This window comes from Phyllobates terribilis, unplaced genomic scaffold (assembly GCF_046119375.1).
Source record: "Phyllobates terribilis strain yellow unplaced genomic scaffold, ASM4611937v1 Scaffold_207__1_contigs__length_3498100, whole genome shotgun sequence".
NCBI lineage: Eukaryota > Metazoa > Chordata > Amphibia > Anura > Dendrobatidae > Phyllobates > Phyllobates terribilis.
This window is the reverse complement of record NW_027362967.1, coordinates 1,652,563-1,796,741: the sequence shown is the minus strand read 5'-3', so window position 1 is coordinate 1,796,741 and position 144,179 is coordinate 1,652,563.

Below are 144,179 nucleotides of genomic sequence, written 5' to 3'. Positions count from 1 at the left end.
ATTAGAATGTGAAATTTTTGTTTGTGGACTCCAAGAAGAGAATCAGAGGAATCACATAACAGGTAATTAATTCTCGTATTAATTACTGATAATCGTTGGTCTAGGCTTAAGTTCTAGACTGGCTGAGGTGTAATAACACCCACCTTCCTGATACATGACAATATACTGTATGTGTTTTTTCAAATGTACATCTTCTATACACAACTCCTAGTATAACACCACCATATCTCAGGTACAGAGATAAGGATCATTTCTTCTCATTATCTTCTGTCTTTTATTTCATAACCCACCTGATCTGAGCGGTGACACAATCAATACCATGATTACGCGACACTCACCACAGCATTCACCCTAGACCAGGGACTGACAGAACACAGCATTTACACTAGGTGTGCATTGACTGAGCACAGTAGTTATACAATACTCTGGAATTACTGACCACAACATTTACAATAGACTGTGCACCAACTGACCATTGTATTTACACTAGGTGGGGACCGACCGAGCACAGTAATAATACCATACTGTGGACTGACTGTCTATATCATTTGCATTAGTCTGTGGTCTAACTGACCACAACATTCACAATAGATTATAGACCGGCTCATCCCAGCATTAACACTAGTTGTGGACTTATTAACCCCAGTATTTTTGTTGAACTAAGGACCGATTGATTCTAATATTTACACTACACTGTGGATTGATTGACCACAACATTTACAGTAGACTGTGGACTGAGTGACTGCAGCTTTTACAATAAACTGTGGCAAGACTAACCACAGTCATTATCCCTGAGATAAGTAATTTTGGCCCTAGTGTGTTATTGGTGTGTATAGCATGTAGCAGGAACATATTATCATATAGGTTGTCTTTTTACAGGTGACTGAATCCCAATGAGATATTAGAATGTGAAATTTTTGTTTCTGGACTCCAAGAAGAGAATCAGAGGAATCACATAACAGGTAATTAATTCTCGTATTAATTACTGATAATCGTTGGTCTAAGCTTAAGTTCTAGACTGGCTGAGGTGTAATAACACCCACCTTCCTGATACATGACAATATACTGTATGTGTTTTTTCAAATGTACATCTTCTATACACAACTCCTAGTATAACACCACCATATCTCAGGTACAGAGATAAGGATCATTTCTTCTCATTATCCTCTGTCTTTTATTTCATAACCCACCTGATCTGAGCGGTGACACAATCAATACCATGATTACGCGACACTCACCACAGCATTCACCCTAGACCAGGGACTGACAGAACACAGCATTTACACTAGGTGTGCATTGACTGAGCACAGTAGTTATACAATACTCTGGAATGACTGACCACAACATTTACAATAGACTGTGCACCGACTGACCATTGTATTTACACTAGGTGGGGACCGACCGAGCACAGTAATAATACCATACTGTGGACTGACTGTCTATATCATTTGCACTAGTCTGTGGTCTAACTGACCACAACATTCACAATAGATTATAGACCGGCTCATCCCAGCATTAACACTAGTTGTGGACTTATTAACCCCAGTATTTTTGTTGAACTAAGGACCGATTGATTCTAATATTTACACTACACTGTGGATTGATTGACCACAACATTTACAGTAGACTGTGGACTGACTGACTACAGCTTTTACAATAAACTGTGGAAAGACTAACCACAGTCATTATCCCTGAGATAAGTAATTTTGGCCCTAGTGTGTTATTGGTGTGTATAGCATGTAGCAGGAACATATTATCATATAGGTTGTCTTTTTACAGGTGACTGAATCTCAATGAGATATTAGAATGCAAAATTTTTGTTTGTGGACTACAAGAAGAGAATCAGAGGAATCACATAACAGGTAATTAATTCTCATATTAATTACTGATAATCGTTGGTCTAGGCTTAAGTTCTAGACTGGCGGAGGTGTAATAACACCCACCTTCCTGATACATGACAATATACTGTATGTGTTTTTTCAAATGTACATCTTCTATACACAACTCCTAGTATAACACCACCATATCTCAGGTACAGAGATAAGGATCATTTCTTCTCATTATCCTCTGTCTTTTATTTCATAACCCACCTGATCTGAGCGGTGACACAATCAATACCATGATTACGCGACACTCACCACAGCATTCACCCTAGACCAGGGACTGACAGAACACAGCATTTACACTAGGTGTGCATTGACTGAGCACAGTAGTTATACAATACTCTGGAATGACTGACCACAACATTTACAATAGACTGTGCACCGACTGACCATTGTATTTACAATAGGTGGGGACCGACCGAGCACAGTAATAATACCATACTGTGGACTGACTGTCTATATCATTTGCAATAGTCTGTGGTCTAACTGACCACAACATTCACAATAGATTATAGACCGGCTCATCCCAGCATTAACACTAGTTGTGGACTTATTAACCCCAGTATTTTTGTTGAACTAAGGAACGATTGTGTTATGCACACGCCCGGACTGACTGGCGTGTGCGGGTGTTGTGGTTCCACTGGACCATGGACCGGAGAGTGCCTGGAGGGGCGTGACTAAGTATCTGGCCGATCCGACCAAGGTGGCACAACGGCATACGACGCCAGTGCACCAGGGAGAAACCGGGCAGAGGGACCAGGTGCTACTCCAGGTCAAACTCCGGACACGGGGGTTGACCCACACTGGAATTACTGGAACAGGCAGGTTAGGCTGGCACAGACTGGTGGATGTAAGCAAACACGGCAGGTATGCAGAGGGGTGGATACAGGCGAGTATGCAGGCAGGGAGGTACTGGCCGAAAGGACGGGCTGGAGCACAGAAAGGTTAAGACCCAGTACAGACTGGGTCACAGAACCGCAGATGCGGTAGACAACCACAGCAGAGAGGGAACGCCCAAAGCGGTGGGCAAGAACAGAGCAGGACGGGGCTGCAGGAGCAGCGAGCACAAGCAGGGCAGGACAGGACTGCCGGAGCAGCGGGCAGAAGCAGGGCAGGACAGGACTGCCGGAGCAGCGGGCAGAAGCAGGGCAGGACAGGACTGCCGGAGCAGCGGGCAGAAGCAGGGCAGGACAGGACTGCCGGAGCAGCGGGCAGAAGCAGGGCAGGACAGGACTGCCGGAGCAGCGGGCAGAAGCAGGGCAGGACAGGACTGCCGGAGCAGTGAGCAAAAGGGCAAGAGCGGAGCAAGGCTGCCGGAGCAGTGAGCAAGGAGTCAGAGCAGGACGGACAGGGCTCTGTTCACACGGAACAGACAGGAAGGGAAAGGCAGAGCCAGATACCCACAGGGTACTTGCAGTGAAGTAGCGAGGGGACCACAAACTCACAAACGGGAGTACAGAGACAACAAGCAGGAGTTAGGTACGAGTTCAGACTCTGCAGAAAAAGGAAAGGAATGGACATAGAGGCAAAACAGGTAAAGGATAGGAGAGAGTTCAGACTGGAACTGAGTGTACGGAAGAGACCGACACTGCAGCGGGATACAGGAGTGGGTCTGGGAATACGGCCCCCAGAGAGGCGGGACGAACAGGCAAGGAGCGTGTTCAGACAGGACAGACAAGATACAGGAACGGATCTAGGTAATCGGCCCCTAGAAGGCGGGAGGAACAGGCTAGGAGCGTGTACAGACAGGCCTGGAAATACAGCCTCCAGGAAAGGCAGCAGGCAAGAGTACACAGACAGGACTCAGTTCAGACACGGGAACTGATACCACAAGGCAGGAGACATAGACAGGACTCAGTTCAGACACGGGAACAGATACTGCAAGACAGGAGAAATAGACAGGACTCAGTTCAGACAGGAACAGATACCGCAAGGCAAGGACACAAACAGGACTCTGTTCAGACGGGAACAGATACCGCAAGGCACAGACAGGCAGATCTAGGAATACGGCCCCTAGAAGGCGAAAGAACAGGCAAGAAGCGTGTTCACAAGAACAGACCACAGTTCAGACACAGAACTGGAAAACAGGCAGGAAAACAGGATAGGACCTGGCATGTCAGAGACAAAAAAGCCGACTGACAGGACACAATGCTCAGGCGCCATCTTGAGGAAGAAGGTGGTATAAATACCCAAAGATGGACAGCAATAGGCTGAAGGTGCAACAGGGGCGTGTCCGCAGCAGGTACAAGAAACAGGAAGTTCAGCGGGCGTCGCCCTATGCAGCCAAAACAGACAAACAGACAGCAAGGAGGGAAGCCAGAGAGACATTCTGGACTGGAGATCAAGTGCGCGCTCTTGCACAGTGGGAGATGGACCACCATGCAAGGACGCCGCCAGGTATGTTACAGTACCCCCCCCCTTACGCCCCCTCTTCTTCAGGCCTGCCAGAATCTTCCGCAGGGAATTCGAGGACCAGTCGTTCACTTCAAGGAGATCACTTCCACTGTCCACAGGAAAAATTGATCTCATCTGGTTAGCTAGGATGCTACCTCCTATCCAGCCATCCCTAGCAACAGACGAAACGGGTGGAGTACCAGGAACAGCACACAAGGAAGTCTCTCTCCACATATTTTCAGGTGGCACCCCAGAGGGTACAGGAGACGACTGGAAGTCCTTCACCGGGTTGGAGGGGGACAGAGACTTGGGGGTAATCTCTGCTTCGAGGTACATCTTGTCAAGCTCACAGGAAAAAATAGACGGGTTATCAGGTACATAATGAGGAAAAGTCACTGTCTCTTTGTTATCTGGTGGTACCCCGGAGAATTCAGGAAACAACTGGAGGTCCTCCGCCGGGTCAGAAGAGTGCAGAGGCTCAGAGAAAACATCTGCTTCAGAGTACACTAGGTCGGACTCACTGGAGGAAGCAGGCGAGGTATCAGATCCAGGATATAGGAAAGTCTCTGTCCATTCACCACCAGGTGGCACCCCGAAGGGTTCTGGAGACAACTGGAGGTCCTCCGCCTGGTCGGAGGGGTGTAGAGACTCGGGATTAACCTCTGCTTCGGAGTACACTAGGTTGGACTCACTGGACGAAGCGAGCGAGGTATCAGGTACAGAGTAAAGGAGAGTCTCTGTCCTTTCGCTACCAGGTAGCACCCCGAAGGGTTCTGGAGACAACTGGAGGTCCTGCGCCTGGTCGGAGGGGTGTAGAGACTCGGGAGTAACCTCTGCTTCGGAGTACACTAGGTTGGACTCACTGGACGAAGCGAGCGAGGTATCAGGTACAGAGTATAGGAGAGTCTCTGTCCTTTCGCTACCAGGTAGCACCCCGAAGGGTTCTGGAGACAACTGGAGGTCCTCCGCCTGGTCGGAGGGGTGTAGAGACTCGGGGGTAACTACTACTTTGGGGTACCCATTGTCAGGCTCACAGGACGAAGCGGACAAAGTATCGAGTACCGAGTGTAGAGAAGTCTCTCTCCATTTGTCATCGAGTGGTATCCCGGAGGATTCAGGAGGCAACAGGGGGTCCTCCGCCAGGTAGTAGAGGTGCACAGACTCAGAGGTAACCACAGCTTTGGAGCATCCTTGGACATGCACACCGGTTAAAGTGGGTGAAGCATCTGATGCTGGGTGCAGGAAGTTCTCCTGTGTGGAGTCTGGATGGGCAGAAGTCTCTTCGGGCAGGAGAACCGGAGCACTACCCACGCACATTACCCGTTGGGGCTTCTCCGGGATACAGGGAGATGAAGCTTCAGTAAGGACTTCAAGGTTGGGGTCAGGAGGTCTCAGGGAGGACAGACCCTGGCGTGACGGCTTGCCTCTAAGTCTAGCACGTCTGGACTGCCTCTTGAGGTTGGGAGAAGTATTCCGGAAAGCGTAGTCACCCTGTGAGGATTCTGGGTGGGCAGTAGTCTCATTGGGCTGGAGGACTATTGCGCTACCCACACACATTACCCATCGGGGCTGCTCCGGGATATTGGGAGGTGAAGCTTCAGCAGGAGCCTCCGGGTTAGGATCATCGAAGACCATTAGAAAGGCCACCAGGAAGGCCATTAGGTCCAGGAGGATCGGATCCCGTGTTTCATATAGGGGGTTGATCCATTCCAAGGCATCACCCGCCAGGTAAGACATAATGAATGCCACCTTAACCCGATCGGTGGGAAAACATAGAGGGTAGAACTTGAAGTGTAGCATGCATTGCTCCACAAATGCACGACTTTGTCTTGGATCCCCATAGTAACGTGGCGGATCCGCAGGAACGAGAGCAGATAGATCCATCTGGACGGGTGCGTAATTCGCCTGGAACTCAGCTGAGAAAAAAAAAAAAAATTTTTATTTATTTATTTTTAATGCATGTATTCGCTGGAAAACTTCTCAGAGAGCGAAGGCCGTGGGGCTCAACGGGAACCTTGGCCTGAGCATGCTGTTATGCACACGCCCGGACTGACTGGCGTGTGCGGGTGTTGTGGTTCCACTGGACCATGGACCGGAGAGTGCCTGGAGGGGCGTGACTAAGTATCTGGCCGATCCGACCAAGGTGGCACAACGGCATACGACGCCAGTGCACCAGGGAGAAACCGGGCAGAGGGACCAGGTGCTACTCCAGGTCAAACTCCGGACACGGGGGTTGACCCACACTGGAATTACTGGAACAGGCAGGTTAGGCTGGCACAGACTGGTGGATGTAAGCAAACACGGCAGGTATGCAGAGGGGTGGATACAGGCGAGTATGCAGGCAGGGAGGTACTGGCCGAAAGGACGGGCTGGAGCACAGAAAGGTTAAGACCCAGTACAGACTGGGTCACAGAACCGCAGATGCGGTAGACAACCACAGCAGAGAGGGAACGCCCAAAGCGGTGGGCAAGAACAGAGCAGGACGGGGCTGCAGGAGCAGCGAGCACAAGCAGGGCAGGACAGGACTGCCGGAGCAGCGGGCAGAAGCAGGGCAGGACAGGACTGCCGGAGCAGCGGGCAGAAGCAGGGCAGGACAGGACTGCCGGAGCAGCGGGCAGAAGCAGGGCAGGACAGGACTGCCGGAGCAGCGGGCAGAAGCAGGGCAGGACAGGACTGCCGGAGCAGTGAGCAAAAGGGCAAGAGCGGAGCAAGGCTGCCGGAGCAGTGAGCAAGGAGTCAGAGCAGGACGGACAGGGCTCTGTTCACACGGAACAGACAGGAAGGGAAAGGCAGAGCCAGATACCCACAGGGTACTTGCAGTGAAGTAGCGAGGGGACCACAAACTCACAAACGGGAGTACAGAGACAACAAGCAGGAGTTAGGTACGAGTTCAGACTCTGCAGAAAAAGGAAAGGAATGGACATAGAGGCAAAACAGGTAAAGTATAGGAGAGAGTTCAGACTGGAACTGAGTGTACGGAAGAGACCGACACTGCAGCGGGATACAGGAGCGGGTCTGGGAATACGGCCCCCAGAGAGGCGGGACGAACAGGCAAGGAGCGTGTTCAGACAGGACAGACAAGATACAGGAACGGATCTAGGTAATCGGCCCCTAGAAGGCGGGAGGAACAGGCTAGGAGCGTGTACAGACAGGCCTGGAAATACAGCCTCCAGGAAAGGCAGCAGGCAAGAGTACACAGGCAGGACTCAGTTCAGACACGGGAACTGATACCACAAGGCAGGAGACATAGACAGGACTCAGTTCAGACACGGGAACAGATACTGCAAGACAGGATAAATAGACAGGACTCAGTTCAGACAGGAACAGATACCGCAAGGCAGGGACACAAACAGGACTCTGTTCAGACGGGAACAGATACCGCAAGGCACAGACAGGCAGATCTAGGAATACGGCCCCTAGAAGGCGAAAGAACAGGCAAGAAGCGTGTTCACAAGAACAGACCACAGTTCAGACACAGAACTGGAAAACAGGCAGGAAAACAGGATAGGACCTGGCATGTCAGAGACAAAAAAGCCGACTGACAGGACACAATGCTCAGGCGCCATCTTGAGGAAGAAGGTGGTATAAATACCCAAAGATGGACAGCAATAGGCTGAAAGTGCAACAGGGGCGTGTCCGCAGCAGGTATAAGAAACAGGAAGTTCAGCGGGCGTCGCCCTATGCAGCCAAAACAGACAAACAGACAGCAAGGAGGGAAGCCAGAGAGACATTCTGGACTGGAGATCAAGTGCGCGCTCTTGCACAGTGGGAGATGGACCACCATGCAAGGACGCCGCCAGGTATGTTACAGATTGATTCTAATATTTACACTACACTGTGGATTGATTAACCACAACATTTACAGTAGACTGTGGACTGACTGACTACAACTTTTACAATAAACTGTGGCAAGACTAACCACAGTCATTATCCCTGAGATAAGTAATTTTGGCCCTAGTGTGTTATTGGTGTGTATAGCATGTAGCAGGAACATATTATCATATAGGTTGTCTTTTTACAGGTGACTGAATCCCAATGAGATATTAGAATGTGAAATTTTTGTTTGTGCACTCCAAGAAGAGAATCAGAGGAATCACATAACAGGTAATTAATTCTCGTATTAATTACTGATAATCGTTGGTCTAGGCTTAAGTTCTAGACTGGCGGAGGTGTAATAACACCCACCTTCCTGATACATGACAATATACTGTATGTGTTTTTTCAAATGTACATCTTCTATACACAACTCCTAGTATAACACCACCATATCTCAGGTACAGAGATAAGGATCATTTCTTCTCATTATCCTCTGTCTTTTATTTCATAACCCACCTGATCTGAGCGGTGACACAATCAATACCATGATTACGCGACACTCACCACAGCATTCACCCTAGACCAGGGACTGACAGAACACAGCATTTACACTAGGTGTGCATTGACTGAGCACAGTAGTTATACAATACTCTGAAATTACTGACCACAACATTTACAATAGACTGTGCACCGACTGACCATTGTATTTACACTAGGTGGGGACCGACCGAGCACAGTAATAATACCATACTGTGGACTGACTGTCTATATCATTTGCACTAGTCTGTGGTCTAACTGACCTCAACATTCACGATGGATTATAGACCGGCTCATCCCAGCATTAACACTAGTTGTGGACTTATTAACCGCAGTATTTTTGTTGAACTAAGGACCGATTGATTCTGATATTTACACTACACTGTGGATTGATTGACCACAACATTTACAGTAGACTGTGGACTGACTGACTACAGCTTTTACAATAAACTGTGGAAAGACTAACCACAGTCATTATCCCTGAGATAAGTAATTTTGGCCCTAGTGTTTTATTGGTTTGTATAGCATGTAGCAGGAACATATTATCATATAGGTTGTCTTTTTACAGGTGACTGAATCCCAATGAGATATTAAAATGTGAAATTTTTGTTTGTGGACTCCAAGAAGAAAATCAGAGGAATCACATAACAGGTAATTAATTCTCGTATTAATTACTGATAATCGTTGGTCTAGGCTTAAGTTCTAGACTGGCGGAGGTGTAATAACACTCACCTTCCTGATACATGACAATATACTGTATATGTTTTTTCAAATGTACATCTTCTATACACAACTCCTAGTATAACACCACCATATCTCAGGTACAGAGATAAGGATCATTTCTTCTCATTATCCTCTGTCTTTTATTTCATAACCCACCTGATCTGAGCGGTGACACAATCAATACAATGATTGCGCGACACTCACCACAGCATTCACCCTAGACCAGGGACTGACAGAACACAGCATTTACACTAGGTGTGCGTTGACTGAGCACAGTAGTTATGCAATACTCTGGAATGACTGACCACAACATTTACAATAGACTGTGCACCGACTGACCATTGTATTTACACTAGGTGGGGACCGACCGAGCACAGTAATAATACCATACTGTGGACTGACTGTCTATATCATTTGCACTAGTCTGTGGTCTAACTGACCACAACATTCACAATAGATTATAGACCGGCTCATCCCAACATTAACACTAGTTGTGGACTTATTAACCCCAGTATTTTTGTTGAACTAAGGACCGATTGATTCTAATATTTACACTACACTGTGGATTGATTAACCACAACATTTACAGTAGACTGTGGACTGACTGACTACAGCTTTTACAATAAACTGTGGAAAGACTAACCACAGTCATTATCCCTGAGATAAGTAATTTTGGCCCTAGTGTGTTATTGGTGTGTATAGCATGTAGCAGGAACATATTATCATATAGTTTGTCTTTTTACAGGTGACTGAATCCCAATGAGATATTAGAATGTGAAATTTTTGTTTGTGGACTCCAAGAAGAGAATCAGAGGAATCACATAACAGGTAATTAATTCTCGTATTAATTACTGATAATCGTTGGTCTAGGCTTAAGTTCTAGACTGGCGGAGGTGTAATAACACCCACCTTCCTGATACATGACAATATACTGTATGTGTTTTTTCAAATGTACATCTTCTATTCACAACTCCTAGTATAACACCACCATATCTCAGGTACAGAGATAAGGATCATTTCTTCTCATTATCCTCTGTCTTTAATTTCATAACCCACCTGATCTGAGCGGTGACACAATCAATACCATGATTACGCGACACTCACCACAGCATTCACCCTAGACCAGGGACTGACAGAACACAGAATTTACACTAGGTGTGCATTGACTGAGCACAGTAGTTATACAATACTCTGGAATGACTGACCACAACATTTACAATAGACTGTGCACCGACTGACCATTGTATTTACACTAGGTGGGGACCGACCGAGCACAGTAATAATACCATACTGTGGACTGACTGTCTATATCATTTGCATTAGTCTGTGGTCTAACTGACCACAACATTCACAATAGATTATAGACCGGCTCATCCCAGCATTAACACTAGTTGTGGACTTATTAACCCCAGTATTTTTGTTGAACTAAGGAACGATTGATTCTAATATTTACAATACACTGTGGATTGATTAACCACAACATTTACAGTAGACTGTGGACTGACTGACTACAGCTTTTACAATAAACTGTGGCAAGACTAACCACAGTCATTATCCCTGAGATAAGTAATTTTGGCCCTAGTGTGTTATTGGTGTGTATAGCATGTAGCAGGAACATATTATCATATAGTTTGTCTTTTTACAGGTGACTGAATCCCAATGAGATATTAGAATGTGAAATTTTTGTTTGTGGACTCCAAGAAGAGAATCAGAGGAATCACATAACAGGTAATTAATTCTCGTATTAATTACTGATAATCGTTGGTCTAGGCTTAAGTTCTAGACTGGCGGAGGTGTAATAACACCCACCTTCCTGATACATGACAATATACTGTATGTGTTTTTTCAAATGTACATCTTCTATACACAACTCCTAGTATAACACCACCATATCTCAGGTACAGAGATAAGGATCATTTCTTCTCATTATCCTCTGTCTTTTATTTCATAACCCACCTGATCTGAGCGGTGACACAATCAATACCATGATTGCGCGACACTCACCACAGCATTCACCCTAGACCAGGGACTGACAGAACACAGCATTTACACTAGGTGTGCATTGACTGAGCACAGTAGTTATACAATACTCTGGAATGACTGACCACAACATTTACAATAGACTGTGCACCGACTGACCATTGTATTTACACTAGGTGGGGACCGACCGAGCACAGTAATAATACCATACTGTGGACTGACTGTCTATATCATTTGCACTAGTCTGTGGTCTAACTGACCACAACATTCACAATAGATTATAGACCGGCTCATCCCAGCATTAACACTAGTTGTGGACTTATTAACCCCAGTATTTTTGTTGAACTAAGGACCGATTGATTCTAATATTTACACTACACTGTGGATTGATTGACCACAACATTTACAGTAGACTGTGGACTGACTGACTACAGCTTTTACAATAAACTGTGGAAAGACTAACCACAGTCATTATCCCTGAGATAAGTAATTTTTGCCCTAGTGTGTTATTGGTGTGTATAGCATGTAGCAGGAACATATTATCATATACATTGTCTTTTTACAGGTGACTGAATCCCAATGAGATATTAGAATGTGAAATTTTTGTTTGTGGACTCCAAGAAGAGAATCAGAGGAATCACATAACAGGTAATTAATTCTCGTATTAATTACTGATAATCGTTGGTCTAGGCTTAAGTTCTAGACTGGCGGAGGTGTAATAACACCCACCTTCCTGATACATGACAATATACTGTATGTGTTTTTTCAAATGTACATCTTCTATACACAACTCCTAGTATAACACCACCATATCTCAGGTACAGAGATAAGGATCATTTCTTCTCATTATCCTCTGTCTTTTATTTCATAACCCACCTGATCTGAGCGGTGACACAATCAATACCATGATTACGCGACACTCACCACAGCATTCACCCTAGACCAGGGACTGACAGATCACAGCATTTACACTAGGTGTGCGTTGACTGAGCACAGTAGTTATACAATACTCTGGAATGACTGACCACAACATTTACAATAGACTGTGCACCGACTGACCATTGTATTTACACTAGATGGGGACCGACCGAGCACAGTAATAATACCATACTGTGGACTGACTGTCTATATCATTTGCACTAGTCTGTGGTCTAACTGACCACAACATTCACAATAGATTATAGACCGGCTCATCCCAGCATTAACACTAGTTGTGGACTTATTAACCCCAGTATTTTTGTTGAACTAAGGACCGATTGATTCTATTATTTACACTACACTGTGGATTGATTGACCACAACATTTACAGTAGACTGTGGACTGACTGACTACAGCTTTTACAATAAACTGTGGAAAGACTAACCACAGTCATTATCCCTGAGATAAGTAATTTTTGCCCTAGTGTGTTATTGGTGTGTATAGCATGTAGCAGGAACATATTATCATATAGGTTGTCTTTTTACAGGTGACTGAATCCCAATGAGATATTAGAATGTGAAATTTTTGTTTGTGGACTCCAAGAAGAGAATCAGAGGAATCACATAACAGGTAATTAATTCTCGTATTAATTACTGATAATCGTTGGTCTAGGCTTAAGTTCTAGACTGGCGGAGGTGTAATAACACCCACCTTCCTGATACATGACAATATACTGTATGTGTTTTTTCAAATGTACATCTTCTATACACAACTCCTAGTATAACACCACCATATCTCAGGTACAGAGATAAGGATCATTTCTTCTCATTATCCTCTGACTTTTATTTCATAACCCACCTGATCTGAGCGGTGACACAATCAATACCATGATTGCGCGACACTCACCACAGCATTCACCCTAGACCAGGGACTGACAGAACACAGCATTTACACTAGGTGTGCGTTGACTGAGCACAGTAGTTATACAATACTCTGGAATGACTGACCACAACATTTACAATAGACTGTGCACCGACTGACCATTGTATTTACACTAGGTGGGGACCGACCGAGCACAGTAATAATACCATACTGTGGACTGACTGTCTATATCATTTGCACTAGAAAAAAGAGAGGGGTCGCTCACTGGTCCATTCGGGTGCTCTGAAGAAAAGAGTAATCTCAATTGCAAAACGAACTTCGGCACTCCATACATGAAAATATAAGAAATATTGTATCTAGACTAATGTCACTTTGAAAAATGAAGGTTTTTTGCGCATAATTTGGCCAATTTATGTGTGCCCATCAACCACGACAAGGTCACCTTCGTATGATGGGAAACTACGCTACGCTACCACTGGATATGCCACTCTTGGGCTGTAAGCCTGTATGGACAATATGTCTATGCTTGGGCTTTTAACCTACAATGTATGGGCTGGTAGAGATAGTTAAAACCACCTGTGACTGAATGGGAGGGACACATGGTCAGAAAAAAGGCTGTCAAACTTCTAATAGTGTGAACACGTACCTGCTGCAATGCTCCAGGAGCGGGATCCCAAAAATGATTAATAGAAAAAAGAGAGGGGTCGCTCACTGGTCTATTCGGGTGCTCTGAAGAAAAGAGTAATCTCAATTGCAAAAAGAACTTCGGCACTCCATACATGAAAATATAAGAAATATTGTATCTAGACTAATGTCACTTTGAAAAATGAAGGTTTTTTGCGCATAATTTGGCCAATTTATGTGTGCCCATCAACCACGACAAGGTCACCTTCGTATGATGGGAAACTACGCTATGCTACCACTGGATATGCCACTCTTGGGCTGTAAGCCTGTATGGACAATATGTCTATGCTTGGGCTTTTAACCTACAATGTATGGGCTGGTAGAGCTAGTTAAAACCACCTGTGACTGAATGGGAGGGACACATGGTCAGAAAAAAGGCTGTCAAACTTCTAATAGTGTGAACACGTACCTGCTGCAATGCTCCAGGAGCGGGATCCCAAAAATGATTAATAGAAAAAAGAGAGGGGTCGCTCACTGGTCTATTCGGGTGCTCTGAAGAAAAGAGTAATCTCAATTGCAAAAAGAACTTCGGCACTCCATACATGAAAATATAAGAAATATTGTATCTAGACTAATGTCACTTTGAAAAATGAAGGTTTTTTGCGCATAATTTGGCCAATTTATGTGTGCCCATCAACCATGACAAGGTCACCTTCGTATGATGGGAAACTACGCTATGCTACCACTGGATATGCCACTCTTGGGCTGTAAGCCTGTATGGACAATATGTCTATGCTTGGGCTTTTAACCTACAATGTATGGGCTGGTAGAGCTAGTTAAAACCAACTGTGACTGAATGGGAGGGACACATGGTCAGAAAAAAGGCTGTCAAACTTCTAATAGTGTGAACACGTACCTGCTGCAATGCTCCAGGAGCGGGATCCCAAAAATGATTAATAGAAAAAAGAGAGGGGTCGCTCACTGGTCTATTCGGGTGCTCTGAAGAAAAGAGTAATCTCAATTGCAAAAAGAACTTCGGCACTCCATACATGAAAATATAAGAAATATTGTATCTAGACTAATGTCACTTTGAAAAATGAAGGTTTTTTGCGCATAATTTGGCCAATTTATGTGTGCCCATCAACCACGACAAGGTCACCTTCGTATGATGGGAAACTACGCTATGCTACCACTGGATATGCCACTCTTGGGCTGTAAGCCTGTATGGACAATATGTCTATGCTTGGGCTTTTAACCTACAATGTATGGGCTGGTAGAGCTAGTTAAAACCACCTGTGACTGAATGGGAGGGACACATGGTCAGAAAAAAGGCTGTCAAACTTCTAATAGTGTGAACACGTACCTGCTGCAATGCTCCAGGAGCGGGATCCCAAAAATGATTAATAGAAAAAAGAGAGGGGTCGCTCACTGGTCTATTCGGGTGCTCTGAAGAAAAGAGTAATCTCAATTGCAAAAAGAACTTCGGCACTCCATACATGAAAATATAAGAAATATTGTATCTAGACTAATGTCACTTTGAAAATGAAGGTTTTTTGCGCATAATTTGGCCAATTTATGTGTGCCCATCAACCACGACAAGGTCACCTTCGTATGATGGGAAACTACGCTATGCTACCACTGGATATGCCACTCTTGGGCTGTAAGCCTGTATGGACAATATGTCTATGCTTGGGCTTTTAACCTACAATGTATGGGCTGGTAGAGCTAGTTAAAACCACCTGTGACTGAATGGGAGGGACACATGGTCAGAAAAAAGGCTGTCAAACTTCTAATAGTGTGAACACGTACCTGCTGCAATGCTCCAGGAGCGGGATCCCAAAAATGATTAATAGAAAAAAGAGAGGGGTCGCTCACTGGTCTATTCGGGTGCTCTGAAGAAAAGAGTAATCTCAATTGCAAAAAGAACTTCGGCACTCCATACATGAAAATATAAGAAATATTGTATCTAGACTAATGTCACTTTGAAAAATGAAGGTTTTTTGCGCATAATTTGGCCAATTTATGTGTGCCCATCAACCACGACAAGGTCACCTTCGTATGATGGGAAACTACGCTATGCTACCACTGGATATGCCACTCTTGGGCTGTAAGCCTGTATGGACAATATGTCTATGCTTGGGCTTTTAACCTACAATGTATGGGCTGGTAGAGCTAGTTAAAACCACCTGTGACTGAATGGGAGGGACACATGGTCAGAAAAAAGGCTGTCAAACTTCTAATAGTGTGAACACGTACCTGCTGCAATGCTCCAGGAGCGGGATCCCAAAAATGATTAATAGAAAAGAGAGAGGGGTCGCTCACTGGTCTATTCGGGTGCTCTGAAGAAAAGCATTTGCACTAGTCTGTGGTCTAACTGACCACAACATTCACAATAGATTATAGACCGGCTCATCCCAGCATTAACACTAGTTGTGGACTTATTAACCCCAGTATTTTTGTTGAACTAAGGACCGATTGATTCTAATATTTACACTACACTGTGGATTGATTGACCACAACATTTACAGTAGACTGTGGACTGAGTGACTACAGCTTTTACAATAAACTGTGGCAAGACTAACCACAGTCATTATCCCTGAGATAAGTAATTTTGGCCCTAGTGTGTTATTAGTGTGTATAGCATGTAGCAGGAACATATTATCATATAGGTTGTCTTTTTACAGGTGACTGAATCCCAATGAGATATTAGAATGTGAAATTTTTGTTTGTGGACTCCAAGAAGAGAATCAGAGGAATCACATAACAGGTAATTAATTCTCGTATTAATTACTGATAATCGTTGGTCTAGGCTTAAGTTCTAGACTGGCGGAGGTGTAATAACACCCACCTTCCTGATACATGACAATATACTGTATGTGTTTTTTCAAATGTACATCTTCTATACACAACTCCTAGTATAACACCACCATATCTCAGGTACAGAGATAAGGATCATTTCTTCTCATTATCCTCTGTCTTTTATTTCATAACCCACCTGATCTGAGCGGTGACACAATCAATACCATGATTACGTGACACTCACCACAGCATTCACCCTAGACCAGGGACTGACAGAACACAGCATTTACACTAGGTGTGCATTGACTGAGCACAGTAGTTATACAATACTCTGGAATTACTGACCACAACATTTACAATAGACTGTGCACCGACTGACCATTGTATTTACACTAGGTGGGGACCGACCGAGCACAGTAATAATACCATACTGTGGACTGACTGTCTATATCATTTGAATTAGTCTGTGGTCTAACTGACCACAACATTCACAATAGATTATAGACCGGCTCATCCCAGCATTAACACTAGTTGTGGACTTATTAACCCCAGTATTTTTGTTGAACTAAGGACCGATTGATTCTAATATTTACACTACACTGTGGATTGATTAACCACAACATTTACAGTAGACTGTGGACTGAGTGACTACAGCTTTTACAATAAACTGTGGCAAGACTAACCACAGTCATTATCCCTGAGATAAGTAATTTTGGCCCTAGTGTGTTATTGGTGTGTATAGCATGTAGCAGGAACATATTATCATATAGGTTGTCTTTTTACAGGTGACTGAATCCCAATGAGATATTAGAATGTGAAATTTTTGTTTGTGGACTCCAAGAAGAGAATCAGAGGAATCACATAACAGGTAATTAAATCTCGTATTAATTACTGATAATCGTTGGTCTAGGCTTAAGTTCTAGACTGGCTGAGGTGTAATAACACCCACCTTCCTGATACATGACAATATACTGTATGTGTTTTTTCAAATGTACATCTTCTATACACAACTCCTAGTATAACACCACCATATCTCAGGTACAGAGATAAGGATCATTTCATCTCATTATCCTCTGTCTTTTATTTCATAACCCACCTGATCTGAGCGGTGACACAATCAATACCATGATTACGCGACACTCACCACAGCATTCACCCTAGACCAGGGACTGACAGAACACAGCATTTACACTAGGTGTGCGTTGACTGAGCACAGTAGTTATACAATACTCTGGAATGACTGACCACAACATTTACAATAGACTGTGCACCGACTGACCATTGTATTTACACTAGGTGGGGACCGACCGAGCACAGTAATAATACCATACTGTGGACTGACTGTCTATATCATTTGCACTAGTCTGTGGTCTAACTGACCACAACATTCACGATAGATTATAGACCGGCTCATCCCAGCATTAACACTAGTTGTGGACTTATTAACCCCAGTATTTTTGTTGAACTAAGGACCGATTGATTCTAATATTTACACTACACTGTGGATTGATTGACCACAACATTTACAGTAGACTGTGGACTGACTGACTACAGCTTTTACAATAAACTGTGGAAAGACTAACCACAGTCATTATCCCTGAGATAAGTAATTTTGGCCCTAGTGTGTTATTGGTGTGTATAGCATGTAGCAGGAACATATTATCATATAGGTTGTCTTTTTACAGGTGACTGAATCCCAGTGAGATATTAAAATGTGAAATTTTTGTTTGTGGACTCCAAGAAGAAAATCAGAGGAATCACATAACAGGTAATTAATTCTCGTATTAATTACTGATAATCGTTGGTCTAGGCTTAAGTTCTAGACTGGCGGAGGTGTAATAACACCCACCTTCCTGATACATGACAATATACTGTATATGTTTTTTCAAATGTACATCTTCTATACACAACTCCTAGTATAACACCACCATATCTCAGGTACAGAGATAAGGATCATTTCTTCTCATTATCCTCTGTCTTTTATTTCATAACCCACCTGATCTGAGCGGTGACACAATCAATACAATGATTGCGCGACACTCACCACAGCATTCACCCTAGACCAGGGACTGACAGAACACAGCATTTACACTAGGTGTGCATTGACTGAGCACAGTAGTTATACAATACTCTGGAATGACTGACCACAACATTTACAATAGACTGTGCACCGACTGACCATTGTATTTACACTAGGTGGGGACCGACCGAGCACAGTAATAATACCATACTGTGGACTGACTGTCTATATCATTTGCACTAGTCTGTGGTCTAACTGACCACAACATTCACAATAGATTATAGACCGGCTCATCCCAGCATTAACACTAGTTGTGGACTTATTAACCCCAGTATTTTTGTTGAACTAAGGAACGATTGATTCTAATATTTACACTACACTGTGGATTGATTAACCACAACATTTACAGTAGACTGTGGACTGACTGACTACAGCTTTTACAATAAACTGTGGCAAGACTAACCACAGTCATTATCCCTGAGATAAGTAATTTTGGCCCTAGTGTGTTATTGGTGTGTATAGCATGTAGCAGGAACATATTATCATATAGGTTGTGTTTTTACAGGTGACTGAATCCCAATGAGATATTAGAATGCGAAATTTTTGTTTGTGGACTACAAGAAGAGAATCAGAGGAATCACATAACAGGTAATTAATTCTCGTATTAATTACTGATAATCGTTGGTCTAGGCTTAAGTTCTAGACTGGCGGAGGTGTAATAACACCCACCTTCCTGATACATGACAATATACTGTATGTGTTTTTTCAAATGTACATCTTCTATACACAACTCCTAGTATAACACCACCATATCTCAGGTACAGAGATAAGGATCATTTATTCTCATTATCCTCTGTCTTTAATTTCATAACCCACCTGATCTGAGCGGTGACACAATCAATACCATGATTACGCGACACTCACCACAGCATTCACCCTAGACCAGGGACTGACAGAACACAGAATTTACACTAGGTGTGCATTGACTGAGCACAGTAGTTATACAATACTCTGGAATGACTGACCACAACATTTACAATAGACTGTGCACCGACTGACCATTGTATTTACACTAGGTGGGGACCGACCGAGCACAGTAATAATACCATACTGTGGACTGACTGTCTATATCATTTGCACTAGTCTGTGGACTAACTGACCACAACATTCACAATAGATTATAGACCGGCTCATCCCAGCATTAACACTAGTTGTGGACTTATTAACCCCAGTATTTTTGTTGAACTAAGGACCGATTGATTCTAATATTTACACTACACTGTGGATTGATTAACCACAACATTTACAGTAGACTGTGGACTGACTGACTACAGCTTTTACAATAAACTGTGGCAAGACTAACCACAGTCATTATCCCTGAGATAAGTAATTTTGGCCCTAGTGTGTTATTGGTGTGTATAGCATGTAGCAGGAACATATTATCATATAGGTTGTCTTTTTACAGGTGACTGAATCCCAATGAGATATTAGAATGTGAAATTTTTGTTTGTGGACTCCAAGAAGAGAATCAGAGGAATCACATAACAGGTAATTAAATCTCGTATTAATTACTGATAATCGTTGGTCTAGGCTTAAGTTCTAGACTGGCGGAGGTGTAATAACACCCACCTTCCTGATACATGACAATATACTGTATGTGTTTTTTCAAATGTACATCTTCTATACACAACTCCTAGTATAACACCACCATATCTCAGGTACAGAGATAAGGATCATTTCGTCTCATTATCCTCTGTCTTTTATTTCATAACCCACCTGATCTGAGCGGTGACACAATCAATACCATGATTACGCGACACTCACCACAGCATTCACCCTAGACCAGGGACTGACAGAACACAGCATTTACACTAGGTGTGCGTTGACTGAGCACAGTAGTTATACAATACTCTGGAATGACTGACCACAACATTTACAATAGACTGTGCACCGACTGACCATTGTATTTACACTAGGTGGGGACCGACCGAGCACAGTAATAATACCATACTGTGGACTGACTGTCTATATCATTTGCACTAGTCTGTGGTCTAACTGACCACAACATTCACGATAGATTATAGACCGGCTCATCCCAGCATTAACACTAGTTGTGGACTTATTAACCCCAGTATTTTTGTTGAACTAAGGACCGATTGATTCTAATATTTACACTACACTGTGGATTGATTGACCACAACATTTACAGTAGACTGTGGACTGACTGACTACAGCTTTTACAATAAACTGTGGAAAGACTAACCACAGTCATTATCCCTGAGATAAGTAATTTTGGCCCTAGTGTGTTATTGGTTTGTATAGCATGTAGCAGGAACATATTATCATATAGGTTGTCTTTTTACAGGTGACTGAATCCCAATGAGATATTAAAATGTGAAATTTTTGTTTGTGGACTCCAAGAAGAAAATCAGAGGAATCACATAACAGGTAATTAATTCTCGTATTAATTACTGATAATCGTTGGTCTAGGCTTAAGTTCTAGACTGGCGGAGGTGTAATAACACCCACCTTCCTGATACATGACAATATACTGTATGTGTTTTTTCAAATGTACATCTTCTATACACAACTCCTAGTATAACACCACCATATCTCAGGTACAGAGATAAGGATCATTTCTTCTCATTATCCTCTGTCTTTAATTTCATAACCCAGCTGATCTGAGCGGTGACACAATCAATACCATGATTACGCGACACTCACCACAGCATCCACCCTAGACCAGGGACTGACAGAACACAGAATTTACACTAGGTGTGCATTGACTGAGCACAGTAGTTATACAATACTCTGGAATGACTGACCACAACATTTACAATAGACTGTGCACCGACTGTCCATTGTATTTACACTAGGTGGGGACCGACCGAGCACAGTAATAATACCATACTGTGGACTGACTGTCTATATCATTTGCATTAGTCTGTGGTCTAACTGACCACAACATTCACAATAGATTATAGACCGGCTCATCCCAGCATTAACACTAGTTGTGGACTTATTAACCCCAGTATTTTTGTTGAACTAAGGACCGATTGATTCTAATATTTACACTACGCTGTGGATTGATTAACCACAACATTTACAGTAGACTGTGGACTGAGTGACTACAGCTTTTACAATAAACTGTGGCAAGACTAACCACAGTCATTATCCCTGAGATAAGTAATTTTGGCCCTAGTGTGTTATTGGTGTGTATAGCATGTAGCAGGAACATATTATCATATAGGTTGTCTTTTTACAGGTGACTGAATCCCAATGAGATATTAGAATGCGAAATTTTTGTTTGTGGACTACAAGAAGAGAATCAGAGGAATCACATAACAGGTAATTAATTCTCGTATTAATTACTGATAATCGTTGGTCTAGGCTTAAGTTCTAGACTGGCGGAGGTGTAATAACACCCACCTTCCTGATACATGACAATATACTGTATGTGTTTTTTCAAATGTACATCTTCTATACACAACTCCTAGTATAACACCACCATATCTCAGGTACAGAGATAAGGATCATTTATTCTCATTATCCTCTGTCTTTAATTTCATAACCCACCTGATCTGAGCGGTGACACAATCAATACCATGATTACGCGACACTCACCACAGCATTCACCCTAGACCAGGGACTGACAGAACACAGAATTTACACTAGGTGTGCATTGACTGAGCACAGTAGTTATACAATACTCTGGAATGACTGACCACAACATTTACAATAGACTGTGCACCGACTGACCATTGTATTTACACTAGGTGGGGACCGACCGAGCACAGTAATAATACCATACTGTGGACTGACTGTCTATATCATTTGCATTAGTCTGTGGTCTAACTGACCACAACATTCACAATAGATTATAGACCGGCTCATCCCAGCATTAACACTAGTTGTGGACTTATTAACCCCAGTATTTTTGTTGAACTAAGGACCGATTGATTCTAATATTTACACTACACTGTGGATTGATTAACCACAACATTTACAGTAGACTGTGGACTGACTGACTACAGCTTTTACAATAAACTGTGGCAAGACTAACCACAGTCATTATCCCTGAGATAAGTAATTTTGGCCCTAGTGTGTTATTGGTGTGTATAGCATGTAGCAGGAACATATTATCATATAGGTTGTCTTTTTACAGGTGACTGAATCCCAATGAGATATTAGAATGTGAAATTTTTGTTTGTGGACTCCAAGAAGAGAATCAGAGGAATCACATAACAGGTAATTAAATCTCGTATTAATTACTGATAATCGTTGGTCTAGGCTTAAGTTCTAGACTGGCTGAGGTGTAATAACACCCACCTTCCTGATACATGACAATATACTGTATGTGTTTTTTCAAATGTACATCTTCTATACACAACTCCTAGTATAACACCACCATATCTCAGGTACAGAGATAAGGATCATTTCGTCTCATTATCCTCTGTCTTTTATTTCATAACCCACCTGATCTGAGCGGTGACACAATCAATACCATGATTACGCGACACTCACCACAGCATTCACCCTAGACCAGGGAGTGACAGAACACAGCATTTACACTAGGTGTGCGTTGACTGAGCACAGTAGTTATACAATACTCTGGAATGACTGACCACAACATTTACAATAGACTGTGCACCGACTGACCATTGTATTTACACTAGGTGGGGACCGACCGAGCACAGTAATAATACCATACTGTGGACTGACTGTCTATATCATTTGCACTAGTCTGTGGTCTAACTGACCACAACATTCACGATAGATTATAGACCGGCTCATCCCAGCATTAACACTAGTTGTGGACTTATTAACCCCAGTATTTTTGTTGAACTAAGGACCGATTGATTCTAATATTTACACTACACTGTGGATTGATTGACCACAACATTTACAGTAGACTGTGGACTGACTGACTACAGCTTTTACAATAAACTGTGGAAAGACTAACCACAGTCATTATCCCTGAGATAAGTAATTTTGGCCCTAGTGTGTTATTGGTTTGTATAGCATGTAGCAGGAACATATTATCATATAGGTTGTCTTTTTACAGGTGACTGAATCCCAATGAGATATTAAAATGTGAAATTTTTGTTTGTGGACTCCAAGAAGAAAATCAGAGGAATCACATAACAGGTAATTAATTCTCGTATTAATTACTGATAATCGTTGGTCTAGGCTTAAGTTCTAGACTGGCGGAGGTGTAATAACACCCACCTTCCTGATACATGACAATATACTGTATGTGTTTTTTCAAATGTACATCTTCTATACACAACTCCTAGTATAACACCACCATATCTCAGGTACAGAGATAAGGATCATTTCTTCTCATTATCCTCTGTCTTTAATTTCATAACCCAGCTGATCTGAGCAGTGACACAATCAATACCATGATTACGCGACACTCACCACAGCATTCACCCTAGACCAGGGACTGACAGAACACAGAATTTACACTAGGTGTGCATTGACTGAGCACAGTAGTTATACAATACTCTGGAATGACTGACCACAACATTTACAATAGACTGTGCACCGACTGTCCATTGTATTTACACTAGGTGGGGACCGACCGAGCACAGTAATAATACCATACTGTGGACTGACTGTCTATATCATTTGCATTAGTCTGTGGTCTAACTGACCACAACATTCAGAATAGATTATAGACCGGCTCATCCCAGCATTAACACTAGTTGTGGACTTATTAACCCCAGTATTTTTGTTGAACTAAGGACCGATTGATTCTAATATTTACACTACACTGTGGATTGATTAACCACAACATTTACAGTAGACTGTGGACTGAGTGACTACAGCTTTTACAATAAACTGTGGCAAGACTAACCACAGTCATTATCCCTGAGATAAGTAATTTTGGCCCTAGTGTGTTATTGGTGTGTATAGCATGTAGCAGGAACATATTATCATATAGGTTGTCTTTTTACAGGTGACTGAATCCCAATGAGATATTAGAATGTGAAATTTTTGTTTGTGGACTCCAAGAAGAGAATCAGAGGAATCACATAACAGGTAATTAATTCTCGTATTAATTACTGATAATTGTTGGTCTAGGCTTAAGTTCTAGACTGGCGGAGGTGTAATAACACCCACCTTCCTGATACATGACAATATACTGTATGTGTTTTTTCAAATGTACATCTTCTATACACAACTCCTAGTATAACACCACCATATCTCAGGTACAGAGATAAGGATCATTTCGTCTCATTATCCTCTGTCTTTTATTTCATAACCCACCTGATCTGAGCGGTGACACAATCAATACCATGATTACGCGACACTCACCACAGCATTCACCCTAGACCAGGGACTGACAGAACACAGAATTTACACTAGGTGTGCATTGACTGAGCACAGTAGTTATACAATACTCTGGAATTACTGACCACAACATTTACAATAGACTGTGCACCGACTGACCATTGTATTTACACTAGGTGGGGACCGACCGAGCACAGTAATAATACCATACTGTGGACTGACTGTCTATATCATTTGCACTAGTCTGTGGTCTAACTGACCACAACATTCACGATAGATTATAGACCGGCTCATCCCAGCATTAACACTAGTTGTGGACTTATTAACCCCAGTATTTTTGTTGAACTAAGGACCGATTGATTCTAATATTTACACTACACTGTGGATTGATTGACCACAACATTTACAGTAGACTGTGGACTGACTGACTACAGCTTTTACAATAAACTGTGGAAAGACTAACCACAGTCATTATCCCTGAGATAAGTAATTTTGGCCCTAGTGTGTTATTGGTTTGTATAGCATGTAGCAGGAACATATTATCATATAGGTTGTCTTTTTACAGGTGACTGAATCCCAATGAGATATTAAAATGTGAAATTTTTGTTTGTGGACTCCAAGAAGAAAATCAGAGGAATCACATAACAGGTAATTAAATCTCGTATTAATTACTGATAATCGTTGGTCTAGGCTTAAGTTCTAGACTGGCGGAGGTGTAATAACACCCACCTTCCTGATACATGACAATATACTGTATGTGTTTTTTCAAATGTACATCTTCTATACACAACTCCTAGTATAACACCACCATATCTCAGGTACAGAGATAAGGATCATTTCTTCTCATTATCCTCTGTCTTTTATTTCATAACCCACCTGATCTGAGCGGTGACACAATCAATACAATGATTGCGCGACACTCACCACAGCATTCACCCTAGACCAGGGACTGACAGAACACAGCATTTACACTAGGTGTGCATTGACTGAGCACAGTAGTTATACAATACTCTGGAATGACTGACCACAACATTTACAATAGACTGTGCACCGACTGACCATTGTATTTACACTAGGTGGGGACCGACCGAGCACAGTAATAATACCATACTGTGGACTGACTGTCTATATCATTTGCACTAGTCTGTGGTCTAACTGACCACAACATTCACAATAGATTATAGACCGGCTCATCCCAACATTAACACTAGTTGTGGACTTATTAACCCCAGTATTTTTGTTGAACTAAGGACCGATTGATTCTAATATTTACACTACACTGTGGATTGATTAACCACAACATTTACAGTAGACTGTGGACTGACTGACTACAGCTTTTACAATAAACTGTGGCAAGACTAACCACAGTCATTATCCCTGAGATAAGTAATTTTGGCCCTAGTGTGTTATTGGTGTGTATAGCATGTAGCAGGAACATATTATCATATAGGTTGTCTTTTTACAGGTGACTGAATCCCAATGAGATATTAGAATGTGAAATTTTTGTTTGTGGACTCCAAGAAGAGAATCAGAGGAATCACATAACAGGTAATTAATTCTCGTATTAATTACTGATAATCGTTGGTCTAGGCTTAAGTTCTAGACTGGCGGAGGTGTAATAACACCCACCTTCCTGATACATGACAATATACTGTATGTGTTTTTTCAAATGTACATCTTCTATACACAACTCCTAGTATAACACCACCATATCTCAGGTACAGATATAAGGATCATTTCTTCTCATTATCCTCTGTCTTTTATTTCATAACCCACCTGATCTGAGCGGTGACACAATCAATACCATGATTACGCGACACTCACCACAGCATTCACCCTAGACCAGGGACTGACAGAACACAGAATTTACACTAGGTGTGCATTGACTGAGCACAGTAGTTATACAATACTCTGGAATGACTGACCACAACATTTACAATAGACTGTGCACCAACTGACCATTGTATTTACACTAGGTGGGGACCGACCGAGCACAGTAATAATACCATACTGTGGACTGACTGTCTATATCATTTGCACTAGTCTGTGGTCTAACTGACCACAACATTCACAATAGATTATAGACCGGCTCATCCCAACATTAACACTAGTTGTGGACTTATTAACCCCAGTATTTTTGTTGAACTAAGGACCGATTGATTCTAATATTTACACTACACTGTGGACTGATTGACCACAACATTTACAGTAGACTGTGGACTGACTGACTACAGCTTTTACAATAAACTGTGGAAAGACTAACCACAGTCATTATCCCTGAGATAAGTAATTTTGGCCCTAGTGTGTTATTGGTGTGTATAGCATGTAGCAGGAACATATTATCATATAGGTTGTCTTTTTACAGGTGACTGAATCCCAATGAGATATTAGAATGTGAAATTTTTGTTTGTGGACTACAAGAAGAGAATCAGAGGAATCACATAACAGGTAATTAATTCTCGTATTAATTACTGATAATCGTTGGTCTAGGCTTAAGTTCTAGACTGGCGGAGGTGTAATATCACCCACCTTCCTGATACATGACAATATACTGTATGTGTTTTTTCAAATGTACATCTTCTATACACAACTCCTAGTATAACACCACCATATCTCAGGTACAGAGATAAGGATCATTTCTTCTCATTATCCTCTGTCTTTAATTTCATAACCCACCTGATCTGAGCGGTGACACAATCAATACCATGATTACGCGACACTCACCACAGCATTCACCCTAGACCAGGGACTGACAGAACACAGCATTTACACTAGGTGTGCATTGACTGAGCACAGTAGTTATACAATACTCTGGAATGACTGACCACAACATTTACAATAGACTGTGCACCGACTGACCATTGTATTTACACTAGGTGGGGACCGACCGAGCACAGTAATAATACCATACTGTGGACTGACTGTCTATATCATTTGCACTAGAAAAAAGAGAGGGGTCGCTCACTGGTCTATTCGGGTGCTCTGAAGAAAAGAGTAATCTCAATTGCAAAAAGGAACTTCGGCACTCCATACATGAAAATATAAGAAATATTGTATCTAGACTAATGTCACTTTGAAAAATGAAGGTTTTTTGCGCATAATTTGGCCAATTTATGTGTGCCCATCAACCACGACAAGGTCACCTTCGTATGATGGGAAACTACGCTACGCTACCACTGGATATGCCACTCTTGGGCTGTAAGCCTGTATGGACAATATGTCTATGCTTGGGCTTTTAACCTACAATGTATGGGCTGGTAGAGCTAGTTAAAACCACCTGTGACTGAATGGGAGGGACACATGGTCAGAAAAAAGGCTGTCAAACTTCTAATAGTGTGAACACGTACCTGCTGCAATGCTCCAGGAGCGGGATCCCAAAAATGATTAATAGAAAAAAGAGAGGGGTCGCTCACTGGTCTATTCTGGTGCTCTGAAGAAAAGAGTAATCTCAATTGCAAAAAGAACTTCGGCACTCCATACATGAAAATATAAGAAATATTGTATCTAGACTAATGTCACTTTGAAAAATGAAGGTTTTTTGCGCATAATTTGGCCAATTTATGTGTGCCCATCAACCAAGACAAGGTCACCTTCGTATGATGGGAAACTACGCTACGCTACCTCTGGATATGCCACTCTTGGGCTGTAAGCCTGTATGGACAATATGTCTATGCTTGGGCTTTTAACCTACAATGTATGGGCTGGTAGAGCTAGTTAAAACCACCTGTGACTGAATGGGAGGGACACATGGTCAGAAAAAAGGCTGTCAAACTTCTAATAGTGTGAACACGTACCTGCTGCAATGCTCCAGGAGCGGGATCCCAAAAATGATTAATAGAAAAAAGAGAGGGGTCGCTCACTGGTCTATTCGGGTGCTCTGAAGAAAAGAGTAATCTCAATTGCAAAAAGAACTTCGGCACTCCATACATGAAAATATAAGAAATATTGTATCTAGACTAATGTCACTTTGAAAAATGAAGGTTTTTTGCGCATAATTTGGCCAATTTATGTGTGCCCATCAACCACGACAAGGTCACCTTCGTATGATGGGAAACTACGCTATGCTACCACTGGATATGCCACTCTTGGGCTGTAAGCCTGTATGGACAATATTTCTATGCTTGGGCTTTTAACCTACAATATATGGGCTGGTAGAGCTAGTTAAAACCACCTGTGACTGAATGGGAGGGACACATGGTCAGAAAAAAGGCTGTCAAACTTCTAATAGTGTGAACACGTACCTGCTGCAATGCTCCAGGAGCGGGATCCCAAAAATGATTAATAGAAAAAAGAGAGGGGTCGCTCACTGGTCTATTCGGGTGCTCTGAAGAAAAGCATTTGCACTAGTCTGTGGTCTAACTGACCACAACATTCACAATAGATTATAGACCGGCTCATCCCAGCATTAACACTAGTTGTGGACTTATTAACCCCAGTATTTTTGTTGAACTAAGGACCGATTGAATCTAATATTTACACTACACTGTGGATTGATTGACCACAACATTTACAGTAGACTGTGGACTGACTGACTACAGCTTTTACAATAAACTGTGGAAAGACTAACCACAGTCATTATCCCTGAGATAAGTAATTTTGGCCCTAGTGTGTTATTAGTGTGTATAGCATGTAGCAGGAACATATTATCATATAGTTTGTCTTTTTACAGGTGACTGAATCCCAATGAGATATTAGAATGTGAAATTTTTGTTTGTGGACTCCAAGAAGAGAATCAGAGGAATCACATAACAGGTAATTAATACTCGTATTAATTACTGATAATCGTTGGTCTAGGCTTAAGTTCTAGACTGGCGGAGGTGTAATAACACCCACCTTCCTGATACATGACAATATACTGTATGTGTTTTTTCAAATGTACATCTTCTATACACAACTCCTAGTATAACACCACCATATCTCAGGTACAGAGATAAGGATCATTTCTTCTCATTATCCTCTGTCTTTTATTTCATAACCCACCTGATCTGAGCGGTGACACAATCAATACCATGATTACGCGACACTCACCACAGCATTCACCCTAGACCAGGGACTGACAGAACACAGCATTTACACTAGGTGTGCATTGACTGAGCACAGTAGTTATACAATACTCTGGAATTACTGACCACAACATTTACAATAGACTGTGCACCGACTGACCATTGTATTTACACTAGGTGGGGACCGACCGAGCACAGTAATAATACCATACTGTGGACTGACTGTCTATATCATTTGCACTAGTCTGTGGTCTAACTGACTACAACATTCACAATAGATTATAGACCGGCTCATCCCAGCATTAACACTAGTTGTGGACTTATTAACCCCAGTATTTTTGTTGAACTAAGGACCGATTGATTCTAATATTTACACTACACTGTGGATTGATTAACCACAACATTTACAGTAGACTGTGGACTGAGTGACTACAGCTTTTACAATAAACTGTGGCAAGACTAACCACAGTCATTATCCCTGAGATAAGTAATTTTGGCCCTAGTGTGTTATTGGTGTGTATAGCATGTAGCAGGAACATATTATCATATAGGTTGTCTTTTTACAGGTGACTGAATCCCAATGAGATATTAGAATGTGAAATTTTTGTTTGTGGACTCCAAGAAGAGAATCAGAGGAATCACATAACAGGTAATTAAATCTCGTATTAATTACTGATAATCGTTGGTCTAGGCTTAAGTTCTAGACTGGCGGAGGTGTAATAACACCCACCTTCCTGATACATGACAATATACTGTATGTGTTTTTTCAAATGTACATCTTCTATACACAACTCCTAGTATAACACCACCATATCTCAGGTACAGAGATAAGGATCATTTCTTCTCATTATCCTCTGTCTTTTATTTCATAACCCACCTGATCTGAGCGGTGACACAATCAATACCATGATTATGCGACACTCACCACAGCATTCACCCTAGACCAGGGACTGACAGAACACAGCATTTACACTAGGTGTGCATTGACTGAGCACAGTAGTTATACAATACTCTGGAATGACTGACCACAACATTTACAATAGACTGTGCACCGACTGACCATTGTATTTACACTAGGTGGGGACCGACCGAGCACTGTAATAATACCATACTGTGGACTGACTGTCTATATCATTTGCACTAGTCTGTGGTCTAACTGACCACAACATTCACAATAGATTATAGACCGTCTCATCCCAGCATTAACACTAGTTGTGGACTTATTAACCCCAGTATTTTTGTTGAACTAAGGACCGATTGAATCTAATATTTACACTACACTGTGGATTGATTGACCACAACATTTACAGTAGACTGTGGACTGACTGACTACAGCTTTTACAATAAACTGTGGAAAGACTAACCACAGTCATTATCCCTGAGATAAGTAATTTTGGCCCTAGTGTGTTATTGGTGTGTATAGCATGTAGCAGGAACATATTATCATATAGGTTGTCTTTTTACAGGTGACTGAATCCCAATGAGATATTAGAATGTGAAATTTTTGTTTGTGGACTCCAAGAAGAGAATCAGAGGAATCACATAACAGGTAATTAATTCTCGTATTAATTACTGATAATCGTTGGTCTAGGCTTAAGTTCTAGACTGGCGGAGGTGTAATAACACCCACCTTCCTGATACATGACAATATACTGTATGTGTTTTTTCAAATGTACATCTTCTATACACAACTCCTAGTATAACACCACCATATCTCAGGTACAGAGATAAGGATCATTTCTTCTCATTATCCTCTGTCCTTTATTTCATAACCCACCTGATCTGAGCGGTGACACAATCAATACCATGATTACGCGACACTCACCACAGCATTCACCCTAGACCAGGGACTGACAGAACACAGCATTTACACTAGGTGTGCATTGACTGAGCACAATAGTTATACAATACTCTGGAATGACTGACCACAACATTTACAATAGACTGTGCACCGACTGACCATTGTATTTACACTAGGTGGGGACCGACCGAGCACAGTAATAATACCATACTGTGGACTGACTGTCTATATCATTTGCACTAGTCTGTGGTCTAACTGACCACAACATTCACGATAGATTATAGACCGGCTCATCCCAGCATTAACACTAGTTGTGGACTTATTAACCCCAGTATTTTTGTTGAACTAAGGACCGATTGATTCTAATATTTACACTACATTGTGGATTGATTGACCACAACATTTACAGTAGACTGTGGACTGACTGACTACAGCTTTTACAATAAACTGTGGAAAGACTAACCACAGTCATTATCCCTGAGATAAGTAATTTTGGCCCTAGTGTGTTATTGGTGTGTATAGCATGTAGCAGGAACATATTATCATATAGGTTGTGTTTTTACAGGTGACTGAATCCCAATGAGATATTAGAATGTGAAATTTTTGTTTGTGGACTACAAGAAGAGAATCAGAGGAATCACATAACAGGTAATTAATTCTCGTATTAATTACTGATAATCGTTGGTCTAGGCTTAAGTTCTAGACTGGCGGAGGTGTAATAACACCCACCTTCCTGATACATGACAATATACTGTATGTGTTTTTTCAAATGTACATCTTCTATACACAACTCCTAGTATAACACCACCATATCTCAGGTACAGATATACGGATCATTTCTTCTCATTATCCTCTGTCTTTTATTTCATAACCCACCTGATCTGAGCGGTGACACAATCAATACCATGATTACGCGACACTCACCACAGCATTCACCCTAGACCAGGGACTGACAGAACACAGCATTTACACTAGGTGTGCATTGACTGAGCACAGTAGTTATACAATACTCTGTAATTACTGACCACAACATTTACAATAGACTGTGCACCGACTGACCATTGTATTTACACTAGGTGGGGACCGACAAAGCACAGTAATAATACCATACTGTGGACTGACTGTCTATATCATTTGCACTAGTCTGTGGTCTAACTGACCACAACATTCACAATAGATTATAGACCGGCTCATCCCAGCATTAACACTAGTTGTGGACTTATTAACCCCAGTATTTTTGTTGAACTAAGGACCGATTGAATCTAATATTTACACTACACTGTGGATTGATTGACCACAACATTTACAGTAGACTGTGGACTGACTGACTACAGCTTTTACAATAAACTGTGGAAAGACTAACAACAGTCATTATCCTTGAGATAAGTAATTTTGGCCCTAGTGTGTTATTGGTGTGTATAGCATGTAGCATGAACATATTATCATATAGGTTGTCTTTTTACAGGTGACTGAATCCCAGTGAGATATTAGAATGTGAAATTTTTGTTTGTGGACTCCAAGAAGAGAATCAGAGGAATCACATAACAGGTAATTAATTCTCGTATTAATTACTGATAATCGTTGGTCTAGGCTTAAGTTCTAGACTGGCGTAGGTGTAATAACACCCACCTTCCTGATACATGACAATATACTGTATGTGTTTTTTCAAATGTACATCTTCTATACACAACTCCTAGTATAACACCACCATATCTCAGGTACAGAGATAAGGATCATTTCTTCTCATTATCCTCTGTCTTTAATTTCATAACCCACCTGATCTGAGCGGTGACACAATCAATACCATGATTGCGCGACACTCACCACAGCATTCACCCTAGACCAGGGACTGACAGAACACAGCATTTACACTAGGTGTGCATTGACTGAGCACAGTAGTTATACAATACTCTGGAATGACTGACCACAACATTTACAATAGACTGTGCACCGACTGACCATTGTATTTACACTAGGTGGGGACCGACCAAGCACAGTAATAATACCATACTGTGGACTGACTGTCTATATCATTTGCACTAGTCTGTGGTCTAACTGACCACAACATTCACAATAGATTATAGACCGGCTCATCCCAACATTAACACTAGTTGTGGACTTATTAACCCCAGTATTTTTGTTGAACTAAGGACCGATTGATTCTAATATTTACACTACACTGTGGATTGATTGACCACAACATTTACAGTAGACTGTGGACTGACTGACTACAGCTTTTACAATAAACTGTGGAAAGACTAACCACAGTCATTATCCCTGAGATAAGTAATTTTGGCCCTAGTGTGTTATTGGTGTGAATAGCATGTAGCAGGAACATATTATCATATAGGTTGTCTTTTTACAGGTGACTGAATCCCAATGAGATATTAGAATGTGAAATTTTTGTTTGTGGACTCCAAGAAGAGAATCAGAGGAATCACATAACAGGTAATTAATTCTCGTATTAATTACTGATAATCGTTGGTCTAGGCTTAAGTTCTAGACTGGCGGAGGTGTAATAACACCCACCTTCCTGATACATGACAATATACTGTATGTGTTTTTTCAAATGTACATCTTCTATACACAACTCCTAGTATAACACCACCATATCTCAGGTACAGATATACGGATCATTTCTTCTCATTATCCTCTGTCTTTTATTTCATAACCCACCTGATCTGAGCGGTGACACAATCAATACCATGATTACGCGACACTCACCACAGCATTCACCCTAGACCAGGGACTGACAGAACACAGCATTTACACTAGGTGTGCATTGACTGAGCACAGTAGTTATACAATACTCTGGAATTACTGACCACAACATTTACAATAGACTGTGCACCGACTGACCATTGTATTTACACTAGGTGGGGACCGACCAAGCACAGTAATAATACCATACTGTGGACTGACTGTCTATATCATTTGCACTAGTCTGTGGTCTAACTGACCACAACATTCACAATAGATTATAGACCGGCTCATCCCAGCATTAACACTAGTTGTGGATTTATTAACCCCAGTATTTTTGTTGAACTAAGGAACGATTGATTCTAATATTTACACTACACTCTGGATTGATTAACCACAACATTTACAGTAGACTGTGGACTGACTGACTACAGCTTTTACAATAAACTGTGGCAAGACTAACCACAGTCATTATCCCTGAGATAAGTAATTTTGGCCCTAGTGTGTTATTGGTGTGTATAGCATGTAGCAGGAACATATTATCATATAGTTTGTCTTTTTACAGGTGACTGAATCCCATTGAGATATTAGAATGTGAAATTTTTGTTTGTGTACTCCAAGAAGAGAATCAGAGGAATCACATAACAGGTAATTAATTCTCGTATTAATTACTGATAATCGTTGGTCTAGGCTTAAGTTCTAGACTGGCGGAGGTGTAATAACACCCACCTTCCTGATACATGACAATATACTGTATGTGTTTTTTCAAATGTACATCTTCTATACACAACTCCTAGTATAACACCACCATATCTCAGGTACAGAGATAAGGATCATTTCTTCTCATTATCCTCTGTCTTTTATTTCATAACCCACCTGATCTGAGCGGTGACACAATCAATACCATGATTACGCGACACTCACCACAGCATTCACCCTAGACCAGGGACTGACAGAACACAGCATTTACACTAGGTGTGCATTGACTGAGCACAGTAGTTATACAATACTCTGGAATTACTGACCACAACATTTACAATAGACTGTGCACCGACTGACCATTGTATTTACACTAGGTGGGGACCGACCAAGCACAGTAATAATACCATACTGTGGACTGACTGTCTATATCATTTGCACTAGTCTGTGGTCTAACTGACCACAACATTCACAATAGATTATAGACCGGCTCATCCCAACATTAACACTAGTTGTGGACTTATTAACCCCAGTATTTTTGTTGAACTAAGGACCGATTGATTCTAATATTTACACTACACTGTGGATTGATTGACCACAACATTTACAGTAGACTGTGGACTGACTGACTACAGCTTTTACAATAAACTGTGGAAAGACTAACCACAGTCATTATCCCTGAGATAAGTAATTTTGGCCCTATTGTGTTATTGGTGTGTATAGCATGTAGCAGGAACATATTATCATATAGGTTGTCTTTTTACAGGTGACTGAATCCCAATGAGATATTAGAATGCAAAATTTTTGTTTGTGGACTACAAGAAAAGAATCAGAGGAATCACATAACAGGTAATTAATTCTCGTATTAATTACTGATAATCGTTGGTCTAGGCTTAAGTTCTAGACTGGCGGAGGTGTAATAACACCCACCTTCCTGATACATGACAATATACTGTATGTGTTTTTGCAAATGTACATCTTCTATACACAACTCCTAGTATAACACCACCATATCTCAGGTACAGAGATAAGGATCATTTCTTCTCATTATCCTCTGTCTTTAATTTCATAACCCACCTGATCTGAGCGGTGACACAATCAATACCATGATTACGCGACACTCACCACAGCATTCACCCTAGACCAGGGACTGACAGAACACAGAATTTACACTAGGTGTGCATTGACTGAGCACAGTAGTTATACAATACTCTGGAATGACTGACCACAACATTTACAATAGACTGTGCACCGATTGACCATTGTATTTACACTAGGTGGGGACCGACCGAGCACAGTAATAATACCATACTGTGGACTGACTGTCTATATCATTTGCACTAGTCTGTGGTCTAACTGACCACAACATTCACAATAGATTATAGACCGGCTCATCCCAACATTAACACTAGTTGTGGACTTATTAACCCCAGTATTTTTGTTGAACTAAGGACCGATTGATTCTAATATTTACACTACACTGTGGATTGATTGATCACAACATTTACAGTAGACTGTGGACTGACTGACTACAGCTTTTACAATAAACTGTGGAAAGACTAACCACAGTCATTATCCCTGAGATAAGTAATTTTGGCCCTAGTGTGTTATTGGTGTGTATAGCATGTAGCAGGAACATATTATCATATAGGTTGTCTTTTTACAGGTGACTGAATCCCAATGAGATATTAGAATGTGAAATTTTTGTTTGTGGAGTCCAAGAAGAGAATCAGAGGAAACACATAACAGGTAATTAATTCTCGTATTAATTACTGATAATCGTTGGTCTAGGCTTAAGTTCTAGACTGGCGGAGGTGTAATAACACCCACCTTCCTGATACATGACAATATACTGTATGTGTTTTTTCAAATGTAGATCTTCTATACACAACTCCTAGTATAACACCACCATATCTCAGGTACAGAGATAAGGATCATTTCGTCTCATTATCCTCTGTCTTTTATTTCATAACCCACCTGATCTGAGCGGTGACACAATCAATACCATGATTACGCGACACTCACCACAGCATTCACCCTAGACCAGGGACTGACAGAACACAGCATTTACACTAGGTGTGCATTGACTGAGCACAGTAGTTATACAATACTCTGGAATGACTGACCACAACATTTACAATAGACTGTGCACCAACTGACCATTGTATTTACACTAGGTGGGGACCGACCGAGCACAGTAATAATACCATACTGTGGACTGACTGTCTATATCATTTGCATTAGTCTGTGGTCTAACTGACCACAACATTCACAATAGATTATAGACCGGCTCATCCCAGCATTAACACTAGTTGTGGACTTATTAACCCCAGTATTTTTGTTGAACTAAGGACCGATTGATTCTAATATTTACACTACACTGTGGATTGATTAACCACAACATTTACAGTAGACTGTGGACTGAGTGACTGCAGCTTTTACAATAAACTGTGGCAAGACTAACCACAGTCATTATCCCTGAGATAAGTAATTTTGGCCCTAGTGTGTTATTGGTGTGTATAGCATGTAGCAGGAACATATTATCATATAGGTTGTCTTTTTACAGGTGACTGAATCCCAATGAGATATTAGAATGTGAAATTTTTGTTTGTGGACTCCAAGAAGAGAATCAGAGGAATCACATAACAGGTAATTAATTCTCGTATTAATTACTGATAATCGTTGGTCTAGGCTTAAGTTCTAGACTGGCGGAGGTGTAATAACACCCACCTTCCTGATACATGACAATATACTGTATGTGTTTTTTCAAATGTACATCTTCTATACACAACTCCTAGTATAACACCACCATATCTCAGGTACAGAGATAAGGATCATTTCTTCTCATTATCCTCTGTCTTTTATTTCATAACCCACCTGATCTGAGCGGTGACACAATCAATACCATGATTATGCGACACTCACCACAGCATTCACCCTAGACCAGGGACTGACAGAACACAGCATTTACACTAGGTGTGCATTGACTGAGCACAGTAGTTATACAATACTCTGGAATTACTGACCACAACATTTACAATAGACTGTGCACCGACTGACCATTGTATTTACACTAGGTGGGGACCGACCGAGCACAGTAATAATACCATACTGTGGACTGACTGTCTATATCATTTGCACTAGTCTGTGGTCTAACTGACCACAACATTCACAATAGATTATAGACCGGCTCATCCCAGCATTAACACTAGTTGTGGACTTATTAACCCCAGTATTTTTGTTGAACTAAGGACCAATTGATTCTAATATTTACACTACACTGTGGATTGATTGACCACAACATTTACAGTAGACTGTGGACTGACTGACTACAGCTTTTACAATAAACTGTGGAAAGACTAACCACAGTCATTATCCCTGAGATAAGTAATTTTGGCCCTAGTGTGTTATTGGTGTGTATAGCATGTAGCAGGAACATATTATCATATAGGTTGTCTTTTTACAGGTGACTGAATCCCAATGAGATATTAGAATGCGAAATTGTTGTTTGTGGACTACAAGAAGAGAATCAGAGGAATCACATAACAGGTAATTAATTCTCGTATTAATTACTGATAATCGTTGGTCTAGGCTTAAGTTCTAGACTGGCGGAGGTGTAATAACACCCACCTTCCTGATACATGACAATATACTGTATGTGTTTTTTCAAATGTACATCTTCTATACACAACTCCTAGTATAACACCACCATATCTCAGGTACAGAGATAAGGATCATTTCTTCTCATTATCCTCTGTCTTTTATTTCATAACCCACCTGATCTGAGCGGTGACACAATCAATACCATGATTACGCGACACTCACCACAGCATTCACCCTAGACCAGGGACTGACAGAACACAGCATTTACACTAGGTGTGCATTGACTGAGCACAGTAGTTATACAATACTCTGGAATGACTGACCACAACATTTACAATAGACTGTGCACCAACTGACCATTGTATTTACACTAGGTGGGGACCGACCGAGCACAGTAATAATACCATACTGTGGACTGACTGTCTATATCATTTGCATTAGTCTGTGGTCTAACTGACCACAACATTCACAATAGATTATAGACCGGCTCATCCCAGCATTAACACTAGTTGTGGACTTATTAACCCCAGTATTTTTGTTGAACTAAGGACCAATTGATTCTAATATTTACACTACACTGTGGATTGATTAACCACAACATTTACAGTAGACTGTGGACTGAGTGACTACAGCTTTTACAATAAACTGTGGAAAGACTAACCACAGTCATTATCCCTGAGATAAGTAATTTTGGCCCTAGTGTGTTATTGGTGTGTATAGCATGTAGCAGGAACATATTATCATATAGGTTGTCTTTTTACAGGTGACTGAATCCCAATGAGATATTAGAATGCAAAATTTTTGTTTGTGGACTACAAGAAAAGAATCAGAGGAATCACATAACAGGTAATTAATTCTCGTATTAATTACTGATAATCGTTGGTCTAGGCTTAAGTTCTAGACTGGCGGAGGTGTAATAACACCCACCTTCCTGATACATGACAATATACTGTATGTGTTTTTTCAAATGTACATCTTCTATACACAACTCCTAGTATAACACCACCATATCTCAGGTACAGAGATAAGGATCATTTCTTCTCATTATCCTCTGTCTTTAATTTCATAACCCACCTGATCTGAGCGGTGACACAATCAATACCATGATTACGCGACACTCACCACAGCATTCACCCTAGACCAGGGACTGACAGAACACAGAATTTACACTAGGTGTGCATTGACTGAGCACAGTAGTTATACAATACTCTGGAATGACTGACCACAACATTTACAATAGACTGTGCACCGACTGACCATTGTATTTACACTAGGTGGGGACCGACCGAGCACAGTAATAATACCATACTGTGGACTGACTGTCTATATCATTTGCACTAGTCTGTGGTCTAACTGACCACAACATTCACAATAGATTATAGACCGGCTCATCCCAACATTAACACTAGTTGTGGACTTATTAACCCCAGTATTTTTGTTGAACTAAGGACCGATTGATTCTAATATTTACACTACACTGTGGATTGATTGACCACAACATTTACAGCAGACTGTGGACTGACTGACTACAGCTTTTACAATAAACTGTGGAAAGACTAACCACAGTCATTATCCCTGAGATAAGTAATTTTGGCCCTAGTGTGTTATTGGTGTGTATAGCATGTAGCAGGAACATATTATCATATAGGTTGTCTTTTTACAGGTGACTGAATCCCAATGAGATATTAGAATGTGAAATTTTTGTTTGTGGACTCCAAGAAGAGAATCAGAGGAAACACATAACAGGTAATTAATTCTCGTATTAATTACTGATAATCGTTGGTCTAGGCTTAAGTTCTAGACTGGCGGAGGTGTAATAACACCCACCTTCCTGATACATGACAATATACTGTATGTGTTTTTTCAAATGTACATCTTCTATACACAACTCCTAGTATAACACCACTATATCTCAGGTACAGAGATAAGGATCATTTCTTCTCATTATCCTCTGTCTTTAATTTCATAACCCAGCTGATCTGAGCGGTGACACAATCAATACCATGATTACGCGACACTCACCACAGCATTCACCCTAGACCAGGGACTGACAGAACACAGCATTTACACTAGGTGTGCATTGACTGAGCACAGTAGTTATACAATACTCTGGAATGACTGACCACAACATTTACAATAGACTGTGCACCGACTGACCATTGTATTTACAATAGGTGGGGACCGACCGAGCACAGTAATAATACCATACTGTGGACTGACTGTCTATATCATTTGCACTAGTCAGAGGTCTAACTGACCACAACATTCACAATAGATTATAGACCGGCTCATCCCAGCATTAACACTAGTTGTGGACTTATTAACCCCAGTATTTTTGTTGAACTAAGGACCGATTGATTCTAATATTTACACTACACTGTGGATTGATTAACCACAACATTTACAGTAGACTGTGGACTGACTGACTACAGCTTTTACAATAAACTGTGGAAAGACTAACCACAGTCATTATCCCTGAGATAAGTAATTTTGGCCCTAGTGTGTTATTGGTTTGTATAGCATGTAGCAGGAACATATTATCATATAGGTTGTGTTTTTACAGGTGACTGAATCCCAATGAGATATTAGAATGCGAAATTTTTGTTTGTGGACTACAAGAAGAGAATCAGAGGAATCACATAACAGGTAATTAATTCTCGTATTAATTACTGATAATCGTTGGTCTAGGCTTAAGTTCTAGACTGGCGGAGGTGTAATAACACCCACCTTCCTGATACATGACAATATACTGTATGTGTTTTTTCAAATGTACATCTTCTATACACAACTCCTAGTATAACACCACCATATCTCAGGTACAGAGATAAGGATCATTTCTTCTCATTATCCTCTGTCTTTAATTTCATAACCCACCTGATCTGAGCGGTGACACAATCAATACCATGATTACGCGACACTCACCACAGCATTCACCCTAGACCAGGGACTGACAGAACACAGAATTTACACTAGGTGTGCATTGACTGAGCACAGTAGTTATACAATACTCTGGAATTACTGACCACAACATTTACAATAGACTGTGCACCGACTGACCATTGTATTTACACTAGGTGGGGACCGACCGAGCACAGTAATAATACCATACTGTGGACTGACTGTCTATATAATTTGCATTAGTCTGTGGTCTAACTGACCACAACATTCACAATAGATTATAGACCGGCTCATCCCAGCATTAACACTAGTTGTGGACTTATTAACCCCAGTATTTTTGTTGAACTAAGGACCGATTGATTCTAATATTTACACTACACTGTGGATTGATTGACCACAACATTTACAGAAGACTGTGGACTGACTTACTACAGCTTTTACAATAAACTGTGGTAAGACTAACCACAGTCATTATCCCTGAGATAAGTAATTTTGGCCCTAGTGTGTTATTGGTGTGCATAGCATGTAGCAGGAACATATTATCATATAGGTTGTCTTTTTACAGGTGACTGAATCCCAAAGAGATAGAAGAACGTGAAATTTTTGTTTGTGGGCTCCAAGAAGAGAATCAAAGGAATCACATAACAGGTAATTAATTCTCGTATTAATTACTGATAATCGTTGGTCTAGGCTTAAGTTCTAGACTGGCGGAGGTGTAATAACACCCACCTTCCTGATACATGACAATATACTGTATGTGTTTTTTCAAATGTACATCTTCTATACACAACTCCTAGTATAACACCACCATATCTCAGGTACAGAGATAAGGATCATTTCTTCTCATTATCCTCTGTCTTTTATTTCATAACCCACCTGATCTGAGCGGTGACACAATCAATACCATGATTGCGCGACACTCACCACAGCATTCACCCTAGACCAGGGACTGACAGAACACAGCATTTACACTAGGTGTGCATTGACTGAGCACAGTAGTTATACAATACTCTGGAATGACTGACCACAACATTTACAATAGACTGTGCACCGACTGACCATTGTATTTACACTAGGTGGGGACCGACCGAGCACTGTAATAATACCATACTGTGGACTGACTGTCTATATCATTTGCACTAGTCTGTGGTCTAACTGACCACAACATTCACAATAGATTATAGACCGTCTCATCCCAGCATTAACACTAGTTGTGGACTTATTAACCCCAGTATTTTTGTTGAACTAAGGACCGATTGAATCTAATATTTACACTACACTGTGGATTGATTGACCACAACATTTACAGTAGACTGTGGACTGACTGACTACAGCTTTTACAATAAACTGTGGAAAGACTAACCACAGTCATTATCCCTGAGATAAGTAATTTTGGCCCTAGTGTGTTATTGGTGTGTATAGCATGTAGCAGGAACATATTATCATATAGGTTGTCTTTTTACAGGTGACTGAATCCCAATGAGATATTAGAATGTGAAATTTTTGTTTGTGGACTCCAAGAAGAGAATCAGAGGAATCACATAACAGGTAATTAATTCTCGTATTAATTACTGATAATCGTTGGTCTAGGCTTAAGTTCTAGACTGGCGGAGGTGTAATAACACCCACCTTCCTGATACATGACAATATACTGTATGTGTTTTTTCAAATGTACATCTTCTATACACAACTCCTAGTATAACACCACCATATCTCAGGTACAGATATAAGGATCATTTCTTCTCATTATCCTCTGTCTTTTATTTCATAACCCACCTGATCTGAGCGGTGACACAATCAATACCATGATTACGCGACACTCACCACAGCATTCACCCTAGACCAGGGACTGACAGAACACAGCATTTACACTAGGTGTGCATTGACTGAGCACAGTAGTTATACAATACTCTGGAATTACTGACCACAACATTTACAATAGACTGTGCACTGACTGACCATTGTATTTACACTAGGTGGGGACCGACCGAGCACAGTAATAATACCATACTGTGGACTGACTGTCTATATCATTTGCACTAGTCTGTGGTCTAACTGACTACAACATTCACAATAGATTATAGACCGGCTCATCCCAGCATTAACACTAGTTGTGGACTTATTAACCCCAGTATTTTTGTTGAACTAAGGACCGATTGATTCTAATATTTACACTACACTGTGGATTGATTGACCACAACATTTACAGTAGACTGTGGACTGAGTGACTACAGCTTTTACAATAAACTGTGAAAAGACTAACCACAGTCATTATCCCTGAGATAAGTAATTTTGGCCCTAGTGTGTTATTGGTGTGTATAGCATGTAGCAGGAACATATTATCATATAGGTTGTGTTTTTACAGGTGACTGAATCCCAATGAGATATTATCATAGAATCATAGAATCATAGAATGGTAGAGTTGGAAGGGACCTCCTGGGTCATCTGGTCCAACCCCCTGCTCAAAGCAGGATTCACTAGATCATCTCAGACAGATGTCTGTCCAGCCTCTGTTTGAAGACGTCCATTGAAGGGGAACTCACCACCTCTCGTGGCAGCCTGTTCCACTCATTAATCACCCTAATCAAACCAGGGGAGGAGTCCTGAGGAGATAATTTGCATATTCCCACTGCATTTTGGGGTAAGTGAAGAGTCTCCTTGAGCTCAAAGAACACTGGATTTTGGCTGTTGGAGCTGAAAAGAGGACATCGGTAAACCGCGCGCCTACCGGCGCGCGCATTTTGAAGCTTTTTTTTGAAGCTTTTTTCACTGTTTTCAGAACATTAACAGTAAGAACATGGAAGAGTCCAGGAGCCATTTGGTGAGCTGCATATCCTGCTACATGTTCACAGACTTGCCAGTGGAAAAGCCAAACTTCACATGCCAGAAATGCAAGCTTGTGTCCCTGTTGGAGGAAAAGTTGCGAAATCTAGAAGAGAGGTTAACTACCTTGAAAATCATTAAGGAAGGTGAAGAGTTCTTAGACAGAGCAGAATTATCTCTTCATGATTCAGAAAGAGAAGAAATTCGAACTGCACCTGAGGAAACAGAGGAATGGAAGCATGTGACCCACAGAAGCAGGAGGATCGAGAGGCAGTCAGCACCTATACTGCTCAGGAACCAGTACCAGGCTCTCTCGCAGGAGAACCATGAAGAAATACAGCAAGATAAGACTTTGCCAGCAATGAATAACCTTGTAAGCCCTCAGAATCCTCCTGGATGGAGAAAGAAGAATGTTGTGAAGAAAAAACGGAGAGTGGTGGTCATGGGGGATTCCCTGTTAAGAGGAACAGAGGCTGCTATCTGCAGACCAGACATAACCTCAAGAGAAATGTGCTGTCTTCCAGGAGCAAAAATTAAAGATGTGTCTGACAGGATATCAAGACTCTTCAGACCTACAGATCACTACCCATTCCTGCTAATACATGTGGGGACAAATGACACCGCAAGAAAGGACCTGGAAACCATCTGCAGTGACTTTGAAGACTTGGGCAAGAAAGTGAAAGAATTGGGAGCGCAGGTGGTCTTCTCATCCATCCTCCCAGTGGATGGCCATGGAACAATGAGGTGGAATAAGATTCTACAGGTGAACAACTGGCTACGTCGATGGTGCCGTCAACAAGGATTTGGATTTCTGGATCACGGAATGAATTACCTATACGATGGACTACTTGCTAGAGATGGGGTGCACCTTACGAAGACTGGAAAACATGTATTTGGAAATTGCCTTGCTGCACTCATCAGGAGAGCTTTAAACTAGAACAATGTGGGAAGGGAAGCAAAAGGCCAGAAAAAGCCATACAGCTGACAAATACTATTGAGATCTCTGCTACTGGAAGTGGAAAGGAAGAACAAAGACAAAACAATTTAAATAATAAAAATATGGGAGGAAGAGAAACCAATCACAAACTAAAATGTTTTTATACAAATGCACAAAGCATGGGCAACAAACAAGGAGAATTAGAACTACTAACGCAGGAAAAGAAATATGATGTCATTGGAATCACTGAAACTTGGTGGGACGATACACATGATTGGAATAAAAGGCTAAAAGGATACAACTTATTTGCAAGAAACAGAATTGATAAACGAGGAGGAGGTGTCGCATTGTATGTTAGAAAAGCGTATATCTGCACAGAGATTGAAGCTTCAGAGACTGGGAGTTCTGTGGAAACTGTTTGGGTAAGAATACAAGGAGAGAACAACGGAAAGGACACCATTGTAGGCATTTACTACAGGCCACCTGGGCAAGCTGAAGATATGGATGAACTCTTTATGTATCAAATGACCAAGTTCTCAAAAAAATATGACGTAGTGGTCATGGGAGATTTCAACTATCCAGACATTTGTTGGGAATCTCTCTCAAGTAAAACTAACAGGTCAAGCAAATTCTTATCCTCTCTTGCTGACAACTTTATCTTCCAAAAGGTAGGGGAGAAAACAAGGGGATCTGCTACTTTGGATCTAATCCTTATAAACAAGGAGGAAATGGTTGAGGAGGTAAAAGTGGCTGGGACCCTAGGAGGCAGCGATCATGCTATTATAGAATTTTGGATAACTAGAGGAGGAAGACATGTGAAGACTCAAACTTCAAGGTTAGATTTTAGAAAGGCAGATTTTAAGAGACTCAGAAAGAGAATAGGAGGGATCCAATGGCTGGATGTCCTTAAGGACAAAAATGTCCAGGAAGGATGGGAAATTTTTAAAAATGAGATTCTCAAAGCACAATCGTTAACAATCCCGAAAAGTAGGAAGAATGGGAAGCATTTAAGGAAACCAGGATGGATGAACACAGAACTTAAACACATGCTAAAAAGAAAGAAAGAAATGTTTATTAAATGGAAAGAGGGAGGCATATCTAAAGAAGATTATAATGCAGTCTGCAGATCCTGCAGGGCATGTATCAGGTTAGCTAAAGCTGACAATGAATTAAGGCTTGCAAGAGATGTCAAAAGCAATAAAAAAGGATTTTGGGGGTATGTCAAAAGTAAAAGAAAAGTCAAAGATGCTATAGGATTTTTACAGGATGAAAATGGAGAAATGGTAAGAGAGGATGTTGAGAAGGCCAAACTTTTTAATTCCTATTTTGCATCTGTTTTCTCTCAGAAAGAAAATGTAACATCAACTGATCTTCACTGTCCTTTTAAAGGAATAGAAGAATCCAAGTTATCTGTAAACAGAAAGATTGTGAGGGAATATTTAGCTAACATAAATGAGTTCAAGTCTCCAGGTCCAGATGAATTACACCCCAGAGTACTGAAGGAGATCGTAGAAGAAATTTTAGAACCACTCTCCATAATCTTTGAAAATTCTTGGAGAACAGGAGAAGTCCCAGAAGACTGGAGAAGAGCAAATGTTGTTCCTATCTTCAAAAAGGGGAAGAAGGTGGACCCAGGGAACTATAGGCCGGTGAGTCTGACTTCTATACCAGGAAAGATCTTTGAACAAATTATTAAACAACATGTATGTAAGTACCTGGATAAGAATGAAGTGATTAACCAGAGTCAGCATGGGTTTATAACTAACAAGTCATGTCAGACTAACTTAATTTCCTTCTATGACAGAATCACTGACTGGGTGGATCAGGGAAATGCTGTAGATATAGTATATCTTGACTTCAGCAAAGCATTTGACAAAGTATCTCACACCATCCTTATTGAAAAAATGACCAAGTATGCAATGGACCAGGCAACTGTTAGGTGGATTCATAACTGGCTTAGTGATCGGACTCAAAGGGTGATTGTAAATGGCTTCACATCCAGCTGGATGAATGTCTCAAGTGGGGTACCACAGGGCTCCGTCCTGGGACCTGTATTGTTCAACATCTTTATCAATGATTTAGATGAAGGAATTGAGGGTAAACTGATTAAATTTGCTGATGACACAAAGCTAGGAGGGATAGCTAATACTAGAGAAGAGAGAGAGAGGATTCAAAAAGACCTAAATAAACTGGAGCAGTGGGCAGCAACCAACAGAATGGTTTTTAACAGGGAAAAATGCAAAGTACTACATCTGGGCAATAAAAATGAAAAAAGCATATACAGAATGGGAGGAATAGAGCTAAGCAACAGTACATGTGAAAAAGACTTAGGTATACTAATAGATCATAGACTGAACATGAGTCAACAGTGTGATGCAGCAGCAAAAAAGGCAAATACAATTCTGGGATGTATTAACAGAAGCATACAGTCTAGATCACGTGAAGTCATTATTGGTCTTTACACCTCTTTGGTCAGACCTCATCTGGAATACTGTGTACAGTTTTGGGCACCACATTTTAAAAAAGACATAGACAAACTGGAGCAAGTTCAGAGAAGAGCGACCAGAATGGTGACTGGTCTGCAAACCATGTCCTATGAGGAACGGTTGCAGGATTTGGGAATGTTTAGCTTGCAAAAAAGAAGACTGAGAGGAGACTTAATAGCTGTCTACAAATATGTCAAGGGCTGTCACATTGTAGAAGGATCATCTTTATTCTCATTTGCACAAGGAAAGACTAGAAGCAATGGGATGAAACTAAATGGGAAGAGACACAGATTAGATATTAGAAAAAACTTTTTGACAGTTAGGGTGATTAATGAGTGGAACAGGCTGCCACGAGAGGTGGTGAGTTCCCCTTCAATGGACGTCTTCAAACAGAGGCTGGACAGACATCTGTCTGAGATGATTTAGTGAATCCTGCTTTGAGCAGGGGGTTGGACCAGATGACCCAGGAGGTCCCTTCCAACTCTACCATTCTATGATTCTATGATTCTATGATACCCGGAGCCGGGCCTGTTGGGGGTAGTAGTCTCGTGGCGGTGACCCGGTCCGTGCCCAGGGAGTCAAACTGTGTGGCTGAGTATTAGCAGTAGATGTTGGACGACTACGCCACCCGTTGAATGCAGCTATGGAGCTGCCGCTGCAGGGCAGACCGCTGAGGCCGGTGGTACGATTGTGCAGTGTAGATGGTATAACCCCCAACGGGAGGGGTATGGCCTCAGGGTAGCCGACGTGGATGATGGGGGTAGCAGGAACCACTCAGAGACGATGCGGTGTAGTTCAGGGTCTTTACTGGTGATAAAGATAGACCCTCCCGGAGTACTGGCTAGCGATCGGGGCCTGGTCAGTCTTTGAGCAGATGGGATTTCCCCTGGCCAGGCGGAGTTGTAGGCCTCCCCAACTAATTGTACTCTTCTGGCTACCTTGCTAGAGGCGGGTAAAAGTAGCCCACGTCCCTGAGTGTACCGTGTGGTGCTCACCCGTATGGCCGGTGACTCGGGGCCTTCTAGTGGCTTCCGCTCCACGACGGCGGTGCTGGTCCCACGCGTGTGACCGTGCCTTCGGGTTTCTTGGCCAGAGGACCTGAAATCCCCTGCCGGTCGGTTTCTGCTGCTGGGTAAGGATTAGTCCCCACAGCCTCGGACTCCGGGTCCGGTGGTAACTCTTCAATCAGGGCGAGCTCTACAGCTGCCAGCCCCTGATTCCTTTTAGCACGACTTCCCCAGAGCTCCTGATCTCTCTTTCCTATAGCTGCTTCTCCTCTTCTCTCTGTACTCTTTCTCTCTAACCCTGCCTCAGCCCCAGTTTTATATAGGGGAAGTTCTTCCCCTCCCAGGACTGGGCAGGAGGTGTGGCATGCATAGGATTCCTGACCAAGAGACCTCCCACCTGCTCTCAGACGTAATATCTTTATCACTGTGGCAACCAGACCCCTGGGGTGTCACATATACGCCGTACGCACCACACACTGTATACGCCGTACGCACCACACACACAGTATATTCCGTACGCACCACACACACTCTGTATACGCCGTACGCACCACACACACACACACACAGTATATTCCGTACGCACCACACACACACTGTATACGCCATACGCACCACACACACTGTATACGGCGTACGCACCACACATACACTGTATACGCCGTACGCACCACACACACTGTATACGCCGTACGCACCACACACACTGTATACGGCGTACGCACCACACATACACTGTATACGGCGTACGCACCACACACACACACACTGTATACTCCATACGCACCACACACACACACTGTATACTCCATACGCACCACACACACACACTGAATACGGCGTACGCACCACATACACTGTATACGCCGTACACACCACACACACACACTGTATACTCCATACGCAACACACACACACACTGAATACGGCGTACGCACCACATACACTGTATACGCCGTACACACCACACACACACACTGTATACTCCATACGCAACACACGCATACACTGTATACGCCGTACACACCACACACACACACTGTATACTCCATACGCACCACACACACACACACTGAATACGGCGTACGCACCACATACACTGTATACGCCGTACACACCACACACACACACACTGTATACGCCGTACATACCACACACACACTGTATACGCCGTACACACCACACACACATTGTATACGCCGTACACACCACACACACACACACACTGTATACGCTGTACATACCACATACACTGTATACGCCGTACACACCACACACACTGTATACGCCATACACACCACATACACTGTATACGCCGTACACCACACACACACTGTATACGCCATACACACCACATACACTGTATAAGCCGTACACACCACACACACACACACTGTATACGCCGTACGCACCACACACACACACACTGTATACGCTGTACATACCACATACACTGTATACGCCGTACGCACCAGCACACACACTGTATACGCCTTACACACCACACACACACTGTATACGCCTTACACACCACACACACACTGTATACGCCGTACACACCACACACACTGTATACGCCGTACACACCACACACACTGTATACGCCGTACACCACACACACACACACTCTGTATATGCCGTACGCACCACACACACACACTCTGTATATGCCGTACGCACCACACACACACACTGTATACGCCGTACGCACAACACACACACACACACACTGTATATGCTGTACATACCACATACACTGTATACGCCATATGCACCACCACACACACTGTATACGCCGTACACACCACACACACACTGTATACGCCGTACGCACCACCACACACACGCAGTCTGTATACATCGTATGCACCACACACACGCACTCTGTATACACCGTAAGCACCACACACACTGTATACGCCGTACGCACCACACATCCACTGTATACGCCATACTCACCACACACACACTCTGTATACGTCGTACACACCACACACACACTGTATATGCCGTACACACCACACACACACACTGTATATGCCGTACACACCACACACACACACACACACACTGTATACGCCATACGCACCACCACACACACACGCACTCTGTATACACCGTACGCACCACACACACACACACACACACTGTATACGCCGTACGCACCACCACACACACACGCACTCTGTATACACCGTACGCACCACACACACACACACTGTATACGCCGTACGCACCACACACACACACACATACTGTATACGCTGTACATACCACATACACTGTATACGCCGTACGCACCAGCACACACACTGTATACGCCTTACACACCACACACACACTGTATACGCCTTACACACCACACACACACTGTATACGCCGTACACACCACACACACTGTATACGCCGTACACACACACACTCTGTATATGCCGTACGCACCACACACACACACTGTATACACCGTACGCACCACACACACACACTGTATACGCTGTACATACCACATACACTGTATACGCCATGTGCACCACCACACACACTGTATACGCCGTACGCACCACACACTGTATACGCCGTATGCAACACACACTGTATACGCAGCACACACCACACACACAGTATATTCCGTACGCACCACACACACTCTGTATACGCCGTACGCACCACACACACTGTATACTCCGTACGCACCACACACACACACACACAGTATATTCCGTACGCACCACACACACACTGTATACGCCGTACGCACCACACACACTGTATACGGCGTACGTACCACACATACACTGTATACGCCGTACGCACCACACACACTGTATACGCCGTACGCACCACACACACTGTGTACGGCGTACGCACCACACATACACTGTATACGGCGTACGCACCACACACGCACACACTGTATACTCCATACGCACCACACACACACACTGAATACGGCGTACGCACCACATACACTGTATACGCCGTACACACCACACACACACACACTGTATACTCCATACGCAACACACACACACACACTGAATACGGCGTACGCACCACATACACTGTATACGCCGTACACACCACACACACACACTGTATACTCCATACGCAACACACACATACACTGTATACGCCGTACACACCACACACACACACTGTATACTCCATACGCACCACACACACACACTGAATACGCCGTACACACCACACACACACACTGTATACGGCGTACGCACCACACACACACTGTATATGCCGTACATACCACATGCACTGTATACACCGTACATACCACACACACACTGTATACGCCGTACACACCACACACACAGTGTATACGCCGTACACACCACACACACACACACTGTATACGCTGTACATACCACATACACTGTATACGCCGTACACACCACACACACTGTATACGCCATACACACCACACACACTGTATACGCCGTACACCACACACACTGTATACGCCGTACACCACACACACACACTCTGTATAAGCCGTACACACCACACACACTGTATACGCCGTACGCACCAGCACACACACTGTATACGCCTTACACACCACACACACACTGTATACGCCTTACACACCACACACACACTGTATACGCCGTACACACCACACACACTGTATACGCCGTACACACCACATACACTGTATACGCCGTACACCACACACACACACTCTGTATATGCCGTACGCACCACACACACACACTGTATACGCCGTACGCACCACCACACACACTGTATACGGCGTACGCACCACACACACACACTGTATACGCCGTACACACCACACACACACTGTATACAACGTAAACACCACACACACACTGTATACGCCGTACACACCACACACACTGTATACGCCATATGCACCACCACACACACTGTATACGCCGTACACACCACACACACACTGTATACGCCGTACGCACCACCACACACACGCACTCTGTATACACCGTAAGCACCACACACACGCACTCTGTATACACCGTAAGCACCACACACACTGTATACGCCGTACGCACCACACATCCACTGTAAACGCCATACTCACCACACACACACTCTGTATACGCCGTACACACCACACACACACTGTATACGCCGTACGCACCACACATCCACTGTATACGCCATACTCACCACACACACACACACTGCATACGCTGTACATACCACACACACACTGTATATGCTGTACACACCACACACACACACACACACACTGTATACGCCGTACGCACCACCACACACACACACGCACTCTGTATACACCGTACGCACCACACACACACACACTGTATACGCCGTACGCACCACACACACACACACACACACACACACACACACTGTATACGCTGTACATACCACATACACTGTAAACGCCGTACGCACCAGCACACACACTGTATACGCCTTACACACCACACACACACTGTATACGCCTTACACACCACACACACACTGTATATGCCGTACACACCACACACACTGTATACGCCGTACACACCACATACACTGTATACGCCGTACACCACACACACACACTCTGTATATGCCGTACGCACCACACACACACACTGTATACGCCGTACGCACCACACACACACACACACTGTATACGCCGTACGCACCACACACACACACACACACACACACACACACACACACACTGTATACGCTGTACATACCACATACACTGTATACGCCATATGCACCACCACACACACTGTATACGCCGTACACACCACACACACACTGTATACGCCGTACGCACCACCACACACACGCAGTCTGTATACACCGTACGCACCACACACACTGTATACGCCGTACGCACCACACATCCACTGTATACGCCATACTCACCACACACACACTCTGTATACGCCGTACACACCACACACACACTGTATACGCCATACTCACCACACACACACACACTGTATACGCTGTACATACCACACACACACTGTATATGCCGTACACACCACACACACACACACACACACTGTATACGCCGTACGCACCACCACACACACACGCACTCTGTATACACCGTACGCACCACACACACGCACTCTGTATACACCGTACACACCACACACACACTGTATATGCCGTACACAGTGGCGTACTGCCAATGGCGGCAGACCAGGCGACTGCTATGGGGCCCGTGAGCCGAGGGGGCCCATAGCAGTCCAGGGGTGGATATACCGCCACTGGTGCAGCTGCGCCGGGTCCCCACCATGCAGCTGCACCAAGAGGCCCACAAGGTGCAGCTGCTCCCTGCACGCGGCGGTCAGGGAGTGATCCCTACAGCTCCGCTGCTGTCAGGAGGAGAATAGCAGCGGAGCTGGAGGGTTCATCCACTACTTCCTCCCTGACCCAGGCGCGCGCAGCTTGATGACGTCATCATGCAGCGCGCGCCTGGGTCAGGAAGAAAGCTGCCGGCAACCAGGAGGATGCTGCTGCAGGGGAGCGAGCTGAAGTAAGTTTTTTTTTTTTTTACTGAAATGCTGGGGAGGGGATGGGGCTGGGAAGAGCAATAATGGGGCGGATAGAGCTGGGGAGAGCAATGATGGGGATGGTGGGGAAGGGGAGAGCAATGACGTGTTGCTGGGAGAGAGCAATGATGGGGGTGCTGGGAGAGAGCAATGATGGGGGTGCTGGGACAGAGCAATGGTGGGGGGCTGGGAGAGAGCAATGATGGAGGTGCTGGGACAGAGTAATGATGGGGGTGCTGGGAGAGAGCAATGATGGGAGTGCTGGGAGAAGCAATGATGGAGGTGCTGGGACAGAGCAATGATGGGGGGCTGGGAGAGAGCAATGATGGAGGTGCTGGGACAGCGCAATGATGGGGGTGCTGGACAGAGCAATGATGGGGGTTGGGAGAGAGCAATGATGGGGGTGGTGGGAGAGAGCAATGGTGGGGGTGCTGGGACAGAGCAATGGTGGGGTGCTGGGACAGAGCAATGGTGGGGGGCTCGGAGAGAGCAATGGTGGGGGGCTGGGAGACAGCAATGGTGGGGGGCTGGGAGAGAGCAATGATGTGGGGCTGGGAGAGAGCAATGATGGAGGTGCTGGGACAGAGAAATGATGGGGGTGCTGGGAGAGAGCAATGATGGGTGTGCTGGGAGAGAGCAATGATGGGAGTGCTGGGAGAAGCAATGATGGAGGTGCTGGGACAGAGCAATGATCGGGGGCTGGGAGAGAGCAATGGTGGAGGTGCTGAGACAGCGCAATGATGGGGGTGCTGGACAGAGCAATGATGGGGGTTGGGAGAGAGCAATGATGGGGGTGGTGGGACAGAGCAATGATGCAGGTGCTAAGAGAGAGAGCAATGATGGGGGTGCTGGGAGAGAGCAAAGATGGGGGTGCTGGGAGAGAGCAAAGATGAGGGTGCTGGGAGAGAGCAATGACGTGGGTGCTGGGAGAGAGTAATGATGGGGGTGCTGGGAGAGAGTAATGACGGGGGTGCTGGGAGAGAGCAATGACGAGGGTGCTGGGAGAGAGCAATGACGGGGGTGCTGGGAGAGAGTAATGATGGGGGTGCTGGGAGAGAGTAATGATGGGGGTGCTGGGAGAGAGCATTGACGAGGGTGCTGGGAGAGAGCGATGATGGGGGTGCTGGGAGAGAGCAATTATGGGGGTTTCACTTTGCTTGTACTGTGAAGCCTTGTATGTTTTCCGTGTGCACATAGCCTTACAGTTAATTGGGAAGAGTCACAGAGACTGAATAATTTATATTATTGGCTGGTGCAGATTATAGTTAATGGGGGGCACAGTGCTGCTTATCACTTTATATTTTGATTACTAGGTGGTTAATAGTATATTAATGGGGGGGGTTACATATCTGTATTCGAGGATGCAGAGCGGGGGAGACACATGTATACATACAATATGTGACCTTGTTATTTTCTAGGCTGGAGATCATCGTGACAAGACGAGTCGTGGCTGGGAGATGTCGACATGAAGGTCTGACCAGATGGAGAAGAAGCAGAAACCGGCTCTGATCAGATGACACGTCTGCGGTAAGTGCCTGGATGTAAATATTATTCTATATCTGCACTGTGTGACTTGGAGTGATAATGTTATCTGTAAAATCCCTTAGGCTGCATTCTCACATTTGTGTGAAATGTCCGTGCGCTGCCAGATCTTTTTATCGGATGGTTCACGGACTCGTACAGTTTTATAGATCCATTCACACATCCATGAAAACCACGGATCTGAGAATGAGATCTAAGAGGGTCAGAGAATGTCCTGTTCTGATCTGATTTTGAGGATTAGAATAGGACATGCTCAATGCAGGGCAGCACACCAACACTGCACACAGATGCAGGAATGTAGCCTTATTATGTATAGCACAGTCCCTTAGTATATAGTGTACTTACTTATTATGTATAGCGCCATCCTTAGTTATATAGTTTCCTCTTTTATTATGTATAACACCCTCCCTTATTATGTACGATCCTCTCTAGCGGCTCACAGTTGGGGGATCATACTGTGTTGGGGACAGCATACTTTACCCTGGGAGTTGAGGTGGGGTACAGTAGGGTCATTATACTGTGCATGTGGAGGAATTCACCATGGGGTTATTATACTGTGTTTGGGGGGCCCTTTTATTGGCATCACACTTTATGGGGCAATGAAAGAGACCTAGGACGTCAGCAGGAGGAAAATTACTATGTAAAGATGGAAAGTTGTGAGATCTGATCTTTGGTGACCCCGACAATTATTTAATTTTTTTTTTTTTGGGGGGGGGGGGCAATTAGAGCTTCTGCTATGGGGCCCCATGATTCCTATGTATGCCCCTGGCCATACATACCACATACACTGTATACGCCATATACACCACCACACACACACACTGTATATGCCGTACGCACCACACACACATTGTATACGCCGTACGCACCACACACACTGTATACGCTGTACATACCACATACACTGTATACGCCATATGCACCACCACACACACTGTATACGCCGTACACACCACACACACAATGTATACGCCGTACGCACCACCACACACACGCAGTCTGTATACATCGTATGCACCACACACACGCACTCTGTATACACCGTAAGCACCACACACACTGTATACGCCGTACGCACCACACATCCACTGTATACGCCATACTCACCACACACACACTCTTTATACGCCGTACACACCACACACACACTGTATACGCTGTACATACCACACACACACACACACACACACACTGTATACACCGTACGCACCACCACACACACACGCACTCTGTATACACCGTACACACCACACACACACTGTATATGCCGTACACAGTGGCGTACTGCCAATGGCGGCAGACCAGGCGACTGCTATGGGGCCCGTGAGCCGAGGGGGCCCATAGCAGTCCAGGGGTGGATATACCGCCACTGGTGCAGCTGCGCCGGGTCCCCACCATGCAGCTGCACCAAGGGGCCCACAAGGTGCAGCTGCTCCCTGCACGCGGCGGTCAGGGAGTGATCCCTACAGCTCCGCTGCTGTCAGGAGGAGAATAGCAGCGGAGTTGGAGGGTTCATCCACTACTTCCTCCCTGACCCAGGCGCGCGCAGCTTGATGACGTCATCATGCAGCGCGCGCCTGGGTCAGGAAGAAAGCTGCCGGCAACCAGGAGGATTCTGCTGCAGGGGAGCGAGCTGAAGTAAGTTTTTTTTTTTTTGCTGAAATGCTGGGGAGGGGATGGGGCTGGGAAGAGCAATAATGGGGCGGATAGAGCTGAGGAGAGCAATGATGGGGATGGTGGGTAAGGGGAGAGCAATGACGTGTTGCTGGGAGAGAGCAATGATGGGGGTGCTGGGAGAGAGCAATGATGGGGGTGCTGGGACAGAGCAATGGTGGGGGGCTGGGAGAGAGCAATGATGGAGGTGCTGGGACAGAGTAATGATGGGGGTGCTGAGAGGAAATGATGGGGGTGCTGGGAGAGAGCAATGATGGGAGTGCTGGGAGAAGCAATGATGGAGGTGCTGGGACAGAGCAATGATGGAGGTGCTGGGACAGCGCAATGATGGGGGTGCTGGACAGAGCAATGATGGGGGTTGGGAGAGAGCAATGATGGGGGTGGTGGGACAGAGCAATGATGCAGGTGCTAAGAGAGAGAGCAAAGATGGGGGTGCTGGGAGAGAGCAATGATGGGGTTGCTGGGAGAGAGCAATGATGGGGGTGCTGGGAGAGAGCAATGGTGGGGGTGCTGGGACAGAGCAATGGTGGGGAGCTGGGACAGAGCAATGGTGGGGGGCTGGGAGAGAGCAATGATGTGGGGCTGGGAGAGAGCAATGATGGAGGTGCTGGGACAGAGAAATGATGGGGGTGCTGGGAGAGAGCAATGATGGGAGTGCTGGGAGAAGCAATGATGGAGGTGCTGGGACAGAGCAATGATGGGGGGCTGGGAGAGAGCAATGGTGGAGGTGCTGAGACAGCGCAATGATGGGGGTGCTGGACAGAGCAATGATAGGGGTTGGGAGAGAGCAATGATGGGGGTGGTGGGACAGAGCAATGACTGGGGTGCTGGGAGAGAGCAAAGATGGGGGTGCTGGGAGAGAGCAACGATGAGGGTGCTGGGACAGAGCAATGACGTGGGTGCTGGGACAGAGCAATGATGGAGGTGCTGGGAGAGAGTAATGATGGGGTGCTGGGAGAGAGTAATGATGGGGGTGCTGGGAGAGAGCAATGACGAGGGTGCTGGGAGAGAGCAATGATGGGGGTGCTGGGAGAGAGCAATTATGGGGGTTTCACTTTGCTTGTACTGTGAAGCCTTGTATGTTTTCCGTGTGCACATAGCCTTACAGTTAATTGGGAAGAGTCACAGAGACTGAATAATTTATATTATTGGCTGGTGCAGATTATAGTTAATGGGGGGCACAGTGCTGCTTATCACTTTATATTTTGATTACTAGGTGGTTAATAGTATATTAATGGGGGGTTACATATCTGTATTCGAGGACGCAGAGCGGGGGAGACACATGTATGAATACAATATGTGACCTTGTTATTTTCTAGGCTGGAGATCATTGTGACAAGACGAGTCGTGGCTGGGAGATGTCGACATGAAGGTCTGACCAGATGGAGAAGAAGAAGCAGAAACCGGCTCTGATCAGATGTGACGACAGCGGTAAGTGCCTGGATGTAAATATTATTCTGTATCTGCACTGTGTGACTTGGAGTGATAATGTTATCTGTAAAATCCCTTAGGCCACATTCTCACATTTGTGTGAAATGTCCGTGCGCTGCCAGATCTTTTTATCGGATGGTTCACGGACTCGTACAGTTTTATAGATCCATTCACACATCCATGAAAATCACGGATCTGAGAATGAGATCTAAGAGGGTCAGAGAATGTCCTGTTCTGATCTGATATTGAGGATTAAAATAGGACATGCTCAATGCAGGGCAGCACACCGACACTGCACACAGATGCAGGAATGTAGCCTTATTATGTATAGCACAGTCCCTTAGTATATAGTGTACTCACTTATTATGTATAGCGCCATCCTTAGTTATATAGTTTCCTCTTTTATTATGTATAACACCCTCCCTTATTATGTACCATCCTCTCTAGCGGCTCACAGTTGGGGGATCATACTGTGTTGGGGACAGCATACTTTACCCTGGGAGTTGAGGTGGGGTACAGTAGGGTCATCATACTGTGCATGTGGAGGAATTCACCATGGGGTTATTATACTGTGTTTGGGGGGCCCTTTTATTGGCATCACACTTTATGGGGCAATGAAAGATCTAGGACGTCAGCAGGAGGAAAATTACTATGTAAAGATGGAATGTTGTGAGATCTGATCTTTGGTGACCCCGACAATTATTTAATTTTTTTTTTTTTTTTGGGGGGGGCAATTAGAGCTTCTGCTATGGGGCCCCATGATTCCTATGTATGCCCCTGGCCATACATACCACATACACTGTATACGCCATATACACCACCACACACACACACTGTATACGCCGTACGCACCACACACACACATACACTGTATATGCCGTACGCACCACCACACACACGCACTCTGTATACACCCTGCGCACCACACACCACACACACACACACACACACACACACACACACACACACTGTATATGCCGTAAGCACCACACACACTATATACGCCGTATTCACCACACATACCCTGTATACGCCGTATGCAACAGCACACACACTGTATACGCCGTACGCACCCCCCCACACACACTGTATACGCCGTATGCACCACCACACACTCTGTATACGCCATACGCACCACACACGCTCTGTATACGCTGTACGCACCACCACACACACTCTGTATACGCTGTACGCACCACACACACGATGTATACGGCATATGCACCACACACATTGTATACACCATACACACCACACACACACACTGTATACGCCATACGCACCACACACACTGTATACGCCGTACGCACCACACACTGTATACGCCGTACGCACCACACACTGTATACGCCGTACGCACCACACACTGTATACGCCGTACGCACCACACACTGTATACGCCGTACGCACCACACACTGTATACGCCGTACGCACCACACACACACTGTATACACCATACGCACAACACACACACTGTATACGCTGCACACACCACACACAAAGTATACGCCGTACGCACAACACACACACTGTATACGCTGTACACACCACACACACTGTATATGCCGTGCGCACCACCACCACACACACACACACTCTGTATACGCCATACGCACCACACACGCTCTGTATACGCCGTACGCACCACCACACACACAATGTATACGGCATATGCACCACACACATTGTATACACCGTACACACCACACACACACACTGTATACGCCGTACGCACCACACACACTGTATACGCCGTACGCATCACACACTGTATACGCATTACGCACCACACACTGTATACGCCGTATGCAACACACACTGTATACTCCGTATGCAACACACACTGTATACGCCATACGCACAACACACACATACTGTATACGCTGTACACACCACACACACTGTATATGCCGTACACACCACCACACACACACTCTGTATACGCCGTACGCACCACACACACACTCTGTATATGCCGTACGCACCACCACACACACACTCTGTATACGCCGTACGCACCACACACACACTCTGTATACGCCGTACGCACCACACACACACTCTGTCTACGCCGTACGCACCACACACACGGTATACGCCGTACGCAGCCTCTTGCGTGGTACCACCAGCAGAAGACTGTCGCAAACACGCCGCCGCCGGGATCAGCCGAATGATTCACTGACTGCCGCCATCTTTGTACAGGAGGAGCGCATGCGCAGTTTTAATGTGACCGCCGCTATCTGCCTGCACAAAGATGGCGGCAGTCTGATTTACTGCGCGGGGAGACAGCTCAAACGAGAGAACACATGAGGGAAGAAGACAGCACAGGGGTGGAGAGAGAGAGCAGACAAGGGGGAGAGCACATGGGGTACACAGGTCAAAGAAGAGATCACATAAGAGGAGAAGACAGCAGATGGGGGAGAGAGAAAGTGGACAGAGGGAGAGAGACAGAGCACAGGGGGGGAGACAGCTCAAACGGGACAGCACATGAAGGGAGAACACAGCACAGGAAGGAGAGAGACAGCAGACAAGGGGGAGAGCACATGGAGAAGATAGGTCAAAGAAGAGATCACATGAGAGGAGAAGACAGCAGATGGGGGAGAGAGAAAGCAGACAAGGGGGATAGCACATGGGGTACACGGGTCAAAGAAGAGAGCACAAAAGAGGAGAAGACAGCAGATGGGGGAGAGAGAAAGCGCACAGGGGGAGAGAGGCAGAGCACAGGGCGGGGAGACAGCTCAAACGGGACAGCACATGAGGGGAGAACACAGCACAGGAAGGAGAGAGACAGCAGACAAGGGGGAGAGCACATGGGGTAGACAGGTCAAAGAAGAGATCTCATGAGAGGAGAAGACAGCAGATGGGGGAGAGAGAAAGTGCACAGGGGGAGAGAGACAGAGCACAGGGGGGAGACAGCTCAAACGGGACAGCACATGAGGGGAGAACACAGCACAGGAAGGAGAGAGACAGCAGACAAGGGGGAGAGCACATGGGGTAGACAGGTCAAAGAAGAGAGCACAGACGGGAGAAGTCAGCACATGGGGGAAAGAGAGAGTGGATAGGTGGGTGAGCACATGGGGGGTAGAGATTCTCAACTCTGCAAAGCCTGCCCCCATCGTGACATTACTGCCCTCCCGATGAGACAGCATCGGGCCTCCATCTAGTATATACAGTACAGACCAAAAGTTTGGACATACCGTCTCATTTAAAGATTTTTCTGTATTTTCATGACTATGAAAATTGTACATTCACACTGAAGGCATCAAAACTATGAATTAACACATGTGGAATTATATACTTAACAAAAAAGTGTGAAACAACTGAAAATATGTCTTATATTCTAGGTTCTTCAAAGTAGCCACCTTTTGCTTTGATGACTGCTTTGCACACTCTTGGCATTCTCTTGATGAGCTTCAAGAGGTAGTCACCGGAAATGGTCTTCCAACAATCTTGACGGAGTTCCCAGAGATGCTTAGCACTTGTTGGCCCTTTTGTCTTCACTCTGCGGTCCAGCTCACCCCAAACCATCTCGATCGGGTTCAGGTCTGGTGACTGTGGAGGCCAGGTCATCTGGCGTAGCACCCCATCACTCTCCTTCTTGGTCAAATAGCCCTTACACAGCCTGAAGGTGTGTTTGGGGTCATTGTCCTGTTGAAAAATAAATGATGGTCCAACTAAACGCAAACCGGATGGAATAGCATGCCGCTGCAAGATGATGTGGTAGCCATGCTGGTTCAGTATGCCTTCAATTATGAATAAATCCCCAACAGTGTCACCAGCAAAGCACCCCCACACCATCACACCTCCTCCTCCATGCTTCACGGTGGGAACCAGGCATGTAGAGTCCATCCGTTCACCTTTTCTGCGTCGCAGAAAGACACGGTGGTTGGAACCAAAGATCTCAAATTTGGACTCATCAGACCAAAGCACAGATTTCCACTGGTCTAATGTCCATTCCTTGTGTTCTTTAGCCCAAACAAGTCTCTTCTGCTTGTTGCCTGTCCTTAGCAGTGGTTTTCTAGCAGCTATTTTACCATGAAGGCCTGCTGCACAAAGTCTCCTCTTAACAGTTGTTGTAGAGATGTGTCTGCTGCTAGAACTCTGTGTGGCATTGACCTGGTCTCTAATCTGAGCTGCTGTTAACCTGCGATTTCTGAGGCTGGTGACTCAGATAAACTTATCCTCAGAAGCAGAGGTGACTCTTGGTCTTCCATTCCTGGGGCGGTCCTCATGTGAGCCAGTTTCTTTGTAGCGCTTGATGGTTTTTGCAACTGTACTTGGGGACACTTTCAAAGTTTTCCCAATTTTTCAGACTGACTGACCTTCATTTCTTAATGTAATGATGGCCACTCGTTTTTCTTTACTTAGCTGCTTTTTTCTTGCCATAATACAAATTCTAACAGTCTATTCAGTAGGACTATCAGCTGTGTATCCACCAGGCTTCTGCACAACACAACTGATGGTCCCAACTCCATTTATAAGGCAAGAAATCCCACTTATTAAACCTGACAGGGCACACCTGTGAAGTGAAAACCATTTCCTGTGACTACCTCTTGAAGCTCATCAAGAGAATGCCAAGAGTGTGCAAAGCAGTCATCAAAGCAAAAGGTGGCTACTTTGAAGAACCTAGAATATAAGACATATTTTCAGTTGTTTCACACTTTTTTGTTAAGTATATAATTCCACATGTGTTAATTCACAGTTTTGATGCCTTCAGTGTGAATGTACAATTTTCATAGTCATGAAAATACAGAAAAATCTTTAAATGAGAAGGTGTGTCCAAACTTTTGGTCTGTACTGTATATATATTACATATTCTACAAGCAGGGCTTGTGGATTGTCCATTATTATAATATACAACATATAAAGTGCAGTGCAGGAGGGGAAGGCGAAGGACTTGACTAATCCCCCCAAATATTAATGATAGTGTGTAAAATAATCACAGGCTGCAATTACCCACAATGTTTTTTAGTTTTGTTTTTTTAAACAATTAAAATCAACTTTTTCTTGTGGTTGTAAATGTGAAATAACAGTGAGAGCCATGATGACATCACAATGCACATGACATCATAGACATGACAGCTGGAGTAGAATGTATGAAGCTCTGCACCAGAGCCATCTTGTGTCACTAGGATCTGACAGCTGGAAGGGGACGAGTCCAGGTAGGGAGCACATTACTTTTAAGCTTTGGTATACTTATAGCGTATCCCCCGGATTTATCATGGATCGCCAGAAACACTCTGTAATAAGACATTTTCAGGACCACCCCTTACCTAAATGAGGAGTCACTGATGATCTGTTGATATGAACAAGTATGGCAGCTAAACCCCCAGCAATGAGCTGCTATATTGCTGGGGAAGCAGCGTTTTCCATGCCCCCTATAGCAGGAGGATGACAATGTGATGATACATATTTGTTGGGGGTCTTCCAGCTCTTTGCACTGGCTCCCCACTATGGCAGACTACAATGGAGCTCGCCCCCTATGTCACCCCTATGCTCTAGTAAGGCATGTAGATAGGGGGGGCTCAAGTTGGGACATCTTTATGGGGCTCCATTTTTGGATCGTTTCGCCATTGACGTGGTAGAATTACAGCACTTTGTAACAGAAATTTAGTAGCGTATGCCATCATTCTCTGTTGTCAGCTCCTTTGTTCCTGTTGAATTCGGGGGGACATTGGAGTTGTAGTTACTGGGGTCAGGACTGGCAGTATGGGGTCCTGGGTGGTATTTTAGTACATAGAGCAGTAGGTAATATAGATAAAATAAAAGGCTCCTATTAAATGTGCCTCATAGAATTATAAAATGAGGTCGGGGTTTTGTCTTTTTATTGAATTAATTTTTTGTTGATGTTGTAAACTGGATCCATAAAAAGCAGTGAGAGTTTTAATGACATCACCGGGCGCGTGACATCATTGACATTCCATGACATCACAGATGAAATAGAATGTGCACATTTCTAAACCGGAATCATTTTATGTCTTTAACCCCGGACAGCTTGAAGGAGACTGGTCCAGGTAAGCGTCTCTTCACACAATCTTGGGGTCCTGTTTACACATCATGTAGCTGGGGGTGTTTGTGGTGAAGTTCAGCACTGCACCATTTTGCCCCCCAAAAAATCAGAGCCCACACATCTGTGTCATGTGCTTATTGCTGTGATTGTCAAGGTGATGCCTTTAGGGATGGCTGACACTGCTGAGTAGCCGGCATATAACTCGGATGAGTATAGCACTCACTCCAATGTTATACTATGGGGCAGTGCCAACTAGTGTTTATTTTCTCATGCCAAGTCAGCATGAGAAAAAAATTGCTGCATGCTGCAATTGGCAGAGTATATCAGACAACGCGCCCATACAAGTCTATGGATACGTGAAAAACATCGGACTGCACTCAGATGTCATCTGAGTGCAGTCCAATATACGCCGGCTGACTCACACAATTGAGAAGATGGAGAAATTAAATGCTCCATCTTCTCCACACCTGTGATCCGAATCTCGCATGCGAGAGAATTGGATCACAAACACAATATTGTTGATATTTTCCATTGAAGTAAGGCCCCCCTAAGGCGAAGGTCTGGACAGTAAGAAACCCTTCCAGTGTCAATGACCACCTAATGGTTCAAAAATATCTACCCCACTTTTTGCTATAAAGTGTAGATTGAGCATCCCAGAATGCCAAAGGGGATCCAGAAACCAGAATATTTAATACCTTATTTCAATCAGACTTCACCAATCTTTTTTTTTTTTGGTTTGTCCCATAGGACGTAACGTTAAGTCGTCTGAAGAAACGCAGTGAGAAGGCATTCGTCTTGACTAGCGGAGAGGTTACTCCTTTTCTACAGGAGTCTGACAGGTAAGTGGACATTTTAACTCATCCATCAATTCCTCCCCTTGTAGATTTATTGCAGAATTGCCGTTTTAATCACCCAAAAAGCACATTGACCGGATATTTAACCAACTCACCACTTAGTTCAATCTAGCAATTTTAGGACTTCAATCCTGAAATACTTATTGGGTATAATGGCTTCACCGACTTAATTTCTAATATGTCCATTTTCCAACTTCAACCAAGAGGATATGCTGGTCTTGGAATATTTTCACTAGAACCGGTATAACTCCGTCCATCATGCTCCTCCAGTTAGGAGGATAGACTGGGACATTGATGGTGTATCAGCCCCACACTGGCGGATCCAGATCCAACTTCCATTAGGAGGGCAGACTGGTATACGGTGGGGAAAATAAGTATTTAATACACTGCCGATTTTGCAAGTTTTCCCACCTACAATGAATGTAGAGGTCTGTAATTTTTATCGTAGGTCACTTCACCTCTGAGAGACCGAGTTTAAAAATAAAATCCAGAAAAATCACATTGTATGATTAACATTACATAATTCATTTGCATTTTATTGCATGAAATAAGTATTTGATACAATAGAAAAATAGAACTTAATATTTGGTACAGAAACCTTTGTTTGCAATTACAGAGGTCAGATATTTCCTGTAGTTCTTGACCAGGTTTGCACGCACTGCAGCAGGGATTTTGGCCCTCTCCTCCATACGGATCTTCTCCAGATCTTTCAAGTTTCGGGGCTGTTGCTGGGCAATATTGAGTTTCAGCTCCCTCCAAAGCTTTTCTACTGGGATCAGGTCTGGAGACTGGCTAGACCACTACAGGACCTTGAAATGCTTCTTATCGAGCCACGCCTTAGGTTGCCCTGGCTGTGTGTTTCAGATCATTGTCATACTGGAAGACCCAACCACAACCCATCTTCAACGTGCTTACTGAGGGAAGGAAGATACATGACCCCATCCATCCTCTCTTCAATACATTGCAGTCGTCCTGTCCCCTTTGCAAAAAAAAGCACATCCGAAGTATGAGGTTTCCCCCGCCATGCTTCATGGTTGGGAGAGTGTTCTTGGGGTTGTACTCATCCTTCTTCTTCCTCCAAACAAGGTGAGTGGAGTGGACACCAAAAAGTTCTATTTTGATCTCATCTGACCACATGACCTTCTCCCATGCCTCCTCTGGATCATCCAGATGGTTATTGGCAACTTCAAACAGGCCTGGATATGTGCTGGGGTGAGCTCTGGACCTTGTGTGCCCTGCAGGATTTTAATCCATGATAGCGTAGTGTGTAACTAATGGTAATGTTTGAGACTGTGGTGCCAGCTCTATTTAGGTCATTGACCAGGTCCTCCCATGTAGTTCTGGGCTGATTCCTGACGTTTCTCAGAATCATCCTTACCCCACGAGGCGAGATCTTGCATGGAGCCCCTGACCGAGGAAGACTTAGTCATCTTGTGTTTCTTCCATTTTCTAATAATTGCGCCAACAGTTGTTGGCGTCTCGTGAAGCTGCTTGCTTATTGCCCTGTAGCCCATCCCAGCCTTGTGTCTTTTATACAGGTAATAAGTTCAAACAAGTGCAATTAATACAGGTAATGAGTGCAGAGTAGGAGGGCTTCTTAAAGAAAAACTAACAAGTATGTGAGAGCCAGAATTCTTGCTGGTTGGTAGGTGATCAAATACTTATTTCATGCAATAAAATGCAATTTAATTATTTAAAAATCATATAATGTGATTTTCTGATTTTTAGATTTTGTCTCTCACAGATGAAGTGACCTACGATAAAAATGACAGACCTCTACACTCTTTGTAGGTAGGAAAACTTGCAAAATCGTCAGTGTATCAAATACTTATTTTCTCCACTGTAGTGCTGTCCAACATGACACCATCAAGCTCATCTTACCACTCCATACCAGGAGGGTAGATTGGGGCATTAACAGTTTAATCACTTTGTGTCCACAAGGCCATCTCTTCCAACTAGGAGCCTTAACTGGACTTACAGTGGTTTTATTCAGCTTATTGCAGCCATGTCCAGCTTGCACCTCCAACAAGGAGAGTAAACTGAAATGTAGATGTTTATCAGCTTAAATGCTGAGCAGTCCATCCTATGACACCGGACCAGGAGGAGCAGCTGGACTTACACTGGTTTTGCTCAGCTCAGCCATACCCAACTTACAAATCCAACTTAAAGGATAACCTGGAAACTAAATGGTTAACCAACTTAAACGCCAACCAGTCCAATTTATGACTCCAGACCCCGAATATTAATTGAACTTACAATGATTTCATGTGTCTTATGACCAGTGGCGTAACTAGAGTCTGAATATATATATCCCGAATTTGTCCCCCATTCTGCCGCTGTTCTTTATTGTATAAAAAAAAAACTAAGCCATTATACTCACCAGGGGTGTACATTCAAGTCATGGGGCTCCAGAGCAGAAGTATAACGCACTTCCCATAGTCCTTCATATAGTATAATGCATCCCATTCTCCTCTATATAATATACTGTACAGCCCATAGTCGTCCATAAAGTATAATGCACAGCTCCTAGTCATACATGTAGTATAATGCACCCCATAGTTTTCAATAAAGTATAAAGCACCTCCACAGTCATACATAGTAGTATAATGCACCACATCATAATATATAGCAGTATAATTCACCCCCATAGTCATATATGGTAATATAATGTACCTCCATAGTCATATAAAGTAGTGTAATGCACCCCATAGTCATATATAGTAGTATAATGCACCTCCATAGTCATATATAGCAGTATAATGCACCCCCATCATCATATATAGCAGTATAATGCACCCCATCGTCATATATAGCAGTATAATGCAAGCCATAGTCCTATATAGCAGTATAATGCACCCCCAGTCATATATAGTAGTATAATGCACCCCATAGACATGTACAGTAGTATAATGCATCCTCATAGTCATATATAGTAGTATAATGCACCTCCATAGTCATATATAGCAGTATAATGCACCCCCATCGTCATATATAGCAGTATAATGCACCCCATCGTCATATATAGCAGTATAATGCAAGCCATAGTCCTATATAGCAGTATAATGCACCCCCAGTCATATATAGTAGTATAATGCACCCCATAGACATGTACAGTAGTATAATGCATCCTCATAGTCATATATAGTAGTATAATGCACCTCCATAGTCATATATAGCAGTATAATGCACCCCCATCGTCATATATAGCAGTATAATGCACCCCCATCGTCATATATAGCAGTATAATGCACCCCATCGTCATATATAGCAGTATAATGCAAGCCATAGTCCTATATAGCAGTATAATGCACCCCCAGTCATATATAGTAGTATAATGCACCCCATAGACATGTACAGTAGTATAATGCATCCTCATAGTCATATATAGTAGTATAATACACTTCATAGTCATCCATAGAAGTATAATGCACCCCCATCGTCACATAAAGCAGTATAATGCACTCCATAGTCATATAAGGCAGTATAATGTACCCCCATATAGTTTATAAAGTAGTATAATGCACCCCATAGTCATATATAGCAGTATATTGCACCTCCTGGTCATATATAGTTGTATAATGTACCCCCATAGTCATATATAATAGTATACTGCACCCCCATAGTCATATATAATAGTATACTGCACCCCCATAGTCATATACACTAGTATAAAGCACCCCATAGTCATATATAGTAGTATAAAGCACCCCATAGTCATATATAGTAGTATAAAGCACCCCATAGTCATTTATAGTAGTATAATGTACCCCCATAGTCATATATAGTAGTATAATGCATCCCACTGTCATATCAGTATAATGCACCCCCATAGTCATATATAGTAGTATAATGCACCCACATAGTCATATATAGTAGTATAATACACCTTCATAGTCATATACAGAAGTATAATGCACCCCTATAGTCATCCGTAGTAGTATAATACAACCCCAATAGTCATCCGTAGTAGTATAATACAACCCCCATAGTCATATATAGTAGTGTAATGCACCTCCATAGTCATAAATAGTAGTATAATGCACCACCATAGTCATAAATAGTAGTAAAATGCACCCTATAGTCATATATAGCACTATATTGCACTTCAGTCATATATAGCAGTATAATGTACCCCCATAGTCATATATAGCAGTATAATGTACATCATAGTCATATATAGCAGTATAATGCACCCTTATAGCCATATATAGTAGTATAGTATACCCCATATTCATATATAGTAGTATAATGTACCCCATAGTCATATAGCAGTATAATGCACCCCGTAGTCATATATAGTAGTATAAAGCACCTCATAGTCATATATAGTGTTACGGGTCCGGGGTGTGGAACCTCTGTGCTATGGTGCAAGGAGGGACCCAGAGGGGCGTAACTAAGTATCAACCCGGACCGACCCTGGTCGTACGGCGGCTAACGACTCCGTGACCAGGGAGGGACCGAGCCGAGGGACCAGGTGCTACTCTGGGGATGACCTTGTAAGGGAGCAGGTGACCTTCACGGTACAGATGGCAGGGACTGACCGGAATAGCAGGTAGGCACAGCAGGCAGGCTGGCGAGCAGGAGTCTCTAGGTGGGCTGGCAGGTGGTCACGGCAAGTGACGGCAGGAGTCTCTAGGTGGTCACGGCAAGTGACGGCAGGAGTCTCTAGGTGGGCTGGCAAGTGGTCACGGCAAGTGACGGCAGGAGCCTCCAGGAAGGCACGGCAGGTAACAGGCAGGTCACAGGCAAGTGCTCCCAGGTGAGCGGGCTGACAGGCACGGCAGGTACCAGGCAGGCAACAGGCAAGTGCTCCCAGGTGAGCGGGCTGGCAGGCACGGCAGGTAACAGGCTGGTGGGCAAGACTGGTAGTCAGGCTAGCAGCGGGACCTGAGGGCTGAAGCAGAAGTCAGAAACACTGTGCAACAACTTTTGCTCGGGCACCTCCATTTTGGAGGAGGTGCCTTATATATGGGAGGACCCTCGGCTATTGGCCGAGGACTCCTTAGGACGGCGCACGCGGCCCCTTTAAGAGGGAGGGAGCGAGCGCGCCCTAAGCACAGTGCCCGGGGAGCTGCGCGCGCCGGCTGCAGGAAGAGGAGCGCTGGTGAACGCAGAGCGGGGAGCGAGGAGGTGAATGGGACGGCGTCTCTGCCTAGCAGGGGGCAGAGACGCCGATGCTACATATAGTAGTATGGCAACTTATTTAAAATAAATATTTAAATACTCTACCCACCTTCCCTTCACTCCCGCTCCGCAAGTCCTGTTGTGAAGCAGGCAGCTGACTTCGGCCTGTGACGGGAGTGCATGACGTTACTGCCATGCGCCCCGTCATGTGCTGGCCTATGATTGGCCGACAGAATGCATTGTCGCTAAAGGACCCAATAGGTATGTCCACAGCAATACACTTCAACTGGATGTGCGTAGGAGGACACACATCTAATTAAAGGTTCTGCTGGTGTCGGCGGGCCCCTGATCCTCCGGGCCTTTGTGACTTGCTGTGACCGCAGTCGTTACTCCCCTACTAATCACAACCATGACCAACTTCAACTAGAAGGATAACTGGGACATAAATATTTTGCTAAGTAAAATGTCGACCAGTCCATTCTGAGACTCCCGACATCAGACTTAAAATAGCTTCATTCTGTTTAAAGCAACCATTTACACCTCCTACCAACAAGAGGCCAAACTGGGACATAGATAGCATATTGAACAGGTCTGCCTTTAACATCTAAGTATGAGGGATGGACTGGAAATTTGTTGGCCTCACCAGCTACCCTCAGGACTGTACTTTATTAAGGCACCTCCTTGTTGTTTGATAGGATCAGCCGTTATCACCCGGAAGTCATTCTTACCAATATCAGCAGAATTGCTAGTTAATGAAGCATTGAGACAGTAAAGAAAAGAAGCCTACAAACCACAATCGGCTGACATACTACTGAAAGTAGCCCGGGGCGGGCGGGCGGGCCCCACAGTCCGGACCCGGGGCGGGCGGGCCCCACAGTCCGGACCCGGGGCGGGCGGGCCCCACAGTCCGGACCCGGGGCGGGCGGGCCCCACAGTCCGGACCCGAGGCTAGATCCGGGACAGGCGGCCTAACAATCCAGACCCAGGGCGGACGGGCCCCACAGTCCAGGCTCGGGGAGGACGGGCCCCACAGTCCAGGCTCGGGTTGGACGGGCCCCACAGTCCAAGCTCGGGGCGGACGGGCCCCACAGTCCAGGCTCGGGGCGGACGGGCCCCTCGGTCTAGTCTCGGGGAGGACGGGTCCCTCGGTCCAGGCTCGGGGAGGACGGGTCCCACGGTCCAGGCTCGGGGAGATCGGGCCGCACGGTCCAAGCTCGGGCGAACAGGCCCCAAAGTCCAGGATCGGGGCGGACGGGGGGCCCCACACTCCAGAGTCGGGGCGGGTGGGGGGCCCCACAGTCCGGACCCGGGGCAGGCGTGGGTCCCCACTGTCCAGACCTGGAGCTAGACCCGGGGCAGGCGGCCGCAAAGGCCGGACACGGGGCCGATGGGCCCCACACTCAGGACACGGGGCTGGCTGGCCCCACAGTCAGGACACGGGGCGGGCGGGGGGCCCCACAGTCAAGACACGGGGCGGGCGGGGGGCCCCACAGTCAGGACACGGGGCAGGCAGGGGGCCCCACAGTCCGGATGCGGGGCTAGTCCCGGGGCAGGCAGCCCCACAGTCCAGGCTCGGGGCTAGACCCGGGGCCAGCCGGCCCCACAGTCCAGACCCGGGGCGGGCGGGGGGCCCCACAGTCCAGGCTCGGGCGGACGGGCCCCACAGTTCAGGCTCGGGGTGGATAGGCCCCACAGTTCACACTCGGGCCCCACAGTCCACGCTCGGGGCGGACGGGCCCCACAGTCCAGGCTCAGGGCGGACGGGCCCCACCGTCCAGGCCCGGGGCAGACAGGCTCCCTTTTCCTACTCGGGGCGGGCATGTCCCACAGTCCAGGCTCGGGGCGGGCGTGCCCCACAGTCCAGACACAGGGCTAGTCCTGGGGTAGGTGGCCCCACAGTCCAGACCTGGGGCTAGACCCGGGGCAGGCGGCCCCAAGTGCGGACACGGGGCGGATGGGCCCCACAGTCTGGACTCGGGGCGGGCGAGCCCTACAGTCAGAACACGGGGCAGGCGGGCCCCACAGTCAGGACACGGGGCGGGCGGGCCCCACAGTCAGGACACGGGGTGGGCGGGCCCCACAGTCAGGACACGGGGCGGGCGGCCCCCACAGTCAGGACACGGGGAGGGCGGGCTCCACCGTCAGGACATGGGGCGGGCGGGCCCCACAGTCCGAACACAGGGCTAATCCCGGGGCAGGCGGCCCCACAGTCCAGACCTGGGGCTAGACCCGGGGCAGACGGCCCACAGTCCGGACACGGGGTGGATGGGCCCCACAGTCCGGACACGGAGCAAGCATGCCCCACAGTCCAGACCTGGGGCTAGACCCGGAGCACGCGACCCACAGTCCGGACACGGGGTGGACGGTCCCCACAGTCCGGACACGGGGGGAGCCACAGTCCGGACATATGGCGGACGGGCCGCACAGTCCAGGCTCGAGGCGGACGGGCCCCACAGTCCGGACACGGGGCTAGTCCCGGGGCAGGCGGCCCCACAGTCCAGACCTGAGGCTAGACCAGGGGCAGGCGGCCCCACAGTCCAGACACCGGGTGGACGGGCCCCACAGTCCTGACATGGGGCGGACATGCCCCACAGTCCAGACCCGGGGCAGGCGGCCCCACATTCCAGACTCGGGGCGAGCGGGGGGCCCCACAGTCCGTACCCGGGGCGGGCGGGGGGCCCCACAGTCCGTACCCGGGGCTGGCGGGGGGCCCCACAGTCCAGACCTGGGGCTAGACTCGGGGCGGGCGGCCCCACCGTCTGGACCTGGGGCGGGCGGGGGGCCCCACAGTCCAGACCTGGGGCTAGACCCGATGCAGGCGGCCCCACAGTCCGGACACGGGGTGAACGGGCCCATAGTCCGGACACTGGGCGGCCGCAGTCTGGACATGGGGCGGCCGGGCCCCACAGTCCAAGCTCGGGGCTAGACCCGGGACGGACGGGCCCCACAGTCCAAGCTTGGGGCGGGCGTGCCCCACAGACCGGAAACGGGGCTAGACCCAGGGCAGGCGGCCCCAAAGTCCAGACACGGGGCGGATGAGCCCCACAGTCTGGACATGGGGCGGGCGAGCCCCACAGTCAGGACACGGGGCGGGCGAGCCCCACAGTCAGGACACGGGGCGGGCGAGCCCCACAGTCAGGACACGGGGCGGGCGAGCCCCACAGTCAGGACACGGGGCGGGCGAGCCCCACAGTCAGGACACGGGGCGGGCGGGACCCACAGTCAGGACATGGGGCGGGCGGGCCCCACAGTCAGGACATGGGGCGGGCGGGCCCCACAGTCAGGACATGGGGCGGGCGTGCCCCACAGACCGGAAACGGGGCTAGACCCGGGGAAGGCGGCCCCAAAGTCCAAACACGGGGCGGAAGAGCCCCACAGTCTGGACACGGGGCGGGCGAGCCCCACAGTCCAGACTCGGGGCGAGCGGGGGGCCCCACAGTCCATACTCGGGGCGGGCGGGGGGCCCCACAGTCCAGGCTCGGGCGGACGGGCCCCACAGTCCAGGCTCGGGGCGGACGGGCCCCACAGTCCGGACACGGGGCTAGTCCCGGGGCAGGCGGCCCCACAGTCCAGACCTGAGGCTAGACCAGGGGCAGGCGGCCCCACAGTCCAGACACGGGGTGGACGGGCCCCACAGTCCTGACATGGGGCGGACTTGCCCCACAGTCCAGACCCGGGGCAGGCTTCCCCACAGTCCAGACTCGGGGCGAGCGGGGGGCCCCACAGTCCGTACCCGGGGCGGGCGGGGGGCCCCACAGTCCGTACCCGGGGCTGGCGGGGGGCCCCACAGTCCAGACCTGGGGCTAGACTCGGGGCGGGCGGCCCCACCGTCCGGACCTGGGGCGGGCGGGGGGCCCCACAGTCCAGACCTGGGGCTAGACCCGATGCAGGCGGCCCCACAGTCCGGACACGGGGTGAACGGGCCCATAGTCCGGACACTGGGCGGCCGCAGTCTGGACATGGGGCGGCCGGGCCCCACAGTCCAAGCTCGGGGCTAGACCCGGGACGGACGGGCCCCACAGTCCAAGCTTGGGGCGGGCGTGCCCCACAGACCGGAAACGGGGCTAGACCCAGGGCAGGCGGCCCCAAAGTCCAGACACGGGGCGGATGAGCCCCACAGTCTGGACACGGGGCGGGCGAGCCCCACAGTCAGGACACGGGGCGGGCGGGACCCACAGTCAGGACACGGGGCGGGCGGGCCCCACAGTCAGGACATGGGGCGGGCGGGCCCCACAGTCAGGACATGGGGCGGGCGTGCCCCACAGACCGGAAACGGGGCTAGACCCGGGGCAGGCGGCCCCAAAGTCCAAACACGGGGCGGAAGAGCCCCACAGTCTGGACACGGGGCGGGCGAGCCCCACAGTCAGGACACGGGGCGGTCGAGCCCCACAGTCAGGACACGGGGCGGGCGAGCCCCACAGTCAGGACACGGGGCGGGCGGGACCCACAGTCAGGACACGGGGCGGGCGGGCCCCCAGTCAGGACATGGGGCGGGCGGGCCCCATAGTCAGGACATGGGGCGGGCGGGCCCCACAGTCAGGACATGGGGCGGGCGGGCCCCGGGGCGGGCGGGCCCCACAGTCAGGACATGGGGCGGGCGGGCTCCACAGTCAGGACATGGGGCGGGTGGGCCCCACAGTCAGGACACGGGGCGGGCGGGCCCCACAGTCCAGACCTGGGGCTAGACCCGGGGCAGGCGGCCCATAGTCCATACACGGGGTGGACGGGCCCCACAGTCCGGACACGGGGCGGGCATGCCCCATAGTCCAGACCTGGGGCTAGACCCGGGGCAGGCGGCCCCACAGTCCAGACCTGAGGCTAGACCCGGGGCAGGCGGTCCCATATTCTAGACACGGGGTGGACGGGCCTCACAGACCTGACATGGGGCGGACATGCCCCACAGTCCAGACCTGGGGCTAGACCCGGGGCAGGCGACCCACAGTCCGGACACGGGGTGGACGGGCCCCACAGTCCGGACACGGAGCAAGCATGCCCCACAGTCCAGACCTGGGGCTAGACCCGGAGCACGCGACCCACAGTCCGGACACGGGGTGGACGGTCCCCACAGTCCGGACACGGGGGGAGCCACAGTCCGGACATATGGCGGACGGGCCGCACAGTCCAGGCTCGAGGCGGACGGGCCCCACAGTCCGGACACGGGGCTAGTCCCGGGGCAGGCGGCCCCACAGTCCAGACCTGAGGCTAGACCAGGGGCAGGCGGCCCCACAGTCCAGACACCGGGTGGACGGGCCCCACAGTCCTGACATGGGGCGGACATGCCCCACAGTCCAGACCCGGGGCAGGCGGCCCCACATTCCAGACTCGGGGCGAGCGGGGGGCCCCACAGTCCATACCCGGGGCGGGCGGGGGGCCCCACAGTCCAGGCTCGGGCGGACGGGCCCCACAGTCCAGGCTCGGGGCGGACGGGCCCCACAGTCCGGACACGGGGCTAGTCCCGGGGCAGGCGGCCCCACAGTCCAGACCTGAGGCTAGACCAGGGGCAGGCGGCCCCACAGTCCAGACACGAGGTGGACGGGCCCCACAGTCCTGACATGGGGCGGACTTGCCCCACAGTCCAGACCCGGGGCAGGCTTCCCCACAGTCCAGACTCGGGGCGAGCGGGGGGCCCCACAGTCCGTACCCGGGGCGGGCGGGGGGCCCCACAGTCCGTACCCGGGGCTGGCGGGGGGCCCCACAGTCCAGACCTGGGGCTAGACTCGGGGCGGGCGGCCCCACCGTCCGGACCTGGGGCGGGCGGGGGGCCCCACAGTCCAGACCTGGGGCTAGACCCGATGCAGGCGGCCCCACAGTCCGGACACGGGGTGAACGGGCCCATAGTCCGGACACTGGGCGGCCGCAGTCTGGACATGGGGCGGCCGGGCCCCACAGTCCAAGCTCGGGGCTAGACCCGGGACGGACGGGCCCCACAGTCCAAGCTTGGGGCGGGCGTGCCCCACAGACCGGAAACGGGGCTAGACCCAGGGCAGGCGGCCCCAAAGTCCAGACACGGGGCGGATGAGCCCCACAGTCTGGACATGGGGCGGGCGAGCCCCACAGTCAGGACACGGGGCGGGCGAGCCCCACAGTCAGGACACGGGGCGGGCGAGCCCCACAGTCAGGACACGGGGCGGGCGAGCCCCACAGTCAGGACACGGGGCGGGCGAGCCCCACAGTCAGGACACGGGGCGGGCGGGACCCACAGTCAGGACACGGGGCGGGCGGGCCCCACAGTCAGGACATGGGGCGGGCGTGCCCCACAGTCAGGACATGGGGCGGGCGTGCCCCACAGACCGGAAACGGGGCTAGACCCGGGGCAGGCGGCCCCAAAGTCCAAACACGGGGCGGAAGAGCCCCACAGTGTGGACACGGGGCTGGCGAGCCCCACAGTCCAGACTCGGGGCGAGCGGGGGGCCCCACAGTCCATACCCGGGGCGGGCGGGGGGCCCCACAGTCCAGGCTCGGGCGGACGGGCCCCACAGTCCAGGCTCGGGGCGGACGGGCCCCACAGTCCGGACACGGGGCTAGTCCCGGGGCAGGCGGCCCCACAGTCCAGACCTGAGGCTAGACCAGGGGCAGGCGGCCCCACAGTCCAGACACGGGGTGGACGGGCCCCACAGTCCTGACATGGGGCGGACTTGCCCCACAGTCCAGACCCGGGGCAGGCTTCCCCACAGTCCAGACTCGGGGCGAGCGGGGGGCCCCACAGTCCGTACCCGGGGCGGGCGGGGGGCCCCACAGTCCGTACCCGGGGCTGGCGGGGGGCCCCACAGTCCAGACCTGGGGCTAGACTCGGGGCGGGCGGCCCCACCGTCCGGACCTGGGGCGGGCGGGGGGCCCCACAGTCCAGACCTGGGGCTAGACCCGATGCAGGCGGCCCCACAGTCCGGACACGGGGTGAACGGGCCCATAGTCCGGACACTGGGCGGCCGCAGTCTGGACATGGGGCGGCCGGGCCCCACAGTCCAAGCTCGGGGCTAGACCCGGGACGGACGGGCCCCACAGTCCAAGCTTGGGGCGGGCGTGCCCCACAGACCGGTAACGGGGCTAGACCCAGGGCAGGCGGTCCCAAAGTCCAGACACGGGGCGGATGAGCCCCACAGTCTGGACATGGGGCGGGCGAGCCCCACAGTCAGGACACGGGGCGGGCGAGCCCCACAGTCAGGACACGGGGCGGGCGAGCCCCACAGTCAGGACACGGGGCGGGCGGGACCCACAGTCAGGACACGGGGCGGGCGGGCCCCCAGTCAGGACATGGGGCGGGCGGGCCCCATAGTCAGGACATGGGGCGGGCGGGCCCCACAGTCAGGACATGGGGCGGGCGGGCGGGCCCCACAGTCAGGACATGGGGCGGGCGGGCTCCACAGTCAGGACACGGGGCGGGCGGGCCCCACAGTCCAGACCTGGGGCTAGACCCGGGGCAGGCGGCCCATAGTCCAAACACGGGGTGGACGGGCCCCACAGTCCGGACACGGGGCGGGCATGCCCCATAGTCCAGACCTGGGGCTAGACCCGGGGCAGGCGGCCCCACAGTCCAGACCTGAGGCTAGACCCGGGGCAGGCGGTCCCATATTCTAGACACGGGGTGGACGGGCCTCACAGACCTGACATGGGGCGGACATGCCCCACAGTCCAGACCTGGGGCTAGACCCGGGGCAGGCGACCCACAGTCCGGACACGGGGTGGACGGGCCCCACAGTCCGGACACGGGGTGGACGGGCCCCACAGTCCAGACACGGGGTGGACGGGCCCCACAGTCCGGACACGGGGTGGACGCGCCCCACAGTCCGGACACGGGGCGGACGGGCCCCACAGTCCAGGCTCAGGGCGGACGGGCCTCACAGTCCGGACACGGGGGTAGTCCCGGGGCAGGCGGCCCCAAATCCGGACACGGGGCGGATGAGCCCCACAGTCTGGACATGGGGCGGGCGAGCCCCACAGTCTGGACACGGGGCGGGCGAGCCCCACAGTCAGGACACGGGGCGGGCGGGAACCTCAGTCAGGACACAGGGCGGACGGGCCCCACAGTCAGGACACAGGGCGGGCCCCACAGTCAGGACATTGGGCGGGCGGGCTCCACAGTCAGGATACAGGGCGGACAGGCCCCACAGTCCGGACACAGGGCTAATCCCGGGGCAGGTGGCCCCCCAGTCCAGACCTGGGGCTAGACCCGGGGCAGGCGGCCCACAGTCCAGACACGGGGTGGACGGGCCCCACAGTCCAGATATGGGGCGGGCATGCCCCATAGTCAAGACCTGGGGCTAAACCCGGGGCTGGCGTTCCCACAGTCCAGACCTGAGGCTAGACCCGGGGCAGGCGGCCCCACATTCTAGACACGGGGTGGACGGGCCCCACAGTCCGGATACGGGGTGGGCATGACCCATAGTCAAGACCTGGGGCTAGACCCGGGGCAGGCGGCCCCACAGTCCAGACCTGAGGCTAGACCCGGGGCAGGCGGCCCCACATTCTAGACACAGGGTGGACGGGCCCCACAGTCCTGACACGGGGCGGACATGCCCCACAGTCCAGACCTGGGGCTAGACCCGGGGTAGGCTGCCCCAAAGTCCAGACACGGGGTGAACGGGCCCCACAGTCCGGACACGGGGTGGACGGGCCCCACAGTCCGGACACGGGGTGGACGGGCCCCACAGTCCGGACACGGGGTGGGCGGGCCCCACAGTCCGGACACGGGGCGGACGGGCCCCACAGTCCGGACACGGGGCGGGCGAGCCCCACAGTCAGGACACGGGGCGGGCGGGACCCACAGTCAGGACACGGGGCGGGCGGGACCCACAGTCAAGACACGGGGCGGGCGGGCCCCACAGTCAGGACATGGGGCGGGCGGGCTCCACAGTCAGGACATGGGGCAGGCGGGCCCCACAGTCAGGACACGGGTCGGGCGGGCCCCACAGTCCAGACCTGGGGCTAGACCCGGGGCAGGCGGCCCATAGTCCAGACACGGGGTGGACGGGCCCCACAGTCCGGACACGGGGCGGGCATGCCCCATAGTCCAGACCTGGGGCTAGACCCGGGGCAGTCGGCCCCACAGTCCAGACCTGAGGCTAGACCCAGGGCAGGCGGTCCCATATTCTAGACACGGGGTGGACGGGCCTCACAGACCTGACATGGGGCGGACATGCCTCACAGTCCAGACCTGGGGCTAGACCCGGGGCAGGCGACCCACAGTCCGGACACGGGGTGGACGGGCCCCACAGTCCGGACACGGGGCGGATGGGCCCCACAGTCCGGACACGGGGTGGACGGGCCCCACAGTCCGGACACGGGGTGGACGGGCCCCACTGTCCGGACACGGGGGGACGCGCCCCACAGTCCGGACACGGGGCGGACGGGCCCCACAGTCCGGACACGGGGCGGACGGGCCCCACAGTCCGGACACGGGGCGGATGGGCCCCACAGTCCGGGCTCGGGGCGGACGGGCCTCACAGTCCGGACACGGGGCTTGTCCCGGGGCAGGCGGCCCCAAAGTCTGGACACGGGGCGGATGAGCCCCACAGTCTGGACACGGGGCGGGCGAGCCCCACAGTCTGGACACGGGGCGGTCGGGACCCACAGTCAGGACACGGGGCGGACGGGCCCCACAGTCAGGACACAAGGCGGGCCCCACAGTCAGGACATTGGGTGGGCGGGCTCCACAGTCAGGATACAGGGCGGGCAGGCCCCACAGTCCGGACACAGGGCTAATCCCGGGGCAGGTGGCCCCACAGTCCAGACCTGGGGCTAGACCCGGGGCAGGCGGCCCACAGTCCAGACACGGGGTGGACGGGCCCCACAGTCCAGATACGGGGCGGGCATGCCCCATAATCAAGACTTGGGGCTAAACCCGGGGCTGGCGGCCCCACAGTCCAGACTTGAGGCTAGACCCGGGGCAGGCGGCCCCACATTCTAGACACGGGGTGGACGGGCCCCACAGTCCGGATACGGGGCGGGCATGACCCATAGTCAAGACGTGGGGCTAGACCCGGGGCAGGCGGCCCCACAGTCCAGACCTGAGGCTAGACCCGGGGCAGGCGGCCCCACAGTCCGGAAACGGGGCGGACGGGCCCATAGTCCGGACACTGGGCGGCCGCAGTCCGGACATAGGGCGGCCGGGCGCCACAGTCCAGGCTCGGGGCTAGACCCGGGACGGACGGGCCCCACAGTCCAAGCTTGGGGCGGGCGTGCCCCACAGACAGGAAACGGGGCTAGACCCGGGGCAGGCGGCCCCAAAGTCCAGACACGGGGCGGATGAGCCCCACAGTCTGGACACGGGGCGGGCGAGCCCCACAGTCAGGACACGGGGCGGGCGAGCCCCACAGTCAGGACACGGGGCGGGCGAGCCCCACAGTCAGTACACGGGGCGGGCGAGCCCCACAGTCAGGACACGGGGCGGGCGGGACCCACAGTCAGGACACGGGGCGGGCGGGCCCCACAGTCAGGACATGGGGCGGGCGGGCCCACAGTCAGGACATGGGGCGGGCGGGCCCCACAGTCAGGACATGGGGCGGGCGGGCCCCACAGTCAGGACATGGGGCGGGCGGGCCCCACAGTCAGGACATGGGGCGGGCGGGCTCCACAGTCAGGACATGGGGCGGGCGGGCTCCACAGTCAGGACATGGGGCAGGCGGGCCCCACAGTCAGGACACGGGTCGGGCGGGCCCCACAGTCCAGACCTGGGGCTAGACCCGGGGCAGGCGGCCCATAGTCCAGACACGGGGTGGACGGGCCCCACAGTCCGGACACGGGGCGGGCATGCCCCATAGTCCAGACCTGGGGCTAGACCCGGGGCAGGCGGCCCCACAGTCCAGACCTGAGGCTAGACCCGGGGCAGGCGGTCCCATATTCTAGACACGGGGTGGACGGGCCTCACAGACCTGACATGGAGCGGACATGCCCCACAGTCCAGACCTGGGGCTAGACCCGGGGCAGGCGACCCACAGTCCGGACACGGGGTGGACGGGCCCCACAGTCCGGACACGAGGCGGATGGGCCCCACAGTCCGGACACGGGGTGGACGGGCCCCACAGTCCGGACACGGGGTGGACGGGCCCCACAGTCCGGACACGGGGTGGACGGGCCCCACTGTCCGGACACGGGGGGACGCGCCCCACAGTCCGGACACGGGGCGGACGGGCCCCACAGTCCGGACACGGGGCGGACGGGCCCCACAGTCCGGACACGGGGCGGACCGGCCCCACAGTCCGGACACGGGGCGGACGGGCCCCACAGTCCGGACACGGGGCGGACAGGCCCCACAGTCCGGACACGGGACGGACGGGCCCCACAGTCCGGACACGGGGCGGACGGGCCCCACAGTCCGGACACGGGGCGGACGAGCCCCACAGTCTGGACACGGGGCGGTCGGGACCCACAGTCAGGACACGGGGCGGACGGGCCCCACAGTCAGGACACAAGGCGGGCCCCACAGTCAGGACATTGGGTGGGCGGGCTCCACAGTCAGGATACAGGGCGGGCAGGCCCCACAGTCCGGACACAGGGCTAATCCCGGGGCAGGTGGCCCCACAGTCCAGACCTGGGGCTAGACCCGGGGCAGGCGGCCCACAGTCCAGACACGGGGTGGACGGGCCCCACAGTCCAGATACGGGGCGGGCATGCCCCATAATCAAGACTTGGGGCTAAACCCGTGGCTGGCGGCCCCACAGTCCAGACTTGAGGCTAGACCCGGGGCAGGCGGCCCCACATTCTAGACACGGGGTGGACGGGCCCCACAGTCCGGATACGGGGCGGGCATGACCCATAGTCAGGACGTGGGGCTAGACCCGGGGCAGGCGGCCCCACAGTCCAGACCTGAGGCTAGACCCGGGGCAGGCGGCCCCACAGTCCGGACACGGGGCGGACGGGCCCATAGTCCGGACACTGGGCGGCCGCAGTCCGGACATAGGGCGGCCGGGCGCCACAGTCCAGGCTCGGGGCTAGACCCGGGACGGACGGGCCCCACAGTCCAAGCTTGGGGCGGGCGTGCCCCACAGACAGGAAACGGGGCTAGACCCGGGGCAGGCGGCCCCAAAGTCCAGACACGGGGCGGATGAGCCCCACAGTCTGGACACGGGGCGGGCGAGCCCCACAGTCAGGACACGGGGCGGGCGAGCCCCACAGTCAGGACACGGGGCGGGCGAGCCCCACAGTCAGGACACGGGGCGGGTGGGACCCACAGTCAGGACACGGGGCGGGCGGGCCCCACAGTCAGGACACGGGGCGGGCGGGCCCACAGTCAGGACATGGGGCGGGCGGGCCCCACAGCCAGGACATGGGGCGGGCGGGCCCCACAGTCAGGACATGGGGCGGGCGGGCCCCACAGTCAGGACATGGGGCGCGCGGGCTCCACAGTCAGGACATGGGGCGGGCGGGCTCCACAGTCAGGACATGGGACGGGCGGGCTCCACAGTCAGGACATGGGGCGGGCGGGCCCCACAGTCAGGACACGGGTCGGGCGGGCCCCACAGTCCAGACCTGGGGCTAGACCCGGGGCAGGCGGCCCATAGTCCAGACACGGGGTGGACGGGCCCCACAGTCCGGACACGGGGCGGGCATGCCCCATAGTCCAGACCTGGGGCTAGACCCGGGGCAGGCGGCCCCACAGTCCAGACCTGAGGCTAGACCCGGGGCAGGCGGTCCCATATTCTAGACACGGGGTGGACGGGCCTCACAGACCTGACATGGGGCGGACATGCCCCACAGTCCAGACCTGGGGCTAGACCCGGGGCAGGCGACCCACAGTCCGGACACGGGGTGGACGGGCCCCACAGTCCGGACACGGGGCGGATGGGCCCCACAGTCCGGACACGGGGTGGACGGGCCCCACAGTCCGGACACGGGGTGGACGGGCCCCACTGTCCGGAAACGGGGGGACGCGCCCCACAGTCCGGACACGGGGCGGACGAGCCCCACAGTCCGGACACGGGGCGGACGGGCCCCACAGTCCGGACACGGGGCGGACGAGCCCCACAGTCTGGACACGGGGCGGTCGGGACCCACAGTCAGGACACGGGGCGGACGGGCCCCACAGTCAGGACACAAGGCGGGCCCCACAGTCAGGACATTGGGTGGGCGGGCTCCACAGTCAGGATACAGGGCGGGCAGGCCCCACAGTCCGGACACAGGGCTAATCCCGGGGCAGGTGGCCCCACAGTCCAGACCTGGGGCTAGACCCGGGGCAGGCGGCCCACAGTCCAGACACGGGGTGGACGGGCCCCACAGTCCAGATACGGGGCGGGCATGCCCCATAATCAAGACTTGGGGCTAAACCCGTGGCTGGCGGCCCCACAGTCCAGACTTGAGGCTAGACCCGGGGCAGGCGGCCCCACATTCTAGACACGGGGTGGACGGGCCCCACAGTCCGGATACGGGGCGGGCATGACCCATAGTCAGGACGTGGGGCTAGAACCGGGGCAGGCGGCCCCACAGTCCAGACCTGAGGCTAGACCCGGGGCAGGCGGCCCCACAGTCCGGACACGGGGCGGACGGGCCCATAGTCCGGACACTGGGCGGCCGCAGTCCGGACATAGGGCGGCCGGGCGCCACAGTCCAGGCTCGGGGCTAGACCCGGGACGGACGGGCCCCACAGTCCAAGCTTTTGGCGGGCGTGCCCCACAGACAGGAAACGGGGCTAGACCCGGGGCAGGCGGCCCCAAAGTCCAGACACGGGGCGGATGAGCCCCACAGTCTGGACACGGGGCGGGCGAGCCCCACAGTCAGGACACGGGGCGGGCGAGCCCCACAGTCAGGACACGGGGCGGGCGAGCCCCACAGTCAGGACACGGGGCGGGCGAGCCCCACAGTCAGGACACGGGGCGGGCGGGACCCACAGTCAGGACACGGGGCGGGCGGGCCCCACAGTCAGGACACGGGGCGGGCGGGCCCACAGTCAGGACACGGGGCGGGCGGGCCCCACAGCCAGGACATGGGGCGGGCGGGCCCCACAGTCAGGACATGGGGCGGGCGGGCCCCACAGTCAGGACATGGGGCGGGCGTGCCCCACAGTCAGGACATGGGGCGGGCGGGCTCCACAGTCAGGACATGGGGCGGGCGGGCTCCACAGTCAGGACATGGGGCGGGCGGGCTCCACAGTCAGGACATGGGGCGGGCGGGCCCCACAGTCAGGACACGGGTCGGGCGGGCCCCACAGTCCAGACCTGGGGCTAGACCCGGGGCAGGCGGCCCATAGTCCAGACACGGGGTGGACGGGCCCCACAGTCCGGACACGGGGCGGGCATGCCCCATAGTCCAGACCTGGGGCTAGACCCGGGTCAGGCGGCCCCACAGTCCAGACCTGAGGCTAGACCCGGGGCAGGCGGTCCCATATTCTAGACACGGGGTGGACGGGCCTCACAGACCTGACATGGGGCGGACATGCCCCACAGTCCAGACCTGGGGCTAGACCCGGGGCAGGCGACCCACAGTCCGGACACGGGGTGGACGGGCCCCACAGTCCGGACACGGGGCGGATGGGCCCCACAGTCCGGACACGGGGTGGACGGGCCCCACAGTCCGGACACGGGGTGGACGGGCCCCACTGTCCGGAAACGGGGGGACGCGCCCCACAGTCCGGACACGGGGCGGACGGGCCCCACAGTCTGGACACGGGCGGACGGGCCCCACAGTCCGGACACGGGGCGGACGGGCCCCACAGTCCGGACACGGGGCGGACGGGCCCCACAGTCCGGACACGGGGCGGGCGGGCCCCACAGTCCGGACACGGGGCGGACGGGCCCCACAGTCCGGACACGGGGCGGACGGGCCCCACAGTCCGGACACGGGGCGGACGGGCCCCACAGTCCGGACACGGGGCGGACGGGCCCCACAGTCCGGACACGGGGCGGACGGGCCCCACAGTCCGGACACGGGGCGGACGGGCCCCACAGTCCGGACACGGGGCGGATGGGCCCCACAGTCAGGACACGGGGCGGGCGGGACCCACAGTCAGGACACGGGGCGGACGGGCCCCAGAGTGAGGACACAGAGCGGGCCCCACAGTCAGGACATTGGGCGGGCGGGCTCCACAGTCAGGATACAGGGCGGGCAGGCCCCACAGTCCGGACACAGGGCTAGTCCCGGGGCAGGCGGCCCCAAAGTCCGGACACGGGGCGGATGAGCCCCACAGTCCGGACACGGGGCGGGCGAGCCCCACAGTCTGGACACGGGGCGGGCGAGCCCCACAGTCAGGACATGGGGCGGGCGGACGGGCCCCACAGTCAGGACACAGGGCGGGCCCCACAGTCAGGACATTGGGCGGGCGGGCTCCACAGTCAGGATACAGGGCGGGCAGGCCCCACAGTCCGGACACAGGGCTAATCCCGGGGCAGGTGGCCCCACAGTCCAGACCTGGGGCTAGACCCGGGGCAGGCGGCCCACAGTCCAGACACGGGGTGGACGGGCCCCACAGTCCAGATATGGGGCGGGCATGCCCCATAGTCAAGACCTGGGGCTAAACCCGGGGCTGGCGGCCCCACAGTCCAGACCTGGGGCTAGACCCGGGGCAGGCGGCCCACAGTCCGGACACGGGGCGGACGGGCACCACAGTCCGGACACGGGGCGGACGGGCCCCACAGTCCGGACACGGGGCGGACGGGCCCCACAGTCCGGACACGGGGCGGACGGGCCCCACAGTCCGGACACGGGGCGGAAGGGCCCCACAGTCCGGACACGGGGCGGGCGGGACCCACAGTCAGGAAACGGGGCGGGCGGGACCCACAGTCAGGACACGGGGCGGGCGGGACCCACAGTCCGGACACGGGGCGGACGGGCCCCACAGTCCGGACACGGGGCGGACGGGCCCCACAGTCCGGACACGGGACGGACGGGCCCCACAGTCCGGACACGGGGCGGACGGGCCCCACAGTCCGGACACGGGGCGGACGGGCCCCACAGTCCGGACACGGGGCGGACGGGCCCCACAGTCCGGACACGGGGCGGACGGGCCCCACAGTCCGGACACGGGGCGGACGGGCCCCACAGTCCGGACACGGGGCGGACGGGCCCCACAGTCCGGACACGGGGCGGATGGGCCCCACAGTCAGGACACGGGGCGGGCGGGACCCACAGTCAGGACACGGGGCGGACGGGCCCCACAGTCAGGACACAGAGCGGGCCCCACAGTCAGGACATTGGGCGGGCGGGCTCCACAGTCAGGATACAGGGCGGGCAGGCCCCACAGTCCGGACACAGGGCTAGTCCCGGGGCAGGCGGCCCCAAAGTCCGGACACGGGGCGGATGAGCCCCACAGTCCGGACACGGGGCGGGCGAGCCCCACAGTCTGGACACGGGGCGGGCGAGCCCCACAGTCAGGACATGGGGCGGGCGGGACCCACAGTCAGGACACAGGGCGGACGGGCCTCACAGTCAGGACACAGGGCGGGCCCCACAGTCAGGACATTGGGCGGGCGGGCTCCACAGTCAGTATACAGGGCGGGCAGGCCCCACAGTCCGGACACAGGGCTAATCCCGGGGCAGGTGGCCCCACAGTCTAGACCTGGGGCTAGACCCGGGGCAGGCGGCCCACAGTCCAGACACGGGGTGGACGGGCCCCACAGTCCAGATATGGGGCGGGCATGCCCCATAGTCAAGACCTGGGGCTAAACCCGGGGCTGGCGGCCCCACAGTCCAGACCTGGGGCTAGACCGGGGGCAGGCGGCCCACAGTCTGGACACGGGGCGGACGGGCACCACAGTCCGGACACGGGGCGGACGGGCCCCACAGTCCGGACACGGGGCGGACGGGCCCCACAGTCCGGACACGGGGCGGACGGGCCCCACAGTCCGGACACGGGGCGGATGGGCCCCACAGTCCGGACACGGGGCGGGCGGGACCCACAGTCAGGAAACGGGGCGGGCGGGACCCACAGTCAGGACACGGGGCGGGCGGGACCCACAGCCAGGACACGGGGCGGACGGGCCCCACAGTCAGGACACAGGGCGGGCGGGCTCCACAGTCAGGATACAGGGCGGGCAGGCCCCACAGTCCGGACACAGGGCTAGTCCCGGGGCAGGCGGCCCTAAAGTCCGGACACGGGGCGGATGAGCCCCACAGTCCGGACACGGGGCAGGCGAGCCCCACAGTCTGGACACGGGGCGGGCGAGCCCCACAGTCAGGACATGGGGCGGGCGGGACCCACAGTCAGGACACAGGGCGGACGGGCCCCACAGTCAGGACACAGGACGGGCCCCACAGTCAGGACATTGGGCGGGCGGGCTTCACAGTCAGGATACAGGGCGGGTAGGCCCCACAGTCCGGACACAGGGCTAATCCCGGGGCAGGTGGCCCCACAGTCCAGTCCTGAGGCTAGACCCGGGGCAGGCGGCCCACAGTCCAGACACGGGGTGGACGGGCCCCACAGTCCAGATATGGGGCGGGCATGCCCCATAGTCAAGACCTGGGGCTAAACCCGGGGCTGACGGCCCCACAGTCCAGACCTGAGGCTAGACCCGGGGCAGGCGGCCCCACATTCTAGACACGGGGTGGACGGGCCCCACAGTCCGGATACGGGGCGGGCATGACCCATAGTCAAGACCTGGGGCTAGACCCGGGGCAGGCGGCCCTACAGTCCAGACCTGAGGCTAGACCCGGGGCAGGCGGCCCCACATTCTAGACACAGGGTGGACGGGCCCCACAGTCCTGACACGGGGCGGACATGCCCCACAGTCCAGACCTGGGGCTAGACCCAGGGTAGGCTGCCCCAAAGTCCGGATACGGGGCGGACGGGCCCCACAGTCCGGACACGGGGCGGACGGGCCCCACAGTCCGGACACGGGGCGGACGGGCCCCACAGTCCGGACACGGGGCGGACGGGCCCCACAGTCCGGACACGGGGCGGACGGGCCCCACAGTCCGGACACGGGGCGGACGGGCCCCACAGTCCGGACACGGGGCGGGCTGGCCCACAGTCCGGACACGGGGCGGACGGGCCCCACAGTCCGGACACGGGGCGGACGGGCTCCACAGTCCGGACACGGGGCGGACGGGCCCCACAGTCGGACACGGGGCGGGCGGGCCCCACAGTCCGGACACGGGGCGGACGAGCCCCACAGTCCGGACACGGGGCGGACGAGGCCCACAGTCCGGACACGGGGCGGACGAGCCCCACAGTCCGGACACGGGGCGGACGAGCCCCACAGTCCGGACACGGGGCGGACGGGCCCCACAGTCCGGACACGGGGCGGACGGGCCCCACAGTCCGGACACGGCGCGGACGGGCCCCACAGTCCGGACACGGGGCGGGCGGGCCCCACAGTCCGGACACGGGGTGGGCGGGCCCCACAGTCCGGACACAGGGCTAGTCCCGGGGCAGGCGGCCCCAAAGTCCGGACACGGGGCGGATGAGCCCCACAGTCCGGACACGGGGCGGGCGAGCCCCACAGTCTGGACACGGGGCGGGCGAGCCCCACAGTCAGGACATGGGGCGGGCGGGACCCACAGTCAGGACACAGGGCGGACGGGCCCCACAGTCAGGACACAGGGCGGGCCCCACAGTCAGGACATTGGGCGGGCGGGCTCCACAGTCAGGATACAGGGCGGGCAGGCCCCACAGTCCGGACACAGGGCTAATCCCGGGGCAGGTGGCCCCACAGTCCAGACCTGGGGCTAGACCCGGGGCAGGCGGCCCACAGTCCAGACACGGGGTGGACGGGCCCCACAGTCCAGATATGGGGCGGGCATGCCCCATAGTCAAGACCTGGGGCTAAACCCGGGGCTGGCGGCCCCACAGTCCAGACCTGAGGCTAGACCCAGGGCAGGCGGCCCCACATTCTAGACACGGGGTGGACGGGCCCCACAGTTCGGATACGGGGCGGGCATGACCCATAGTCAAGACCTGGGGCTAGACCCGGGGCAGGCGGCCCCAAAGTCCAGACCTGAGGCTAGACCCGGGGCAGGCGGCCCCACATTCTAGACACAGGGTGGACGGGCCCCACAGTCCTGACACGGGGCGGACATGCCCCAAAGTCCAGACCTGGGGCTAGACCCGGGGTAGGCTGCCCCAAAGTCCGGACACGGGGTGGACGGGCCCCACAGTCCGGACACGGGGCGGACGGGCCCCACAGTCCGGACACGGGGCGGACGGGCCCCACAGTCCGGACACGGCGAGGACGGGCCCCACAGTCCGGACACGGGGCGGACGGGCCCCACAGTCCGGACACGGGGCGGACGGGCCCCACAGTCCGGACACGGGGCGGACGGGCCCCACAGTCCGGACACGGGGCGGGCTGGCCCCACAGTCCGGACACGGGGCGGACGGGCCCCACAGTCCGGACACGGGGCGGACGGGCCCCACAGTCCGGACACGGGGCGGACGGTCCCCACAGTCCGGAAACGGGGCGGGCGGGCCCCACATTCCGGACACGGGGCGGGCGGGCCCCCGGGCCCCCCAGTCCGGACACGGGGCGGACGGGCCCCACAGTCCGGACACGGGGCGGACGGGCCCCACAGTCCGGACACGGGGCGGACGGACCCCACAGTCCGGACACGGGGTGGGCGGGCCCCGGGTGGGCGGGCCCCGGGTGGGCGGGCCCCGGGTGGGCGGGCCCCACAGTCCGGACACGGGGTAGGCTGCCCCAAAGTCCGGACACGGGGTGGATGGGCCCCACAGTCCGGACACGGGGTGGACGGGCCCCACAGTCCGTACACGGGGCGGACGGGCCCCACAGTCCGGACACGGGGCGGACGGGCCCCTACAGTCTGGACACGGGGCGGACGGTCCCCACAGTCCGGACACGGGGCGGGCGGGCCCCACATTCCGGACACGGGGCGGGCGGGCCCCACAGTCCGGACACGGGGCGGACGGGCCCCACAGTCCGGACACGGGGTGGGCGGGCCCCACAGTCCGGACACGGGGCGGACGGGCCCCACAGTCCGGACACGGGGCGGACGGGCCCCACAGTCCGGACACGGGGTAGGCTGCCCCAAAGTCCGGACACGGGGTGGACGGGCCCCACAGTCCGGACACGGGGTGGACGGGCCCCACAGTCCGGACACGGGGTGGACGGGCCCCACAGTCCGGACACGGGGTGGGCGGGCCCCACAGTCCGGACACGGGGTGGACAGGCCCCACAGTCCGGACACGGGGCAGACGGGCCTCACAGTCCGGACACGGGGTAGGCTGCCCCAAAGTCCGGACACGGGGTAGGCTGCCCCAAAGTCCGGACACGGGGTGGACGGGCCCCACAGTCCGGACACTGGGTGGGCGGGCCCCAAAGTCCGGACACGGGGTGGACGGACCCCACAGTCCGGACATGGGGCGGACGGGCCCCACAGTCCGGACACGGGGCGGACGGGCCCCACAGTCCAGACCCGGGGCAGGCTGCCCCACAGTCCAGACTCGGGGCGAGCGGGGGGCCCCACAGTCCGTACCCGGTGCGGGCGGGGGGCCCCACAGTCCAGGCTCGGGGCGGACGGGCCCCACAGTCCAGGCTCGGGGCGGACAGGCCCCACAGTCCGGACACGGGGCTAGTCCCGGGGCAGGCGGCCCCACAGTCCAGACCTTAGGCTAGACCAGGGGCAGGCGGCCCCACAGTCCAGACACGGGGTGGACGGGCCCCACAGTCCTGACATGGGGCGGACATGCCCCACAGTCCAGACCCGGGGCAGGCTTCCCCACAGTCCAGACTCGGGGCGAGCGGGGGGCCCCACAGTCCGTACCCAGGGTGGGCGGGGGGCCCCACAGTCCGTACCCGGGGCTGGCGGGGGGCCCCACAGTCCAGACCTGGGGCTAGACTCGGGGCGGGCGGCCCCACCGCCCGGACCTGGGGCGGGCGGGGGGCCCCACAGTCCAGACCTGGGGCTAGACCCGATGCAGGCGGCCCCACAGTCCGGACACGGGGCGGACGGGCCCATAGTCCGGACACTGGGAGGCCGCAGTCCGGATATAGGGCGGCCGTGCCCCACATTCCAGGCTCGAGGCAAGACCCGGGACGGACTGGCCCCACAGTCCAAGCTTGGGGCGGGCGTGCCCCACAGTCCGGAAACGGGGCTAGACCCGAGGCAGGCGGCCCCAAAGTCCAGACACGGGGCGGATGAGCCCCACAATCTGGACACGGGGCGGATGAGCCCCACAGTCTGGACACGGTGCGGGCGAGCCCCACAGTCAGGACGCGGGGCGGGCAAGCCCCACAGTCAGGACACGGGGCGGGCGAGCCCCACAGTCAGGACACGCGGCGGGCGAGCCCCACAGTCAGAACACGGGGCGGGCGGACACGGGGTGGACCCCACAGTCAGGACACGGGGCGGGCGGGCCCCACAGTCAGGACATGGTGTGGGCGGACCCCACAGTCAGGACATGGGGCGGGCGGACCCCACAGTCCGGACACGGGGCGGACGGGCCCCACAGTCCGGACAAGGGGCGGACGGGCCCCACAGTCCGGACACGGGGCGGACGGGCCCCACAGTCCAGACACGGGGCGGACGGGCCCCACAGTCCGGACTTGGGGCGGACGGGCCCCACAGTCCAGACACGGGGCGGACGGGCCCCACAGTCCGGACACGGGGCGGACGGGCCCCACAGTCCGGTCACGGGGCGGACGGGCCCCACAGTCCGGACACGGGGTGGACGGGCCCCACAGTCCGGACACGGGGTGGACGGGCCCCACAGTCCGGACACAGGGTGGGCGGGCCCCACAGTCCGGACACGGGGTGGACGGGCCCCACAGTCCAGGCTCGGGGCTAAACCCGGGGAAGCCGGCCCCACATTTCAGACCCGGGGCGGGGGGCCACACAGTCCAGGCTCGGGGCGGATGGGCCCCACAGTCCAGGCTCGGGGCGGATGGGCCCCACAGTATTGGCTCGGGGCGAACGGGCCCCACAGTCCAGGCTCGGGGCGGACGGGCTCCACAGTCCAGACCTGATGCTCGGCCCGGGGCAGGCGGCCCCACAGTCCAGATACGGGGTGGACGGGCCCCACAGTCCTGACACGGGGCGGACATGCCCCACAGTCCAGACCTGGGGCTAGACCCGGGGTAGGCTGCCCCAAAGTCCAGACACGGGGTGACGAGCCCCAAAGTCCGGACACGGGGCGGCCACAGTCCAGACATAGGGTGGGCGGGCCCCACAGTCCAGGCTAAACCCGGGGAAGCCGGCCCCACATTTCAGACCCGGGGCGGGGGGCCACACAGTCCAGGCTCGGGGCGGATGGGCCCCACAGTCCAGACTCGGGGCGGATGGGCCCCACAGTATTGGCTCGGAGCGAACAGGCCCCACAGTCCACGCTCTGGCCCCACAGTCCACGCTCGGGGCAGACGGGCCCCACAGTCCACGCTTGGAGCGGACGGGCCCCACAGTCCAAAATCTGGGCGGACGGGCCCCACAGTCCAGGCTCGGGGCGGGCGGGCCCATAGTTACGACATGGGGCGGGCGGGCCCCACAGTCCATACACGGGGCTAGTCCCGGGGCAGGCGGCCCCACAGTCCGGACACGGGGCGGACGGGCCCCACAGTTCTGACACGGGGCGGGCATGCCCCACAGTCCTGACCTGGGGCTAGAGCCGGGGCAGGCGGCCCCACAGGCCGGACACGGGGTGGACGGGCCCCACAGTCCGGACACGGGGCGGACGGGCCCCACAGTCCGGACACGGGGCGGACGGGCCCCACAGTCCGGACACGGGGCGGGCTGGCCCCACAGTCCGGACACGGGGCGGACGGGCCCCACAGTCCGGACACGGGGCGGACGGGCCCCACAGTCCAGACACGGGGCGGGCGGGCCCCACAGTCGGACACGGGGCGGGCGGGCCCCACAGTCCGGACACGGGGCGGACGAGCCCCACAGTCCGGACACGGGGCGGACGAGCCCCACAGTCCGGACACGGGGCGGACGGGCCCCACAGTCCGGACACGGGGCGGACGGGCCCCACAGTCCGGACACGGGGCGGACGGGCCCCACAGTCCGGACACGGGGCGGACGGGCCCCACAGTCCGGACACGGGGTGGGCGGGCCCCACAGTCCGGACACAGGGCTAGTCCCGGGGCAGGCGGCCCCAAAGTCCGGACACGGGGCGGATGAGCCCCACAGTCCGGACACGGGGCGGGCGAGCCCCACAGTCTGGACACGGGGCGGGCGAGCCCCACAGTCAGGACATGGGGCGGGCGGGACCCACAGTCAGGACACAGGGCGGACGGGCCCCACAGTCAGGACACAGGGCGGGCCCCACAGTCAGGACATTGGGCGGGCGGGCTCCACAGTCAGGATACAGGGCGGGCAGGCCCCACAGTCCGGACACAGGGCTAATCACGGGGCAGGTGGCCCCACAGTCCAGACCTGGGGCTAGACCCGGGGCAGGCGGCCCACAGTCCAGACACGGGGTGGACGGGCCCCACAGTCCAGATATGGGGCGGGCATGCCCCATAGTCAAGACCTGGGGCTAAACCCGGGGCTGGCGGCCCCACAGTCCAGACCTGAGGCTAGACCCGGGGCAGGCGGCCCCACATTCTAGACACGGGGTGGACGGGCCCCACAGTCCGGATACGGGGCGGGCATGACCCATAGTCAAGACCTGGGGCTAGACCCGGGGCAGGCGGCCCCAAAGTCCAGACCTGAGGCTAGACCCGGGGCAGGCGGCCCCACATTCTAGACACAGGGTGGACGGGCCCCACAGTCCTGACACGGGGCGGACATTTCCCAAAGTCCAGACCTGGGGCTAGACCCGGGGTAGGCTGCCCCAAAGTCCGGACACGGGGTGGACGGGCCCCACAGTCCGGACACGGGGCGGACGGGCCCCACAGTCCGGACACGGGGCGGACGGGCCCCACAGTCCGGACACGGGGAGGACGGGCCCCACAGTCCGGACACGGGGCGGACGGGCCCCACAGTCCGGACACGGGGCGGACGGGCCCCACAGTCCGGACACGGGGCGGACGGGTCCCACAGTCCGGACACGGGGCGGGCTGGCCCCACAGTCCGGACACGGGGCGGACGGGCCCCACAGTCCGGACACGGGGCGGACGGGCCCCACAGTCCTGACACGGGGCGGACGGTCCCCACAGTCCGGACACGGGGCGGGAGGGCCCCACATTCCGGACACGGGGCGGGCGGGCCCCACAGTCCAGACACGGGGCGGACGGGCCCCACAGTCCGGACACGGGGCGGACGGGCCCCACAGTCCGGACACGGGGCGGACGGGCCCCACAGTCCGGACACGGGGTGGGCGGGCCCCACAGTCCGGACACGGGGTAGGCGGGCCCCACAGTCCGGACACGGGGTGGACGGGCCCCACAGTCCGGACACGGGGTGGACGGGCCCCACAGTCCGGACACGGGGCGGACGGGCCCCACAGTCCGGACACGGGGCGGACGGGCCCCACAGTCCGGACACGGGGCGGACGGTCCCCACAGTCCGGACACGGGGCGGGCGGGCCCCGGGGCGGGCGGGCCCCACATTCCTGACACGGGGCGGGCGGGCCCCACAGTCCGGACACGGGGCGGACGAGCCCCACAGTCCGGACACGGGGCGGACGGGCCCCACAGTCCGGACACGGGGCGGACGGGCCCCACAGTCCGGACACGGGGCGGGCGGGCCCCACAGTCCGGACACGGGGTGGGCGGGCCCCACAGTCCGGACACAGGGCTAGTCCCGGGGCAGGCGGCCCCAAAGTCCGGACACGGGGCGGATGAGCCCCACAGTCCGGACACGGGGCGGGCGAGCCCCACAGTCTGGACACGGGGCGGGCGAGCCCCACAGTCAGGACATGGGGCGGGCGGGACCCACAGTCAGGACACAGGGCGGACGGGCCCCACAGTCAGGACACAGGGCGGGCCCCACAGTCAGGACATTGGGTGGGCGGGCTCCACAGTCAGGATACAGGGCGGGCAGGCCCCACAGTCCGGACACAGGGCTAATCACGGGGCAGGTGGCCCCACAGTCCAGACCTGGGGCTAGACCCGGGGCAGGCGGCCCACAGTCCAGACACGGGGTGGACGGGCCCCACAGTCCAGATATGGGGCGGGCATGCCCCATAGTCAAGACCTGGGGCTAAACCCGGGGCTGGCGGCCCCACAGTCCAGACCTGAGGCTAGACCCGGGGCAGGCGGCCCCACATTCTAGACACGGGGTGGACGGGCCCCACAGTCCGGATACGGGGCGGGCATGACCCATAGTCAAGACCTGGGGCTAGACCCGGGGCAGGCGGCCCCAAAGTCCAGACCTGAGGCTAGACCCGGGGCAGGCGGCCCCACATTCTAGACACAGGGTGGACGGGCCCCACAGTCCTGACACGGGGCGGACATTTCCCAAAGTCCAGACCTGGGGCTGGACCCGGGGTAGGCTGCCCCAAAGTCCGGACACGGGGTGGACGGGCCCCACAGTCCGTACACGGGGCGGACGGGCCCCACAGTCCGGACACGGGGCGGACGGGCCCCACAGTCCGGACACGGGGCGGACGGTCCCCACAGTCCGGACACGGGGCGGACGGGCCCCACAGTCCGGACACGGGGCGGACGGGCCCCACAGTCCGGACACGGGGCGGACGGGTCCCACAGTCCGGACAAGGGGCGGGCTGGCCCCACAGTCCGGACACGGGGCGGACGGGCCCCACAGTCCGGACACGGGGCGGACGGGCCCCACAGTCCTGACACGGGGCGGACGGTCCCCACAGTCCGGACACGGGGCGGGCGGGCCCCGGGCGGGCGGGCCCCACAGTCCGTACACGGGGTAGGCGGGCCTCACAGTCCTGACACGGGGCGGACGGTCCCCACAGTCCGGACACGGGGCGGGCGGGCCCCGGGCGGGCGGGCCCCACAGTCCGGACACGGGGCGGACGGGCCCCACAGTCCAGACACGGGGCGGACGGGCCCCACAGTCCGGACTTGGGGCGGACGGGCCCCACAGTCCAGACACGGGGCGGACGGGCCCCACAGTCCGGACACGGGGCGGACGGGCCCCACAGTCAGGACATGGGGCGGGCGGACCCCACAGTCAGGACATGGGGTGGGCGGACCCCACAGTCCGCACACGGGGCGGACGGGCCCCACAGTCCGGACACGGGGCGGACGGGCTCCACAGTCCGGACACGGGGCGGACGGGCCCCACAGTCCAGACACGGGGCAGACGGGCCCCACAGTCCGGACACGGGGCGGACGGGCCCCACAGTCCGGACACAGGGCGGACGGGCCCCACAGTCCAGACACGGGGTGGACGGGCCCCACAGTCCGGACACGGGGCTAGTCCCGGGGCAGGCGGCCCCAAAGTCCGGACACGGGGCGGAAGAGCCCCACAGTCTGGACACGGGGCGGGCGAGCCCCACAGTCTGGACACGGGGCGGGCGAGCCCCACAGTCAGGACACGGGGCGGGACCCACAGTCAGGACACGGGGCGGACGGGCCCCACAGTCCAGGCTCGGGGCGGACGGGCCTCACAGTCCGGAAACGGAGCTAGTCCCGGGGCAGGCGGCCCCAAAGTCCGGACACGGGGCGGATAAGCCCCACAGTCTGGACACGGGGCGGGCGAGCCCCACAGTCTGGACACGGGGCGGGCGAGCCCCACAGTCAGGACACGGGGCGGGACCCACAGTCAGGACACGGGGCGGACGGGCCCCACAGTCCAGGCTCGGGGCGGACGGGCCTCACAGTCCGGACACGGAGCTAGTCCCGGGGCAGGCGGCCCCAAAGTCCGGACACGGGGCGGATAAGCCCCACAGTCTGGACACGGGGCGCGCGAGCCCCACAGTCTGGACACGGGGCGGGCGAGCCCCACAGTCAGGACACGGGGCGGGTGGGACCCACTGTCCGGACACGGGGCGGACCGGCCCCACAGTCCAGGCTCGGGGCGGGCGGGCCCATAGTTACGACACGGTGCGGGCGGGCCCCACAGTCCGTACACGGGGCTAGTCCCGGGGCAGGCGGCCCCACAGTCCGGACACGGGGCGGACGGGCCCCACAGTTCTGACACGGGGCGGGCATGCCCCACAGTCCTGACCTGGGGCTAGAGCCGGGGCAGGCGGCCCCACAGTCCGGACACGGGGTGGACGGGCCCCACAGTCCGGACACGGGGCGACCATAGTACGGACATAGGGCGGGCCCACAGTCAGGACACGGGGCGGGCGGGCTCCACAGTCAGGACACGGGGCGGGCGGGCCCCACAGTCCGGACACTGAGCTAATCCCGGGGCAGGTGGCCCCACAATCCAGACCTGGGGTTAGACCCGGAGCAGGCGGCCCACAGTCTGGACACGGGGTGGACTGTCCCCACAGTCTGGACACGGGGGGTGCCACAGTGGGGACATAAGGCGGCCGGGCCCCACAGTCCAGGCTCGGGGCTAGACCCGGGGGCAGTCGGCCCCACAGTCCAGACCCGGGGAGGGGGACCCCACTGTCCGGACCCGGGGCAAGCGGGGGATCCCACAGTCCAGACCCGGGGCGGGCGAGGGGCCCCACAGTCTGGAATCAGGGCGGGCGGGGGGCCCCACAGTCCGGACCTGGGGCTAGACCCGGGGAAGGCGGCCCCACAGTCCGGACACGTGGCGGCCGCAGTCTGCATATAGGGCGAGCCCCACAGTCTGGACTCGGGGTGGCCACAGTCCAGACATAGGGTGGGCCCGGGTGGGCGGGCCCCACAGTCCAGGCTCAGGGCTAGACCCGGGGCGGGGGGAACACACAGTCCAGGCTCGGGGCTAGACCCGGGGAAGCCGGCCCCACATGTCAGACCCGGGGCGCGGGGCCCCACAGTCCAGGCTCGGGGCGGACGGGCCCCACAGTCCAGGCTCGGGGCAGACGGGCCCCACAGTCCAGACATGGGGCTAGTCCCGGGGCAGGCGGCCCTACAGTCCAGACCTGAGGCTCGACTCGGGGCAGGCGGCCCCACAGTCCAGACACGGGGTGGACGAGCCCCACAGTCCTGACATGGGGCGGACATGCCCCACAGTCCAGACACGGGGCAGGCGGCCCCACAGTCCGGACACGGGGTGGGCGAGCCCTACAGTCCGGACACAGGGCGTCCGCAGTCCGGACATAGGGTGGGCGGGCCGCACAGTCCAGGCTCGGGGCCATACCCTGGGCCAGACCCGGGGCAACCGGCCCCACAGTCCAGACTCGGGGCGGGCGGGGGGCCCCACAGTCCGTACCCGGGGCTGGCGGGGGGTCCCACAGTCCAGACCTGGGGCTAGACTCGGGGCGGGGGGCCCCACAGTCCAGACCTGGGGCTAGACCCGATGCAGGCGGCCCCACAGTCCGGACACGGGGTGGACGGGCCCACAGTCCGGACACGGGGCCGCCGCAGTCCGGATATAGGGCGGCCGGGCCCCACAGTCCAGGCTCGGGGCTAGACCCGGGGCAGCCGGCCCCACATTTCAGACCAGGGGCGGGGGGCCCCACAGTCCAGGCTCGGGGCGGACGGGCCCCACAGTCCCGACACGGGGCTAGTCCTGGGGCAGGCGGCCCCACAGTCCAGACCCGGGGAAGGCGGCCCCACAGTCCGGACACAGGGTGGACGAGCCCTACAGTCCAGACACGGGGCAGCCGCAGTCCGGACATAGGGTGTGCGGGCCGCACAGTTCAGGCTCGGGGCCAGACCCGGGGCAACCGGCCCCACAGTCCAGACTCGGGGCGGGCGGGGGGCCCCACAGTCCGTACACGGGGCGGGCGGGCCCCACAGTCCGTACCCGGGGCTGGCGGGTGGCTCCACAGTCCAGACCTAGGGCTAGACTTGGGGCGGGCGGCCCCACCGTCCAGACCTGGGGCTAGATCCGAAGTCAGTACACGGGGCGGACGGGCCCACACTCCAGACACTAGGCGGCCGCAGTCCGGATATAGGGCGGACGGGCCGCACAGTCCAGGCTCGGGGCCATACCCTGGGCCAGACCCGGGGCAACCGGCCCCACAGTCCAGACTCGGGGCGGGCGGGGGGCCCCACAGTCCATACCCAGGGCTGGCGGGGGGTCCCACAGTCCAGACCTGGGGCTAGACTCGGGGCGGGGGGCCCCACAGTCCAGACCTGGGGCTAGACCCGATGCAGGCGGCCCCACAGTCCGGACACGGGGTGGACGGGCCCACAGTCCAGGCTCGGGGCTAGACCCGGCACGGACGGGCCCCACAGTCCAAGCTCGGGGCAGACGGGCCCCACAGTCCAAGCTCGGGGCGGGCGTGCCCCACAGTCTGGACACGGGGCTAGTCCCGGGGCAGATGGCCCCACAGTCAAGACCTGGGGTTAGACCTGGGGCAGGCGGCCCCAAAGTCCGGACACGGGGCGGATGAGCCCCACAGTCAGGACACAGGGCTGGCGGGCCCCAAAGTCAGGACACATGACTGGCGGGCCCCAAAGTCAGGACACAGGGCGGGCGGGCCCCAAAGTCAGGACACAGGGCGGGCCCCACAGTCAGGACACAGGGCGGGCCCCACAGTCAGGACATGGGGCGGGCGGGCTCCACAGTCAGGATACGGGGCGGGCGGGCCCCACAGTCCGGACACGGGGCTAATCCCGGGGCAGGTGGCCCCACAGTCCAGACCTGGGGCTAGACCAGGGGCAGGCGGCCCACAGTCCAGACACGGGGTGGACGGGCCCCACTGTCTGGACGCGGAGCGGGCATGCCCCATAGTCCAGACCTGGGGCTAGACCCGGGGCAGGCGGCCCCACAGTTCAGACCTGAGGCTAGACCCGGGGCAGGCGGCCCACAGTCCGGACACGGGGTGGATGGGCCCCACAGTCCGGACACGGGGCAGGCATGCCCCACAGTCCAGACCTGGGGCTAGACCCGGAGCAGGCGGCCCACAGTCCAGACCTGGGGCTAGACTCGGAGCAGGCGGCCCACAGTCCGGACACGGGGTGGACGGTCCCCACAGTCCGGACACGGGGGTGGCCACAGTCCGGACATAAGGCGGGCGGGCCCCACAGTCCAGGCTCGGGGCTAGACCCGGGGGCAGTCGGCCCCACAGTCCAGTCCCGGGGCGGGTGGCCCCACAGTCCGGACCCGGGGCAAGCAGAGGATCCCACAGTCCGGACCAGGGGCGGGCGAGGGGCCCCACAGTCTGGAATCGGGGTGGGCGTTGGGCCCCACAGTCCGGGCCTGGGGCTAGACCCGGAGCAGGCGGCCCCACAGTCCGGACACGGGGCGGCCGCAGTCCGGATATAGGGCGAGGCCCACAGTCTGGACTGGGAGCAGTCCAGACATAGGGTGTGCGGGCCCCACAGTCCAGGCTCGGGGCTAGACCCGGGGCAGCCGGCCCCACATTTCAGACCAGGGGCGGGGGGCCCCACAGTCCAGGCTCGGGGCGGACGGGCCCCACAGTCCGGACACGGGGTTAGTCCCGGGGCAGGCGGCCCCACAGTCCAGACCCGGGGAAGGCGGCCCCACAGTCCGGACACAGGTTGGACGAGCCCTACAGTCCGGACACGGGGCAGCCGCAGTCCAGACATAGGGTGTGCGGGCCGCACAGTTCAGGCTCGGGGCCAGACCCGGGGCAACCGGCCCCACAGTCCAGACTCGGGGCGGGCGGGGGGCCCCACAGTCCGTACACGGGGCGGGCGGGCCCCACAGTCCGTACCCGGGGCTGGCGGGGGGCTCCACAGTCCAGACCTGGGGCTAGACTCGGGGCGGGCGGCCCCACCGTCCAGACCTGGGGCTAGATCCGAAGTCAGTACACGGGGCGGACGGGCCCACACTCCAGACACTAGGCGGCCGCAGTCCGGATATAGGGCGGACGGGCCGCACAGTCCAGGCTCGGGGCTAGACCCGGGGCGGACGGGCCGCACAGTCCAGGCTCGGGGCTAGGCTCGGGGCGGACGGGCCCCACAGCCCAGGCTCGGGGCGGATGGGCCCCACAGCCCTGGCTCGGGGCGGACGGGCCCCACAGTCCAGGCTCGGGCCCCACAGTCCATGCTCGGGGTGGACTGGCCCCACAGTCCAGGCTCGGGGCGGACGGGCCCCACAGTCCAGGCTCGGAGCGGATGGGCCTCCCTTTCCCGCTCGGGGCGGGCGTGCCCCACAGTCCAGGCTCGGGGCTAGTCCCGGGGCAGGTGACCCCACAGTCGAGACCTGGGGCTAGACCCGGGGCAGGCGGCCCCAAGTCAGGACACGGGGCGGATGGGCCCCACAGTCTGGACTCGGGGCGGGCGAGCCCTACAGTCAGGACACGTGGCGGGCGGGTCCCACAGGCCGGACACGGGGCTAATCCTGGGACAGGTGGCTTCACAGTCCAGACCTGGGGCTAGACCCGGGGCAGGCGGCCCACAGTCCGGACAAGGGGTGGACGGGCCCCACAGTCCGGATACGGGGCGGGCATGCCCCACAGTCCAGACCTAGGGCTAGACCCGGAGCAGGCGGCCCACAGTCCGGACACGGTGTGGACGGTCCCCACAGTCCAGACACGGGAGGGGCACAGTCCGGACATAAGGCGGGCGGGCCCCACAGTCCAGGCTCGGGGCTAGACCCGGGGGCAGTCGGCCCCACAGTCCAGACCCGGGGAAAGCGGGGGATCCCACAGTCGGGACCCGGGTCAGGCGAGGGGCCCCACAGTCTGGAATCAGGGCGGGCGGGGGGCCCCACAGTCCGGACCTGGGGCTAGACCCGGGGCAGGCGGCCCCACAGTCCGGACACGGGGCGGTCGCAGTCCGGATATAGGGCGGGCCCCACAGTCCAGGCTCGGGGCTAGACCCGGGACGGATGGGCCCCACAGTCCAGGCTCAGGGCGGACAGGCCCCACAGTCCATCCTCGCTGCGGACGGGCCCCGCAATCCAGGCTTGGGGCGGACGGGCCCCACAGTCCAGGATCGGGGCGGACGGGCCCCACAGACCAGGCTCGGGGCGGACGGGCTCCACAGTCCAGGCTCGGGGCGGACGGGCCCCACAGTCCAGGCTCGGGGTGGACGGGCCCCACAGTCCAGACTCGGAGCGGACGGGCCCCACAGTCCAGGCTCGGGGCGGACGGGCCCCACAGTCCAGGCTCGGGGCTGACGGGCCCCACAGTCCAGGCTCGGGGCTGACGGGCCCCACAGTCCAGGCTCGGGGCGGACGGGCCCCACAGTCCACTCTCGGGCCCCACAGTCCATGCTCGGGGTGGACTGGCCCCACAGTCCATGCTCGGGGTGGACTGGCCCCACAGTCCAGGCTCGGGGCGGACGGGCCCCACAGTCCAGGCTCGGAGCGGATGGGCCTCCCTTTCCCGCTCGGGGCGGGCGTGCCCCACAGTCCAGGCTCGGGGCTAGTCCCGGGGCAGGTGGCCCCACAGTCGAGACCTGGGGCTAGACCCGGGGCAGGCGGCCCCAAGTCAGGACACGGGGCGGATGGGCCCCACAGTCTGGACTCGGGGCGGGCGAGCCCTACAGTCAGGACACGTGGCGGGCGGGCCCCACAGGCCGGACACGGGGCTAATCCCGGGACAGGCGGCTTCACAGTCCAGACCTGGGGCTAGACCTGGGGCAGGCGGCCCACAGTCCGGACAAGGGGTGGACGGGCCCCACAGTCCGGATACGGGGCGGGCATGCCCCACAGTCCAGACCTAGGGCTAGACCCGGAGCTGGCGGCCCACAGTCCGGACACGGGGTGGACGGTCCCCACAGTCCAGACACGGGAGGGGCACAGTCCGGACATAAGGCGGGCGGGCCCCACAGTCCAGGCTCGGGGCTAGACCCGGGGGCAGTCGGCCCCACAGTCCAGACCCGGGGCAAGCGGGGGATCCCACAGTCTGGACCCGGGGCAGGCGAGGGGCCCCACAGTCTGGAATCAGGGCGGGCGGGGGGCCCCACAGTCCGGACCTGGGGCTAGACCCGGGGCAGGCGGCCCCACAGTCCGGACACGGGGCGGCCGCAGTCCGGATACAGGGCGGGCCCCACAGTCCAGGCTCGGGGCTAGACCCGGGACGGATGGGCCCCACAGTCCAGGCTCAGGGCGGACAGGCCCCACAGTCCATCCTCGCTGCGGACGGGCCCCACAGTCCAGGCTCGGGGCGGACGGGCCCCACAGTCCAGGCTCGGGGCGGACGGGCCCCACAGTCCAGGCTCGGGGCGGACGGGCCCCACAGTCCAGGCTCGGGGCGGACGGGCCCCACAGTCCAGGCTCGGAGCGGACGGGCCCCACAGTCCAGGCTCGGGGCGGACGGGCCCCACAGTCCAGGCTCGGGGCGGACGGGCCCCACAGTCCAGGCTCGGGGCGGACGGGCCCCACAGTCCAGACTCGGGGCGGACGGGCCCCACAGTCCAGACTCGGGGCGGACGGGCCCCACAGTCCAGGCTCGGGGCGACGGGCCCCACAGTCCAGGCTCGGGGCGGACGGGCCCCACAGTCCAGGCTCGGGGCGGACGGGCCCCAGAGTCCAGGCTCGGGGCGGACGGGCCCCAGAGTCCAGGCTCGGGGCGGACGGGCCCCACAGTCCAGGCTCGGGGCGGCCACAGTCCGGACATAGGGTGGGCGGGCCACACATTCCAGGTTCGGGGCTAGACCCGGGGCAACTGGCCCCACAGTACTGACATGGGGCGGACATGCCCCACAGTCCGGACACGGGGTGGACGAGCCCTACAGTCCGGACAGGGGGCGGCCACAGTCCGGACATAGGGTGGGCGGGCCGCACATTCCAGGTTCGGGGCTAGACCCGGGGCAACCGGCCCCACAGTCCGGACACGGGGCGGCCGCAGTCCGGATATAGGGCGGGCCCCACAGTCCAGGCTCGGGACTAGACCCGGGACAGGCGGGCCCCACAATCCAGGCTCGGAGCGGACGGGCCCCGCAGTCTAGGCTCGGAGCGGACGGGCACCACAGTCCAGGCTCGGAGCGGACGGGCCCCACAGTCCGGACACGGGGCTAGTACCAGGGCTGGCGGCCCCACAGTCCAGACCTGAGGCTAGACCATGGGCAGGTGGCCCCACAGTCCAGACACGGGGAGGATGGGCCCCACAGTCCTGACACGGGCTTGACATGCCCCACAGTCCAGACCTGGAGCTAGACCCGGGGCAGGCAGCCCCAAAGTCCGGACATGGGGTGGACGAGCCCCACAGTCCGGACACGGGGCGGCCACAGTCCGGACATAGGGTGGGCCCCACAGTCCAGGCTCGGGGCTAGACCCGGGGCAGCCGGCCCCACAGTTCAGACCCGTGGCGGGTGGGGGGCCCCACAGTCCGTGCCCGGGGCTGACGCGGGGGCCCACAGTCCAGACCTGGGGCTAGACTCGGGGCGGGCGGGGGGCCCCACCATCCGGACCTGGGGTGGGGGGCCCCACAGTCCAGTTCAGGGGCTAGACCCAATGCAGGCGGCCCCACAGTCCGGACACGGGGTGGACGGGCCCCACAGTCCAGGCTCGGGGCGGACGGGCCCCACAGTCCAGGCTCGGGGCGGACGGGCCCCACAGTCCAGGCTCGGGGCGGATGGGCCCCACAGTCCAGGCTCGGGGCGGACGGGCCCCACAGTCCAGGCTCGGGGCGGACGGGCCCCCCTTTCCCGCTCGGGGCGGGCGTGCCAGATGCAGTGCGGCCACAGTCCGTACATAGGGCGGGCCCCACAGTCCAGGCTCGGGGCGGACGGGCCCCACAGTCCAGGCTCGGGGCGGACGGGCCCCACAGTCCAGGCTCGGGGCGGACGGGCCCCACAGTCCAGGCTCGGGGCGGACGGGCCCCACAGTCCAGGCTCGGGGCGGACGGGCCCCACAGTCCAGGCTCGGGGCGGACGGGCCCCCCTTTCCCGCTCGGGGCGGGCGTGCCACACAGTCCAGGCTCGGGGTGGACTGGCCCCACAGTCCATGCTCGGGGTGGACTGGCCCCACAGTCCATGCTCGGGGTGGACGGGCCCCACAGTCCAGGCTCGGGGCGGACGGGCCCCCCTTTCCCGCTCGGGGCGGGCGTGCCACACAGTCCAGGCTCGGGGTGGACTGGCCCCACAGTCCATGCTCGGGGTGGACTGGCCCCACAGTCCATGCTCGGGGTGGACTGGCCCCACAGTCCAGGCTCGGGGCGGATGGGCCTCCCTTTCCCGCTCGGGGCGGGCGTGCCCCACAGTCCAGGCTCAGGGCTAGTCCCGGGGCAGGTGGCCCCACAGTCGAGACCTGGGGCTAGACCCGGGGCAGGCGGCCCCAAGTCAGGACACGGGGCGGGCGAGCCGTACAGGCAGGACACGTGGCGGGCGGGCCCCACAGGCCGGACACGGGGCTAATCCCGGGACAGGCGGCTTCACAGTCCAGACCTGGGGCTAGACCCGGGGCAGGCGGCCCACAGTCCGGACAAGGGGTGGACGGGCCCCACAGTCCGGATACGGGGCGGGCATGCCCCACAGTCCAGACCTAGGGCTAGACCCGGAGCTGGCGGCCCACAGTCCGGACACGGGGTGGACGGTCCCCACAGTCCAGACACGGGAGGGGCACAGTCCGGACATAAGGCGGGCGGGCCCCACAGTCCAGGCTCGGGGCTAGACCCGGGGGCAGTCGGCCCCACAGTCCAGCCTCGGGGCAAGCGGGGGATCCCACAGTCTGGACCCGGGGCAGGCGAGGGGCCCCACAGTCTGGAATCAGGGCGGGCGGGGGGCCCCACAGTCCGGACCTGGGGCTAGACCCGGGGCAGGCGGCCCCACAGTCCGGACACGGGGCGGCCGCAGTCCGGATATAGGGCGGGCCCCACAGTCCAGGCTCGGGGCTAGACCCGGGACGGATGGGCCCCACAGTCCAGGCTCAGGGCGGACAGGCCCCACAGTCCATCCTCGCTGCGGACGGGCCCCGCAGTCCAGGCTCAGGTCGGACGGGCCCCACAGTCCAGGCTCGAGGCGGACGGGCCCCAGAGTCCAGGCTCTGGGCGGACGGGCCCCACAGTCCAGGCTCGGGGCGGACGGGCCCCACAGTCCAGGCTCGGGGCGGACGGGCCCCACAGTCCGGACACGGGGCGGACGATCCCTACAGTCCGGACATGGGGCGGCCACAGTCCGGACATAGGGTGGGCGGGCCACACATTCCAGGTTCGGGGCTAGACCCGGGGCAACTGGCCCCACAGTACTGACATGGGGCGGACATGCCCCACAGTCCGGACACGGGGTGGACGAGCCCTACAGTCCGGACACGGGGCGGCCACAGTCCGGACATAGGGTGGGCGGGCCGCACATTCCAGGTTCGGTGCTAGACCCGGGGCAACCGGCCCCACAGTCCGGACACGGGGCGGCCGCAGTCCGGATATAGGGCGGGCCCCACAGTCCAGGCTCGGGGCTAGACCTGGGACAGGCGGGCCCCAGAATCCAGGCTCGGAGCGGACGGGCCCCGCAGTCTAGGCTCGGAGCGGACGGGCACCACAGTCCAGGCTCGGAGCGGACGGGCCCCACAGTCCGGACACGGGGCTAGTACCAGGGCTGGCGGCCCCACAGTCCAGACCTGAGGCTAGACCATGGGCAGGTGGCCCCACAGTCCAGACACGGGGAGGATGGGCCCCACAGTCCTGACACGGGCTTGACATGCCCCACAGTCCAGACCTGGAGCTAGACCCGGGGCAGGCAGCCCCAAAGTCCGGACATGGGGTGGACGAGCCCCACAGTCCGGACACGGGGCGGCCACAGTCCGGACATTGGGTGGGCCCCACAGTCCAGGCTCGGGGCTAGACCCGGGGCAGCCGGCCCCACAGTTCAGACCCGTGGCGGGTGGGTGGCCCCACAGTCCGTGCCCGGGGCTGACGCGGGGGCCCACAGTCCAGACCTGGGGCTAGACTCGGGGCGGGCGGGGGGCCCCACCATCCGGACCTGGGGTGGGGGGCCCCACAGTCCAGTTCAGGGGCCAGACCCAATGCAGGCGGCCCCACAGTCCGGACACGGGGTGGACAGGCCCCACAGTCCAGGCTCGGGGCGGACGGGCCCCACAGTCCAGGCTCGGGGCGGACGGGCCCCACAGTCCAGGCTCGGGGCGGATGGGCCCCACAGTCCAGGCTCGGGGTGGACGGGCCCCACAGTCCAGGATCAGGGCGGACGGGCCCCCCTTTCCCGCTCGGGGCGGGCGTGCCAGATGCAGTGCGGCCACAGTCCGTACATAGGGCGGGCCCCACAGTCCAGGCTCGGGGCGGACAGGCCCCACAGTCCAGGCTCGGGGCGGACGGGCCCCACAGTCCAGGCTCGGGGCGGACGGGCCCCACAGTCCAGGCTCGGGGCGGATGGGCCCCACAGTCCAGGCTCGGGGCGGACGGGCCCCACAGTCCAGGCTCGGGGCGGACGGGCCCCCCTTTCCCACTCGGGGCGGGCGTGCCACACAGTCCAGGCTCGGGGTGGACTGGCCCCACAGTCCATGCTCGGGGTGGACTGGCCCTGCAGTCCATGCTCGGGGTGGACTGGCCCCACAGTCCAGGCTCGGGGCGGACGGGCCCCACAGTCCAGGCTCGGAGCGGATGGGCCTCCCTTTCCCGCTCGGGGCGGGCGTGCCCCACAGTCCAGGCTCGGGGCTAGTCCCGGGACAGGTGGCCCCACAGTCGAGACCTGGGGCTAGACCCGGGGCAGGCGGCCCCAAGTCAGGACACGGGGCGGGCGAGCCGTACAGTCAGGACACGTGGCGGGCGGACCCCACAGGCCGGACACGGGGCTAATCCCGGGACAGGCGGCTTCACAGTCCAGACCTGGGGCTAGACCCGGGGCAGGCGGCCCACAGTCCGGACAAGGGGTGGACGGGCCCCACAGTCCGGATACGGGGCGGGCATGCCCCACAGTCCAGACCTAGGGCTAGACCCGGAGCTGGCGGCCCACAGTCCGGACACGGGGTGGACGGTCCCCACAGTCCAGACACGGGAGGGGCACAGTCCGGACATAAGGCGGGCGGGCCCCACAGTCCAGGCTCGGGGCTAGACCCGGGGGCAGTCGGCCCCACAGTCCAGCCTCGGGGCAAGCGGGGGATCCCACAGTCTGGACCCGGGGCAGGCGAGGGGCCCCACAGTCTGGAATCAGGGCGGGTGGGGGGCCCCACAGTCCGTGCCCGGGGCTGACGCGGGGGCCCACAGTCCAGACCTGGGGCTAGACTCGGGGCGGGCGGGGGGCCCCACCATCCGGACCTGGGGTGGGGGGCCCCACAGTCCAGTTCAGGGGCTAGACCCAATGCAGGCGGCCCCACAGTCCGGACACGGGGTGGACGGGCCCCACAGTCCAGGCTCGGGGCGGACGGGCCCCACAGTCCAGGCTCGGGGCGGACGGGCCCCACAGTCCAGGCTCGGGGCGGATGGGCCCCACAGTCCAGGCTCGGGGCGGACGGGCCCCACAGTCCAGGCTCGGGGCGGACGGGCCCCCCTTTCCCGCTCGGGGCGGGCGTGCCAGATGCAGTGCGGCCACAGTCCGTACATAGGGCGGGCCCCACAGTCCAGGCTCGGGGCGGACGGGCCCCACAGTCCAGGCTCGGGGCGGACGGGCCCCACAGTCCAGGCTCGGGGCGGACGGGCCCCACAGTCCAGGCTCGGGGCGGACGGGCCCCACAGTCCAGGCTCGGGGCGGACGGGCCCCACAGTCCAGGCTCGGGGCGGACGGGCCCCCCTTTCCCGCTCGGGGCGGGCGTGCCACACAGTCCAGGCTCGGGGTGGACTGGCCCCACAGTCCATGCTCGGGGTGGACTGGCCCCACAGTCCATGCTCGGGGTGGACGGGCCCCACAGTCCAGGCTCGGGGCGGACGGGCCCCCCTTTCCCGCTCGGGGCGGGCGTGCCACACAGTCCAGGCTCGGGGTGGACTGGCCCCACAGTCCATGCTCGGGGTGGACTGGCCCCACAGTCCATGCTCGGGGTGGACTGGCCCCACAGTCCAGGCTCGGGGCGGATGGGCCTCCCTTTCCCGCTCGGGGCGGGCGTGCCCCACAGTCCAGGCTCAGGGCTAGTCCCGGGGCAGGTGGCCCCACAGTCGAGACCTGGGGCTAGACCCGGGGCAGGCGGCCCCAAGTCAGGACACGGGGCGGGCGAGCCGTACAGGCAGGACACGTGGCGGGCGGGCCCCACAGGCCGGACACGGGGCTAATCCCGGGACAGGCGGCTTCACAGTCCAGACCTGGGGCTAGACCCGGGGCAGGCGGCCCACAGTCCGGACAAGGGGTGGACGGGCCCCACAGTCCGGATACGGGGCGGGCATGCCCCACAGTCCAGACCTAGGGCTAGACCCGGAGCTGGCGGCCCACAGTCCGGACACGGGGTGGACGGTCCCCACAGTCCAGACACGGGAGGGGCACAGTCCGGACATAAGGCGGGCGGGCCCCACAGTCCAGGCTCGGGGCTAGACCCGGGGGCAGTCGGCCCCACAGTCCAGCCTCGGGGCAAGCGGGGGATCCCACAGTCTGGACCCGGGGCAGGCGAGGGGCCCCACAGTCTGGAATCAGGGCGGGCGGGGGGCCCCACAGTCCGGACCTGGGGCTAGACCCGGGGCAGGCGGCCCCACAGTCCGGACACGGGGCGGCCGCAGTCCGGATATAGGGCGGGCCCCACAGTCCAGGCTCGGGGCTAGACCCGGGACGGATGGGCCCCACAGTCCAGGCTCAGGGCGGACAGGCCCCACAGTCCATCCTCGCTGCGGACGGGCCCCGCAGTCCAGGCTCAGGTCGGACGGGCCCCACAGTCCAGGCTCGAGGCGGACGGGCCCCAGAGTCCAGGCTCTGGGCGGACGGGCCCCACAGTCCAGGCTCGGGGCGGACGGGCCCCACAGTCCAGGCTCGGGGCGGACGGGCCCCACAGTCCGGACACGGGGCGGACGATCCCTACAGTCCGGACATGGGGCGGCCACAGTCCGGACATAGGGTGGGCGGGCCACACATTCCAGGTTCGGGGCTAGACCCGGGGCAACTGGCCCCACAGTACTGACATGGGGCGGACATGCCCCACAGTCCGGACACGGGGTGGACGAGCCCTACAGTCCGGACACGGGGCGGCCACAGTCCGGACATAGGGTGGGCGGGCCGCACATTCCAGGTTCGGTGCTAGACCCGGGGCAACCGGCCCCACAGTCCGGACACGGGGCGGCCGCAGTCCGGATATAGGGCGGGCCCCACAGTCCAGGCTCGGGGCTAGACCTGGGACAGGCGGGCCCCAGAATCCAGGCTCGGAGCGGACGGGCCCCGCAGTCTAGGCTCGGAGCGGACGGGCACCACAGTCCAGGCTCGGAGCGGACGGGCCCCACAGTCCGGACACGGGGCTAGTACCAGGGCTGGCGGCCCCACAGTCCAGACCTGAGGCTAGACCATGGGCAGGTGGCCCCACAGTCCAGACACGGGGAGGATGGGCCCCACAGTCCTGACACGGGCTTGACATGCCCCACAGTCCAGACCTGGAGCTAGACCCGGGGCAGGCAGCCCCAAAGTCCGGACATGGGGTGGACGAGCCCCACAGTCCGGACACGGGGCGGCCACAGTCCGGACATTGGGTGGGCCCCACAGTCCAGGCTCGGGGCTAGACCCGGGGCAGCCGGCCCCACAGTTCAGACCCGTGGCGGGTGGGTGGCCCCACAGTCCGTGCCCGGGGCTGACGCGGGGGCCCACAGTCCAGACCTGGGGCTAGACTCGGGGCGGGCGGGGGGCCCCACCATCCGGACCTGGGGTGGGGGGCCCCACAGTCCAGTTCAGGGGCCAGACCCAATGCAGGCGGCCCCACAGTCCGGACACGGGGTGGACAGGCCCCACAGTCCAGGCTCGGGGCGGACGGGCCCCACAGTCCAGGCTCGGGGCGGACGGGCCCCACAGTCCAGGCTCGGGGCGGATGGGCCCCACAGTCCAGGCTCGGGGTGGACGGGCCCCACAGTCCAGGATCAGGGCGGACGGGCCCCCCTTTCCCGCTCGGGGCGGGCGTGCCAGATGCAGTGCGGCCACAGTCCGTACATAGGGCGGGCCCCACAGTCCAGGCTCGGGGCGGACAGGCCCCACAGTCCAGGCTCGGGGCGGACGGGCCCCACAGTCCAGGCTCGGGGCGGACGGGCCCCACAGTCCAGGCTCGGGGCGGATGGGCCCCACAGTCCAGGCTCGGGGCGGACGGGCCCCACAGTCCAGGCTCGGGGCGGACGGGCCCCCCTTTCCCACTCGGGGCGGGCGTGCCACACAGTCCAGGCTCGGGGTGGACTGGCCCCACAGTCCATGCTCGGGGTGGACTGGCCCTGCAGTCCATGCTCGGGGTGGACTGGCCCCACAGTCCAGGCTCGGGGCGGACGGGCCCCACAGTCCAGGCTCGGAGCGGATGGGCCTCCCTTTCCCGCTCGGGGCGGGCGTGCCCCACAGTCCAGGCTCGGGGCTAGTCCCGGGACAGGTGGCCCCACAGTCGAGACCTGGGGCTAGACCCGGGGCAGGCGGCCCCAAGTCAGGACACGGGGCGGGCGAGCCGTACAGTCAGGACACGTGGCGGGCGGACCCCACAGGCCGGACACGGGGCTAATCCCGGGACAGGCGGCTTCACAGTCCAGACCTGGGGCTAGACCCGGGGCAGGCGGCCCACAGTCCGGACAAGGGGTGGACGGGCCCCACAGTCCGGATACGGGGCGGGCATGCCCCACAGTCCAGACCTAGGGCTAGACCCGGAGCTGGCGGCCCACAGTCCGGACACGGGGTGGACGGTCCCCACAGTCCAGACACGGGAGGGGCACAGTCCGGACATAAGGCGGGCGGGCCCCACAGTCCAGGCTCGGGGCTAGACCCGGGGGCAGTCGGCCCCACAGTCCAGCCTCGGGGCAAGCGGGGGATCCCACAGTCTGGACCCGGGGCAGGCGAGGGGCCCCACAGTCTGGAATCAGGGCGGGCGGGGGGCCCCACAGTCCGGACCTGGGGCTAGACCCGGGGCAGGCGGCCCCACAGTCCGGACACGGGGCGGCCGCAGTCCGGATATAGGGCGGGCCCCACAGTCCAGGCTCGGGGCTAGACCCGGGACGGATGGGCCCCACAGTCCAGGCTCAGGGCGGACAGGCCCCACAGTCCATCCTCGCTGCGGACGGGCCCCGCAGTCCAGGCTCAGGTCGGACGGGCCCCACAGTCCAGGCTCTGGGCGGACGGGCCCCACAGTCCAGGCTCTGGGCGGACGGGCCCCACAGTCCAGGCTCGGGGCGGACGGGCCCCACAGTCCGGACACGGGGTGGACGAGCCCTACAGTCTGGACACGGGGCGGCCACAGTCCGGACATAGGGTGGGCGGGCCGCACATTCCAGGTTCGGGGCTAGACCCGGGGCAACCGGCCCCACAGTCCGGACACGGGGCGGCCACAGTCCGGATATAGGGCGGGCCCCACAGTCCAGGCTCGGGGCTAGACCCGGGACAGGCGGGCCCCACAATCCAGGCTCGGAGCAGACGGGCCCCGCAGTCTAGGCTCGGAGCGGAAGGGCACCACAGTCCAGGCTCAGAGCGGACGGGCCCCACAGTCCAGGCTCAGAGCGGACGGGCCCCACAGTCCGGACACGGGGCTAGTACCAGGGCTGGCGGCCCCACAGTCCAGACCTGAGGCTAGACCATGGGCAGGTGGCCCCACAGTCCAGACACGGGGAGGATGGGCCCCACAGTCCTGACACGGGCTTGACATGCCCCACAGTCCAGACCTGGAGCTAGACCCGGGGCAGGCAGCCCCAAAGTCCGGACACGGGGTGGACGAGCCCCACAGTCCGGACACGGGGCGGCCACAGTCCGGACATAGGGTGGGCCCCACAGTCCAGGCTCGGGGCTAGACCCGGGGCAGCCGGCCCCACAGTTCAGACCCGGGGCGGGTGGGGGGCCCACAGTCCAGACCTGGGGCTAGACTCGGGGCGGGCGGGGGGCCCCACCATCCGGACCTGGGGTGGGGGGCCCCACAGTCCAGTCCAGGGGCTAGACCCAATGCAGGCGGCCCCACAGTCCGGACACGGGGTGGACGGGCCCCACAGTCCAGATGCAGTGCGGCCACAGTCCGTACATAGGGCGGGCCCCACAGTCCAGGCTCGGGGCGGACGGGCCCCACAGTCCAGGCTCGGGGCGGACGGGCCCCACAGTCCAGGCTCGGGGCGGATGGGCCCCACAGTCCAGGCTCGGGGCGGACGGGCCCCACAGTCCAGGCTCGGGGCGGACGGGCCCCCCTTTCCCGCTCGGGGCGGGCGTGCCACACAGTCCAGGCTCGGGGCGTGCGGTGCCCACAGTCAGGACACGGGACGGGCGGGCTCCACAGTCAGGACACGGGGCGGGCGGGCACCACAGTCCGGACACGGAGCTAATCCCGGGGCAGGCGGCCCCACAGTCTAGACCTGGGGCTAGACCCGGGGCAGGCGGCCCACAGTCCGGGCAGGCGGCCCACTGTCCGGACACGGGGTGGACGGGCCCCACAGTCCGGACACGGGGCGGGCATGCCCCACAGTCCAGACCTGGGGCTAGACCCGGAGCAGGCGGCCCACAGTCCGGACACGGGGTGGACGGTCCCACAGTCCGGACACAGGGGGGACCACAGTCCGGACATAAGGCGGGCGGGCCCCACAGTCCAGGCTCGGGGCTGGACCCGGGGGCAGTCGGCCCCACAGTCAGGACACAGGGCGGGCTGGCCACACAGTCAGGACACTCTGCGGGCGAGCCCTACAGTAAGGACACGGGGCGAACGGGCCCCACAGTCAGGACATGGGGTGGGCGGGCCCATAGTTAGGACACGGTGCTAGTCCTGGGGCAGGCGGCCCAACAGTCCAGACCTGCGGCTAGACCCGGGGCTGGCGGCCGCAAAGTCCGGACACGGGTCGGACGGGCCCCACAGTCCTGACACGGGGCGGGCATGCCCCACAGTCCAGAGTTGGGGCTAGACCCGGGGCAGGCAGCCCCACAGTCCGGACACGGGGTGGACGGGCCCCACAGTACGGACACGAGGCGGCCACAGTCCGGACATAGGGCGGGCGGTCCCCACAGTCCAGGCTCGGGGCTAGACCCGGGGGCAACCGGCCCCACAGTCCAGGCTCGGGGCGGACGGGCCCCACAGTCAGGACACAGTGTGGGCGGGCCCATAGTTAGGACACGGGGCGGGACCCACAGTCCGGGGACAGGGCTTGTCCCGGGACAGGCGGCCCCACAGTCCGGACACAGGGCGGACGGGCCCCACAGTCCTGACACGGGGTGGGCATGCCCCACAGTCCAGACCTGGGGCTAGACCCGGGGGCAGCCGGCCCCACAGTCCAGACCCTGGGCGGACGGGGGGCCCCACAGTCCAGGCTCGGGGCGGACAGGCCCCACAGTCCACGCTCGGGCCCCACAGTCCAATCTCGGGTTGGACGGGCCCCACAGTCCAGGCTCGGGGCGGATGGTCCCCACAGTCCAGGCTCGGGGTGGACGGGCCCCCCTTTCCCGCTCGGGTCGGGCGTGCCCCACAGTCCAGGCTCGGGGCGCGCGTGCCCCACAGTTCGGACACGGGGCTAGTCCCGGGACTGGTGGCCCCACAGTCCAGACCTGGGACTAGACCCGGGGCAGGCGGCCCCAAAGTTCGGACTCGGGGCGGATGGGCTCCACAGTCTGGAGTTTGGGCGGGCGAGCCCCAAAGTCAGGACACGGGGCGGGCGGGCTCCACAGTCAGGACACTGGGCGGGCAGGCCCAACAGTCTGGATACGGGGTGGGCGGGCCTCACAGTCAGGACACGGGGCGGGCGGGCCCATAGTTAGGACAAGGGGCGGACGGGCCCCACAGTCCTGACACGGGGTGGGCATGCCCCACAGTCCAGACCTGGGGCTAGACCCGGGGCAGGCGACCTCACAGTCCGGACATGGGGCGGCCACAGTACGGACAGAGGGCGGACGGGCCCCACAGTCCAGGCTCGGGGCGGACAGGCCCCACCGGCCACGCTCGGGGCGGACGGGCCACACAGTCCACGTTCTGGCCCCACAGTCCACGCTCGGGGGCGGATGGGCCCCACAGTTCACGCTCGAGGCGGTCGGGCCCCACAGTCCACGCTCGGGCCCCACAGTCCAGGCTCGGGGCAGACGGGCCCCAAACTCCAGGCTCGGGGCGGACGGGCCCCACAGTCCAGGCTCGGGGCGGACGGGCCCCACAGTCCAGGCTCGGGGCGGACGGGCCCCACAGTCCAGGCTCGGGGCGGACGGGCCCCACAGTCAAGGCTTGGGGCGGACGGGCCCCACAGTCAAGGCTCGGGGCGGACGGGCCCCACAGTCCAGGCTCGGGGTGGACGGGCCCCACAGTCCAGGCTCGGGGCGGACGGACCCCACAGTCTAGGCTCGGGGCGGACGGGCCCCACAGTCCAGACACGGGGATAGTCCCGGGGCAGGCGGCCCCACAGTCCAGACCTGGGGTTAGACCCAGGGCAGGCGGCCCCAAAGTCCAGACACAGGGCGGATGGGCCCCACAGTCCAGACCCAGGGCAGGCGGCCCAACAGTCCAGACCCAGGGCGGGCGGACCAACAGTCCAGACCCAGGGCGGGCGGCCCAACAGTCCAGACCCAGGGCGGGCGGCCCAACAGTCCAGACCCAGGGCGGGCGGCCCAACAGTCCAGACCCAGGGCGGGCGGCCCAACAGTCCAGACCCGAGGCGGGCGGCCCAACAGTCCAGACCCGAGGCGAGCGGCCCACCAGTCCAGAACCAAGGTGGGCGGCCCAACAGTCCAGATCTGAGTCGGGCGGCCCAACAGTCCAGACATGGGGCCAGACCCGAGGAGGGTGGCCAATTGGTGCAACATGTGCAGTTCCACAGGGACCCAAGATGTAAAGGGGCCACCACCACCTCCTAATCAGGTGAATTGTGCATTATGATGAGCTATGCCAATATACTGATAGAGGGGAACTGTCCAGACCCGAGGCGGGCGGCCCAACTGTCCAGACCCGAAGTGGGAGGTCCAACAGTCCAGACTCAAGGCGGGAAGTCCCACAGTCCAGACATGAAGCCAGGCCCGAGGTGGGCGGCCCAACAGTCCAGACACGGGGCCATGCCCGAGGCGGCCCGCCCAACAGTTCAGACACGGGGCTAGATATACTGTTCTGATAGAGGGGCCCTCTTCTGGCTGTGTCTGCCCCTGACGTACAGATATACAGCAATATGTAGCAGGAGAGACAAGATCCAGGGAGATATCCGATCGCCAGAACTGGGGTCAGGAAGGAATTTTTTTCCCCCCTAGGGGGTTTTCTTCGCCTTCCTCTGGATCTTTGGTTCCAGTGGCTCTCATCAGGTCTGCACTATCCGCAGCAAGTTCTGTAGTCTCTATCGGGCCTGACCTGAGAGTCATTGTGAACTTTAATTTATTAAAGGGCCAGTAATATTTTTATTACAATGTGGCTTATTGCTATTCCAATAAAAAAATTAATAATAATATATTGTGTTGTGTGTTTTATTTGTGTGGACTTCACCCTACAGAAACAATGATGAGAGTGAATGCTGACGCTCAATATTCCAGAACTAGAACCAGACTTGGCTCATCCGGCATATAATAAAGTGTCTGTCTCATCTGCTGTATACATGATGGCAGCTGCTGCAGGACCAGGGAGTATAGAGGGTGCTACATACAGGAGCATCTCACAAAATTAGAATATCATCAAAAAGTTAATTTCAGTTCTTCAATATAAAAAGTCAAAGTCATATATTATATAGAGTCATTACAAACAGAGTGATCTATTTCAAGTGTTTATTTCTGTTAATGTTGATGGTTATGGCTTACAGCCAATGAAAACACAACCGTCATTATCTCAGTAAACTTAAATAATTAACAAAAAACACCTGCAAAGGCTTCCTAAGCATTTAAAAAGTCCCTTAGTCTGTTTCAGTAGGCTCCGCAATCATGGGGAAGACTGTTGACTTGACAGATGTCCAGAAGGCAGTCATTGACACACTCCACAAGGTCCCAGAGTTCCAATTTTAATTTGTTTCATTTCATTTGTTTAGCTGCTGGAGGTCTAGTGTGAAGTTTCCACCATCAGTGATGGTTTGGGGAGCCATGTCATCTGCTGGTGTAGGTCCACTGTGTTTTATCAAGACCAAAGTCAGCGCAGCCGCCTACCAGGAAATTTTAGAGCACTTCATGCTTCCCTCTGCAGACAAACTTTTGGAGATGGAAATGTCATTCTCCAGCAGGACTTGGCCCCTGTCCACACGGCCAAAAGTACCAATACCTGGTTTACACAACAGTATCACTGTGCTTGATTGGCAGCAAACTCGCCTGACCTTAACCCCATAGAGAATCTATTATAGAGAATCTATGGGGTATTGTCAAGAGGAAGATGAGAGACCCCAGACACAACAATGCAGACGAGCTGAAGGCTTCTATCAAAGCCACCTGGGCTTCCATAACCCCTCAGCAGCCACAGGCTGATCACCTCCATGCCACACCGCATTGATGCAGTAATTGATGCAAAAGGAGCCCCGACCAGGTATTGAGTGCATTTACTGAATATACATTTCAATAGGCCAATATTTCGGATTTTAAAATAATTTTTCAAGCTGTTATAAAGTATTCTAATTTACTGAGATAATAACTTTTGTGTTTCCATTGGCTGTAAGCCATAATCATCAACATTAACAGAAATAAACACGTGAAATAGATCCCTCTGTGTGTAATGACTCTATATAATATAGGAGTTTCACTTTTTGTATTGAGGAACTGAAATAAAGTAACTTTTTGATAATATTCTAGTTCTGTGAGATGCACCTGTAATAGAGCAGGTCACATATAACTCCAGCCCAAGTTACATCACCAGTGTTTTGGTGGTCGGTCTCTGTGATGGGGGCACTTATATTGTATTGGTCCTATAAAACACACTACCTGAAAGACTGATGACCAGATCACAGCAAAGCAGAATGCAGGAAACCCAGGAAAATGGCTAAATAGGTGTCACAGGGGGCAATAAGTAGCCATGGGCCCCAAGACAAAACTAGGGCCTCACTCAGAAATGAACACAATAGCCCATTTACCAAGGCTGGCTATAGGGAGGAAAGCAGATACTTGAAGGGATTTGTGCCAAATTTTCCACCTATTTATTAGAACAAAGAAAATAGTGTTACAGGGTCAGGATAGGGTTAAAAATCTTGTGAGTTTATTTGTAGTAAAAAATATATAAAAACATCACCATAGGTCGCGATCCTAACCAGAATAATGTTTAACCGCAAATGCGTTTCCGACTTGCATCTATAGTTATTGCAATAGGATAGGACAGATACACAATTCCAGTTAAAGGGAATCTGTCAGAAGGTTTTGCTACGTAATCCGAGATCAGCATGATGTAGGGGCAGAGAGCCTGATTCCAGCGATGTATCACTTACTAGACTGCTTGGTGCAGTTTTGATAGAATCCCTGTTTTCTCTGTTGTAAATGAAGCAGTGCTCAGAATGTTAAGCCCTGTGTAACCCCGCCCACGCTGGCAGATTCCTGTGTACAAACTGCAAATCAGTGGTGAGGGCGGGGTTACACAGATGAGCCTGACTGGCCTGTACCTGAGACCTAGTCAGGCAGTGATCATCTCCTGTTGATAAAACATGGATTGTATTGAAACTACAACACACAGCCTAATAAGTGACACATCCCTGGAATCAGGATATCTTGCTCTACATCATGCTGCTCTCAGATTAAGTAGCAAAAATCTGCTGACAGATTCCCTTTAATAAAGTACATGTCCTGTTTTGTATCTCCCAGAGCAATGTCATCAGTGTCGCTCACCACCAATGCAGATGTGAGTGGTGCCGGACAACCTCTTTATGTCAAATAATTACCTGCAGAGCTGGCATCCATCTGAGGAGATGTAACATATCTGCCTGACAGGTGGGTGGAGATGAATTGGTTGATATATCCCACTCTTAGTCCACTTGGCTAAAAAGATGATTTACATCCAGGGAAGAGGGACAGAGGGGCAGGAACACAAGAAAAGCAACGCCGTATTCAGAACAGGGGCATTTACACCAGGTAAAAAATTACATCGTTATGGAAAGTGACAGGTTCTCTTTAAAGGGATTTCAGAAGACTGAGAACACCTACAACACCTGAAATGGACGACCCCCATCTCTGGTTCACTCTATTATGACCGGCTATTAATGGAAAAAGTATGGAAATGGGACCAGTCGTGTGCAGGGTCCTCACATACAAAGGTTGAAAAAAAGATGATGGGGCTGGTATCTACTATAGACAAGTTGTGGGGCCGCACATCAACTAGTCCATAAACCTCCTGCAATCAGCAGCAAACCAAAGACAAGTGCGAAGCATCATGCTCCGTGTGCATTACCTAATTCCCTACTAGTTATTAATTTGTGGGGATAATTTGGGACATTAATTTGACTGCTGGTTCTATTAGCTCAATAGGTCCACAGGAATCCTTGATTAGTTTAGGAAAGGGCATCCACTATGGTTACTGGACACATGAAGTCCCCCACAACCACCATACCCATACACAATAGATACAAGGTAGAAAGTCTTGCCCTGCTGAACACTACACCTGACTTGAGGCCACCACCTCTTGGTTGTCCAATGTTCTTGCTTCTCTAGGGCTCTTCTCAGATATTCATTATACCAGCTCCCCAGAATACCAAAGCTAGGGTGGGTGACCGCAAGCCCTGGTGGTGGTCATAACTGCGGCCACCCAGGGGCAATACTCCATAACAACAATCCCCTGAGGTGGTGTAGGATGTAAGGACCTATTCACACTACATTCAGCGCTGCATTCAGGTCTTTACACAAGGCTTACAACTGAATCCATGAAATACAGGATTGTGCTGTCTGAAATGAGACATCTGAAAGCAGAGCAAATGGAGCCTGAAGATTCATACTTTAGGCTCGGTTTGCCTTTGTTCAAATCAATGGAAAAAATCCCCATCTCTACATGTCTGACAGCCATTCCATTCCAGTGTCAGCTGAATTCCAACCACAGTCCACCTCATTCTACTTAATGTGCTTCTGATTAGGTGATCACCTGAACCAAATCTTATGTAACCAGGGAAAGTATAAAAAACACTGCTGTGGTCTTCACAATCCTCTTGCAATAGGACAAGCTGGATGGCAAAACAAGTGCTAGGAATAGCCCAAAAGTAATTTGAATGAAAAACTAACTTTTAACCATGCCAAAGGAGTTGAAAAGAAAAGTCTTGAGTGAGGAAAAGAAGGGCTCAATTCTGGCTTCTCTAGCAGAGGGATACAGTGAGCGTCATGTTGCCTCCATCCTTAAAATTTCAAAGACGGCAGTCCATTACAACAAGGTCAAGCAGCAGACATTGGGGACAACAAAGCTACAGACCGGCAGAGGGCGAAAGCGACTCTCCACTGACCGGGATGACCGTCATCTTATTCGAATGTCACTCAGCCACCGCAGGATAACATCAAGTGACCTACAGAAGGAATGGCAAATGGCAGCTGAGGTGAAGTGCACGGCAAGAACAGTTCATAACAGGCTCCTAGAGACCTCAAGTCATGTAAAGCTAGAAAAAAGCCTTTCATCAATGAGAAGCAAAGGAGAGCCAGGCTGAAGTTTGCCAAAGACCATAAGGATTGGACCATAGAGGACTGGAGTAAGGTAATCTTCTCTGAAGAGTCTAATTTTCAGCTTTGCCCAACACCTGGTCGTCTAATGGTTAGATGGAGACCTGGAGAGGCATACAAGCCACAGTGTCTTGCACCACTGTGAAATTTGGTGGAGGATCGGTGATGATCTGGGGATGCTTCAGCAAAGCTGGAATTGGGCAGGTTAATCTTTGCGAAGGACGTATGAATCAAGCCGCATACAAGGTTATCCTTGAAAAAACACTTGCTTCCTTCTGCTCAGGCAATGTTCCCCAACTCTGAGGACTGGTTTTTCCAGCAGGACAATGCCCCATGCCACACAGCTAGGTCAATCAATGTGTGGATGAAGGAGCACCACATCAAGACCCTGTCATGGTCAGCCCAATCTCCAGACCTGAACCCTATTGAAAACCTCTGGAATATAATCAAGAGGTAGATGGATAGTCACAAGCCATCAAACAAAGAAGAACTGCTTACATTTTTGTGCCAGGAGTGGCATAAGGTCACCCAAAAGCAGCGTGAAAGACTGGTGGAAAGCAGCCAAGACGCATGAAAGCTGGGATTAAAAATCATGGTTATTCCACCAAATATTGATTTCTGAACTCTTCCTGAGTTAAAACATGAGTATTGTTGTTTCTAAATGAATAAGAACTTGTTTTCTTTGCAGTATTTGAGGTCTGACAGCACTGGTTCTCTGGTTCTCTGTTTCTTTTTTATTATTTTGACGATTTCTCATTTGCTGCAAATAAATACAAAATTTTTAGCTTTGAATTTCGGAGACATGTTGTCAGTAGCTTATAGAATAAAACAACAATGTACATTTTACTCAAAAATAGACCTATAAAGAGAAAAATCAGAGAAAATGAAAATGAGCTGTGTATATATAGATATATATAGATATATACACACACACATTATATACATACACACATATTATATACACACACATGTATATGTGGCGCCCCTGAGGGTTCGGTCACCACAGAGGTACTGCATCTCACCCAGAGCTGTGGTATCTCACTCTCAGGTAAGGAAGGAGTACAGCTCAGGACCCTAACACCTGCATTCATTACACCACACTTCAGAGGGCAGGGCGAGATTGCTCCTACGGGAGAGCACAGTCCCTGGTCCCTGGCTGGAGTGGGGGGAACCTAGTAAAGGGGTGTGGGTGGAGGACGTAGTTAAGGGGAGCACATAGAAGGAAGATATAAAAAGAGAAACCATCTTAGAAAGACAGATTAGTCTGAGGAGGAAAGTGCCAGGAGCAGAGGCTCTGTAGGAGCTCTTTTCCAGAGGCGGGCCTAGCCAGTGAGGCCCAAGGCTGAGAGGAAGAAGAGAAGGAGAGGAGAGGGAGCAGGAAGGCTCCAGGAACCAGAAGAAAGGATCCCAGGGGTACAGGCAGTGCGAGAGGCCACCCGTACGCCCGAATCTGCCGGGAGGTGGAGGGGTCAGGCTGCATACAGGGAACTGGTCCCTCAACTAGTAGAAGGTTGCACGTCTTAACTAGAAACCGGAGGCTGCAGTATTTCATGTCCAGTAGCCAACATTCCATACCAGTCTCACCAGGAAGGTAGCTATATAGGACCCAGGGGACGGAACAGACGTCGCCCGCCAAGGCCCGCAGGTACTGGACTGGGACACTTGGTATGAGGTTCAGGGAGACAGCCAGAGAGAGGACACAGAAGGGGGTCCTGCTATGTACTCCGGAGTTACCTGGGGGTGGACTGAACCCCTCACTGAGTAAATGCTGCACGGCACGGGAAGTTACCTTGACGTCTGTAACTTGGACTGCAATAACCGTGAGTAAAGATCCAGAGGACTGCACCACCTTGTCTGTGTTTCTTGCAGCGCCATCACTCCCTGCACTACAACGCCCAGCGCAACCTACAACAACATCTACACTGCCCTGGAGCTAGCTCTTCCTGTGGAGAGCCACACCATCCCTGCTGCAGTAACATCAGCTTCAGAGGACGGCTCCGCAGCGGACGCTCCCTTTAGCCGCAATCCACAGGTGGCGTCACAAACTTTAACATAAACTATAAAAATCCCCTGTAAATATATCCCCTTTTATTGACCGCCCTGGATCACGAACCGGGTCACCGCCACTGTGACATCCCCCAGCATCTACCGGCCCGGCACCGGGTACCCCACGGCCCAGGGGGAGCGTCATATATATCGGCAGAGCATCCCTCTCAAAGTCTGCACCGCTCTCGCTCACTAACTCAAGCAACCTGCACCGCCTCGCACCCCGCTAGCTCACGCACACAGCACCCCCTTGCATCCCTCTATCCCACACACCCTGCATATCCATGCACACTTATCAACTGTGCGAAGGTCACTGGTAAAATACTGGAGGGGAATTATGTGTCAATCAGGATGTTACCATCAGTGATATGAACCCGGAAAAATGCTCCAGCATACTAAGTGCTGAGAGGGGTTAATCGACCATGCTAAAGGCTGGGTTTAGTGAACAGCTAAAGAGTGGGTAGGAGGCTGTTCACCATATCTCCACCCCAGGGTATGGGCCAGAAGGTAAATACGAAGCTTTTGGACTCATTCAGTGTTTGGTGTGTCTGTAGATGAGAGCACCAGAGCTGTGCTCATGTTAAAAAGAACTGAACCTATTTGTTTTCCTAATTTTGGACTGGTTTATGCAGTACAATTTTAATAAATCAGTTGAAAACTTAAACAGAAAATGTTCCTGTATCTACCTCTAAGAAGCTGAGTGAGTCGACCTACTATACCACACACCCTGCACCCCTTTATCCCACACCCGTTACTACTCAGATGTGTTTTCTTCCATTTGGACAAGAAGCTGATTAGTGCGCCCCAGCAACCTGCCACCCTAGGCACCCGCCCTCCAGTGCCTAGCGGCTAATACTGCCCTGCTCAGGAATAAAAACAAACTCAAATCTGTCTTGGACAAAACAAGATAGACTGCCAGAACAGTGAGGTGTCAGGTTACACCTGCATTTATACTGCAAGGAGAGGGAAGAGAGAGGAGGGGGCAGAGACAAAAAGACACAGGTGGATGGAGCCACAGCTTATAGGTAATGTATTTCTCTTTGGTGGATTTACAGCCACAGCACAGTAATGCTGTATAATGTCCACATTGCTTCTGTTGCTACTGTCTTTGTGCTCAGAGCAAGAGCAGCAAGAATCCATCATGTCCGTGTACGGTATAGACATCATAGTAGCTAATCTCCACCCACTAGCTCAGAGAGGACTGAAAATCAGAGATAGAGCCTGCAGAGGGGAAACTGATGAAAACACACGATTCAAGTCATATAATAACCAGAAATAGTGACAGCCTGTTCTGACTAGTCACCTGAAAGGACAGGTACCCTTTAAAAGGAATCTGTCAGAAGGATTACACGCCTCAAACTATTTATATGCACATGTAACTCTTGCAAATACAAGTACAGTATTTCCTTTTGCTAGAGTCTATTCCTCCGTTACAGAGAAAGCTGCATTTGAATGGATAAGCAAACGAGGCTGAAGTACTTTGGGTGTGTGGAAGCACTTCCAATGCCTCCGCTCTTCCCAGCTGTATTTCCCACCTATTGATGCCTTTTGCTTAACTGTCTCCTCCTTTTGGATTCTGGTCGATCAGATGCCCCTGCAGAGCAGACCCTAGTACATGTGAGTATTTGGTAAAGAGATTATGTGGCGCCCCTGAGGGTTCAGTCGCCACAGAGGTACTGCACCTCACCCAGAGGTGTGGTATCCCTTTCTCTCAGGTAAGGAGGGAGTACTGCCCGGAACCCTAAAACCTGCATCCAACACTACACTACTCCAGGCCGGCTGGAAGGGCAAGACGCAATGTGTTTTCCTGCTGAGCCCTGTCCCTGGCTGGAGTGGGGGGAACCTAAAGGTAGGGGGAACCAGTAGTGGGTGTGGGTGGAGGAAGTAGTTAGAGGGAGCACTTTGACAGTAGGTATATAAAGGGAAGCCATCTTAGGGTGGCAGTGGAGTAAGAGGAGTGAGTGAGTGAGGACAGTCTGGGAGCAGAGGCTTTTTAGGACCTCTGCTCCATAAGTAGGGCCCAGTCCTAGAGGCCCAGGTGGGGAGCAGAGGAGTAGGCTCCGTTTAAGTAAGGGATCCCAGGGGGTACGGCGAGTGCAGGACAGCACCCGTATGCCCCGAATCTGCCAGAAGACAGAGGGATCGTAGGCCGCAAGAAGGGGACCGGCCCCTGGTCCAGCCGTGTTACTCTAAGTCTTGGCTGGGAAAACCGGAGGCTTCTGACTTATATAGTCAGTTGCCGAAGCCTCATTCTAATCCCCGTGAGGGTCAAGCAGGTCCGGGAACTCCGACGAGACAGGAAGGACTTCAGAGCACCCGAGCGGGATTGAGAGTGGGGAAGCGCAGGGCAGGAGGGAGAAAGACCCAGCGTGAAGACGGTCTAGCTAGGAACACAAGAAAGTGGGGTTCTGTCAGGTACTCCTAATCGGCCTGAGGAAGTGCTGAACCCCTGCCTGGTGAACGCAGCGCGACGTGGGAGGCTGACACCTGTAAAGTGCACGAGTGGAACTGTCATAAGAACTGTGAGTAAAGACTCGGATGACTGCACCACACTGCCTCCGTCCATTCCTTTCATCTGCGCCATCTTTCCTTCCCTGCACTACAACGCCCAGCTCAACTTACACTACCTACACTGCCCTGGAGCCACACCATCCCTGCTGCAGTAACATCAGCTTCAGAGGACTGCTCCACAGCGGCGGCTCCCTTTTGCCGCGTTCCACGAACTTTCCAAATCCCCTATATATTTCCCCTTTTTGCTGACCGCCCTGGGTCACAGACCGGGCCAGCCACCGTGATATCCCCCACCGGCATACACAGAGGCCCGGCTGCCGAGTACCCCACGGCCGAGGGGGCGCGTCAATTACTCACTATTAAAAATCCTGTATACTTAGTATCTTCCCCATTCTTACAATTCTAGGACAAGGGAGCCCCTGCTGCACCAGTATCTGCACCCAAAAGGGCTGTCTAGGTCTCAGGGAAATCTAGAAGATGTGCTCTCGGCAGTATAAAATTGCCTGGGAAACAGCTATGTGAGAGGTGGACCTCTAAAATCATCAGAGATGAACAGTCTACTTTTCTATCTGACATGAGGTCCATGATTAGAGAGGAGGTGCAAACTTCAATCTCTAATTTCGTTCCCCCACAGACATCTCAGCCAGGTCCCCGTGCTAAGAGACCAAGATGGGAGATGGAGCTAAGCTCAGAAGAGGACATACAATCCCTTGATTCTGATCAGGATGAGGAAGGCAAGATATGCTCAGAATCCCCAGAAGAAGGGAAAAAATATATTTTTTCTCCTCTGACAACACAGACACGATCCTACTGGACTGGGGTGTCTGGGGCCCACCAGGGAAATTAACTCCAGGGGCCCACCCACCCGGGCCCACCCTTCAGCTATTTGCAAATACCTGTTAGCCGTTATACCCATTATATTGGCGGCTCCTGCCCATCACTGTGCGCTCACCAGAACTGCGATGTACAATTACTGTAGTTTGCATTAAAGGGTTTTTATTGGTGAAAACAAGTTCTCAGCGATGCACAGGTTGGGAAGGTGATCACTTATTTATTGGTGGAATCCGCACTGTCAGAAGATTGTGGCACTTTTGAGTATTTGGTGAGATTTTTACCTCTGTATTTGTAAGACAAAACCAGGAGTGGAGCAATCCGAGGTCATGTTTTATGCATTTCTCACCCACTCCAGAAGGGGGCTGGAAGCAAGTGTAACTAGAGGGAAGCCCCACATGACCGGGATGTGCCAGGAGGGTGTAATTTTAATCCCAATATCCGGATTGGTTATAAGCCTGGAGGGGCGGGCATTGGAAGGGGCTGGGGAGATATAATAAGGAAAAGTGCGGGAAAACGGTCAGTCCAGGAAGGAAGTCAGCGGGGAAAGTTGCAGAACTCAAAAAAAAAAAAAAAAAACTACAACTTTCCCATTGTTTGAGTACACTTACCAATCTTATGGAAACCGTTGATTCCCTGATCAACAAGCTGAGGGAGGCTGCCAGATCCAGGCGTGGAGGGTGGCTTGAGTCCCAGCTGTCTGGATTGCTGGGGAATGCCGGAGCAGAAGATTCTCCGTTGGGATCCGGAAGAAGCGGCAGGAGGACGCAGCCCCCCCCCCCCGAGAGGCTTTCCCCGGAGATGGTTAGTACGGGCAGCAGGCGCAGGCTGCGGAGCCCCTCATGGGACCCTGCGTCCGGTGAGCACGCTGGCGGAATCCCCCGCCAGCGCGCCCGCCGCGGCAGGAATCCGCCCAGCCGGCCTGCGGGCTCCTCCAGCATCGGGTCGCGGTCCGCGACTGAAGTGCCCCGCTCAGCTGTAGTGCGGCCAGCTACGGTGGCGCACCGCAATACCAGAGCCCGGGCCGCGCCGGAAGCAAGGCCCGCGCTGCAGCCGCGTCATCATCCGGGGGGCGGGGCTTCACCGGAAGTGCGGCCTACGTCACTTCCGGCCCCGGCGTCATGTGACAGGGGCGTTCAGGAAGTGAGCGGTGGGCGCATGGACACACCCCCCGCAGCAGGAGTCAGCGATTCATGACGCCGCTTGCCCATAAGAAAACGGAGTGCCAGAGCGGATGAGGGGACCAGAGGGACCACCAGCACGGCAGGCACACCTGGCGATGTACCAGTCGGGGTGCCTGCCAGAAACATCAGCCGAGGGATACAGCAGCGCAGGTGCACGGGCAGGCAGCAGTAATTGGAGGACCTGCTGCCAGGCTCGAGTCGGCACATCCAGGGCGGTGGAGCGGCGGGAAGCAGCATGGGGCTGCCTGGCAGTCACCCACGGACCACCACGGATCGGGCTAGGGAGTCCGGGTCTGGAAGTCGCGGAGTGCCACGGATGGCGGGGAGGACCGGAGCCGGGACTGACGGGGGACGATTGGCGGGGACATCGGCACGCGCTCAGGTCCCCCCTGGTGACGAGGAGGCCAGGGGCGCGGGCCTTGAGCAGCAGCAGGAGTCTGGCGAATCGGAGTGTGGCGAGGATCAAAGCGAATCCAGGATTCATCAGGACTCGGGACGTTCGGCTGGCAGGGACACAGCACCTGCGCAGCTTGGTGAGCATGCGTCCATGTATTGTTTGTTGCCCGCTGGGTCATTAGTGGATGGGGGAGGTGATAGGCAGTTGGCTGGGCCCAGCGGGGAAAATACTAGGGGAGGTCGTGGGTCAGATGTAGTGGGTCTTAGGGACATTTTGTTTAGCATGTCGCAAATTTTGGCTAGAATAGATGGTGGTGGAGTTAATCAAGGAGGTTTGTTACCTGCGGCGGCGTGGGTACCTAGTCAACCGGTGTTGTCGCAGGTGGGGAGCGAGTCGGCCAGGTCGGCGGTGAATGCAGCCGGGACACCTTCTGGGGCATCGGTTTGCGTACAGACAGAGAAGGACAAAGCGGATACCGTAAAGCTGGATGATAGGGCAAAAGGGGAGGTATATGTGTGCTTTGAGGGGCCGTTGGGGGCACACTTAAAAAAAAAAAAAAAAAGAGAGGTAAAGGAAAAGTTTGGCGGGATGACTAAGTTGAAATTTTTTCCCTTCCGCTGGAAAAGTTTAATCTGGATAAGGGTAAAAAGGACGATAGTAAAAAAGAGGAAGAAGAGAAACGTAGGTGGAGGTTGATTCCTCAGACGTTTGTTAATTGGTTACAGGCTTTTGCAATATTGGCTAGCGTTATTGGGGAAAAAGCTCCGGATAATTGCTCAGGTTTATTTTGCTACCTTGATTCTATTGGGGAGGCTCATCGTACTTATGGGGGTCAGGTGTGGTTACGATATGACGAGCAATTTAGGCAGAGGAAAGCTGTCCGCCCGGAGATCAGATGGGATCAAAAGGACATTGGGTTGTGGTTGAAGGTTATGGCCCCACTGAGGTATGGGCAGTCCTTTCACGGGAGCAACAGTAGCGGGAATCAGTCAGCAGGACACGGGGGAAGTAGTCAAGGGGCACACAGCACAAAAAAAGGAAGCGGGAACTTGCTGGCAATTTAATGACGGCCAATGCAAGTTCGGGACCTCCTGTAAATTTAAACATGTGTGCTCCCATTGTAACGGAAGTTCGCACGGAGCATCAAAATGCTTTAAGAAGGGTAAGGGAAAGCCGACAGTGGGTACCGGTCAAAGGGGTGACTCCGGTGAGGGTTCACGCGATGGCCCCCTTTCTAAGTAGGTATCCGGATCAGTTGAAGGCTAAGGTCATTGCGGATGTTTGTTTTTTTTTTTGGAAGGGTTTAGAATCCCTCCTCCTGATCATGAGGTCCCCTTTTTCAGTTAAAAATTTGACGTCGGCTTCCCTTCATCCGGAAGTGGTTAGTGTGAAGTTGGCTAAGGAGGTGGAATTGGGCAGGATGGCTGGACCGTTTCAGGAATTGCCTATTAGCAAGGTGATTATCTTGCCGTTGGGGGTTGTGCCCAAGAAAGAGCTGAATAAGTTTCGTTTAATTCAGCATTTGTCGTACCCGAAGGGGCTTTCGGTTAATGATGGTATTGCGCAGGAGTTGTATTCGGTTGAATATACATCATTCGACGCGGCGGTGCATTGGGTACGGAGATACGGGCCAGGCTCGTTGCTAGCTAAGACTGATATCGAGTCAGCCTTTAGGTTGTTGCCAGTTCACCCGGATAGCATCCCGTTGTTAGGTTCTTTTTGGGAAGGGGAGTACTATGTGGATAGGTGTTTGCCAATGGGTTGTGCGATTTCGTGTTCTTTGTTTGAAACGTTTAGCTCCTTTTTGGAATGGGTAGTGAAGGGCCTGGCTTCTGTTAAGTCAGTCATTCATTATTTGGATGACTTCTTGTTTATAGGCCCCCCGCAATCGTTGTTGTGTAGGAATTTGTTAGGTACTATGGTGTGGGTAGCGGAGCATTTTGGCGTGCCGTTAGCAGAAGAAAAAACGGAAGGACCTGGCACCATTTTAAGTTTTTTGGGCATTGTAATTGATACCGAAAGAATGGAGTGTCGGTTACCGGATAATAAATTGAGTTTGCTTAAGCAGGAGGTTGATAGGATCAGGAAGTTGCGCAAGGTTACCCTGAGGGAGCTACAGTCGCTGGTAGGGCGTTTGAATTTTGCTTGCAGGATTATGCCAATGGGCAGATTATTTTGTCGCAGATTGTCAGGAGCGACAGCAGGAGTGTGCGCGCCGCATCATTTCATTCGCCTTAATAAGGACCACAAGGAGGATCTAAAAGTTTGGAAATTGTTTTGGAAAGTTATAAAGGCAGGTCAGTAATCCAGCAGGAGTTCTTGAACAGTTTTGATTGTGAGATATTTACGGATGCGGCAGGAGGTGCTGGTTACGGGGCCTACTGGAAAGGGCGGTGGAGCGTTGGCGAGTGGCCGAAGGTGTGGAAAGAGAGGGGTCTTACGAGGAACTTGGCATTTTTGGAATTGTTTCCTATTGTTGTTGCGGTTACTATTTGGGGAGAGTGTTTCGCCAAAAGGAGAATTCGGTTTCACTGCGATAACATGGGAGTGGTGTCTGTCATCAACAGTTTGTCGGCCTCGTCTCCGCCTGTCATTAGGCTGCTGAGGGAACTAGTACTTTGTTGTCTTAAGCTGAACGCTTGGATTACAGCGGTACATGTTCCAGGTGTACAAAATTCCATAGCAGATGCCTTGTCTCGTTTTCAGTGGGATCGTTTTCGGACGCTAGCTCCAGAGGCAGAGGACGTGGGACAGGAATGCCCTTCGCGTTTGTGGCAGCTGGTTATGGAAGAGCGGGACGGTTAATACGGGAGTCCATCACAAGGCAGACCTGGGCATCATACGAGGCATCATGGCGAGTATGGCAAAGTTGGATTATGCAGTGGGGTGTGATGGAGAGTGATGGAGATAGAGAGATTGTGGTGTTGTTTCTCGTTGGAAGGGCAGCGGAGAGCGGTTGGTCGGTTTCAAAAGTTGGGAAGTTTGTTGCAGGTTTAGCGTTTGGTTTTAAATTGCAGGGGATGAAGGATGTTACGAAGTCCTTTTTAGTGAAGCAAGCTCTCAAGGGCTTTAGGACAAGAGGTAAAGAGTTGGATAAACGGAGACCGGTAACCTTTAGTATTTTGGAACGTTTGGGTTTTGTATTGGATTTGTTGTTCAGTTTTTGAAGCCACACTATTTAGGTTGGCTTTTTCATTGGCGTTTTTTGGCGCGCTGAGAGTAGGTGAATTGGTGGCACCAAGCAGGAATAAGGTTGGGGGTTTGTTTGGATATGAGTGGTCGAGATGGGGGTATTGAATTTTGGATTAGGGGGGGAAAAGACGGATCAATTGGGCAAAGGTAAACGAGTAATATTGGGTGAGGTTATGGGATCTTTTCTTTGTCCTAGGAGATGTTTATTGGCTTATTGGCAGGTTTGGTCAGGGTGGAAGGGCCCATTATTGTGTCATGAAAATGGAGACTTTTTGTCACGTTTTCAATTCATAGCGGTGTTTAAAAAGGGGATTGCTGAGCTGGGCCTTAGCCCTGAGGTATACGGGTCACATTCATTCAGAATTGGTGCGGCATCAGAAGCGGATGGCTTGGGGTTAGGCAAGGATGTGATAAAACGTATTGGGAGGTGGAGTTCTGATCGTTACCTGTCTTATGTAAGGCATTAGGTATGCGGTCTTAGGTAATTTGCCTTTTGAGATTCAAATACCTTTTGGTTGTCTTGTTGCTGGTGGCATCCCGTTGTTAGTTTGGATGCTAGGACACTCTTTCGTCCATTGGGAGCGGTGAGGGCGGACTTGAGGCCGGACGGTAGGCAATTGGTTTTTTAGCAGGGAGCAAGCGGTGGTTCGGTGGTTGGGTTTTCGAGAGATGGTTTGGAGAAGGGTGCTGCCAGAATTCCATAAAGCAGCTCGTTTGGATCGGGCGCCGGATATTTTGGTGGTGCATATGGGGGGAAATGATTTGGAGGGCTCGGCCGGTCAGGGAATTGATGAGGGACATTCGAATCGATCTGTTAAGGTTATGGACATCTTTTCCTGAGGTGTTGACAGTGTGGTCTGACATTGTGCCCAGAGGAAAATGGAGGGAGGCCAGATCATTGAAGGGAATTATTAGGGCACGTATAAAGTTGAACAGAGCTATATCAGCATTTGTTACCAGGAACGGGGAAGTAAGTGTGCGGCATCTTGATCTGGAAGCGGGAGTTGGAGATTTTTGGGAAAAGGACGGCGTACATTTGAATGATATTGGCATTGATTTATGGGCATTGGCCATACAGGAGGGGATCGAAAGGGCTTTTGCGGTGTTGGGGCGCTCACGAGCCTGAGGTGGTCAGGGCTGTTCGTTGGTGGCGGGGGGTGGGGTTCTTGGAGTTGGCACAGAAGTGTCGGTGGAAAGAATATTGGATAATCACAGGCAGTGCCTTGATTAACTGGGGTGATCTGGCATTTGGTTTTGGGCTCTGGACGGGGTTTTACCCTGGGAGCTTTTGGTGCCCTTGAGCTGGTGATGGACGGCTGAGGGTAATATGGTGGTTCAAGTTCGGTTTAATTTATGCCAGATCTAATTTTAACTCCAAGAACCCTCCCTTCTTATTTATTTTATAACACTGTTAATATGTTAATGTTGTTTGTTAATAAAATGGCCGCTGTGGCCAAATTTATCCAAAGAAATACAGGTGCAGTGTTTTTATTTGGTGGGGGAAGGTGAGTGCTGGAAGGTGGGGGCATGTTGATCCATGGAACCCGTGTTGGCAGTACACGGTCATGGTTTTGTCTTATAAATACAGAGGTGAAAATCACACCAAATGCCAACTTGCTTTCTCTGGTGAACCTCTGTAACTGCATCTCTGCTGCTGTGTAATAGTCACAGGGCAGGGAGGGGTTAAACATCCAAATATTTAATATCTATTGGAAATAAAGAGGTTTCCCCTTATTGATATCAGATAAAACAAATGACCAACCACAATCCACTCTACCAAGACCAATATTACCAGATAGAAGGCAGAAATACCACCACACCATGACCAGATCACATATTACCACCACATAGTGCCCAAATAATGCCACATACAATGCACAAATACCGCCACACCATGACCAAAGCACATAATACCACCACATAGTGATCAAATGCTACCAGATACAAGGTATAAATACTGACACACCATGAGACCACATATTACCACCACATAGTGACTGAATAATACCACATACAAGGGACAAATATCGTCATGTCATGACCAAAGCACATAATGGCACCACATAGTGACAAATAATACTAAAATAATAAAAATGTAAAAAAAGCTCTGTATATAGTGTCAGTGTACAGGTTATACAGTGATCACCAGTGACATTATACACAGGAGCTCTGTATATAGTGTCAGTGTACAGGTAATACAATGATCACCATTGATATTATACACAGGAGCTCTGTATATAGTGTCAGTGTGAATGTATAGGTAACACATACTCACAAGTTCTTTATCTGCAGACCGATATATCACATCTTCTATGCAGGACTTATCTCTGCAGAAAATGACATAGTTAGCTATAACTGATCACTTCCAGAGCACAATCCACACTTTTCCCAAGATTTCTACACTACATGAAATGACAAAAAAAGAAACATAGCTCAGCACTACACAGTAACAGTGCTCCAGTGTCATTCTGTGCCTGCTCATCTGTCAGCAGACATATTTGTCTGATGGCAAAGATCTAGCAGAGCTGAAGACAGAAGACCCATGGATGACGTCGGAGCGAGGATTTTTTTAAATTAAAGATGGAGTCCCTTAGGCTTAGTTTCCCACGCAGGATAATAGCCGCATATTCCTGCTTTTATGCGGCGCTCCTGTCATCAGGATTTTGATAATTTTGAGTATTTGTTCAACAGAGGTTGATTTTGAAAGGAGAGCGGAGGAATTGAAGCACAGGTTCTTAGATCGCGGATATAGTCGAAGAAGTATTAAGCATGCCTATAATCGAGCCAAAAACAGTAATCGTCAACAATTAATGTATTCTAATCGAGCTCACAAACAAGAGAACTGTGTCAGGATGGTGACACGGTACCATTCACAATGGCGCAAAATGTGTGATGTGCTTAGGAAACACTGGCCCATTTTACTTGCGGATCAGACGTTGCGCCAATATTTGCCTATGTATCCGTCAGTCACAGCCCGTCAATCTCCGAGCCTCCGAGATCACTTGGTAAGGAGCTACCTTACACCTAATACTCAGAAGAAAATTGGCGAAATAGGACTGGCTAAAATAAGACAAACGTGGGGTTGTACCCCATGTGGTTCATGTATTTCGTGTCCAAACATCGAACATACTAAAAAGTTTCTTTCATCCAGTGGGAAAGAATTGACTATCCTACACTCCATTACGTGTACAGCACGTAATGTCATTTATCACGTTACATGGCCTTGCTCTTTGGTATACATAGGTCTGACCACTAGGATGTTAAAGACCAGAGCGAGGGAACATGGACGTGATATTATGGCAGCAGCCACTGAGGATAATTTGGAGTTGTTGAAAACAATCCCTAGACACTTTAAAAACTATCATGCCTGTGATCCTTCAGGTCTTCAAGTTAAAGGCATCGATGATGTTTATAGTACGTTGCGTGGAGGTAGTGCTAGTCGCCTACTTGCACAGAAAGAATCCAGATGGATTTGGCTATTGCAAACCTTACATCCTCAGGGCCTCAAGGAATCCTTAAGCTTTTCACCATTCCTCGGATTGCCTCTATCTCTCCCCCACCCCTGCACCCGCTAGATTTATCGGTATTTTAATGATGTTTATAATCCCCCCCCCTTGTTTTATCCTCTGTTGTCTAATTAATGTTCATTTTTTCCTTAGTACATACTCTTTTGTCCGTGATTGCGGCTGCCTTCCGTGTCTCTTTCTGCTGGTTACTCCTATTGATGGATGGCTGTGGACGATTTATACATCTTGATTAATCAATGATTCTCCTGGACTACTGACAATAGGTCACTGAGATATTATCATCTACTGGGACAAAGAAAAGCTACGCAACGAATGAATTCATCTAATTGCTGGATATACTTGATATTGAGCTGTATTATGCGGTGTATTGTGTTTTTTGTATTTTATGCTTACAACCTATTGTGTAGCATTTAATTGTTGAATGTTTCTATCATTTTTCTCCATTACACAGTGTACTGTATCTTTTATATGTACATATTACACCGCATTTTTTGTGGTTTTTGACTGGTGCTCTCCGTTGGGGCAATGGCGCCATGCCCCCATGGACAGTATTTTTCGGTAATATTTAGTTACAATATTGGATTAACATTAGCCATACAATTGATATGAAGAATGTCTTTGTCTTTTGATTATAATTGGCTACTGATGGCAATTATATGGGGGAAGGGGTCCCACAGCTATGCATCTACTGAGATATATCCTGCTTCTTTTGATCTGCGATTTGTTTCCGTTGTGATATGTTATCTGTTCACACTTATTATTCTGTGATTGGTTCATTATTGCGTTAGTTGGGCACTATTGGGTTAAATAGCTGTGGTTTAGCCACGACTCTTCTCATTAGATCCGATTGTCCACTTCCTATATTCATTTATCTACACTTTTGTTGGGCGTTTTATAATGTATACTTACCACATTATAGCGCTATGTCCCCTGTTATGGGCTTTCCCCGTTGGTCAGATTGTGATGTCACAGCGATTTTCGTCCATGTGACCTGGGGGGTGTGGCTTGTATTTATGTGTGGCGAGGGGCGGATGACTGTGTCCCGACGCGTCATAGCAAGTCCCGCTCTTGTGACCTGGGAGGTGTGGTTTGTTATCACGGGGGGCGAGGGGCGGATGATTGCGTCCTGAAGCGAAGGGGTCCTACTATATACTTCCGGATGTGAGTGGTAATACAGGGGCACACGTGACTCTATATGTATGTATTATGATGAGCGGTTGGCTATTCTAATAGCTGCGTCCTGTCTTACTTTCACCCATTGGACAATAAGTAATACTTAAGGGATACCGAAACGCGCGTAGGGGTGACGATACCTGGACTGACAAACAATACATATGTGAGTAATACTACATTCCCACTTATTTTCAAGTGCTAAATGGATTTACTTTTATATCAACTATTTATGCACTGTGCACCTTAGCATTTGCATTGAAGCTTTGATATTATGCTTACAGCTGGGATAGGGCATGTGGTTTACATACCCATACCCGTATTTTCTTCAACTATGTAGATTTAATCTATTTATTATATGATTGTATTGGTCTCGGCATCTCTATTATAGCTCATTACTTACTGTATGTATTTATGCCACTTTTTCAATATGGATGTTTTTTTAATTAATGTGTATTAATAAATTTATGAATTTTTTGCAAAATTATGTTCTTATACGTCATTTTTTCTATATGATTTGCTATTATAGACGTTGAACAGAGTCTCATTGTCCTACTATAGAGAACTAATTGTGTATGTGACCTTGGTGGTCAATTAATCTGTCTCAGGATTTTGATAAGTAAACTACAGGCAGTGAAAGGTTGGCACTGTTACACTGATTAAGGCTGTGTTCACACGATGCGTATTTCATGCGTTTCCGCGGCGTTTTTGCAGTTGCGTAAACGCCGCGGAAACGCATGAAAAACGCATGGTAGAAGGGCAGCAATGTTCCCCAATGGAAATCCGCATGTGCTGTGCCCATGATGCGGATTTTTCCGCAGCGTTAACGCTGCGGTCAAAAATCCGCAGCATGTCAATTAATTTTGCGGAAACGCGGCGATTTCGCCGCCATTGACTTGCATTAGAACGCGCCAATTCCGCAAGACAGCATTTGTACTTGCGTAATTGGTGCGTTCTAATGTGCGGATGGTACCCGGGTGTGGAGGAGAGGAGAGTCTCATCCACACCCAGGTACCATTAAAAAAGCTGTAAAAAGAAGAATAAAATAAAAAATAAATGTATTCTTACCTTCTGTCGGCCCGCGCAGCGCTCCCGCTTGGTTCCCGGCACTTGCAGTGAGTTGTAGGACCTGCGGTGACGTCAGAGTCATGTGACGGGTCACGTGACGCTGACGTCGGCAGGTCTTTCAATTCAAAGTTGCCGGCAGCCGGGAGAACGGAGTGAGCAGGACAGCGCGGGCCATCAGAGGTAAGTATATACACTCTCTCGGTTCACACTGTATAAATCCATGCTGTTTGCATGGATTTATATAGTGTGACCTAGTTATCAAGCACTTTCCAGGTGATGCTAAAATCGCCTGGAAAGCGCTTGTCAATCTGCATGCGGAAACGCATGTGAATCTGCATGTGGATCCGCATGTATTCTGCAGGAAAAACGCATGCACAATCTGCATGCGTTTTTTCTGCCAGGGAGATGCAGAAATGATGCAGAAATTTTCTGCTTCATTTCTGCATCGTGTGCACATACCCTAAACAAGAACCATAAGACAGATTTCTTCAACCCAGGTATCATTTTAATCTGTGTTTGCCGTTAATGAGATGCTTGTGCTCTGGGCTTAAATAACCTTCCATGACCTTCCTCCTATTTTAAATACTGCACATTTAATATTGTGGTCTTAAAAAAAAAATTTTGGCTCCAACAAAATGGCGCCGGTGCATGCACAGTAGCATCTATCTGTGCAAGCGCAGTATTCAAAGGTTCAGTGACCTGTCATTTAAGCCCAGAATGATGACAATGAGGCCAGAGAACCAAAAAAAAGACCTGCCCACAGGCCGGCCTCGAAGCACAAGCATCTCATTAACTCCAAACTGCAAACAGATTAAACAAGAACCACTAGACAGATTTCTTCAAACCAGATATCATTTTAATCAGTGTAACAGCACCAACCTGACAATGCCTATAGTTTACTTAGCAAAATCCTGATGACAGGTTTCCTTTAACGGTAGGGATAAACCTTCTAACAATCTCCCAATAGCTCCCAAACGCAAACATTAAGCGTTTATGCTACACAGTGTTGAAGCATGGATGTACCTACTTTCAATCGAAGGTGACAGGAGAAGCTTTTCTGTTTTACCAACATCTAACCTGTGGTATCATGTCATTTACTGTTTACCTGTTGGAATGTGGGTGCTGTCTCCAATATGTGAGACGCAACACTCAACAGGTTCACATCAGGTGCTGGAGGGGATGTTACACAGATCAGCATTGATAGTGACGTATACAGACACCATGTTCCCACCGCCATCACCCTTGTTATAAGATACCACACAGTGGTTTATATAGAAGCTGGACACTGCACCTCTCATTCATGTCCACTACCAACATTTCTGTACACAGAGGAAGGTCTTACATGACCGAAACGTTTGTTTTGTGCTACTTTTTCTACTATTAAATTCTCAAAATTCATTGAGTCATCTTGAGTGCCAAGTTTTTCATCTTATTGCAGTCACACAGAGTAACTGCAGACTTATCAATTTGGACCAGACAATTGCTGCAAAGAGTAAAAAGTAGTCTCTGTGCTGCTTGGTATCATGGTGTGTGAACATGGACCAAAGAAAGGTAAGGAGAGAGCTGTCTCAGGAAATTAGAAAATTATAGACAAACATGTTAAAGGTAGATGCTATAAGACCATCTCCAAACAAATGTTCCTGTTACCACATTTGCACATATTATTCAGAGCTTTAAGGTCTATGAGGCGGTAGCCAATGTCCCTGGATGTGGCCGCAAGAGTAAATTAATGACAAATTGAAGAGATGGATAATTTGAATGGTTACAAAAGAGCCCAGAACAACTTTCAAAGAGATTAAAGGTGAACTCCAAGGTCAGGGTACATTAGTGTCAGATCGCACCATTTGTCGCTGTCTTGACCAAAGTGAAATTCATGGAAGAAGAGGAGGAGGAAACCATTGTTCAAAGCAAATCAGAAAAAAGCAAGACAGGAATTTTCCAAAGTTTTTGGGAGAATGTCCTTTGGACAGATGAAACAAACCTGTGCTTTTTGGCAAGTCACATCAGCTCTATGCTCACAGACAGAAAAATGAGAAAATAAACCAAAAAGAGAAGGCACACCATGTGAAGAATGTCCCAGCATATAGATGGAGGGGTGAGAGGTATTCCACTCACCTCTGGTAGTTGTGTATGCCAGACACAAAGCTGATACTAAGCGGTAATGACTGCGGTCCTGGAGCACTGCAGCACCTTCTGCCCTCTCCGGCATCATGCTCAGGAGCCATGATACAGCGAAAGATAATGAATAGTGGGTGGTGGAGATCCACAGGTCGCCACGCTCTGCGTTAGGAACCACCAGGTTAGGCAAGAGAAGTCGATTTATTCAACACATAACGCGTTTCAGAGACGATCTGTGCCCTTCATCAGGTGATTCCAGAATGTATACCACGCTGAGTGCTTTAAATAGATAGGCACTGATGTGATTGATAATTGCATACAGGCTTTAGAAATAAATAAATCTACATATAATTTTCATGATTAAAAATCATTAAAACCAATAATGCACTAAAAATTAACCCCTTTCTGATGTGTGACCTAATAGTACGTCATGGTGACCTAGGCCGATTGGACCAATGACGTACTATTAGGTCATATGGCCATCGCGCCCGCACACAAGTGGTGCGGGGCGATCGCCGCCGGGTGTCAGCTGATAGCACCAGGTATTAGCTGTGATTATGTGCAGGGAGTGGTCCCGCACTGCTCCCAGCACATTAACCCCCTCAATGCTGCGATCGAAGTCGATCTCAGCATTGCGGGGGCAAGGGGAGGTGATCGCAATACTCACCTCCTCTCCCGGCCTCCAGCGCTGTTTGCCGCAGCTTCCCGGATGTCGTCATGACAACATCCAGGTCATCAGACAGCAGGAAGATATTTTGGTCATGCGCAGTGCATGACCAAAGTATCTTCTGCATCTGCAGCGTTGACAGCCTGTATAGCACAGGGATGGTGCTCCATCCCTGTGCTATACAGGCGATCAGAATAAAAAAAGTGAAAGCCCCATAGTGGGAAACAGAATAAAAGTCCAAAAAGTGTTAAAAAATGGAAAAAAAAAATTGTAAAAATATAAAAAAATAAATAAAAAAAATAATCCACCAAAAAAAAATATATATAATGCACCCATCAATAAATATTATTATGAAAAAAACAAAAAAAACAATAAAAGAACACATATTTGGTATCGCCGCATCCGGAATGACCTGACCTATAAAACTGTCCCACTAGTTCACCCCTTTAGTGAACATGGTAAAAAAAAAAAAAAGCGAAGCAAAAAACTATGCTTTATCATCATACCGCCAAAAAAAAATGGAATAACACCCGATCAAAAAGACGAATGTAAATAAAAATGGTACCACTGAAAATTGTCATCTTGTCCCGCAAAAAACAAGCCGCCATACAGCTCCATCAGCCGGAAAATAAAAAAGTTATAGCTCTCAGAATAAAGCGATGCAAAAAATTATTTTTTCTATAAAATAACTTTTATTGTGTAAAAACGCCAAAACATAGAAATACGATATAAATGTGGTACCGCTGTAAACGTACTGACCCGAAGAATAAAGCTGCCTTATCAATTTCACCACACGCGGAAAAGCATAAAAAAAAAACCATAAGAACAATTCCGGAATTGCTGGTTTTTGTTTATTCTGCCTCCCAAAAATCGGAATGGAAAGCGATCAAAAAATGTCAAGTGCCTGAAAATGGCAACAATAAAAACGTCAACTCGTCCCGCAAAAAACAAGCTGTCACATGGCTCTGCTGGCCAAAATATGGAAAATTATAGCTCTCAAAATATGGAGATGCAAAAACTAGATATTAAAAAAAAATGCGTCTTTTAGTGTGTGACAGCTGTCAATCATGAAAACCTGATATGATTCTGGTATCGCTGTAATCGCACCGACCCGAAGAATAAAGCCGTCTAATCACTTATACCGCACGAGGAACGGCGTGAAAAATAAACTCTAGGGTTAGGGTTGTGTTAGGGTTGGGCTAGGGTTAGGGTTGGGGTTAGGGTTGGGCTAGGGTTGGGGTTAGGGTTGGGCTAGGGTTAGGATTGTATTAGGGTTGGGGTTAGGGTTGGGCTAGGGTTAGGGTTGGGCTAGGGTTAGGGTTGGGGTTAGGGTTGTATCAGGTTTGGGATTTTTTTCAAAAGTAAAAAAAAAAAAGATGACGATATGGTGACTAGTGTTGAGCGCAAGTGCTCGCTACTTGAGTTTTCATCGGGTGCTTGGGTATGCACCGAGTATCGCGGGTGCTCGAGTGACATGCTCGAGTCTCCGCCCCATATGCTTCGTGGCCAAAAAAAAACTCGCAGGGATTGCCTGCCATGCACGAGCGATCCCTGGATGTTTTTTTTTGGGTGTCTAATAACCGTGAAGCATGCGAGCGGGGACTTGAGCATGTCACTCGAGCACGTACGATACATGGTGCATACCCGAATACCCAATGCAAACTCAAGTAGCGAGCACTTGCACTCAAGACTAATGACAACTTATTCAATTTGATGAATTAATGTTATCAAATTCTGTGTCGTACCTCTGGGTTCAAAATGTTCAGTATACCCCTTGATAAAATCCTTGAGGGGTCTAGTTTCCAAAATGGGGTCACTTGTGGGGGGTTTCCACTATTTAGGCACATCAGGGGCTCTCCAAACGCGACATGGCGTCCGCTCTCAATTCCAGCCAATTTTGCGTTCAAAAAGTCACACAGTGCTCCTTCTCTTCTGAACTCTGCCGTGAACTCAAACACTGTATTTTCCCCACATATGGGGTATTGGCGTATTTTTTCCTGTTACCCCTGCGAAAATAAAAAAAATTGTGTCTAAAATAACATTTTTGTGAAAAAAGTGTTCAAATATGATGTGGTCCCTAAAAAAATGGTTTTGTAAATTTTGTTGGAAAAATGAGAAATCGCTGGTCAACTTTTAACCCTTATAGCTCCCTAATAAAAAAAATTTTGGTTCCAAAATTGTGCTGATGTAAAGTAGACATGTGGGAAATGTTATTTATTAACTATTTTGTGTAACATATCTCTCTGATTTAAGGGCATAAAAATGCAAATGTTGAAAATCGCAAAATTTTCTAAATTTTCACCAAATTTCCGTTTTTTTCACAAATAAACGCAAGTGATATCGAAGAAATTTTACCACAATAATGAAGTACAATATGTCACGAAAAAACATTCTCAGAATCAGGGGGATCCGTTGAAGCGTTCCAGAGTAATTACCTCATAAAGTGACAGTGGTCAGAATTGTAAAAATTGGCTCAGTCATTAACGTGCAAACCACCCTCGGGGGTAAAGGGGTTACCGTATTTTTCAGACTATAAGGCTGCGTGCCCACGTTGCGTATTACAAGCGTATATGCTGCGGAATTTCCGCAGCGTAAACGCTTGTAAAACGCATGTATATCCGCACCCCATGGTCCCCAATGGCATTCCACAATGTCAATGCCCATGCTGCGGATTTTTCCGCAGCGTATATGCTGCGGTCAAAAATCCGCAGCATGTTCATTAATTTTGCGGAAGCGCAGCGGAATCAATGTGCGAATGGTACCCAAGTCTGGAGGAGAGGAGACTCTCATCCAGACCTGGGTGCCAAAGAACCTGTAAAAAAAAGAATAAAATAAAGTTTATACTTATCTTCTGATGTTTTCCCTCCGTCGCGCTGTTGTGTGAAGAACCTGCCACGTCATTGAGTCATGTGACCCATCACATGACTCAATGACTTCACCGCAGGTCCTGCACACAACAGCGTGAGCCGCTCAAGACTCAGGGCAGAGAATGCATCAGAAGGTGAGTATAAACTTTATTTTTTTATTTTTTACCATTCTGATTCTTTTTTTTTAACTATTACTTGGTCACACTATATAAATCCATGCCGGCTGCATGGATTTATATAGTGTGAACAAGTTGTCAAGCACTTTTCCAAGTGATGCTTAAATCACTTGGAGAAGTGCTTGATAACCCGCATGCGGAAATGCATGCAAAGACGCTGCAAAGACGCCTCACAAACGCTTCTACCTGGCGGGAAAACCGCATGTAAAATCCGCATGCGATTTTCCCGCCAGGGAGAAGCGTAAAAAATACGCTTCAGTTCCGCAACGTGGGCACTTAGCCTAAGATGCACCGAACCATAAGACGCACCTAGGTTTTAAAGGAGGAAAATAGGGAAAAAAAATTAAGCAAAAAATGTGGTCATGATGCCCTGTTATGGGGGAGGGGGTCTACTGCTGACACTGGTATTGGGGTAATGTCCCCCAATTCTGTTAATATCCTCCATCCTAGTATGTATAGCCCCTACTTCCTGGTATAAGTGCCCCCCATCCCATCCTGGTATGCATGGCACCCCTTTATCCCCCATACTGGTATGCATGACACCCTATTATACCCCATCTTGGTATGCATGGCACCCCTTTATCCCCCATCCTGGTATGCATGACACCCCATTATACCCCATCTTGGTATGCATGGCACCCCTTTATCCCCCATCCTGGTATGCATGGCACCCTCTGAGCCCCCATCCTGGTATGCATGGCACCCTCTGAGCCCCCATCCTGTTATGTATGGCACCTTCTGAGCCCCCATCCTGGTATGTATGGCACCTTCTGAGCCCCCATCCTGGTATGCATGGCACCTTCTGAGCCCCCATCCTGGTATGTATGGCACCTTCTGAGCTCCCATCCTGGTATGCATGGCACCTTCTGAGCCCCATCCTGGTATGTATGGCACCTTCTGAGCACCATCCTGGTATGTATGGCACCTTCTGAGCCCCAATCCTGGTATGTATGGCACCTTCTGAGCCCCCATCCTGGTATGTATGGCACCCTCTGAGCCTCCATCACACTGCCTACAAAAAAAAATGAACAATCATACTCACCTCCTCTCTCCTCCAGCGCTGCCCCGCCCTGCTGCTGACACTCTCACTGTGTGAGCGGCGCATGGCAGGGCACGCATGGTGTCCCTGCCATGCGCCCTCACACAGTGTGAGACGCTGTGCTGGAATAGTCACTACTC